The sequence below is a fragment of the Rhinolophus ferrumequinum genome (assembly GCF_004115265.2).
Source record: "Rhinolophus ferrumequinum isolate MPI-CBG mRhiFer1 chromosome 5 unlocalized genomic scaffold, mRhiFer1_v1.p scaffold_110_arrow_ctg1, whole genome shotgun sequence".
Lineage (NCBI taxonomy): Eukaryota > Metazoa > Chordata > Mammalia > Chiroptera > Rhinolophidae > Rhinolophus > Rhinolophus ferrumequinum.
Window position 1 is genome coordinate 17,532,094 of NW_022680355.1, and position 144,179 is coordinate 17,676,272.

Consider the following 144,179-nt stretch of genomic DNA (forward strand, 5'->3'; position numbering starts at 1 on the left):
CCTGGGGACTGTACTGAAAGTGTAGATTGTATCTGCCTCTTGCTTATTATGTGGCTTTGGATAAGTCACTTGGTCTCCTGGAAGCACAAAGTGGAACTAAACAATGGCCTGCATTCAGAGCTAGTGCTCGGACAGGTTGGCTAACATGTGTCATGTTCCGGTGAGCATTTATAATTGCAGTTTTCCTGCATAAAAAATTACCACTAGGACAATAAGCAGGTGGTAAGGGCTATGGTAAGATGACAGCAGAGCAGATAACAGGGACCCGGGGCGTTCCCTTTGGTCACAGATTCGAGTGTATGTTTGAAGACATTGATTAATGAAGCTGCTTGCCCCTTGGCAGGAGGCCAGGATGACTGCTTTTCTGCAGACGCCTTGAAAAGGTTTGTTGGGAATGCTGGGACAGACAGGGTTAGGCCACATCCCATCGGGAAGGCAGAGGGAGACTTGAGCTCAGTGTCCTCAATGGCCCAGGTGTTGCCCACACATGCTTCCCCCACAGGATCTAAATTGCTTTTCCAGGCCAAAGCTGGAAATCTTGAAATCCCCTTAACCCCAAAGAAATGCATCGCTTTACTGTTGTGGCTGAAATATTGCTCATATTTATTGAAAAGGCAGAACATAAGGCATCTGTAGAGACCCAGCTTCCACAGTTCTTCAAACACTGGCTGTAAATCACCCTTAGGCTTGTCATTCCCGTGGGTAGAAGCAAAACTGCTCTAAGGAAATGTCCCAGGAAGAATAAACTAGAAGAGGCACTTTCTACTATACCCCAATAGGAAGCATACAGCTAATAAAGTGGTGGCAGAAGTGGGAAAATGAAGTGCCCTTGAGCAAAAAGGTCCAATGCCATCCAGTCCCGGCCAGAATTCTCCCCTGAGGCCACTGACACACAAGTGACACAAGGTTCAGCCCCCACACTGGCTGCCAGTGGAATGGAAATCTGACAGTAACTGCCATTTCCAATGGAGAAGGCAGCATACTCAGGCCCTGCAGTGTCTTGGGTGGTCTTATGGACAGCAGATCCTCTAGGGAGGGGCCAGAAGCTTCTATGTGAAATAACAGGGGAGGGAAACTTGAGTCCGTCAGCAGAAGATAACCAAGAGATGGGCACTCAACTGACTTAAGAATACAACTGGGACTTGATCCAATGTGCCTAAGTCAAGAGCTCAAGTGTCGGGTATAGGGAACACTCCACTCTTTACTTGTAGTGCTGTCTTTAAAGGTTTCTTTTCAAAGAACAGGAAATGTTTTGCTTGCATACAGGTGCATTCCTGACACGTGGGCAGATATGCAAACATTACCCTAGGGCAAGGTCAGTCCTGATGGGTGGAAAGCATTTGCATAAAGCAGCGGAGAATGGATCAGCTAGAACAAGCTGTTTGGGAACCTACATAGGAATGAGGTAAGGTCACCTGATCCCAATTGGTAAGGAGATGTCTTTAAAGAACAGAAGTCCACGGCGTACTGGGGCAGCTCACCTTGAATTTGGAAAAGTCGCAATAAATGACTTGCCAAACAAGAAGTTAGAATTTAGCAATGTCTGAGATATTGCTCAGAGTTTTCCAACTTAGGAACGTGGTGTGATGAACTAGGATGGGCCCATACAGGCCAAGCCCCACTTGATTACAGTGACCCGTGGGTACCACGTTCAGCTCTGGGGAGCTGGTGCTGGAAATCAGGTGTATTTTATCTTTTGAATGACCTGCCACCCAACTCAATTCCCTTACCTGTGAGGAGCTCATTAAGTCCTAATATGCCACAGCTGTGAGGAAATGCTGGCCAGAGTAGGGACACCCTGCACATGTTTAGTGACAGGCATCCTTGGTTGCTTTGCAAGGCCACCATCCTCCTTCCAAAGATCTGGAAAACAAGACCCCCGAAGGTTGCATGACTTAATTTAGATTACTCCTCAAAACTAGGAAGTAGTTCCAGAGCACAGAACTGAGGCCACACTGCCTCCCTTTTGAGATAAAGGCATCTTACAGCTAGAGAGTCTAAGCCAGGGGTGTCCAAACTGCGGCCCGCGGGCCAACTGCGGTCCGCAATCCATTGTTAATTGGCCCGCAGCAAATTCCAAAAGTATATTTAGTTTACTTAAATAAACCAGGTGAGGCAATACGTACTTCACCTCGAGTGAGTGGCCCGGCTGTTTGTGTATTTTACCGCATGTGGCCCTTGGTGAAAAACGTTGAGAAAAGTTTGGACACCCCTGGTCTAAGGTGTTCTTTGCCCAGTCTGTGCACTTTGGAGGCCACCCCGGAAGCTGAGGACAGGCCCTCCGGGATGCTGCTGCCTCTGGGCTCTGAGCGCTGTCTGGACCAGGCCAGGAGGGGACAGCAGGGACCCTTCAAACCAGCCAGACGCTACCACCAAACGCATAGGAAAATATCTTTGGCAAGATGTGAACTATGGCATGTCCACCCACGCCCCCGCTTGCCCTTCCCCGGGGAGAGGCAACCGCCCCTGCGCTACCCCCGCAGGTAGGTGCTGCCTGCGGGCTCCTGCCCCAGGGCGTTGATGTGCGGGACGGCTCCTGCCGTGGCCGCCAGCTTCTCCCTGAGCTTCTGGTTCACCAGTTCCAGGTGGCGGCCATTCTTCCGCGCCTGCCGCAGCGACCTTTTGACCTTCTTCACGCGATCGCGGAGCTGCCTGTTCCGCTTCTCCAGGGAGGCCACCTTCCGCTGCAGCTTCTTGACATGGTCCTCCTCCTCAAACAGGGCCTTCTGCACCGAGGAGCACATGAGCTGTGGAAATAAACGCGGCGGAGAGAGAGGTAGGTGAGGTTCAGAAAACCGGCCCAGGTGAGCATCCCTGCGTGCTGCCCAGCGACACAGACACCCCTCAGAGCGCTCATCACTTTCACCCTGTGTGTGACCCCCGACTTCAAACAGACACACAGCCCCTCTTGTGCTTTCTCTAGTTGGGTTCCTTGGATGATTTCAAAAGATATTCTAAATATATCACTCCTGTCTAAAAGGAAAGAGCTCCAGTGAATCAAGAAATATAGAACCAAAACCTGGGACAGAAAAATGCACAAAGAATATGGATAGTTCACAGGAGAGGTAAAGTAAATCTCTCTTACACATAGGAAAAGAAGCTCAGCCTGACTCCTAGTAAGATAAATGCAAACTAGAGCCCCAGTGGATTGCTACGTTTCCCAGGTCAGTGAAATGACCTGTCGGGATATGGGGAAATATAGGCACTCTCCTCTATTGTGGATAGAGTGTAAGCTGCTGTAAAGAGGAATAGACTGTATCTATCAAAATGAAAGTTTCATCGACCCTTTGATCTAGTCACTCTGGGGCTTTTTCTCATAGAAATACTCCCACACATGCAGACTGCCACCTGCACAAACATGACAGTATTGTTATAGAGACAAGACTGGAAGGGATGTTAGCATCACGGTGACCTAAGTCATCCCTCGGTTTTGTCCTGCCCTCCAACAAAAACTTGGCATCCATCCATGAACAGCAGTGCCTTTGTGGGAGCTGTGAGATCCAGCGGCCATATAGCAAGGGACCCAGGGGGAGTCTCGCCCACCCGTGCATCAGACAGACCTCGATCCCCTGCTTGTGGTCCATGAACTGGCTCCAGCCCCTCTCAGGCCCTTATAGGAGTCACACAGGTGGCCAACAGGTACACGAAAATATAAGTGACATCACTAGTCATTAAGGACATGCAAATCAAAACCACAGTGAGGTAACACCCCACAACTGTCAAAATGGCTGTCAAAAAGATGAGAGACAGGGTTAGGGTGCAAGAAGGTGACGGGAGAATCCTGAATTTACCTCCTTCCACAGACACACCAAATCTTCAGCTACATATAGAACAGTTTCCTATGCAAGAAACCCAATAACTAGATGAGTGACTCCGACACATCAGGCAAATGAGATAAAAAAAACCCACATCGAAATGGGAAAGAGGCCAATAAATTTCCCTTGCCATAAATTCCCTGGTGTGATGACCTACAAGCGGGAGGGAACGCACACTCCCAGCTTCTCCCTGAGGAAGGAATGAAGGGTTTGAACCACATGCTGGGGACTCCCAACTTTTAAGGCCTGGACCTGAGAGATAAAGACCCAAAGGAAGCCCTCAGGGCTTGTGTCCACAAGGCTCTACTAAACCAAGAAACAGGTCTGAAAGGCTGGCACACATGGACGCACCCCCACGAGGGCCCAGCACAGAGGAAACAGACTGAAAAACACCCCGTCTTTCTGTGAAAGAGGCCTATTTGCTTATCTTAAAGCATCACCCTGATGGGGCTTCTAATTGAAATACACACCTGGAGGCCGACTGCAATGCACTCCAAAGACCCCAGACTTGGCCTTGGCCTTGCTCCACGTCATGGGTATTACCCAGAAAGGGTGTTGGCGTAAAAACAAAGACACAGATCAATGGAACAGAAGAGAAAGTTCAGAAATAAACCCACGCACGGAAGGTCAAATTATTTATGATAAAGGAGCCAAGAATATACAATGGGGAAAGGATCGTCTCTTCAATAAATGGTGTTGGATAACTGGCCAACCACATGCAAAAGAATGAAACAGGGCCACTATTATACACCATACATAAAAATCAGTTCAAAATGGATTGAAGATTTGAACGTAAGACCTGAAACCATAAAACTCCTAGGAGCAGTAAGCTCCTAGACATTCGGTCATGAAGATGATTTTATGGACTTGGCAATAGAAGAAAAAAATCAGCATTTGGACTACATCAAACTAAAAAGCTGAACAGCAAAGGAAACCATCAACAAGTAACAAGACAATGTATGGAATAGAAAAAGATATTTGTAAGCTGTATATCTGATAAGGTGTTAATATTTAAAACTTATAAAAAGAACTCCAACAACTCAATAGCAAAAAACCCCAAATAACCCAATTAACAAATGGACAAAACCTGAATAAACATTTCTCCAAAGGAGAAATATGAAAAGCCAACAGCTACACGAAAAGATGCTCAACCTCACTACTTATTAGGGAAATGCAAATCAAAACCACAGTGAATTATCATCTCACACCTGTTAGGATGGCCATTATCAAAAAGACGAGATAACAAGTGTTGGTGAGGATGTGGAGAAAAGGGAACCCTCGTGTACTGTTGGTGGGAGTGTAAATTGGTGCCGCCACTGTGGAAAATAGTATGAAGCGTCCTCAAAAAATTAAAAATAGAACTACTATAAGACCCAGCAATCCCAATCCTGGGTATTTACCCAAAAGAAAAGAAAACAGGATCTCAAAGAGATACTGCATTTCCACATTCATTGCATTAGTCGCAACAGCCAAGATATGGAAACAAACTTAGTGTCTGTCAACAGAAGAATGGATAAAGGAGATGTGGAATATATGGACAATGGGTCGTTATTCAACCATGAGAAAGAAGAAAATCCTGTCGTTTGAGATGCAACAACATGGATAGAGCTTGAGGGCATTATGCTAATGAAATAACTCATACAGAGAAAGACAAGTACTGTCTCATTTATATGTACAATCTAAAAAAGCCAAACTCAGTAAACAGAGTAGAATAATGGTTGCCAGGAAGTGGGAGAAATGGGGAAATGTTGGTCAAAGTTACAAACTTTGAGTTATAAGATGAAAAGTCCTGGGGATCTGATGTACAGCATGGTGACTATAGTTAACAATACTGTAGTGTATACTTGAACATTTCTAAGAGTAAATCATAAATGTTCTCACCGCAAAAAAAGAAATGGTAATTAAGTGACGTGACGGAAGTGTTAGCTAATGCTACAGGTGGTACCACTTTGCAGTAGATAAATGTATCAAATCAACACATTGTATACCTTAAACATACAAGGTTATACGCCAGTTATCTCTCAGTAAAGCTGGGGGGAAAGATTGAAAACAATCTAAAAATGCAGGTTTGGTTCAATAAGTTACAGTAAATTCACACAGTGAAGACATCTGCCATCTTTAAAAGAACTGGGCAGTTTCATATAAATGGCACTGTAGCAATATCTAAGTCAGGTTGTTATATGAAATCAAGGTGAAGCAAGGTGAGATACGAGAGTGTAAAAATGTAGATTCCATGTCTATCTAGGTTGAAATATGCATATACTGTCTTGGAAGAATATATAAAAAAACTGGGAAGGATGACTGTGGCCAGGGAGGAGAGGGGACTAGGGTGAGAAGATTTATTTTCACTACATACCCTTTTGTATTTTCTGAATTTAGAACTATATGCTAGTATTACCTTTATTTTTCTAAAAAAATCTCACCTCCCATCTGTCTCCTCTCTCACCCATTCTATATGCTACTATCAAGAGTGATGTTTCTAAAGTAAGGTTTGAGCTGCATGTTGCCTCTGCTTAGAAACGTCCGTCAATCCCTACAACATACACTGTAATAGGGTGACATGGTGAAGCTGCCTTGCTTTCAAGTCCTGCCTCTTCCACTGAGGAGCAGATGACTTTGGCAAGTCTGCTAAGCTCAGGGTAGTGGGATCTGGGCTGCACCTGCCAGAACCCCCTTAGGACTAAAGGAGTCGTCCCCCAGCTGCTTGGCATGCTGACAACCCTCCGCTGAGTCTCTCTCCAGACACTGGCCCTGACTTAAGAGAGCTGTCCTTCCCCAGGGGCACCCACATCCCAGGACTGGTATGAAAGCCAGGACTCGGAATCTCTCTGAAGGGCCTCCCAGCCTCAGAGCGCCCCTGAGGTAGGCTGCAGCCTTTGCTGAGACTGCATGGCAGTCCAGCTTCTCCCTCAGCCTAGTCCTGCTCGTCCCTCTGCTTCCCTTCCCTCCCTCAGATGTTGAACCCAGAAGCACTCTCAAAACAACACCACCAAAAAAACCAACCTCATCATCTCAGTGGGCTTTCCAGAGAACCAACCTGCAATATTCAGTGTCCTGTGTTCAGTGGAAGAATCATGGTACCCATCTTACAGGGTTGTTTTAAGGATTTAATGATTTTTACTTGTAAAATGCTCAGAAGCATACCCTGTGCTGGTGTCTGAACATTTGTGTCCCTCCAAAATTCATTTGGTAAAATCCGAGTGCCCAGTGTGATGGGATTAGGAGGTGGGGCCTTTGAGATCTGGATAAAGGAGACCCCAGAGAGCTCCCTCGCCCCTTCTGCCACGTGAAGATGAGAAGTCTGAGACCCGGAAGAAAGCCCTTACCCAACATGCTGGCACCCTGATCTCAGACTTCTGGCCTTTAGCACTGTGCGAAAATAAATTCTGTTGTTTCTAAGCCAGTTTGTGGAATTTTGTCCTGGCAGCCCAAGTGGACTAAGACACCCGGGTATACAGTAAATGTTCACTAAATGTTAGTCATTATTATGGGATCTTCTAAAACCCTTGGCCTTAGTGATTGGACCTGGCCAAATCTCCAATCTTATTTTTCAACCTTCTGTTCAAACACTTTGGGCCCAAAGCAACCTGACTCTTAGCCATCCTGGCTTCTCTTTCAGGATGTGTACAGGCCTCTGCCATGCTCTTCTTCTTTCTTCCTGGAGGACTGTCTCCCCGACCTCTGTCTGGCAATCCTAGAACCATTCTGTGGGTCCCACTCCATGACACTTTCAACAGGGTCTCCAGCTGTCCACGTTTCCTACTCCCGCGACTGCAGAGTGCCCTATGGTCTCGTGCTAACTCCTGAAAGCCTCCTCTGCCTTGGTCTTTGTAGCCTTGTCGCCCTGGTCATTTTAGGCATACAACACAAAAATCTGAGTCAAGTGACCTGTTCCAAAAATACCTGTCATTTAATAAAGAGCTTTGGTCTCCTGGGGCCACCACTGTTCTGGGCGAGACAATGCGCACAACACTGCCCTCTTCTGGCCAAAATAAGCACCCGCGACAAGAAGGTGGGCACCGGAGACTGGAGAACTCACTGCAGTGGACCCTTGAACATCGCGGGGGCTACAGGTGCTGATATTTGTGCAGTTGAAAATCTGCATATAACTTTTGCTTCCCCTAAAAGTTAGTTGTCCCTAGTATCTATGGGGTATTGGTTCTAGGACGCCCGCTGATACCAAAATCCACAAATGCTCCCGTCCCCTCTATAGAATGATGCAGATCAATGCATGCAGTTGGCCCTCTGCATCTGCGGACTCCCACGCACGGAACACAAATAGTATAGGTATTCACTTTTTAAAAATCTGCATAGAAGAGGACCCACACAATTCAAACCCATGTTGTTCAAGGGTCAATTGTATTTATATTTATTTATATGACCAAATATTGTCTACGTAACTGAGGCTTCAATGTGGCCAAGTTCTAGGCTATGCACTTGATAGCCACTCTCATTAAATCACTGCCTTTCTAAGAATTTATAGTAGATTCTTCATCAAGAACAGGATGCAAGAATCCCAGCAAAGTCTGTTAAAACAAGAGGACTGGGTTTTTTCATGGCTATTTGTTCAGTTTGAAAGGACAGTACGCTGGAACATCACATTGAAGAGAAGGCTAAGTCACGTTTGGTGATGCTCTTCAAAAGTTTTTTAAGTTGATAAGTGTTTTAAGTGTTTTAAGATGATAAGAGCAAAGAGTGGGCTGTGACAATGTCTGTACTCTTGGTGGGACTTGAGTGATCATTTCTAATCCATCAACGCTGTCCATAAGCATCCCTTAGACCAAGGGGCCAGCTGTTCCCAATCGAGAGAGGCTAAAGGAAGAGGAAGAGCACCTTAATGATGGCCTGAAGAAACCACCATGGAACCAGGGAACACCTGGAAGTGTGTGTGTGTGTGTGTGTGTGTGTGTGTGTGTGGGGGGGGGGGGGCGTGGCTAATAATACGATGGGGTGGATGATATAATGAGTTCTTTAATGAATATTTCATTTGTGGTCCTCACAGTCTCTCTTTGACATGGGTAGGGTTGGAATAGCAGCAGAAAGACACAGAAGGACTCAGTGTAACTTGTCCAATGTCAGCAGCAGCACAGCTTTGACTCAAGGACCCCTGACCAAGGACAAGATCTTCTTCTCAGTGGAAAAGTGGGGGTGTCTCCAAGAAGGGAGACCCTTGGCCCTAGGAATAGAGGCTAACCGCATAAAATAATGAAGCCACTGCCAATAGTACCTCAAGGAGGCCTCCTGAATCCTGGCCATCACCTCAAAATGAAATTCCTTTTCTTCATCATGAAGAAAGCAGGAATTTCCCAGTGTTCATTGCAGCTTTATTTACAGTGGCCAAGAAACCAAAGTGTCCTTCAATAGATGACTGGATAAAGAAGATGTGATATATATATATATGTTACAATGGAGTACTACTATGCCATACGAAAACATTAAATAGTGCCATTTGCGACAACATGGATGGACCTTGAGATTATTATGCTAAGCAAAAATGTCACACAGAAAAAGTCGAGAATCATATGATTTAACTGATATGTGGGATATAAAACTGAAAGCAACAAAGGAATAAGACAAACAAATAAACAAAAACTCATAGATACAGACAAAATTCAGTGGTTACCAGAGGGCAAGTGGGGAGGAGTGTGGTAGATGAGGGTAAAGGGGGTCAAATATATGGTGATGGAAGGAGAACTGACTGTGTGTGGTGAGCACACAGTGTGATATATAGATGATGTATGACAGAATTGTACACCTGAAACCTACGTAATTTTGCTATCCATTGTCACCCCAGTAAACTGAAAGAAAGAAGAAAGGAAGAAAGGAACGAAAGAGAGAAAAAGAGAGAGAGAGAGAGAAAGAGAAAATTTCTACACAAGAGCTATGCTTTCAAATATGTGTGTTCCTCTAAGAAACTGTCCCTTCTCTGGAATACTCTCCAAAGAACATAAGTATCTTTAGAAAACTCTTTTAAAAGATGTATTTATAAAAGGTCAAGACATACCACTTGTTCATTTAGCTTTGTGGTATTTTTTGGGTAAGCTGAGGAGGCGGAAAGGCCAGGCCAAGCTGAAACAAGTAGTGTGCCATTTTTCTTTGAAGGAGAACCGCACGCAGCCCCTGCCTCAGGCCCAAGCCACACGAGTTCTGACTGCTAAGGAGGAGAACGCACTTGCCCGGCAGATGTCTGAGCATCCCCAGGGCAGGCTTCTTTTTCTCTGGCAAGCTCCACATGGCCGAAGAGGGACTTGCTGCAGGGTGGATGGAAAGATTGTCACAGGGGAGCCTGCTCTTTTATTTGCAATAAGACAAAAGGGCGACTGGTCTTTTCTTTATCTTTTTACCCATTCTTTATCTTTTTAAATTAAGCCATTTTAAAACTGGAAAAGCCAGACATATTTATTATAGAAAAACTAGAATTATGGGACAGAAAAAGGACAAATTAAAGTCATCTACTTCTGTTGCAGAGAGATAGGCACTGTGGACATTTTGACATATTTCTTCCTAGGATTGTGTCTATGGGTATAGAAAATTAGATAAGTATTTTAAACAAAGTTGGGATCATCCCGTTATTAGATTTTCTGTTCTACAGTTTTCCGGTTGGCATTTTATCATGACCATTTCCCAGACTTCCGTTCGTACACTTCCATTGAGCATTCTCTGGAAGCTGGTGGGAGGCCGAGTCAGGTGGCTGCGCCGGGCCAGCACAGACTGCAAGACTGGATCCCAGCTGTCAGTCCTCCTCTCTCCTTCTCACCACGAGCCGATGGGGGAGGATGCCAGCATGGGCGTTTTTGTATCTGTGAGGCTGAGTGATCGTAGTGTGGTCTTTCGGAGGGTTGGAGGTCACCTGTCTCAGTGACAGGACAAACCTGTGGAGAGTGTCAACACTGTGCCTTTACCTAAAACCTTCCTGTGTGTTCCTTGGCACCAGGAAGCTCAGGTGCTGTGGGAAGCTTCCACAATCAAGATCATGAAAGGTGAAGTCTACTATGTGTTACTATATAGACTCACTTCTAAACCATATAGAATCCAGATACCATATGCACATACCGTATAGAATCACCTCCAAATGATTTGTAAAGAAATCATTTCTAAACAGTTTCGGCTTCCATATGTTCACTCATGCCAGCAAGAAGCATTTATTATTCCATGCCTGGGACTGTAGGGTGCAGAAAATTTTCCTGAATTATTCTGCCATATACCAGTAATCTCTATATCTACCATGTTTCCCCAAAAATAAGACCTAGCCAGACCATCAGCTCTAATGCGTCTTTTGGAGCAAAAATTAATATAAGACCCAGTCTTAATATGTAATATAATATATTTATAATATATAATATAATATACTACCAGTCTTATATTTTAATATAAGACTGAGTATAATATAATACCGGGTCTTATATTAATTTTTGCTCCAGAAGATGCATTAGAGCTGATGGTCCAGCTAGGTCTTATTTTCGGGGAAACATGGTAGCTAAACAAAAAGTGTATTAAAGTTTACTATTTTAAATGCTCACTGAGAGGATTCTTGCCTTCACAGCTGCTTTCTATTTAAATAACCATCTGTAAAGACAAGACAAAGTGGATTTTCGGAAATGTTAAAAATGAGGGAATGCGAGTCCAAAAGCAACGACACAAACAGCTTGCCTTTTTAACATTTTGTTCCTATTCTTGGAATTCAAAACAGAAAAGGAAAAAAACAAAATCTAAAGCAGGGGTCAGGCAACTATGGCCAAATCCGGCCCACCACCTGCTTTTGCAAATAAAGTTTTATTGGAGCACCACCATGTTCATTTGTTTACATATTGTCTATGGCTACTTCCATGCCACAGCGGCAGAGTTGAGTGGTTGTGACAGGCTGATGCAAAAGGCCTAAAATACTTGCTGTCTAGCACTTCACAGGAAAGAATTCCCAAACCCTAATCTTGAGAGGTGCTCAAGGCAAATGGAGAAGCAAAGGTGACAGCTGACAACTGGATGAGTTTGGAGGGAAACGGTGACAGCCAAAGAATGAAGGGAGGGCAAAGCAATAGGAAAAGTACCCCAGGACCCTCACTGGCCACACCTCACCTTTTGCACACTTTGAAAACACTAATTTGTGATTAGCGCTTGGGCGGCCACGTCTTAGCTCACGTTCTCAGCAAGGGCCCTTTTGACTGCATCTCCACATACTGCTGCCAACCCCAACCCTCCAGACGGAAATGGACAATTAGCTCTTTCCAGAATGACGAGCCAACTGTTTCTAACATGCTTCCCCAGCGACACTGGAAAGGTAAGCTTTCTAGAACCTACAAACGTGTACTCCTTACAACAGCAGTGTGGTGACCGGGGATCCCTCTGCTCACGCAGCTTGTCAGTTCAGAAGCGTTTACACTGCACCTGTTTCCTGACCCAGCCGAGGGCAGAAGCCAGGATTCCTCCACTCTGTGTGATTCAGGGACCCGTGGGGCGTTGGTGGTCAGCCCGCGGGCCTCAGCCCAAGTGCTCTGCGGCTCTCTTGGTTCCACCATTGTTCCCACCATTGTTTCCAAGCCCTTAGAGACAAATGTGTGAGGAGGTGGGCAGCAGAATGAAGTCAGTGCAGAATGGTGTCCTGACTGACTGGACACGAACAGGCTGGATGACACCCAGAGCTACCAAAGAAGCTTCCATACCGCAGCAGTGACAAAAGGACAGCTCTTCTGAGGACGCTCTGGAGAAATTCCTATGACTGAATTTCCTGTGACTATGTTAGACTAGGTAGCTGGTTCTCTGCTCTACCCAAAGTCAAGTGTGGGGACAGAGCCAGGCTCTCGGCCTCACGTGGAAAGGTGCTGGCTCAGGTAGTAAATGGCCATCAACTGTGATTGGATGGCCATCAGCTGTGGCTAGTTGGTTGTCAGGTGTAACCAGTGAGCCATTGGCCACTAATATAACTGCTGTGACTACGCCAGCAGCAAATGGGGGCTAGCAAGAAGATGGTGGCTGAGCTAGCAAGAGTGGATTGCAGAGAGGCGGATGCCGCCAGCAAGAATACAGTGGTATGACTCCCCCATCTATGGCTCCGTGGGTGTTCCTTTTTGGCCTCACCATGTCCTGTGTTCTTCTGTGGGGAGTGGGACCAGAGACCCTGCATGACACCCTGCATGACATCAAAAGAGTTCTTTTGCTGTGCCAGGGGCCCCGCAGAAGGGAAAGCAAGTGCCCCAGACCAGCTGTGGTGGGAAGGTGAGAACCGGAGAGCGGGCACTGGGGTAGGCAGGGAGTCCGGAGGGAGCGGGGGCAGGACTGCCCTCCCCTGGGCAGCACTGGCTCCACAGCGCCCCTCCCACCACTCGGCCCAGGCAACCAGGAGGCTGTCTAGCATCTGGGGTGGGACCATGGGCAGAACCGTTGGGAATCGGGCCATGCGATTCCATCCTGGCTCCCCCAGCATCTGACAGCGGGCTCTTGCTTAAGTCACTGAAGCTGCCTTGGCTCTGTCTCCTCATTTATACAGCGGGAAGAAACATGCCTCTGCCAAAGGTCTGCTTTGAAGATTAAATCAGATAATATACCTGATGCACTTGACATAGCACCTGGCATAGAGTAAACAAGAAGTGGAGCTTTCATTACTATTATTTGTCCTGAGTTTCGGCTTTCCCGATCAATTTGCTCCTCCCTGGCCACACTAGGCTCTCTCAGATGGCTGCACCTTTGCATGTGTAGTTAATTCCTTCCACTTTGAAAAATCTCCACCGACCCATACTCCTCACGCATTTATCCAAGTCATGAAATTCTACTTGTTCTCCAAACCTCAGGTCAAGGGTCACCTCCTTTGTGAGGCCTTCCCTGATTCCTCCACACAGAGCCATGGTGACGATTCCCTGATTCCAGTGTCAGGTTTATTGCATCATGTTCCAACTGTTGGCAAGTCTCACTCTCTCCTACATTGTAAGCCCCTCATGTACAAGGGCTCTGTCTTTTCATCTTTGTATCAAGCACCTAGCAGACAGTAAGCATTAATAAATGAAGGGAGGGATGCAGGTGGAAACAAACTAGTTCAATGACTTAAAAAGGGGCCACAAACGGAGAAGCAGGAGCTGTCTGGAAAGTGAGTGCTGGGTGCAGCATGATCTCTGTGAAGTCCTGCTTCCCAAGAAGAAAGTCATTTTTGACTACCCGTTCTGGGAAGGTCAGGAACTAATGTCGGCTTTAAAGGTCGCTGACATTAGTATAGTTTCCTTTCCTCAGACTATCCCTGCATCAAGATGACTGGGTTTGTTTGTATTTCCCTGGACCACATCCCCCAAAAGTGGCAGACCATGGTGGAGGGGAGAAGAGACAGCGAACTTCAGAGAGGAGATGCCACATGATAGAAAACAGGTAAATTTAGGAGATGGGATCACACTTCAGAAGTGGCCTCCAGAAAGCAGGGAGGAAAGGGCCAGGACCTTAGATGGCCAAAACTTAAATCCTGAACTGACCGCGACTGAAAACAAGTAGGAAAGACTGTGCTGCCTTGTGTCAGTTCCCGCCACCGTGGAATGGAAGTTTATTGGTTAACTTCAGTTACAAAGACATAAACCCGTATCTTCAGAGAATTCCACTACAGAGTGTCACCTAAAGTGGGGTCTCCATAGCTCTCATCTCGTAAGATGGCGATAAAAGGGGTTTTTTGGTCCAAGTTCAGAAATGCTGCATATTGTGTCTCCCTCTTTGATGTAACACTCATTAACATACGAGCTGTGCGCACGAGTCCTGCGTGAACTACTCCTCTGTAACCCTGTTTTACCCCGAACCTCATGTGATGATAGCAGAGCCCTCCAACAGACAACAGGAGTTGACTACGAGTGTGCAGAGAGTTGGATCATCTCAGTCTCAGAGTCACAAAGACCCCTGGCCAGTGCATTCAGCTCTGAGCAGCTTGCTGCATTCTCCCGGGGGATTTTTTTTTTCAATGTCCATTACAAAATCTTTTCTTGTTATGGTTGAAAATGGCGTAATGAGTCTAGGAGACTAGTAACTTTTAAAATAGATAATTTTCAAGATAATATTTTGATTACCACTCGTCTGTAAAATGAATGAGTTTCTCACTGCATCCAGCTGTTCTCTCTCTATTGTACTGTGAACCCCACTGATGGAAACTGAACTTGTCCCGTTCTGTGACATTTCAGTCTAAGTTCTAAGCTGCTTGTGGGTGAATCTGTAGCTCCCCAAGGAATTTTGCAAATATCCTTTTCCATTGGCTATGATGTAAAGACTGGCAAGTGAATGCAAGGCCATGGAATGCTGGATTCCAACCCCATTGCTTTTCTAGACCTACTGAGGGGAGGCAATAGTGAAACACAGATCCTTGGGTACACGGGCCCCTGGCAGCTCTCATTCAGTGCCCAGCACTTCCCGTCCTGCAGAGCACAAAAGATCCCCTCCTCCCCAATAAAGTGGGAAGGAGGATTAGTTTTTTAGGTTCTTAGAAATTCCCACCAGAAAATCAGCATCACAGTAGAAGGCCCCTCCACTAGTCCCCATCCTCCCACCTCGTGAGTCAGTGACTGCTGAGTCGTGGTCCTCTCTGAGCCGCATTCACAGCCCCTGAAAGACACGTTCCCACTCCTGATGCCTCTGAAGATTGCTCAAAGCCCCCTTGGGCATCTCAGTCCCGGCTGGCCAGTCACAGCCAGGACTGGGAGACCCTCCCATGAGAACAGCAGGCAGCAGTCAGGCCTGCCGCAGACCTGCTGATGTGGGAATTCCCGTGGGAGGGATGGGGGTTCTCTGTGGTCAGTGGAATCTCAGGGTTTTGTGAAGATCTGACCACTGGTGTCTGATATGTGTGTGCTCAGCCTCCAGGGTATCTCAGGCTATGGGAAAGGAAGAATGAAAGGGCTGATAAAGGAGCCTCCTCCCCCAAACCCAGTAGTTGACAGATGTGCTACTGATGGGGCTGGAGGCCAAGTTCACCCCTGCCTCTGAGTGTGCCAGCCGGCCAAGCACCGCTGAGGGAGGTGTGCTGAGCCACTGACTGGCTCTGTAAGCTCCATGCCTCAGGTCACTGCTGCTGCCCCAGGGAACAGTAGTCATTAGCCAAGTGGAAGCTTCTACCTGGCGTTGTGGCCCTCTGAACTCGGTCCAGGGGAATCTCAAGGCAGTTTTCTCTGATCTCAGTGCACAGCCAGTAGCACTGAGTGGGAAAGCTGGACCATGGAACACTGAGTCCACTGAGCAGGGGAAGCCTGGGGGAGAAACTGGCCCAGAACCAGGCTGGCCTGCTCCGCCCCTGCTCTCTCCCCAATAGCACTGTCAGCGTGACCCCTCTCTGATCTGGTGTCCGTTTCACTGGGGCCGTTCGCAGTCATGTGTTCCAAAGTATGTGGGGTTCAGACTCCAGCCCTTCTCCTGCAAAGGGCAGTGAAGGACCAGGCTCTACTTTTCCTCCTGGTGGCGGGTGTGTTTTCCTGGCAGCGTCATCACTGGCTGAAAACCCCAAAGGGCTCCTGCCACCCGCCCTACTGGGGAATGTGACAGAGATTTATGAGCTGTGAGCACACTCCTATTTACTTCCCAGGGACTGATGAGTTGTCCAGTGGCTACATCCAGGGCCTGACTCAGCTGAAAGTCTGAGTTTTTCAAACCCAGACACTGGCTTTTCTGCTACTGAGTCAAGACAGATGGCCCTGCATATGCAAAAGAATGACACTAGAAAGCTTTTTGACACCTCATACAAAAGTAAACTCAAAATGGATTAAAGACTTAAATATAAGACCTGAAACAATAAAATATATAGGAGAAAACAGGTACTAAACTTAAAGCTCCAGAGAGGCTTTTGTGAACTTGACCACAAAGGCAAGAGAAGTAAAAGAAAAAATAAATGGGACTATATCAAACTAAAATGCTTCTGCACAGCAAAAGAAACTAACATAATGAGAGAAGATATTTGCAATAAATAACCTCTGATAAGGGGCTAATATCCAAAATATACAAAGAACGCATATAACTCAAGAACAAAACACCAAACAATCCAATTAAAAAATGGGCAGAGGACCTGAACAGACACTTCTCTCAAGAAGACATACAAACGGCCAACAGATATATGAAAAACTGCTCAACTTTACTATTAGGGAAATGCAAATAAAACCCACAATGAGTTATCACCTCACCCCAGTCAGAATGGCTATCATCAACAAGACAAGTAATAATAAGTGTTGGAGAGGCTGTGGAGAAAAAGGAACCCTCATACACTGTTGGTGGGAATGCAGACTGGTGCAGCCGCTATGGAAGGCAGTGTGGAGGTTCCTCAAAAAATAGAATAGAATTACCATATGACCCAGCAATCCCTCTCCTGGGTATCTACCCCAAAAATCTGAAAACATTTATACATAAAGACACGTGTGCTCCAATGTTGATTGCAGCTTCATTTATGGTGGCCAAGACATGGAAACAACCAAAGTGTCCTTTGATAGATGAATGGATAAAGAAGATGTGGTACATATACACAATGGAATATTATTCAACCATAAAAAAAGATGAAATACTGCCATTTGCGACAACATGGATGGGTTTTGAGATTATCATGCCAAGCGAAATAAGTCAGACAGAAAAAGACAAAAACCATATGATTTCACTCATATGTTGGATAAAAAACTGAAAGCAACACATGAACAAACAACACAAACAAATTCATAGACATAGATAACAGTATGGTGGTTACCAGAGGGGAGAAAGGGTGGGGGAGGATGAAAAGGGTTAGAGGGGTCCAACGTCAGGTGATGGACAGAGACTTGACTTTGGGTGGTGAGCACGTTGAATATACATATGACACAATGCAATATACATATGACGTACTATAGAATTGTACACTTGAAACTTATATACTTTTATTAACCAATGTCATTCCAATAAACTTAAAAAATTGGAGCTGCCTCTCAGAGTGGAGAGCTGGGGGTGGGGTTTAGTGGGACCCTGCTTCAAATCTGGCTCTGCCACTTGCTGGCTAAGCAGCTGTTTCCCTTCTTTCGTAAAGTAGAGATACTGATAATATTGTTCAGAATATGCAAAGTCCTGTGGAGCCTTAAAGCCACTAAATGTTGACTGTTATTCATACATACTGCGGGGCTCTGTCAATAACATTATGTCCCAGAATCAATTCTCAGTCAATATTTTATTAAGTAAAAATAGTATTGAAAAACCTTTAAACAACAGATGACAAACGGAGACTAAAGCATAGTGATGTGTTTCTGCCAGCTTGCCAAGGCTGTCCTTTCTGGCTTGGTCTCTGGCACAGGTCCTTGCAAACTTGAAAGTTTCAATGACGTGGTCAGGCCAAAATTTACATGTGAAAGGCATTACATTATAGAATCCTTCCCAGCACACAAGGTTATGACCACGCACGGTGATAAATGAAAAACGGACATTAGCTGTGAGAAGAAGTTGTAAACATGTCTTAATTGTTCCAATATACAAACGACCTACATTACTCTTAGCCACCTCATCAACAAGTTGCTGTTCCATTTTTCTGGGATGCTATTCCATGACTGCATGGCAGATTCATTCTCATCCTTCTGTTTCCTGTGGCATCTCCTCAGATACCTTTCCTTACCTCCCTGTGAGTGCCTTCCCCTCATGACTACCTCAGTACCCTGCTTGTGTTCCTAATTGCATCATCAGGTTTACTTATTAACGGTTGTCTTTCTTCCACTATACCGTAAAACAGGTACTTTATCTCACTGTTACTGCTATCGCCCTACCACATAATACAGTGCCTGAAACACAGTAAGTGCTCAAGTGTCACTGTTGAATGAAATAATGAATTATAAAACTAGTATATGCTAGTTATTTTAAAAATTGGAAACTACCAAAAACTAGAAAACATAAAAAGTCACCTATCATTTCACCACTGAAAGACAACCATCATTCCTTTTTCTACTGTTTTAAACTGCTTATAAACACCCTGCATTTTCAGTTTTGCTATTTTAAGCTTACATTTTATGAAAACTTTATAATCCAAGAATTTCATTATTGTACTGGCTGCAATTATTTCATTATAAGATTTTTCTTTAATTTACTTAGCCATACTCCATTTGGTGGGCACCCAGGCTGTTTCTAAATGTACAATTTTAAATAATGTTAAAGAAAATAAGATATCACAGTTTTCCTTATCAGGATTATTTCTTTAGGGTTGACACTTGGAAGTGAGATGATCAGATTATTAGAAGTAATAAACATTTCTAAGAATTTTGCTTTATGTTACCAAATTGTTTTCTAAAAGTATTATACTGATTTAAAGTTTAATTTTTCATATTTACTTCTTTAATTTAGTAGAATTTATTTGGACATACGGTATAACTACATGAGTTTTTTCCAAATAATAAGTCAATTATTCCCCCACATTTTATTAAATACCCCTCCCTTCCCCCCAGATATTACATCCCTCCCGAAACTTCTGAGTTATACTGAAGTCTGACTGGACCTACTTCATCCTGTTTAGCTGTGAGTTAGTGTACCAATCCCAGGTGGCTTTTATTAAATTAGTTTTAATAGGTGATGGGATATTCCTCTTTTTCAAAAAATTTTGGCCAAATTTTTAAAATCCAGAAGGATTCTATAAAAATAAAAAAACTATAGACTAATATTTGATTATTATATAATTTTAAAAATGAGCTTAAATTATTATATATATTATATATTATATATGTTGTTCTGATCCATCTCCCTGCCCATTTCTTTTTCTTAAATATACTCTTGATTCTATATCAGTCTTATTCCTAGTCAGGGAATAAAGCCATAAAATTTTATGTTTCATTCTTCACTTAACCTATAAAAGCTGTATTTTCCGCTCTTCTCATTACCCATCTAGGAAAATATGCACAGATGTTCCTAATGTGGACAAACAAGAATGGTCACTGCAGAATTGTTTGTAAGACTCAAAAAGGAAGGACAGCTTTCATGCCCGGCAATAAGGAATCCAGCTAAATAAACTGCAGCTCGTTCACCCTATGAAAGACTATGCAGAATTAAAAGATGAGGGAGAAGATCTCCTACATACGTTATCAAGTAAAAAAAAAACACCAGAAGACCACCACGTGTTACAACTATTCATATAGCATATCATTGATGCACCCCCACCCCCCCAAAAAAAAGTCCACGAAACTATTTTTAAGTCCACATACTGATGTACGGATGTAAAGCTTGGGTCAGAGCTGGAAGGATTTTCCTGTCAGCACAGTCGCCTCTGGGAGGGGCCTGAGACTGAGCATGCAGGAGCTGTGCTTGTATTTGTAATGCTTACATTTTTATATGGATAATACATATATTCATGTCTGTTCGCTGTGCCGTTAGAAATTAGTAAATCGTTTCAAAGTCATTCTCTCTGAAGGGATGATGAGCCCTGGGGTGGCACTTCTCTCGCAGACGCCTTGGTGCCACAGGGCCAGGCGGTTCCTTCAGTGGGTGCTGAGTACAAAGTCAGTCCCACAGAGCCCGCTGCAGTGGCGACGGCACTCGGCCCCCAGGGAGACGTGCTATACCTACCTACATCCTGGCCCTGCAGAAACCACAGGGACTCTGCAGATACCATTTTAGGTAAGAAAAGCCAAGCTTGGGAAAGGAGGCGGGGCTTGACCAGGGACTGGCAGAGACTTGAAGCCCAGGCATGAGCGGAATCCAGGTTTCGCCTCACAAAGGAGTGGTTGCTAAGCATGCCGACGGCCTGGGGGCATCCAAAGTGGACCCACCGTGATCAGAGCTGGTTCACAGTTGTGGGGAGGGCTAGTCACTTACCCGGGGTAGTCAAGACCCCCAGACTTGAGACCTAATCTTCACTATATTGTGGCACTGGAGAAGGAACAACTACCATAACTGAGTGTTTACTATGTGGCAGGCTCTCTACTATGCACTTTAGACGCTTCCTCTTCTTACAGTCTGACATTCAAGGCATATGGTGGTTGTGCTACGTTCCCCATTTTGGAGGTTTTACAAATGAAGTTCAGAGAAATAACTTGCCTGTGGCCCCATGTATGCTATGGAGTTTGGACTTAAAATCAGCCATCTGTCTTAAAAGGTGGTGCCCCATGCTCTTAAGCTCTGTGATAGACTGCTGAGGACTTCAAATCAGGAGATTTCGTTTGCAGTAGCTCCAGTGTTGGTGTTGGGGGCCTCAGCTTTCCTCTCTGAGCCCTTCCTTACCCCCGGCAGCACACAAGGCATTCTCCCCACAGAAAAACCCCGTCCGTCTACTCTGGAGAACGCCCTGGGCAAACCACAATTGGTGCTATTTGTGGTTTGGGTTACCCAATGGTTTTCGTTACCAAAGAATAAAACTTAAAACCGCCATTCCAGATGACTGCCTTTTCATCCCCTTCCATAATCCCACTTGCAAGCAGTCTGGACATTCAATTTAAAATGAATTAAGGAGGCAACTTTAAGTGAGGAAGGACAGCAGGCCCAGCTTTTAAAAACTCACAGCCAATGAACATCAAATTCCCCTCTGGTTCCTGAGAAAGTGACCTTTCGACTCATAAATTTTATACATCCTCTGTGGCCAGAGACGCCTCTGTGCCACGATCCTGTCCCCAAGGCTGGGTACGTCTGCTGTGAGGTCAGCCCAAAGCCCAGGGCGGGCAGCTGGCCCCCCGTTTGCCCCAACAGGGCCCTCAGATTGAATCTGAAGCCAGGAAGCCCTGCTCACTGATAGACTTCACTGACCAGTGGAAAAGCCAGGCCTTATTTGTTTTTAAAGATTTTTTAAAATTGTGATAGAATACACTGAACAGAAAACTAACCATTTGAACCATTTGTATGTGCACAGTTCGGTGGCATTCAGCACATTCGCACTGTCGCGCAGCCATCGCCACCGTCCGTTTACCTGTGGACTCCCTATGTGTTTCCACCCCACCCCGACTCCTATCATGGCTTCTGTTTCTGCCCTGACAAACGGGCACCTACTTCTCAGATGGTTCTCTGCGTTCTGCCATGTTCTTGAAGAAAGCCTGCAACATGACCACTCTGCACGGGCTCCTGAGTGGGCCCCACTCTGATGGCGTCCTGGGTCTCCCTTCCAGGACTTAGGATCCAACACCTCCTCCTGGCCAGGCCCCACGTCCAGCCTCCCTCCTCCTGCAGGCTTCTCCGTCAGGAGACAGTTTGGAACCACAGCTCTGGGTAACAACCTGGCACCTCTTTAGCCGCTACATGGGCATGAGCAGTTGACCAAATCTCAAGGAGCCTATTCACCACCCACAAAACGGGGCCACCAGTCTTTAATTGCTGGGTGGCGATGAGGACTGGAAATGAGGCTTGTCAGGGACCTGGGGCCTGGAAGGCCGTGCCATATGTGCTAAGTGACGCGCTCTGTCTGAGACCGTCCTGACCTGCGGTTCCCTCCCCAGCATCCCCCTCTCTGTCACTTTCCTTCTTTCTACAACATCCGCTTTCTCCCGCCCTCCACACTCTGCCTTCTGTGGGAACCCAGAATGCGCATTATCCCAGGAGGGGGTAGAAAGTAAGAGTCCGCTTCTCTGTCGTCTGAACCCCAACAAGTTTCCATTTCTCCCCTCTTCCCTTGGCTGAGTCTGGCAGAAAATGCCCACTTAGATATCACAGCTCATAGTAGGGCGTGTATAAAAGGAAGACTCACTGAACGCCAGTTTACAGCCTAGAAGGGGAGCCCGGAGTTTGGAAAACACGCACTGTTCTGATACTTGCCAAATGTTTAACAGACAAACGTATGATGTCCTTTCCTTTCCTCCCGCTTTGGGGAGTCAGATAAGAAAGACAACCCTTGCCAGGTTGGAAGAATAAATCACTTATTTTTAAAAGTCAGTCAGGGAAAGGAGACCATCTGGAGGCTTTGAAAATGTCAGAACACAGGAAAGAAACTGAGTAGACGAAACCAGATTGAAATGGTCTTCTTCAGACGTCCCATGGCCTCTGTCTGCAACTTTAATCTTCTAGAAAGGAAAGGACTCTCCAGGGGATGTCCCCTGCTTGGGGACACATGCCGCCACACACTTGCATTATGTCATTTCTCTGCTCAGAAACCTTCAAAGGCAGCAGAGCCCCAGGAGAGGGTCCTCCCTTGCTTCCTGATGTGATCTCACTGCTATTGCACAAGCACTATATTACAGGCACCCTGCACTAGTCTCACTGCTCCCTGCACATACCCAAGCATCACTTCTGAGTCTTTGTTGCAGATGCCTCCTTCACTTGGCACAGCTCCCACCCCCAATCCCTAAACAGCCCCCTCTCTCCAGGGCCAATCTGATACCACCTTCACCAAGGCTGCCCTGGATCCCTGGACGGCATGGAGTCCATCCCCTCGGGACTCTCATGGTGTTAGGAGCCTCCCTTTTTGCATCTGTCTTGCATGGGCAAGCATCAAAAACAATTCTGTTTTGTTAGAAGGTACATAGATATTTACTTTTGGGGCACACATCACGGTCACGTACATGCTTGTCTTCACCTCTGCGCTTGACGATAAGCTCTTTGAAGTCCACATGTGTATCTGACCCCTAGCCTCTGTTGCTCACCACCCTCTCTGTATGTCTGGAACTTGCTGGAACTCAATAAGTGTTCATCTGTTAAGCTTTACAAGTCTGAGCACACAGTCTGTGGACACAACCTCCTCTGCCACATGTATCTTTGCAATCGTTAATAAGGGACCTGAACTCAGCAATGCACACATCCCCCTGGAACGGCTGCCCTTTGCAGTGAAACTGGGGCACAATGCAGTGTCCTCCCTTTGAGAGACTGTAGAAACACCAGGTCTGGTGTGGCTTTCATTTGTGACCTCAGTTTCTTGCCTTGAAGGAGACTGGTTTTGGATGCTACAGAATCGTCACAGCCTCCGTTTCTGCTTTGTCTGGTATCATTAGCTGGCTATGCAAACTTCTAGATGGTGCTCTGAGTTTTTAGAGCCCTTCCCAATTTCTCAGAAAGCTGTCAAGAAGTGAAAGAGCTGGACATTTCATATTTCCCATTCTGTCTTTAAACCACCTTGCCATACAGTGTGGCTTAAGACACAAAAAGCATTACACTGGGAGGTTACAAAGACTTTTGAGCAGAAATGTGTTTGTTACATAGTCTTCTGTTATGTTTTAGGAAATACTATGTCTGTGGGTTGAAGTAGAAATCCTAGAATATCTTCCAAAGTGAAAATTTGTTGCCAAAATGGAATTTATAACTGTGTTGCTATGGCAGCCAATCTGTCACATTTCATTCAGTCTAAGAATATCTAAACCCTGATGATTCTGAGAATAAGCTAAATGAAACAGCCAGGTGTGACTTCCACAAGGCGCCTGGGTTAACACCCATTTTTCTTCTCTCAATACACTGCCTTTCTGGGGATCTCTAAGAATCTCTGACATCTTCTTCTGAATGTCATTGTGGGGATACGGGCTTTCAAACTGCAGTATCCGGGCTGAAAGTCCTACTTTGCTCTCACATCCTGTGTGTGTATATGTATGTGTGTGAGACTCCAAAACACATGGTCAACTGGGGTCTCAAGAGTGTGGGAGACTGTGGAGAAGAATGGAGGAGAATGCAGAGACAGTGGCTAGAGAAGTCTTCAAGGAAGACTTGCAGTTGTGGAAAGTGAGAACCAGGTGTGACCGTGGTGAGAAGCTCTCAGGTAACGCTGAGCACAGGTGTAGAGGACGGAGTTAGCCTGACGTTCTAGAAGCTTCTGTGTACTGAAAGAGAGGGAGCCACCCATACTGTTCAGGGGAGAAGGCAGGTATGGGAGGCAGAGATGATCTGAATAAAACACATGGTCCCAAGAATAGCCCAACTGGGGAGCAACAAACCGAGGTCAGACCAGTGGGTGTCCATCAGGAAGCAGGGGGGTGGGAAGGAGGGTCCAGAGAGAGAAGAAGAAACAGAGCCTGCCGAGAGGCCTCAAGGCGCTGAGAAATCCAGCCAATGGGAAGGCTGGTAAGGGCCTCAAAACGGGGTGTACTCTTTGCCTCTTTGGCTTACATTCAATAGGTAACTGGTTCTAGTCAAGGATCATCAAGGTCTACTCTTTCCTACTATTCATGAAGAGCAATTTCAAAATCCAGCCCCACTGAATCACGTTTCGAGGTAACCATAGGTCACCTCTCACCCAGGAAAGGCAAACCCTCAGCAACTCGTCTGACAAGTGGCCAGTCGGCCTCCATGGAAAGACATGTCACCCACTGTCTGGCATCCAACCCTACAGTTTTGGTTAGTTTTTCCTAGTACAACTACCGATCCCAAAAGGTTAATGTACCGAGGTACCTTATAACACAATATATCATAAATGGTTTTAGTTCTTGCTTCTGGAATCACACAAAATAAAGCCATCTTGTGTTTTTCAAGGTAGCATGCCAAAGGTTTGTACACAGTATCATGTCTTGTCTAAGCTTCTCTATCCCAGGGTAAATATTCCAGCTCCCTGGACCACTTCTCACATTACATTTTCCAAGACTCCTCGTGGTCTGACCTCTCCAGTCTTCATAGTCTGGAATCCTCCAATCCATCCACCCTAATGTAGTGCCCAGAGCTGAGGGCTGTGCGTTAGGGTTGGTCTGACCAGGGCCATTAAAGCTCAGAGCTTATGTATGAGGCAAGAAGGACTCGGGAGGGGAAGAGCTGGCAAGTCCCGTAAGGCCAGCTCACTAGGTGGGAGAGGGCTTAGGAGGCCTTACTGAGCTGCAGAGGGAACATCTAAGGTATAGTGGGTATTTGAGGTGCTGTGCCCAAAAGTGGTTGGGCAGGAGCACAGAAGGGCAGCTCGGCACCTGGTGACACACTTGGAGTGCAGGACAGTGTTCCGGTCCTGGGTGGGGACTAGGATACTGGGTGGGGTGGACACAGGTGGACAGTCAGGAGCAGAAACCCAAACAAGAACGTCAGTCCATGCTATGGCCTGGGGAGCACAGGTGGAGTGAAGACAGCTGTGATCTAGTGATGATAAGCTGTCTCTACTCCATGCACAGAGCTGTGTGTAACAGTAGTGAATTCTGAGCCTAAAAACTGACACAACCCTAAGCTCCACCACTGAAGCCATGTATTGAAAGGCATTGCATTTAAAGCCAGTAATATATTTCTCAAGTGGGCTAAGAAGTGTGGCTACATGAAACCTAAGGATGGCAGGCAGCTGTGGCCTTCGCTGTGAGGTCCAGTAAAAGGCAGGTGGCTGACACGATGCCGTACTGTAGCGTGCCTCGTTCTCGGTGTACCGGAACTGAGCTCCAGGAGCACGCTTCTCAGAGAGGGTGATATGCTCGATGCCGCTTGGAATTCTGCATCTGCCCACAGGGAAACGGCTGACTTCTTTTGCTGCACATCCCATCTTTTTATTAAGGTGGGAATGACGGTCTTAGATAGGACAAATAGAAAACAACAGCAAGATGGTAGACTTAAAACCAGTCATTAAATATGAATGGACTGAACACTAATTAAAAAGAGAGGACCAAATTGGACAGAAAAGCAAGACCCAACAATATGCTATCCACAAGAAATGGACTTCGAACACACAGATGCAAACAGACTGAACGTAGAAGGATAGAAAAGATATACAGATATATCATGGAAACATCCAGCATAAGAAAGCAAGTATGGCTATGCTGATATCAGGCAAAGGAGACTTCAGGACATGGAATATTACTCAAAACAGAAGAGGACATTTTATCAAGAGTCAAGTCATCATGAAGACATTATAACCGTAAATGTTTTTACCCTTAAAAACTCAGGGAACGTTTATTTAGCACTGAGATATTCAAAAGATAAAACATAGTCACTTCTCCAAAACAACTTCCATCTTGTAAAAAAATAAAAAAAAGGGTAAAGATTTTCAGAATAGAGCATTAGCATCAAAGAAAGATACCCCAGCATCCTGGTCTTTTTCTTATCAGCTGATGAAATGTTTGCAACATACTGTTTTCCATCTCCAACCAGAAAAGGAATCTTTTTAAAAAGATCCTTTTTTTATTATGGAAATTTCCAAACACACTTACAAGTGGAGAGATTAGACAGTGAACCTCCATACCCTCAGCACCACCCACCTTCAACAGTCCCCAGCATTTTGCTTCTCTTGTGTCATTTATCCACTAGCCTTCCCCAATTTTTTGAAACAGTGTTTTAGAGGAAATCCCAGATTCACATCATCTAGGCTATAAATGCTTTCATATGGCTTCTCTAGCTATAAGGACACTTTAAAAAAGCATAACCACCATACCCTTATCACATGTAACAAAGTTAATGATAATTCTTTGATATTAGCTAATACCCAGTACAAATGCCTCACAGATTTTTTTTTTTAATTTCATTTGTTCAAATCATGATCCGAATAAGGCTGGATTACATTTGGTTGTTATAGCTCACAAGTCTCTTTAACGCTATAATAATCTTTCCTTTTTTTTTTCTTTAACCCATTGATTTCTTAAGAGAAACTGGGTCATTTATGCTACAAAATAACAAAAAAAGATCTTCCTGACCTAAAGACCTATTTTAGAGATGATTATTACCACCATATAAATAAAGAACAATAATGTGGAAGTTCAGCAGTGACTTCTCTAATATACACGTATACTCTTTGTTTCAAACATTCCAAAGAGATTGCTTCTTGTTGCCCAAAGAATTCACAGATCCTCTTTAAGCCAGTGTGAACCCCAGGGATCCCATTAGAATCCCAGGGACCCCATTAGAATCCCAGGGACCCAATTAGAATCATCAGGAACAGACACTTGTTTCAATTCAACTTCAAGTGAAATTCAATCTACATTTCGAAAGCACTAACAAGACAATACGGTCTACCAAGCTCAAAGGACAGGCACAATCCAGAAAAGGCACTGAAGTGGTGAAAAGAGGGCCCTGAGGTCTGGAGGACCTGAGGTCTGCCAAGTCCTAAGGAACTCATTTTTTTCCCTAACCTCAAGGCCTGTTGGGGCATTTGGGAGCCATCAAGGAATGCAGGTGTGCACACCTGGGGCCTTTGCATGTTCAAACACAGCCAAGCCAATGACATCGCCACACTGTTCAAATACAACTTAATACAGACTTAATCAGAGCTTGGAGGAAGTGCTCGTGAGAAGGATGGCTGGAGGCACACGAGGTGAGTCAGCCAGTACCACTGGGAACCGTCTCCAACCCCTGCCCTCAGCACACCCAAACTTTGCTTTTTTAGAGAGCTCGGAAAGCCAAAATCTTGGGAAGAAAAGTTCGAAAAGCCCCAGGCACAGAAGAGAAGAATACAATGAAGCGTACAACAAAAGAAAGAGAAAGTGGGCTATGACTGCCTTTTCTCAGCAGTTTTCTGCTAAATCTCCCTCCGGTCCTTTTAGGAACGGCCATGCTTGCCATCCTCAGTACGAGACGTCAGAAGTGAACCAGTACCAGCTTCTTATTAGCAATCCATCTGCCCACCCCTAGGCAGCACTGCACTTTCCCACCACATAGAAAGTTACCTGTTCTGTAAGGGAGGTTGAATAACCTCAGTAAACTCCCCCTGGAACTCCTTTTAGGGTTGTAAAATTTATACCAGCAGCTGAGTCTTAACATCTGGACTGGAAGGACACCACCAGCTTTCCTCCAGCTTGCAGACTGTGCGACCCAATCTCTCATGAGAAGTCTTTCCATATTTCTATGTTCAGAAATATAGCCATTTTTAGAAATACCGAATTTAGAAATATTTCTATTTCTTTCTCTGGAGACCCTATGTGGAGAACCCTAAAGAAGCAAGGACCCAGCCCCCCAAAAGTTGACTCTGAAGTTCAACAGGAGGATGTGACCTAAACAAGACCCCGACCCAACTCAGTTTTATTTTTGTGCCCTGTCATGTTAGACAAACAATTCAACCTGCCTCTGCCTTTTCTTAAGGTCACTAATTGAGTTGCAAGAGCTGTGAGGGGCTGTGTGAAGGACTGTCACAGAAACAGAGCTTGTGAGCACAAGGGGAGGCAGCTGCCTCTGCTTTAGTGGCTCTATCATTTTCTATCATTTTCCCCATGAAGCCCAAGTCCTGGCAATGATGGGTGACACCCACGTGTCCAGGTGATGGTTAGAGTCCACGGGGATTAGAGCCCACTCTGCCCCTCTCGGCCACTGATTTTCTCTATCACTGTCAACCATAGGGCATTGGACATCACAGGGATCCCCTCACCCTTCATGGCACCCCAGTTCTGGCTTTTACCGCTTTCTCCACTGGTCCATAAGACCAACATGCCTCAACACTGACCCCGTTCGACAATCCACCACCATTGGATCCTGAGCTGTAATCTTTTCCTCCTAAGGCTGTTTCCTTATGTTTACAATGAAAAATAATGATGCCAGTCTGACAGAGTTTGGGGGAATATCAAACATGAATATGTATATGGAAGGTCTTTGAAAACTGTAAAATGATATAAAAAAGCAAGCTTAGAAATCAAAGTGGGAGGGAGTAAGGTAAATATTCTGCGGGGCACAATCAGAAAAGTTTGAATGAGAAAGAAATTTGTTTTTGATCTGGCCACTGAAATTTATTTTTGTAATGAGTAGGTGAAAGATGGAGAGTATTAAAAAGCAGTCTGCAAATATAAAATGGGAAAGTAATGATGAATAATAGTTATGTCTCATTTTCAAATAAAATTACTGTTCACACGTCTATTAATATGGGAGAAACTAACTTGGGAGCAAGTTATGATGATGATTTTCTTAGTTTTCCATCATTGCACAGTTAGAATTCTGATGTCACCAAGCTTATGCTCCAAGCGGAAATTCAGCCTAATCATTTTCATCAAATAGGTCTCTAATCCTCTTAGAAAGCTTTCCAGGAGAAGAGATTGTAAATTGCTCTATGAAATGGTTTAACATTTTTCAGGTTTCTTTCTATTCAGTGATAATAGGTCATGGATTTCCAGTGTGCCCTCAGGAAGCTTATACGTCACAAAGGCAGTTTGCAGACATTTAACAGAGTGATGAGTATAATCAGATGTTACTTAAGGAAAGCATCACCTAATTTCTGATGACAAATATTGTGACAAATGGAAAACGTTCTTTTCCCATGATTGGAATGAACATTCCCCTCGGTTTGTGAACGTCTCTCTGTATTATTAGTAAGAGGTTCATCAGTAATACGACATTAAAGGAGTGGGTGGCATTCTGATATGTGCAGATAGTCTACTTGTGTAACTGACAACTGCCTTAGCAGACAGTGGCTGCAGTGATTGGGCAAAAAGCTGAAACCATATTCTAGACTAATTCTAGATTCTCAAATGGGGGTCTGTACCTCCCTAGGGGACGTCTGGCAGTATTTGGAGACATTTTTATTTGTCATGATTTAAGGGATGTGCTACTGTCATCCTTGGACAGACATCAGGGATGCCGCTAAAAATCCCACAATGCACAGGACACAGGACAACAAAGAAGTCTCCATCCCCAAATGTCAATAGTGCCAATATTGAGAAAGCCCATTCTAGAAGGAGATCTGGAGCACAGAGGCAAGGCGGGGCTTGTAAGGATGGGGCTTCAGTGAGAACTCCTATGACGTGTGTGTCACGTGCTCCGGTCCAAATCAGACTCTACCCAGGGAGGGACACAAGTTGATATAAAGCTCTGACAAGTATACTGTATTCACAAACTTTTGTGAACGAGGCCCACCCCAAATGTAGCAGTTAACAACTTTATTGATCTCTAACTAATTATTGACAATGCCTGGCAGATATGGTGGAATGGGAAAAGCTAGAAATCCTATATGGCCCGCATATCAAGAATTAGATCCCACACGTGTGTTTCCTCTCTGCAGGGGTTCTTAATCTGGGGTCCCCACCACCCAGAGGGTCTGTGAGTAGAATTCAGATGCTATGTGGATTTGAGTGGGAAAATATATTTATTTTCACTAATCTCTAACTGAAAAATAGCATTTCTCTCTATTATACATATGATCAACAAGCCACAGCAGTAATAGCAGTACCTGACATTCTGTCACCTATAGAAATCACAGATAATTTCATCTCATGTTGTATCTCAATATATTATTTATGCTCATCATTACTTTGAAATTTTATTTGTTATTAGACCTGCTGCTAGGCCTTATTTTATAATGTATTAATAATGTGGTTATAATTAATAGCGGTTATAATCCGCTATTAATAATGGCGGATGTGTATTTCCATATCACAATTTTTTAATATTCTCATAACCTATGTAAATATAATTGGTTTCCTTTGTAATTCTGAGCATTTTATCTTATGCATTTAAACATATTATTGTGAAAAGGAGTCCACAAGCTTCATGAGACTGTCAAAGAGCTCTATGGCACAGAAAAGGTTAAAAAGCCCTGTTGGGTGGGGACAGAGTGTGACTCAGAATAAGCCCACTGATAGCTTGTTGTAGCTTGTTGCTGTCACTAGGGAAAGTGCACAGTCTTGTGGGAAGCACATTCATTGGAAGGCCTACCTGGTGCCCGTGGACAACGGCCACTACCTGGGGCCTTGGCCTGCACGGAGGTCCATGCAACTTTATATTGGGGCCCTACAGGGAACCTCCAGGGAAAACTGAAGGCAAGTGGCCCAGCCGTGTCTCAATTATCACCCAAAATGTTGGCCCCTTCAATTCCCCCGTCCTGCTCTCATTCCAATTTCCTCTCTGTTTCTATGCCTTTGATCCAGGGACCCCAAATCTCCTCTCTTCCAAATCCCTGGAACTCTGGAGTATAGAAAATAAATCCCTAAACATCTTCAACTCACATGGAGAATTCTCCTTCCATTTCCTGCTTAGCTGAAACCTGGCTCTTTCCCAAGAACACAGTTTCTTAGTCCCTTAGGCGTCAGGCTTGGGAGGAGGGGTGAGCATTTTCCTCCTCCAACAATAGCACTGTTCCTCCTCCACTCACATATATTATAATAACCCTGGGGCTTTGGGACACATGCCATCTGATTGTATCACCATTTTCTCCTCTTCATTTTGTCATCTACTGTCCTTCTAATCACCAGCCCATACTCGTGAATACTTTACACCCCAAGCCCACTTCCTTCTCTCCCTCCAGTCTTGCCGTTCCAGATGTGACACGAGTAATCACATAGATAATGCACACATCAGTCTTGACTCTAGTGATCTTCACCCATTTGGCTTTAGCTACTTTCCCCATTCTAATATCCCTATTCCAATAGAAAAGATGTCCTCCTTTTGAGTAAGGCAGATAAATTCCTACTCCAGGGCTCAATTTCTATCCAGCTTATCCGACCTGTAGCACTTTTTTTTTTAAACATCACAGACAGATTTTTATCTGTCACTGTGAAAAGTCTGAATTTTAAACAGATTCTTGGACTGGGGGCTCATATCCTTCAGTCCATCCAACTTTAGCACCTGTCTCATGCCCAGTAGCTTTTCCAGAACTGCTACCTTCACCATGAAGCTCCATGGATTTTCCCAATTCAAACTTGGGTTTCTTCAGCATTTTGAATTTTCTAACAAAGACATCATGGACAGAGAGATAGATTGGCAGGCCTTTTCGACGTCTTTTCCAGTGCTATCTAGAATCAAAGTATTGACCATTTCTTTCAAGTCATTTGTCTGCACCTCTCAGGTCATGATTTCCATCATCTTCTTCCGGATTTGGTGGACCTATTGATGCTGAGCATTCAGAGGTCTTCCGAATCTGATTGTTGCATTTTTTAGTAAAACCAACAGAGAACAGACAAAGCAAATAACCATCGGAGGCCGTGACATCAACATGAGCTTCAGTCATGGTTGGCCATTTTTTGACCATGGAGCACATTTTGTCACAGGTAAGATCCACACCATGGAAATTAGTCAGGTAGTTTTTTCCCTGAACATCCTCAGTGATTAACTTGAATTTTCTAAATGCAACTTCATTATTCTGCATTTCAGCTAGGCTCACTTCAAAAACACGACCCTTGAGACCATCAGATACAATTTTGGTTTCTTGAGTTCTTATGACGATTGTTTTCCCAATATTTCTTATATTGAACATAGCTGGTGCTTTCACATCATACCAAATTTTCTTAGAAAATGGGTCAACCACTTTTTTTTTTTTGCTTCCTTCTTGCCACCTTTTGTAAGGGGCTTATTCTTGCCAACCACCGTGGTGCTGCTCAGAGAGCCAAAAAGGCCTGACCTGTAGCACTTTTAAGCTGCATGAGAAAGATGCTTTCCATTTTATAATGAAGATTATTAATTCACAATAAATGGTAGAAGTAGATCAAGTCTGTCCAGATATCAACTGGCCTCTAAGAATAAATTAGGCACTTCGAGAAGGTCAGGCTCTCTCACATGGGAGCCATGCAAAAAAATGATTACATGACATAATAGAGATTCTGACCAAATCATAATAATTACCTAAAAGGCTGATGAAATCAAAGCCTGGTCAATCCCACTAAGAGTGACCAAATACAGAGGGTGCCAAAATAATGTAATACATTTTAAGAAAAGAAAAAACTATTAAAATTGTAATACTCAATATATACTGACAACAAAAGATGAATACAAGTCATGTTTGACTTCTGCAATTACAAGAAGTGCTCAAAGTGGTTACCATCAGTATAATTTTAATACAGTTTTCTCCTTTCTTAAAATGTGTATACATTTTTTGTTACCGTGTGTGTGTGTATGTATATATGTGTGTGTGTGTGTGTGTGTGTGTATATGTGTATAGTATGCGGTACCCACAAACCAAAAATTTACAAGAGATATACAAGAAATAAAGAGAAAGGAATCCAAACACAAACTACCAAAGTAATCAACATACAAGAGAAGAAAGCAAGAGAATAAGAAAAAAACAGAGAAAAACTACAAAAACAATCAGAAAACAATTAATAAAATGGCAACAACTACATGCTTATTTATAATTACTTTAAATGTAAATGGATTAAATGCTCTAATCAAAAAACAAATGGATAAAGATGATGTACACATGCAATAGAATATTACTTGGCCATAAAAAAGAATGAAATCTTAACATTTGCGACAACATGGATGGATCTAGAGGGTATTATAATAAGTGAAATAAGTCAGACATAGAAATACCATATGGTTTCACTTATATGTGGAATCTAGAAAACAAAATGAACAAACAAAACAGAAACAAACTCATAGATACAGAGAACAAATTGATGGTTGCCAGATGAGAAGGGAATTTGGGGAGCTGGGTGGAAAAGGTGAAGTAATTAAGAAGTACAAATTGGCAGTTACAAAATAGTCATGGAGATGTAAAGTACAGCTTAGAGAATATAGTCAATAATGTTGTAATAACTATATATGGTATTGGTGAATGTAAGACTTATCAGGAAATCAGTGACATAACATCCTAAGTTATATAAATGTCTAACTACTATGTTGTATACCCGAAACTATATAAGATTGAATTTCAACTGTAACTGAAAAATGGAAAAAAAAAATGTTTTTAAAGAGTGACCAAAATATAACTTTATATAGCCAATGATTTAATAAAAACATTAATGAATTGGCTGATCCTATGAATTTCCTGAACATACGTCAGTAGATAGCAGCATAGTTCATCAAAGGAGTTTGGAAGACTAAAAATAGGATAGACCTGGCCAAGATAGGTGAGCTGCCCATTCCAGGGCCTCTACTGTCTAATTTTACTTCTATGTTAACATATCAGACCTAAATGTCTGAAAACACGCTGATTTGTCTGACAATGCACAGGACCTGTTGGCAGATGTTTTACATGGAAAAGGAAATATCTCAAAATACATCAGTCTATTCAGTTACAGAAGCAACAATGCAAAAAGAGAAATAAGGCATCTGGAAAAAGAGTAACTGCAATAGTCCTTTTCCTAAGCCAAGCCACAGTTTAGTGTTTCTCCTGGGAAAGAGATTTTATAATTGGGCAATGTGATAGGGAGATAATGGCTTCATTTCAAATAATGACTGGTACTCAGGAAACTGCAATGAACTGGTTTATAAGGACTTCAAAATCACATGACCCTTTGGGAGTACACTAATAAAATCCACAAAATGAATGCACTTAGATGTCTGCAGAAGTTACCATAGGATCAGGGTGATTCCCTCGTTGAAAGGGGGAAAGCAGGATGAGGCCTTTGGTATAGCAAAGATAACAGAAGGTCTGGGGGCAGGCTCATCTGAGTTTGTATCCTACTCAACCACTAACTAGTCGCATCACTGTCCAATTATTTAACATTTTAGATCCTCATCTTAGCATATAATCACATTTACTTCCTATATTGGTGGTGAGGATTGAGCTAAGTAAGAATATGAATCAAGTGTACATATGAGGTGGACAGTTTACTCCTGTCCTTTGTCTCCTGCCCCTAAATCGAAACGAGGAAGAATCGAAGAATAAAGAGCCTGCAGTCTAACCTTTGGCATTACCAGTTCTGAAGAAACATGTGATCAACAACAGGGAGGAGTGATGGAATTCTGGAAAGGGGAATCCATGAACATGACAGGGTTTTTATCCATTGCTGTTCAGTGAGAGGACAGGGAGACACTGCATTAGGAAGTGTTGGCCTCTGATCCCTGAGCAGGAATTATTCATCTCTGACCCGTGGTGTGCTGTGACTGGGCTTCAGACCATGAATAAAAGTGTAGTGTATACATAAGTGTATTTTTCTGGAAGAGGTTTCATTGCTTGTACCAAATTCTCAAAGGATTCTGTGAAAAAACACAGGAAAAGCAGTGGATCAACCAACTATATAGGTAGTACAAAAGTTAAAAGGCAAAAGGAGGAAGATCATGTGTAATTACAACAATAAATTGAAGGATACAAAAAACACACATACAAAAGAAGTAAAAAATGATGACAAAAACAAATGTGGAGGGGTTGAATAAAAACTGTAGTGATCTTAGAATGTGCTCAAACTTAAGCAACCATCAACTTAAAATAGACTGCTATAAACATAGCTTGGTATATATAAAGCACATGGTAACCACAAACCAAAAATGTACAAGAGATAGACAAGAAATAAAGAAAAAGGAATCTAAATACAGCACTATAAAAGTCATCAACATACAAAAGAAGAGAGCAAGAGAATAAGAAAGGAACAGAGAAGAACTACAAAACAATTAGAAAATAATCAACAAAATGGCAAGAACTACATACCTATCAATAATTAAATGTAAATGGATTAAATGCTACAATCAAAGACACATGGAGGCTAAATGGATAAGAAAACAAGACTCATACATATGCTGCCTACAAAAGACCCACTTCAGCTTGAAATACAGACACAGAATGAAAATAAAGGGATGGAAAAAAATATTTCATGCAAATGGAAATGAACAAAAATGATGGTGTAGTGATACTTATCAGACAAAGTAGACTTTAAAACAAGGGCTGTAACAAGAGAAAAAAGAAGGGCATTTCATAAAGATAAAGGGATTAATCCAACAAGAGTATATAACTCTTGTAAACATCTACACACCTGATGTTGGAGCACCTAAATATACAAAGCAAATATTGACTGGTGTAAAAAGAGAGATTGACAGTAATACAGTAATAGTAGGAAATGTTAACACCCCCATTGACATCAATGGATAGCTCATCCAGCCAGAAAATCAACAAGGAAGTAGTGGCCTTAAATGACACATTCTAGCAAATGGGCTTAGTTGATATTTTTAGGACATTTCACCCCAAAGCAGCAGAATATATGAGGTGTGATCAAACAATATGGTGGATGTTTAAATAAAAAAAATGTATTACAGTAAAAGACACCTTGCCATTAATCTCCCCCAGAATATTCCTCTCGCTTAGAACACACTTATCCCATCATTCTTGCCACTTTCTGAAGCAGTTCTGGAAGTCCTCTTTCATGAGTGTCTTTAGTTGCGCTGTCATGGCTGCCTCAATGTCCTGAATCATTTTGACTTTGGGGAAGAGCCAGAAGTTTACACAGTGCCAGATCTGGTGAATAAGGTGGATGAGGACACACCACAATGTTTTCATTTGACAGAAATTGCTGTGCCAGAAGTGATGTGTGGCACGGAGCATTGTCATGATGGAGGAGGATTTGCAGCACACTTTAAAACACACCTTCTCTCAACCGTAGCTCACACCCGACTGAGTGCACTGCACAAGTTGAAACCTGTCACACACTGTTACTAAGGTTCAATGAGCCACTTCCCGTATTGAAGATCCCTGCCTTTCCTTTGGATGGCACTCAGTAGCAGCATTCACTGTATTTTCTGATCACAATGGCAAGGTTCCATGTCACACTTAGCTTCTGGTATGGCAATTTCTGTTAAATAAAAACATTACGGTGTGTCCTCATCCACCTTATTCACCAGATCTGGCACCGTGCGACTTTTGGCTCTTCCCCAAAGTCAAAATGATTCAGGACATGGAGGTAGCCATGACAGCGCAACTAAAGACACTTATGTAAAAGGACTTCCAGAACTGCTCCAGAAAGTGGCAAGAACAATGGGATAAGTGTGTTCAAAGTGAGGGGGAGTACTTTGAAGGGGGTTAATAGCAATGTGTCTTTTACTGTAATAATTTTTTTTAAAATTTAAACATTCACCGTATTTTCTGATCCCACCTCGTACATTCTTTTCTAGTGCACATGGAACCTTTTCCAGGATAGACCACATGTTAGGCCACAAAACAAGTCTCAATAAATTTAAGAAGACTGAAATCATATCAAGCATCTTCTCTGATCACAATGGTATAAAACTAGAAATCAATTACAATAAGACAACTGAAAAAGATACAAGTATGTGAAGGTTAAATAACAAGCTACTACACAATGAGTCAGTTAACAATGAGATCAAGAAACAAATCAAAAGATACCTTGAGACAAATGAACATGAAAACACAGCAACCCAAAATCTCTGAAACAAAGCCAAAGGAATTCTAAGAGGGAAATTTATAGCAATACTGACCTAACTCAAGAAACAAGAAAATCTCAAATAATCTGACCTTGTACATAAAGGAACTAGAAAAAGAAGAACAAACAAAGTCCAAAGTGAGAGGGAGGAACTAATAAATATCAGGGTGGAAATAAACAACATAGAGTCTAAAGGAAACAATGGAAAAGATCAATGAAAAGAGCTGGTTCTTTGAAAAGATACATAAAATTGATAAACCTTTAACCAGATTCATCAAGAAAAAAAGAGACATGCCCAAATAAATAAAATCAGAAATGAAAGAGAAGTGATAACTGACACCATGGAACTACAAAGAATTATAAGGAAGTACTATGAATAATTACATGCCAACAAATTGGAGAACATGGAAGAAATAGATAAATTCCTAGAAACATACAATTTTCCAAGGCTGAATCAGGAAGAAACAGAAAAAATGAACAGACAAATAACTACTAATGAAATTGAACCAGTAATCAAAAAACTCCCAACAAACAAAAGCCCTGGACTAGATGACTTCACAGGTCAATTTTACCAAACATTCAAAGAAGAATTAATACCTGTGCTTCCTAAACTATTCCAAAAATTGAAGAGAAGGGGAGGCTTCCAACCTCATTTTACAAGGACAGCATTACCCTGATGCCAAAACCAGACAAAGACACTACAAACAAGAAAATTATAGGCCAATATCCCTGATGAACACAGATGCAAAAATCCTCAACAAATATGAGCAAATCAAATTCAGCAATGCATGAGAAAGATCATATACCTTGATCAAGTAGGATTTATTGCTGGGATGTAAGGCTGGTTCAGTATCCACAAATCAGTTAATGTGATACACCACATAAACAAAATGAAGGATAAAAATCATATGATCATATAAATAGATACGGAAAAGCATTTGACAAAACCCAACATCCATTTATGATCAACATTCTCAGTAAAATGGGGATATAGGGAACATGCCTCAACATAATCAAGGCCATATATGACAAACCCACAGTTAACATCATACTCAACTGTGAAAACCTGAAAGCTTTTTCTTTAAGATGGGGACCAAGACAAGGATGTCCACTTTCACCACTTTTATTCAACATAGTATTGGAAGTTCCAGACACAGCAATCAGACAAGGAAAACAAATAAAAGTCATTCAGATTGGAAAGAAAGAAGTAAAACTGTCATTATTTGCAGATGACATACTATATATATAGAACCCTAAAGAATCTACCAAAAACCTATTAGAACTAATAAATGAATTCAGTCAAGAATCAGGACACAAACTTAATGTTCAGAGATTGGTGGCATTTTTATGCACCAATAACTATCAGAAAGAGAAGTTAAGAAAATAATCCCATTCACAGTTGCATCAAAAAGCATAAAATAAGTAGGAATAAATTTAATCAAGGTGGTAAAAGACTTGTACTCAGAAAACTACAAGACACTGAAGAAAGAACTTGAAGAAGATACAAATAAAATGGAAAGATATACAATGCTCATAGACAGGAAGAATTAACATCATTAAAATGTCCATACTTCCCAAAGCAATCTGCTGTTTCAACGCAATTCCTTTCAAAATACCAATGGCATTTTTCACAGAACTAGAACAAATAATACTAGAATTTATATGGAACCACCAAAGACCCCAGATAGGCAAAGCAATCTTAAGAAGAACAAAGTTGGAGGTATCACACTACCTGATACCAAACTATATAACAAGGCTATAGTAATCAAAACAGCATGGTAACTGGCATAAAAATAGACATAGATCAACGAAACAGAATAGTGAACCCAGAAATAAGCACATGCCTATACGGTCAATTAATCTATGACAAACAAAGCAAGAATATACAATGAGGTAAATACAGTCTCTTCAAAAAAATGGTATTGGGAAAACTGGACAGACACATGCAAAAGAATGAAACTGAATCACTTTCTTACACCACATATAAGAACGAACTCAAAGTGGATTAGAGACTTAAATGGAAGACCCCCAAACCATAAAACTCCTAGAAGAAAACATAAGTAGTAAACTCTTTGACATTGCACTTGGTAATAGTTTTTTTTTGGATATGTCCTCTCGGGCGAGGGAAACAAAAGAAAAAAATAAACATATGGGACTACATCAAACTAAAAAGTTTTTGTACAGCAAAGGAAACTTTCAACAAAATGAAAAGACAACCTACTGAATGGGAGAAGATATTCACCAATGATACATTCTAAGGGGTTAATACCCAAAATACATAAGGAACTCATACAAGTTAACACCAAAAAAAATCCAATTAAAAAATGGGTAGAGGACCTGAATAGACATTTCTCCAAAGAGGACATACAGATGGCCAACAGACATATGAAAAAATGTTCAACATCATTAATCATGAGATTAATCAGCAAAATGCAAATAAAAAGCACAATGAGATATCACCTCACCAATAAAACAACATACAAGGGCTGGTGAGGATGTGGAGAAAAGGGAACACTTGTGCACTGTTTGTGGCATTGTAAATTGGTACAGCTGCTGTGGAAAAAAGTATGGAGATGCCTCAAAAATTAAAAATAAAACTACCTTCTGACCCAACAATTCCACTCCTGGGTATTTATCCAAAGAAATCCAAAACACTAATTCAAAAAAACATTCGCACTCCTATGTTCACTACAGCATTATTTACAATAGCCAAGATACGCAAGTAACCTAAGTGTCCACTGAGAGACAAATGGATAAAGAGGTGGTACATACATACAGTGGAATATTACTCTGCCATAAAAAGAGGGAAATCTTACCATTTGCAACAACATGAACGGACAGAGAAAGTCAGAGAAAGAAAAAGACCATATGATTTCACTTACATGTGGAATCTAAAAAAACAAAATAAATAAACAAACAAACTAGAAACAAACTCTTAGTTACAGAGGACAAATTGATGGTCACCAGATGGGAGGTGGGTAGAGAGCATGGGGGGAAAAGCAGAACAGACTGAAATGTATAAATTGCCAGTTATAAAAACAGTCATGGGGATGTAAAGTACAGCATAGGGATGACAGTTGATAATATTATAATAACTATGTATCATGTCAGGTGGGTACTAGACTTGTTGGGGTGATCACTTAGTAAATTATATAAATGTCTACCGCTATGCCGTACACCTGAAAATAATATATTATTGTATGTGAACTCTAATTGAAAAACAAAGTTGTAGTCTGGCCCAGAAAGCACTAATCTGCTTTCACATATAGTACTATGCAAAAAAGACCTTTCCCGCTTCCTTCACTTCTCCTCCCCAATCCCGTGTACTCCAACTCTGGAGGATCAAACTTCCACTTAGTGAACTAGGGGAGAAGAAAAGAATACTATGGAATGAATAAACTAAGCATGAGCAATAGAGCCTCGGGCCTGAGATTTCAAGCAAACAGAAAACTCTCTCGAAGGCACCCAGAAGCCCCAAAACAGTATACGAGTATATTTAAGAGAGAGAATCAACCTGAGGAGTCACCAACCCACTCTGCCCAAGGCATTGTTTCAATTGCAAATAAAGAAGGGACGCCACTCTGCTGGAATCCTAAGCAAGAATATAAAGGAAGGGATTCCTTAAACCTATGTAACTTTACTAACAATTGTCATCCCAATAACCTTTCATTAAAACAATAATAAATAAATCAATCAATAAATAAACAGAAGCTCCAGCCTTCGTGACTGAGATCAGCTCAGGGGCAAACAGCAGAACGAGGTGAAGTGTTCTCTGTCAAAAACAAACATGAAATGCTTTAACATGTTGGTGCTGGTGAACCCCAGAAAAATGTGTATTTGATTGTCATTGTTCCCCCTCATCCTGGGTTTTCTGGCTAAATCTCCTGTACGAGATTGGAACAGAGAAGACAAACATTCCTAATCTTCCTACCACCTCGCCCACATCAGAAACCCTGAGTCCATGCACCGCAACCAGGCTGATGCACAAGCTCAGACCTGCGGTCCTCCCCGGGGAAGGCGTCATGTCACAATCATTTATTCAGAGCTGACAGCAAGACCCTCTGAAAGGAAGGGGAGGGGAGCAGGGCCAGCTTCTCACCCACCACATCTGACTTCATTCAATGCCCAACTGGAATAATCACGACAAGGCAGCTTGGGTGACCTCAAAGGGGTCAGAGTGCATCATGGGCACGTGTGACTGGTGTCCTTGCTATAGAGACTGAGCGAACTTTGCAAAGTTGTGTGTGCACAGTTGCTTGGGTTAGAAAAGGCCAAGTAGAAGTTGAAACAATCCATCAACAAGTACTTAGCGAGAACTGGGAGAAATGAAGACAGTTTAAAACCCTGCCCACAAGGAATGTTCAACTTGAGGCAGCATTTCTTAGCCTGGAGGCCGCGATCCAGGTGCACTGGGCTGTGAAATCAATGTAGCAGGTCTCTACCAGCATTTGTAAATAAAGCAGGATAGAACAGAAAAAGTACCAGGGCATCACTTTCATAACTTTGTGAAACTTCTGTTTGGGTTCTAAAATGTTATTTGTGTGAGCCCACAGTGAAAAATGTTTGGAAGCTACTAACTGAATAAATGATAGATAGTTCGTGTTCCCACTGGAACATCTCTTTTGAATTCAACCCCCATCTGTACAATGTCTGATTCACTCTTCTGGTGTTTTCACCAAAGATGGCCATGATTATACCCATTTGACAGATAAGGAAATTCAGGTGCAAAATAGGAAACAACTTCTTGTGGCCACACAGAGAACAGAGCCAAAATGATTGTGCTAAAATCTAGTAAGACCCAAAAACAGGCCTGTGCGGTTCTTCTCCAGTCTTCTCTGTAGCCAAAGTTCAGCCACAAGCAGTAAGTGGGCACCAGTTAGATTTCCAGGAGGGAAAGACTTTGTTCAGCTCATTGCTCTATCCTCAGTTTTTAGAACAGTCCCCAGCCCAAAGTAGGCCCTCAATAAATATTAGTTGAATGAATAATTTAACAAAGGAATGAATTAGCACAATCCCCAAACTCAAAAATAATTATTTATTGACACAGACATTCAGCTAACCTGATGAAGAAATCGTCTTTCCCTGAGGTGCCCTCAGCTAGACTTAAGAGAACTAGCGAGAAACAGAACCAAGGTTATTTTCTCTAGCTTTAAATGTTTTGACGGCGTCCTCTCAACTAAATGCTAAACTGGCCCGTGGTATCTCTTCATGCCCAAGTTCCCACCTACCTTTTTAGCTACACCTTTTCTTGCCTCTCACCCTATCTTGAAATGTATTCTTTAGCAATAATGAACTTATGTAAATTCTCTGAATGCATGAGAGTGTTTGATGACTTGGTGCCACTATACCTTCAGTGCCCTTTGCCTGAAAAGCCAGTCCTCTTTGAGAACCCAGCCAAATAGTACCATCCAGCTCAAGTGCGACCTCCTCAGAGCCATCCCTGGTCACGTGCTCTTAACCCCTACCTCTGCAGAGTAAACCAAGTTCTCCTCCATGCTACCCCTGCACTGTGTGCACATCCTTTGTGGTGTTTCTGACATCCTGCTATGATTTATCTGGGTATGCATTTTACTCTCCCATGGATTGGAGCTCCCTGAGAGCTACAATGGATCTTATCCAATAAATATTTATCAAAAGTATGAATGAACGAATGAATGAATGAATGAACGAATGAATGAATAATCCAGTCAGTCCTCCTGGACGCCGTGGACCTCTGCCCCTCTTATTATATGCCCATAAATTATACGTGTGGGGAATACTGAGGAAATTAAATAAAAAGATTATAATATATACATGCAAATAAAATACTGATATGTCCTGAAGTGAAAACAAAATAGGGAGTAAGTGGTTGGTCACATTTTCACAGGTAGGCCATGGAGAATTTATCAGTCTGCTCCTCAGACACTAACTGTTCAAACGTGGTTAGGGAAAACTCTCCCCAGCCTCCCTGCTGTCTTGCTGAGGGACAAACGCTCAGGGTGCAGCTCACTCAGGTTCGAACCCTGTGGAACTGTGACTTCAGAGCCTCAGGGAGCTCAGAGGTGCTCAGCCCTAGCGACTGCTCAGAAGGCGGGGCCCCAAGAGAAAGGACCTCTTCTGTGGGAAGAATAGAGTCACAAGTCATTGAAACGGTCTAGTGCAGGGGTTGGCAAACGTTTCTGTAAAGGGCCTGTTAGTAAATATTTTCAGCTTTGTATGCCGCATGGCCTGTGACAATACTTATCATGGGCCCCTGTAGCACAGACACAGCCACACACAATACCTAATGACCGCCCAAGGCTGTAAGCTGAGAAAGCCTTTGTTACACACACTGAAATTGGAATTTCACACAATTCTCCTGAATTGCAAAATACTTTTTTTTTTTTTAAATTTAAAATGTAAAATCCATACTTAGCTCAGGCACCATACAAAAATAGGCAGTGGGCTGAATGTGACTAGCTGGCAAGATACAGTCTGTGGTCTAGTGTGGAGAAATCATGCTATGTAATAACGTCTGAAAATCTTCACTCAGAAAACAAATGTGGTAGTAGTTTACCCAGAATGCCATTTCTGACATGAAATATCAGTATTTCCAGTATTTGGCTATTTCTGACCCAAACAAATACAATGTTCATAAAAGACTTCATTCAACCCAAGCGTTTTTGATTTTGAATGATCTTATGCTGCTTTTCATGCTACAGGTTGAATGGGATATATAATATATATTTGCCGAATTATAATCCAACACTCCAAAATGACTGATGTAAGTGAAAACACATAAGGGACCCAGTCTTGATGCGTGTATTGCCTGCGAGATTGCCATGGTAACCTTGCAAACGTCCATTACCATCTGCCTCTCCATGTTTAGCATGTAAACTGTCCACCTAGATATCACTACTTGTCACTCACAGCCCCATACTTTCCACAATCACCACATCCCACCCACCAAGCAAACTGTGCTTTTTATGAATTATCATTATAAAAATGTTCAGAATAATTCTATTAATGTTCAGACGTTTGTCACATTTAGACTCCTTGGTATACCAAATGGAGTTAGGAGTCATCAAAATTGTTTACTTCCATTTCCGTAAAGAGTCACTATAAGATTCCTTTAAATACCAAGCTCTCCTAATGCAAATAAAATATCATTAACTCTTCAAAGATATATCTGTTAGGCAACCTGTACCGTTTCACAGAAGAAAACTGTAGTACCCATTCTCTGATTAGGATTCCCTCCTCATTCTACCCCACCACTTGGGTTCTGATTCCTGTCTGAAAATACCACCCTTCTGAGGCAAAACCGAGTTATTTCTAGGCCTGTTGACAGTTATTACACGGCAGGAAGTTGGGAGTAAGGACAGGAGGGTAAGTTCAAGCTGAGCCCTGCAGACCATCTGGTTTGTACCTAAGCCCCGAATTCAGTAACTTCATCCTTGTTTCAGTGACTTCTGACCACTACCTTGCTGTTCTGCCAAACCACTATCCCCGCAGTCAAAAATAAAAACAGAAACTTTCTTATCCCATCATTCCATGCCTTTCAAGATATACTGGGCTGTCCCTGAGGGAACTGAGCAAATTATACTCTTCAGACCAATCTTCCTCCATCGAGCATTTCTAGGGAGCAGGACTATGGTTAGGACAGCAGTGGACCCTCTACCATCACAGCGGGGGGTCCGCATACAGACCTGGTGGTAGACCCAAAAGCCACTCCTCATCCCCTTCTTCCTGTTCATGGAACCCTGATTTTGTTACCCTCCTCCTGGTCTTAGGCTCAGAGAAAAGGCCCTTCCCAGCTCCAGAAGGTGAATCTTGATGACTCAGCTTAGACTCTATACTAATAAAAGAAATTACATTTCTTTTGCTTGGAGCTTTGGTAGCTGGGTTTATCATGGGCTGAAAACGCAATTGTGGCCAAGGAAATTAAAGGGGCTCTCTCCTTGACCAAACTTCAGCCAAGCTCCTCTGAGCTCTCTTCCCAACTAGGCCTCAACCTTGGCCTGTAAGAACTATGACTTTTGGCATGAACAATTCTGTCCACCCCACCACACTAGGAGATTTGAACAAACTCTAACATTGCTTCTAGTAGCCTAAGGTTGTGTCCCTGAGACAACCTAGACTCCTTGAGTTCCTGTCTGAAAAAAACTCAAGGCTGTCAAAAGAATTTACAGTTTGTTCCAGCCAACAACCTGAGGGGCCCCAAACTTCCTTTTCTTAAAGCATTTATTTTTAAAAAATTACAATGTGAGGAAGCCCCTCTGTCCCTTTCAGAGGCATACACATCTCCTATAACCCAGGGATGTCTTTCCCAAGGCCCTGAAAGTCATTCCTTGGAAATGTCATCATCAGGAAGGATGGGACTCCAGTCTCCCAGTCTCCGTGGGATGGTAGGAGCCTAATTTCAATAAGCACCACTGAGCAAACCCAGATGACCTAATCACACCGAGCAACATATCTGCGTTCTGTAATTTTCCATTTCCCTGTCTCTGTTGGAGCCCCTACTCATTCCTCTAAATTCTCCCTTTAACACGTCAGGTCCTCTCTACATGGATCAGAGTTAAGCCCAGTTCCATAGATCCTTAAGTTTCTTTCTCCTCCTGCAATAGTACTAAATGAAATCTGTCTTTAACTACTGGCAGAATTTGTTTTTCTTTAACAGAAACATAGAGGCAATTCTGCTAAAGGGCTGCTAGCATAATTTTTCCCCCTCTGATCGAAAACAAAAAACGAAAAGAACAAAAGAGCCCCAAGAAACCAATACTATGAAGGAATTTGGGGAGAAATTTCCATTTGGGATATTTCAGTCATGTGAGGAGGCAATTTCTAGAGCTGCCACTTTGTACCTAGAGGGGACAAAGCTAACCAGCAGGACCCTGACAACCTGAGCCTCTGGTGACACTAAATACCAATCCTGGACCCAGGTTGCCCCAGGCTTGTTATAGGAGACTGAGAAGCACCCCACCAGGTAAGCTGCTTTGGGTGTGGTCCTAAAAGTCAAATGCATCCTCACTGGTTAAAAGGCTGCTCAGAGGATGTGGCAGAAAGACAGTAGTGCCCCAGGAGTCCTACTGACTGGGACTCAATTGCAGGTGACAGAAACTCAATGCAAAACTTCAGCAGAGAAAAAGGAATAGTGTACAGGTCTACATAACTAACAAGTCCTGGCCTTGTTTTAGGTTCTGGCAGAGCTGGACTCACATGTGCTGACGATGTCACCAGAAGCCCCTCTCTGCTCTGTTCTGCTTTCCTCAGTGTCAACTTCATTCTCAGCAGGTCCGTCCCATGTCGTGGTGCAAATGGCTACCAGCAGCATCAGGCATACATTTCTCCTGCTTGGCCACCCCCACGGGAACAGGAAGCCTCTGTCCCTGCAGTTTCAGCAAAAGCCTGATTGGCCTGGCTTAGATTTCTGCCCATTTCTTAACCACTGACCATGGCAAGGGGACATGAGTTCTCTTGGCCAGGCCTAGATCATAGGGATGTGATCAACACAGTGCGGAAGGGTGGAGACAGCAAAGTTGGGGTGCCATTGCCAAGAGCAAGAGGCGGACAGAAACAGCAGATATCCACAAATGGGGAAATGAAGATTTAAATCTTAGACTTTAACCGACAGACTACTACAACGGCCCTACCTCACTGTAAAGGTGGCTACCACTCCCATGTCATCCACCCGCATCACTTTACAAGCTACAAAGAGAAAAAGATGCTTTATGGTTATAAGCCAGCACAACGGCTGGCTTATAATAGACACTCGAATACTAATTACCCACGTGTTCTACCACTTGCACATACGAGGACACGGGGGGCCAAGGATCAGCCCACCTATGGAAACCATCCTTATGCACACACTATGTCCTCTGCTCAAACAACAGAATGTCAGAGCTAAAGGGTGCCTTAGAAATCGTCTAGTCCAAACCCCTAGACATGGTTAGTGGCATGGCCCGGATCTCAGGACTGGTCAGGGTCAAAGACAGGGCTGGAGCCTCTTCCCAGCCCAGGCTTACTACTGTGTCATGTGGCAGCCGGAATGCTTACATGTGAGACCCAAGGAAAATGAACGTTTTCTCTCCTTTCGTAAGGGCTTCCTCGGTGTAACTGTACTGTCCTTGAATGGAAAAACAATGAAAAGAATAGACATATGTCTTTTGAATATCTGTTGTTTTTGTCCTTCAGCTCTACAGACCTATGTATTATTGTGTTGTTTAGTGTTTCCTTTGTGTGTGTTTGAGAAGAGGGGAGGAGAGGAGCCAGAACGGAGAAAGAGCAGGACAGAGAGATCATGGGGAGCCGGAAAGATGTGTCTGGGTCCTTGTCTCAGAGGGTGGCAGTGCCCCATCCCTGGGTTTAAGGCTCATCTGCTTATTTGCCCAGAGAAGGCAGACACTGAGATTTATAATGATACATTCCAGCCCTGATCTATGTGGAATAAGCAGACCAAGGCCCATAACGCCCAGTGTATGTCCAGTACTTCTGCACCAGGCTCAAGAAGCTTTCCCACCACAATGACAAACTGCAGAATCGAAACACCAGGTGTGGCGTGGCAATTCGACAGTGGGGAGAGGTGAGAAATGTGGGAACAGTGTGGGAAATGGCCCTGAAGGGGTCAGGGCTGCACACCCCTCCCCTAGAGCCAAGCGCTTGGAAAAGTCAACACAGATCCAGAGTAACTCTGCTGCCCAAGCTCTGCCCACAGACCACAAGTGTGGGCCTTCTGACCTACCACCCAGAAGGAGCCCTACTGACCAAACCGAGGAGGACAGCAAATGGGAAGGCACTGGGTAGGGTATATAGCACTCTGTACCAACACAAGGGAGTTTGGGGTAACCTTCCGACTTTCTTACCTTTTACAGTTTGGGTTGGTATTCTTAGAATATGGTATCTCAGTGGGAGCGAAGTGGGCAAAAGAAGGAACAGAAGTGCCTAACAGCAGGGGAGGAACCTAGAAATACCCCTCCACTTCCCGATGTGGAGATCCTGGAAGGACTTGGCCGAGAGCACCAGCATGCAGAGTCAGCTCTGTGTGGTGCTACGTGCAAGCATGGGCTTAGACCCCCACAGACCCACTCCCCAGCCCAGCTTCTGCCCTCACTTACTCAGTGTCTAAGACAAGTGGTTTAACTCCACATCTCTGACATGAGAGTAACCACAGTGTACACATCACAGAGTTGTTGTGAAAATCTAGTGTCCTGAGAACCTGCCAAGTGACTGCTACCCACTGTTCCTGCTATTCCCAAGAATGTGCCAGGAAAGAAAACAGCAGGTGAAAACTTTCCTTGAAAGTCCAATAATAAGAATGATGAAACCAACATCATGAAAAGTGGAGAAAGAAAAAGCCTCCATCAGTCTTAAACTATCCTAACTACAGTCTATGAAACAAATCCGTGAATAGAAATTGTCATTGTGAGCCTTTGAAAAGATGTTGGCATACGTAATTTTGGGGTATTTATTCTGTTGCTTCTCCCCGAAGGCTCTGGGACCACTGCATAAATATATCCGAGTACCACTCGGTGTTTGCTGTCAAGCCTGGAGAAACTCAGGACAGCTGGTGAAGTCCATTAGATGAACATCCAAGGGAAGACTTTGCATTAAGAAGTTAATGGAGCTTAAGCTCATAGCACCAGGAGAGCAGGAAGGGTCTCCCACCCCCAAATAATCAGCCAAAATCAGTACAGTGTCTATTTCAACCCTCTCCTTGGGGATCCAGAGCTAGCTGCGGTCTCAAGTTCAAAGACAATACTCTGGATGTATAGAGAAATACCCTTCTGACCCCTTTTGGAGGGTATGAGTGGGAAGAAATATAAGCTGCTGATAAAGGACAAAATGATCATCTAGACTTGTAGATGCTCGGTGCCAAACCAGACAGAACTGGCAAACATCAGATTTATGAAGCTGATTATAAATAATGCAATGCTGCTTTCTGAGAAGATTGAAAGTAAAATTTGACAAAAGGCCAAGAAGAATGAAAACATCAATGCTGCACGCCAGACTCAAAGCTCCAAGATGCCTCTGTGCTTTCTTTGGCTTCCCTGAAGGGGGAGGATTTGATATGACAGGTTCTCCTGTCAGATGGACACCCACTCTTTAAAGTAATTTGCTTTGCATTTAAGAAAAATACATAATCAGCAACACACTCCCCCAAGTCTCTTCAAGGCTATAAAAATAGAACTTGATGCATTAACGTGAAATAGACTTTTACCTTTAGAACTGCTTCTTCCTTTTTTTCTTTTAGAGACATGCACAGGAGTTTCACAGTTGTCATCTATTACGTTTAAAATGCCACATCAAGTGGCCAGCGCAAAAGCCTGTCCCATATGTTATAAAATGCCATCAGATACAACGTGGACCTTCTTAAAGCCACACCGACTGAAAATGAACTCTAAAATCATTCAGGATACACAGAGTAAATTTCTTCTTGAATGATGTTTCAAATATGGTCTAGGAAGATTATTTTTAGTTATAGCTGAAAGCTTCAAGAAGCCAGTTTTCTTTGTTCCTTTTTCTTGGCTAGAATTGCTACAGCTTTTAGAGAGTTTCTTACAAGTGTATATGTGTGCTTTTCAAAGATATTTAAATTTACACACATAGATACACAACGTATGATTTTCCACCTCCATTCTCCCTACCCCCGACCCCCATCAAAAGTAATAAAATTTAAACTTTTTATTTTTATTTGGTTAAGAGACCTCTGGCTGTTTTAAAAATACTTTGGCAGTTAAATACCACTTTCAACTCGTGAAAGAAAATAGCTGTGGGAAAGAAGAGACTATTGGGGCTGGAATTCATTAACACGCAGGGCAACAGTAGTTTTCCCTTATTTAGAAGGCTGTCGTAACTCCTCCCAGTGTGAAGACTGTGACCAAATAGGGGCCCACTGCTCACTCTATCCCCTTTTCGCTTCTGAGCATCAGCTAGACTTCCTCTCTTATTTACCTTTGACATCCATCCATTTCCTTTTATCTAATAAAACAACAGTCAGAATACTATTTGTATTAGTATGGAACGCTGAGACTTATCAAACACATATATGACAATAAACAAACACGTTTATAGCGCTCCACACATCCTAAGCACTGTTTGAAGAGTTTTATATGTGTTCACTCATCAAACCATACGTTATACCGTCTACTCCTCATAATAATCCTATAGAGTTTCTTATGTTGGTTGCTTAAATCCTTCTTCCGTTCCTAATGAGCCACGATTTTGTTCAAGTTCCACCCTTTTCCACATGGCCATTACTTCAGGAGGGGCTGTCCTAGGAGGTGGGCCCTTATTGGCCTAAGCTAAGTAAGGAGGCCCAGGAGGTACAGGCATGTGACACACCTCTGGCCAATGATATGTGGAAGGAAGCCTGCTGGTTTGGGGGAGGGGAAGTTGTTCATGAGAATACTTTTTTTTGTTGTTCTTAACAAAAGCCACACAGGAAGAGAGAACATCTCCCTCTTTTGGATCTTGTTGGGTCTGGAGGTGATGCCTAGAATTGCTGTAGCCTTCTTGCACCCACGAGGGAAGCCAGTCTGAGGACAGCGGCATCACAGAGAATACAAAGCCCAGAGAGTCACCCAGAGGGGGACCCAGAGCCCTGATTCTGTGTCTGGAGCTGCTGGAGCTTTTGCTTTCTTGTGGCATGCGATAATATATTTCCTCATTGTTTTAGATGAGCTGAGTCCAGCTTTCTCTCTTACTTACAGCCAAAGCCATCCCTAATGATATAATTAACTCTACAGATGAAGAAAAAGACGAAGAGGGTAAGTGCCATACGTACCATCACACTGCTAGCAAATGTACTAAGAACATGCAGGCATTAGGGTCTAAAGTTCATACATTAAATTAAAAAGGACTGCTAAGAGAAGGATTTTAAACACCAATATTTTACACATTATACATACATATACTTTCATAATCACACACATACTCTAACATCACAAGTAATCTTAAAATAATGATTAGAAAGTTCCTAGAAAGTACCTAAAGCTCGATATATATTTCTGATTTCTACTCCCAAAGATTGTTAGATTTTGATTCTGTGTATGTGAGATTATAGATGTGAGTCCCTGAGAGTGTCATTAAGGCAAATGGAAAGGCAAATATATTATCATTTTTTACTAAACTCTAATGGTTTTGAAATAAAAGTTCATCTTAGTAAAATCAAGTAATTAGCCACGATAGTCAAAGTATATAAATGCAGCAGAAAGCTGTGAACTGTTGATGCTTCTTTTCTCATGTGATCATGAATTATTAACTTGTGGACGCTAGCAGTGTGGGGTTTCAGCTATCAGGAGACATCGTGCAAAGCAGAACCCAGAGATGGCTCACCCCACAAGAGAAGGCTTCATTACTCTACATGAGCTGCAAAATGACATATGAAGAAAGTACACCCCACCCAGTGGGACTCAGAATGTAATTCACTTTGGATGAGAAATCGTTGTGTTCTATGAAAATGAATAAAGAGTTCCTTTTTAGTGACACACATCATTAAGTCTCCAGCATAGAAAGCGAATCCTCCATCCAAGCATCTTGCTTATGTGTTCTCTTTGCCAACATCTCCCCAGCTGTTCCTAAGGCAATGTCTCAATATATGTCACGGTCTGCGGAGAAGGAGCATCTGGGAGGGATGCAAATGGGCTTTAAGGAATTCAAAGCCCAGAGCATCAGCTCTTGGGGGCTGAGTTACTTCAAATGGTAGTATCTGTTGGGAGGAGTCGCCTTCCCTGACGTTTAGTTTCTGTGCAGGGAGTCCTTCATTAGGGGTACAGTTTTGGTCTCTCCAGGGCCCCTCCCTCACACCTCCTGAGGACAGAAAGCGAATCCTAATTGGTGTGTTGGGAACAGGAAATGCGCATGCCTCAGTTACCCTGTCCCCGTATCCTTTTGGGAGCTAGTTGACCACAGGGAGCTGCCTGGCCAATCTTCTCAAAGCCGAAAATGTGCAAGCTCCAGGGCCCAAGGACCCAAGCTGTGGTTTTGCAGGGCCACCTGTGCCTGCCTGGATGGGCAAGTCCATCGAATCCTGAGTTTGGGAAACAATGCTCTCACCTGCAGAGAACAACCACATTTTCCAATACCACCTTGATCAGTTAAAAAAAAAAAATCTTCAGTGCAGTTAAATCAGAACATGGGTAACAGAACTAGTGGTTACTTACTGAGCTCGCTCAAATCCCAACATTTTCTAAAATTGGGGTGGCTTCGCCACACGTTCCTGTACAGTGCTTGACAGCATTCAAAGTTTTCTCCCATAGCCTATCTCTTTGGGCCTTCTCGACAAACCTGAGAGGAAACCAGGGTTTATTATCCTAAATGGACACCAATATGGAAACTGAGACCCAGAAATTTTTAAGTGATCTGACCAGGGTACCAGCCCCGTACAATGCTCCAGATCTCTAGCTCCCACTCTTCTGTTCATTCTAGAATACCTTTCCCTCTTGACTTCCTTCACACTCTGACTCCAGTGAGCGGAACGACTTACGTGAGATGGGGCAGGGCGTGGACTCTGCCTCTCCACCTCCTACATATAGCAGTTCTGCCTTTTAAAGGCTGCGTTAGTACACTACGATTTATTGGCTTTGGTGCCATCTAATAAATAGCCTAATTTACTGGAAGCCCCAACTTGAATTTTTCCGAGCTTCAGAGGCTTCTGCCAGGCAAAGAAGATAATTATATTGATTCTTTGTTATCCTAACAACCTATTTTTCATGCTTAAGCAGTACGTCTGTACCCAAATTAGAGACTCTTTAAAAGTTCTTTAAAAGTCACTCCACAAACTAATAAACTAAGCAATTATAAAGCACTTTGCAAAGTCAGACAATTCATTAAAGCTTTCTACTTCTCAAGTTCTCAGTGTCTATAGTTTAAATAGGGAATCTGTCTACTTAGTAGTGTAGTGTCAGTGCTAATTACTCCAATATATAAATCTACCCAGTTATCGTATTTTCAAGGGAAGAAAAGTCCTTGCCTGTCATCATGTGCAATCGGATCCCAAGCCACCTGCTGCCCTCGGATGCCTGCCTGCCGCCCTGGCCCCGGGGCCTTGTAGCCTATATTTACACCATGGAGTAAAACTCTAACTCTCTGTAATGAACAGGAACGGCACCACTGTGCCTATCCCTGGGGAGAAAACACAAGTGGCCGCCGTCCTTTCTAAAACGAACGAGGACATTTTCTTGCCTTAACTGCTCCTGTGCAATGAACACAATTTACTCTATGAGTCGCCAGATCACTCAGAACAGAATTTCTCATCACAGATTTTTGCAGGTGGTGATGTAGAAAAGTAGGAACGTGCCCCGTGGGGTCCTCGATGACCTCTTTCATGCCAAATCCAAGGTCCTTTCTGCTCCTTGAATTTCAGCTCTTGGCACTGCTGCCCTCTTCCTCCTGGCTATCTCCTGGTGGGCACATGGGTCCCACCACATGGAGGTCTCCTGCCCATTTTTTCCCATGGCTCCCTCTCTACCTGCTGGGCTGAGCCTTATTCGTCCTTCCAACCCCAAGTTCAGCCAAGCCCCCATGGCTGGTTCTCAACCTCTGTTCTCTTCTGTCTCCTCCAAGATGGACTCATACTGGCCTATGGCTGCAACCATCACTTCCCAGGCTGAGGGCATTATCTTCTTCCCACTTCTCACCCCTCTGCCTGCAGGACAGTAACCCTCTCTGTCAGACTGTCATCTCACATCGTCTACAAACCCAGAACACAGTCATTGTTCCTCCCCCAGGACCTCGAATGCAACCCTTCTCCCAACTTGTGGTTTTGTTTTGCTTGTTGTTTGATTTTTGTCATAGTACTGGCAGCCAAGCAGGCTTAGACTCTAAGAATGCATAGTGTACTGGGGCTTCATGTAACCTCACCCCCAATTTCTAAAGCTGGTTGGAGGCAAGGGCTCTCTAATATCTGCCACGGGTCCAGGCCATACAGTTGGCTTCCACCTTGTTTTCCAGCCTGGCATTCTGGCTTTCCTGCTGGACCTGCCTCCCTCACCTAAGCCACATCCCATTCTAAGCTGCAGCCCTCACAAGTTTCTAGTTCTTGCCAAGTATCTGCAAAGTGCAATAAGATGAGGTATGCCTGCACTTTGGGCTTCTGGGTACACCTGACCCAGGTCTCGTACCCCCAAGGACTCTTGTACATGACTCCAGCTTTTCCCCAAATAGCAAGATGGCACTAGACCAGATAGTGGGGACCTGAATTTTTCCCTTTAGCTGCTTAACAATCTCTGTGACCTTGAGTGGGTCACTCACCTCTGTGTTCTTATCTGTAATCACATCTGTGGTTAGGAAAATCGAACAAGAAGAGAAATGAAAGCACCCTGAGAACCAGGCAGCAGTGCAGAAAGGTCCAAGATGGTTGAAGGCACGGTCAATAGCCTCTCCACTGGTGGGAGATACGGCACAATGGGTCGAGAATCCCAAGTACCTGAGGCCACCAAAATGAACTACGTTAGATAGGAAAAGCCTGCTGGGTACAGTGAGGAAAATCTCTTCCAAGGCAGAAATCAGGGCCAGGTTTCCAAATTCCTGTCTGGAGTTTCCATTTGTGAGACAGGCTGCTTTCTGAACCTGGCCAAGCCGGTCAGCATGTCCCACGTGAGGCGTCATCAACAGAGCATAACGGAACATAAGCACAGCCAGAGGTTTCCACTACCACCAAAATGACTGTCTTGCTGGTCGGAACTGGCCCCATGCCTCTCTTCCTGTTTTTCTCTCAAAGTGTGTTTTTATAGTTGTTCTCCATTGGCAGAGGGGACGGAGCTGCCTGGTGGCAGATTGATACATTTCAGTGATATCAGTTGTGTGCAGTTGGGAAATCTTGTATGTGGCCATTTTATCCACCTAACCTCGGCCTTATACTACCTTTCAAAAGGCACGGGGTGGGCAAAGGGGAGGGTGGGGCATTATGCCCTGGAAGCAGGGGGCATGGGGCAGGGCAGTGAGCTCCAGTATGAGTCACAGAGGAGACAGGAGCTGAGCTCAGTCAGGAAGACCCACGCTGGGCTGTACCCCAAAGCCAACAGGACACCCCCATCTTTCTAGGAGAAAGGAAGAGCGGGTGAGAGGGTCAAGAAGAGGTCTAGATTTTTCTAGTGATAGGATTTCCCCCCTTGAATCCCATAGGAGGAACTGGCAGCATGTTTTATGAGAGTTCTCCCTGAAGCCCAGGGAAGCCCCGTGCACACGCGACCTGATGTTCTGCTCACTTCCTCCTTGTCCCTGAGGCCCATCCCTCAGGGTGGGACGAGGACACTCTCTCAATGGTAGAAACCAACCATATGGAGAACAAGACCTGATTGGTGCCAGGCACACGGGAAGAAAATTGCACTGACTCAGTGTGTCAGAAGAGAGGTGGGCAGGTGGGGGTGGGGGCAGGATGAACACAGCTTCCAGGAGACAGTCCCAACTATCCCCTGCTCTTTCTGGAAACTTCTTGGAACCCAAATCGAAGGTAGGCGGAGAAGAAGGTAGAGGACAGAATAATCACAGTAACAACAGCGCCAATATTTATTGGGCCCATAATAAAAGTGTGTTAAGTAATTAACATGAGTTACTACATTTAACCCTAATAATCCTATCAAGTTCTATTATTGTCTCATTTTTTGATGAGGAAATTGATCCCACAGCTGGAATTATTAAGGTTCACGTTCCTGCTGCATGTTTGAAAAATACCCCAGAGGCCTCCAGGACACAAGTTAACTGTCACTTTAAGTAGCCAATTAGAAAAGGGCAGCCAGCGTGTCTGGAAAATGCCAACCCATGAAGCAAAATGGGGGCTTGACATCCTGTTGTTGAGAGCTTCTGTGACAGCGTCAGGAAGGGGAGATGACACGGCCCTGAGGGGCCCCTGGACACCCTTTGGTGCAGAGCCACCAGCGGAGGCATTCACCTTTCCAAGCAGTATGGGAGCTTTCCATCACCCGAGGTCACTGCCTAACTGGAGGGCAACCTATGTGCTTTTGGTCCTTCACCGTCTTAAATGGATCTTACCATATTGAGGTGTGACAATGAAGCAAACTTATGCTAGAAAAAGTGTTGCATACCTCATTACTGAGTATCACTACGGTCACCTTCGAAGTACTCCCCTTGGGAAGCTATGCACCGATGCCAGCACCTAGTCCACCCTTCAAAGCAATGTCGGAGCTCTTTTTTTGGAATGGCCATCAGAGTTGTCATTGTATTACCCTTGATGTCCTGAATGTCATCAAAATATCTTCCTTTCAATATTTCCTTTATCTTCGGGTAAAGAAAGAAGTCACTGGGGTCCAGATCAGGTGAGTAGGGAGGGTGTTCCAATACAGTTATTTGTTTACTGGTTAAAAACTCTCTCACAGACAGTGCTGTATGAGCTGGTGCATTGTCGTGATGCAAGAGCCATGAATCGTTGGTGAAAAATTCAGGTCGTTTTCATCTAACTTTTTCTCACAGCCTTTTCAGCTCTTCCAAATAGTCAACTTGGTTAACTGACCACTTGGTACAAGTTCTTAATGAATAATCCCTCTGATACCAAAAACGTTTGGAACATTGTTGCAACAAGTTCACGAACTAATTGTCAGACCTCATATAGCACATGGCCCAACCATATCCTTGAAAGGATTGTCATGCCTACTGTGTATGTCTCATGACAAATGAGTAGCATGTGGCTTCTGTGGTTAAGCTATTCCCAATGGTCAAACGGCTGGCAAGGCCAGGAGTCAAGTCCATGCCTAACTGACCGCCCTAGTCATCATGGGCTTCTCTGGTCAGTCCCAGTCTTAGGTTTAAATTGTCTTAGGTGCTATGGGCTTTGACTCACACCTTCTTTCCAAGCCCCTGACCCAGCAGGGGCCACCTCCCGTCGTAAATGTCCTCCATGCAGGGTCTTCCAGCCCTCCGCCCATCTCATCTCAGAGGGCTCAGTGAGGAAGAGGCTCACCGGCCCTCCCATCCGCCCCAGACACACACACACACACACACACACACACACACACACACACACACACACACTCCAGGCCTCCCCAGACCTGCCAATAGAAATGAACCAAGGTTCATTTTGCACTTAGCCCCCAGCCCAAGTTCTGAACAGAATAAACCTTCCCATGTTTTGCTCAGTTCCAACTCCTCCTGCTAGGCATTAGTTCAGCCTTAGAAAGGAATAACAACACAATGGGTAGCAGCAGCCTTTGCAAAGAAAGGCTTAAAGAGAAAATACCACATCAATTTACCCCTCTTCGCTTCTCAACTAGAGGAAGGAGGGGCAAATCAATACTGCACCACCGCTCCCATGGTCCTGGGACTCACCAGCCTCCCTTTGTGCAGATGTCCTGGCCTTCAGCAGAGCACTGGGGACAGACATGTACCCAGCTGCTGGGCATCAGGTGGGCGAGTCCTGCTCACAGTCCTTCTGTGGCCAGCGCCCTCTGCCACACAAAGGGGTGCCCCTGGCAGTCGGCAGAAGAAATGGACACACTCTGCATTTAACCTGCAATTCGTACAGAAAGGCTTCAAAGCAGTTCACTCTTACCACCTCTTTTCATGTTACCAAGGGTGACACAGTTAACCCAACTCCTATTTGCACGTGCAAAATTGGATTCCCCTGGAATTCAATGAGTTGAAATGAGCCATCCTGGAACTTGAGGACACAGTACAGTCATGGGCCCCTGGGTCGCCAAAACACCCTTCCACACTGCATCCTACTGCCCGAAAGACAGGAGATACGAATGCCTTCATGGGTAAGAGTTCTCATTTGCATGAAGCCCCCATGTCTCCCCAGATGGAGTCCAGACACTGGAGCTGTGCCATCTCAAGCAGCTTACACTCATCCTTACTCTGCTCAAAGGCATGAGCTCAGAAGCAGCCTGTGCATGGCTCTGGAGACCTGAGCCTCTGCCTGTTTCTCTCGGATAGATGGATAGAAAGATGGGTAGGAGCAGCAGCACAAGTGAGGGCAGCATGGCCTGTGGTCAGTGGAAGGTCATGGAACAACATCAATGAAAGGAAGTGGGCTTTTAGGAGCTGGGAGCCGAACATGCGCTGAGCACCTGCTGTGTGCTAAGCTCCAGGATACAAAGATGAAGAGGACATGGTCCCTGCCCTGAAAGCACCTCATACCTACAACAAGGAGCAGGGGGTGACGAGTGGCAGGGGTGGGGAACAGGAGGGGTCCAGAATTCCAAGGCAGAGAATTCACCACACAAGGTTGACTTGGCCAGGTAATAATCCACAGCCACAAAGAAATGAATTTATTTTTGTACATCTGAACCTACGTTTACTCCTGGTCTTATGAGGCAAATTGATAAAAAACAGACCCGTGGACCTCTAACAATACCCTGTCTGATATGCAAAATAATGTAATTCTTGCTTAAAAATCAGTAAGACTAGAGGGGAGGGAGATACAGTAAGCATAGGGGGAGAATACGGGAATCTTAGGGCAGTGAAACTGCTCTGTGTGACGCTATATTGGTGGGTACATGTTACTACACATTTGTCAAAACCACAGGATGCACAACACAAGAGTGAGCCCTGATGACTACTATGATTCTGGGGGATGATGATGTGTGACTCGATGTAGGTTCATTGACTGTAACAGATGTCCCAGTCTGATGGGGAGCGTGATAATGAGGGAGGGCTACGGACGTGTGGGGGCAAGAGGTGTATGTGGTCTCTGCACCTTCTACTCAGTTTTGCTGTGAACCTAAAACTGCTCTACAAAATAAAGTCTATTTACAGAAACTCCAATCAAACCACTGGAATGGAATATTTACCGGTATCTTAGTCCACGCCAGTTATCGGAACAAAATACTATAGACAGGGTGGCACAGAAATTTACTTCTCCCAGTCCTAAGTCTAAGAAGTCCAGGATGAAGGTGCTGGCCGCTTCAGTGTCTGGTGAGGGTCTGAATCCTGGTTCACACACAGCCACCTTTTCTCTGTCTTTACGTGGCTGAAGGGCTGAGGGAGCTCTCTGGGATCTCTTTTATAAGCACACTAATCCCACTCACGAGGGCTCCAGCCTCCTTGCCCTGAGCACTCTCTCTGCACAGGGCTCTCACCATGGCAGCAACCAAACCTGTGCTATCGCCTGGAGGGAGACTCACACGTGCCAAAATGGGACGTGTCACAGCATGCAGGCATTTGAGCCTCCATACCCATCTTCTGGGGTCCAAGATATAAAGAGATGTCCACTTGGAAGCCCAAATTTCTTGATTGGAAAGCTGTATCCCCTCCACCCACCCCTGCCAACACTATTCTGAGATGGCAATTAAATGGGTCAAAATGCACTTTGAGGATTTACCAAATTATAGAGCTCCCATTCGTCAGCTGGCCACCTCTCACTCTGTGCCAGGCTCTTTGCATGAATGTCTCATTTTAATCTCAAAATAGCCCAGTGAAAACAGATCGTTATCCCAGTTTTAAAGAAAAGCTGGAGGGTCAGGGAAGTTGAATGACTTGCCTACTGTCACAGAATTCATTTGGAGCGGTACTAGGATTCAACCATGGGGTCTGCCCCAGTCCAACGTGCGAAACAGTTTCCACCACTCCTAAGTGTCCACAAGAGAGCAAGTGGTGCCTTCTATGTTTTTCCTGGGCATCCCTAAATGCCTGTCGATACCAGCGCTGATACAGCTTCTGAAGGGAAGACAGCAAACTCAGCGCCCGTAGAGTAGCTGACTGCAGCGCTCAGTATGACAGCACCTGACACTGAGGCCCTCGGACAGCTCTCTCCAGTAAGCGTGCAATGCCAGCCGCAAGAGAAGCATGTTTGCAACATGAATTGCCTAGAGGGGGAAGAAATGAACTTCCCCAGAGGCTTTCAATTAGTGTTTCTCATGACACAAAATCCAAGCCCTCACAGGACATTTCCAGGAAGGCTTTAGAAGCAGTTTTCAAACACTAAGAAAGACTTATTGCCTGACTCCTTCAGCCATATTAATATTTCGTCATTGACACATTAAGTTCCCATTATTCATGAAAAGAACTGGATTTAAAACATAGGAGTCCTTTTCATCAGTAGCTTATGACCTAATGATAGACGGATACTCATAAAAGACACACCTGGAGTAGATGTGCGTTTCATCTTCCTCAGGACACCAGGACAGAGCAAAGGACTCTGCCTGGGCTCGTGTGTGCGTGGGTGAGCGCTGGAGTGACTACACATATGGCCCAGAAAAGAAAAGCTGTTTCCCCCTCTTGCTGTTCCACTCATATATATATGTGTGTGTGTATACACACAGAGACATATGTATGTATGTATGTATGTGTATATATACATGTATATATATATACACATACATATGTATGTATTTAGAATTTAGGGATCAAAAGCTTTCAAATGAAAATTGTTGCTATGCAGCAGCCTACCTGTGTGTCTCCTCGTACCTGCCCCTAAAGAAAGGAGAGTGTGAGACGGATCCTTTCAGGGACTTTGCTTCACCTTTGTGCTTGCACCTTATGTCTCCCTGTTTAGCCCCCAAAAAATGGCTCGTCAGCCAATGACGAGTAAGATTCCCCACGGGGGCGGGGCGGATACAACTCAAGCCAGGCACAGCTGAGTGGGGACCAGCAGGAGAAGCCACAGGGTTCATAGAGGTGGGCACAGCCCCCCACCTTCCCCCGGCTAAGGAGAGCCTCTGCCTCTGTGGCTGCATTCCTTCCCACAACCTGCAGGGGAAGAGATTCAATGATGTGCTCTCCATCTATTGATATGCATATAGGTTGTGTCCCTTGGGGAAGTACCTACACCCTGAGACTTACGGTTCCGCTGCCTGCAGGCAAGGGTGATTGGCTGAATCAGTTTCCTATTATGATGTATGGGATTCGCAGATCTTGAGATTGACAAGCTTTATCTCCTTAACTTCCCCACCTACCTAATAAAAGCTAATGCATAGGCCCAATTCAGGGTGTCCAGTCCTTGAGACTGGGGGTCCCGTGGCCCTGCTTATAATCTATTATTGGCTACTGTCTTTTCTTAACCCTGCGCCGCCCTCCTCGCTCCCCACAACCCTCGTTGCGTGGGACACGACAGAAAATGTTTGTGGAAAGGTAATAAACAATGCCACTTCTACTCGTTACCACTTTAACTTGAATTATTCTCTGAGATCAGCTGAGATCAGCTTCCGCTGTCTAGCAGAGCCTTGGGTTACATGACACAGGTCAGCAAATATTGGGGCAGAAGAAATCTGTAGGGCTTGGGGAATAAGACACTGAGAAAGAGAAAGGGTGGGAAGCCATCGGGCATCCGACTCCAGTTCAACACGGGGTCCGCCGGGAGAACCCAGATAGGAAAACACACAGAAAGACAGACAGACAGACATGCAGACAACACAGAGACACCAACCTTGGCCCAGGCACAACTACAACCATTTCCCAGAAAAATGAGAAATCGCTACCTCTCTCCAGCCACAGGATAATAAAAAAAAAAATACTTACCCTCTTCTCAGAGTAACTAAATCAACAGAAATAACTTAAAAAGCACGTACAGAGTAACTATCTGATGCCGTGTGAGAAGGTGCTGCCCTTACTTTTCACGTATGTATGTATCTCTCTGTGCACGTACTCATAGGTATTATGTGCTGGTTCACTTCCTTTGACTTTCGTTATGACCATTTTGCTTTGACAAAGGTGTACACACTTTTGGAAACCTATGCTAGTTCCTACTAATACTTTAAACAGTTTTATCACTGAAATGATGATAATTGTATTCAAAGTCAAAACAGTACCACGAGGCCATGTGCTAATGGAGCCGTGGAGGAGTCTTTGTTTTCCTAGAAAATTATGTTGTGATGTTACATTAAGGAGTTGAACTAGATGACTTCTTAGCTACCTTCTAGGCCTGACATTCTTTGTCCTGTGTCTGCGCAAAGTAAATGGACTGGCCTTGGGTGCACTCTGGGGACAATGGCGCTAGAACATGCTGGCAGCATCTAGGTTTGCTTAGGCTCCCAGGGAAAGCATGGCTCTACCAGGTGTCACAGCTGATTTAGCTGAAAGATGAGAACCAGTCAGGGGAACTGAAGCTTGACAGTGTCCCCGAGGGTCTAATGAGAGCCAGAGCAGTATGGGGCAGACAGGAGGTGATCTCTTCGGGCCCACGACTCACAGGCAGAGCTTGTTGTAACAACCGCGACCAAGGCCCAGTTATGCCCCCGCCTGTCTGCAAAGCCACAGTGCATGCTGAGAAAGGTAAGAGCTAAAGCTGCGGGTCCAAGGGACACGATGGCGCAGAAGCAAGGGGCCTCCAGGGAGGGGTACGGGAAGAAGGAAGCAGCAAGGCAAAGCCACTTTTCCCCTCCCAAGGGACAGTTGCATGAGCTAAGATGTCCACAGGGAGAGCTCAGATGGTGGCAGATTTTCTGCTTCCGAGACAAAAAGGAGAGACATGATCATCATTTCTTATTTAACACCACAGCTTGATGGCCAGAGATCTTACAAACCTCTCCGGCCTCCCTGCAAAGCCCCTGCAAGGACAGTCACCACATTCAGCCTCCCCATCCACGTGGGGACAGTGAAACATGGAGAAAGAATGAAGAAAGCAACCACAGGAGACTTTGGGAACAAAAGTCTGAACTTCTATTTTATTTTTCTTTATTTTATTTCTTTAATTAAAGCTTATTGGGGTGACAATTATTAGTGAAGTCACATAGGCTTCAGGTGTACACTTCTGTTTTCTAGCCTGCAACACTCTCAAATGCTTAATTTCATTTCCTTCTAGTACTGGAGCACGTTTCCATAGTAACTGTCTGGAAATTGGGTGCCTTGTGAGGCCAGGAGGAGGCTAGCTGGAGGGCCTTCCCCTGTGGGAACAGAGAAGACCCTTGGTGGAGGACCAGAGTTCATTTTGATGCCCTCCCTTTCCATCTTGGTATATATGTACTGAAGTACTCTGGAAAGGAGGCTCCGGAACTGGACATCATTATGCAAGAAAAGAAATAAAATTAAGAAAGAAATGAGTCCACTCAGTGAGTTCTCTTCAACAAACCAGGATGAGAACTTTCTCCTGCTGACTTCTGACTTTTTGTCATAGATGCTGTAACTGATGGCATCTATGACACAGATCATAGGACTCCTGCACTATTTAAAAAACTCTGATTTTGTTTACTCCCAAGTTCTGTGCCATAATGAACAGTTATCCACTTTGCTGATATAGAAACTGATTCATGGCGAAACCACATGATTAGAATGAGTTAAAACTGAAAGTGACCTGACATGAATCCAAATCTATTGCTATGGTCATGTTACAACATGGGTGAATGCTAAAGACATCATGCTAAGTGCAATGAGGCAGTCACAGAAGGACAAATACGCATGAGTCCCCTTATGTAGGTATCTAAAATAGTCAAACTCAGCAGCAAAAAGTAGAATTGTGGACGCCAAGGTCTGGAAGATTGGGGGAATGGGAAGTTGCTATTCCTGATGTGTCCAGAACTTCAGTTATGCAAAGAGAAAAAGTTAGGAGACATCTGCTGTATGACAACGTGCACACAGCTAACAATACTGTAGTGTACACGTAAAATTTTGTTAAGAGGGTAGATTTCATGTTATGCGTTTTTTGTTTTTGTTTTTGTTTTTTATCACAATAAAAACATTGTGATAAATGTTTTATCACATAGCATCTGTAGCTATGAATAGCTTAACAGTCATGTCTCTGATCCTTTCTAATGCTGTTGCAAGGAAGACTTTGAAGACTTTTTAACTTATACCACAAAGGGAAATGTCTACAGCCATAGCTCTGTAAGAAGAGATACCAAACATGGGCAAAAGACACGAAGAGCCATTTCTCCCAAGAAGACACACAAATGACCAGAAAGTCCACGAGAAGATGCTCGACATCATTTGCTGTCAGGGAAATGCAGATCCAAACCATAACATGAGACCACTTCATTTCCACTAGGATGGTTAGAATCAATAAGACAGAAAATAACAAGTACCGGCAACGATGTGAAGAAATTGGAACCCCTCTCCACTGCTGGTGGGAATATAAAATGGGGCAGTTGCTTGCTTGGAAGAAGTTTGGCAGCTCCTTAAAAAGCTAAACATAGAGTTACCACATGACCCCAGCAATTCCACTCCAAGAGAAATGAAAACATCCACACAAAAACTTATACATGAATACTTATAGCAGCATTATTTATAACAGGCAAAAGTGAAAACAACCTAAATGTCCGTTAACAAATGAATAGATAAGCAAAATGTGGTCAATCCAGGCAATGGAATATTACTCAGCCATAATGTATGAAGTACCGATTCATATTAAAACAGGGATGAACCTTGAAAACATGCTAGGTGAAAGTAGCCAGACCCAAAAGGCCACATAATGTAAGATTTCATTTATATGAAATGTCCAGAATCGGCAAATCCACTAGGTTGCCAGGGGCTGGGGAGAGGGCAGGCCTGTGAGTGACTAATAACTGGTGCTTTTTCTTTGGCGGGGAGGGATGAAAATGCTTTGGAAACAGATAATGATGCACATCTGTGAATATACCGAACACTGAATTGTGTACTTTAAAGGGTATGTGAATCATATCTCAATGAAAAAAATTTAAACCACAACAGGATAGCACTACAGGTCTATCAGAATGGCTAAAATAAAAAATAGTGATAATACCAAATGCTGGCCAGCAATGCAGAAAACTGGATCACTCACGCATTGTTGGTGGGAATGTAAATGATTTAGCCACTTTGGAAAATAGTTTGGAAACTTCTTTTAAAATGAAAAATGGACTTACTATATGATCCAGCAATGACACTTTGGGCATTTACTGTAGAGAAATGAAAACTTATGTCCACACAAAAATAATGCATGAATATGCAGAGTAGCTTTATTCATAATAGCTAATAACTAGAAACTACCCTAAGTCCTTCAGTGAGTGAATGGCTTAACAAATGATGGTACATCCATAACAGGAAATATTACACAGCAATAACAAATACAACAACTTGGATCCACCTCAGGGAAATTACCCCGAGTGAAGAAGACAGTCTTAAAAAGTTACGTACTATAAGGTTCTACTCATATAACACTTGAAATAACGAAATTCTAGAGAGAGAGAACAGGGTAGTGGCTGCCAGGGTTTAGGAACGGGCCTGGGAGACAGTGTGGCTACGAAGGGGTAGCACGAGGGAGTTTGGGTGATGGGACAGTCCTGTATGTTGACTGTGGTGGTAGTGACAGGAAGCTACACACGTGACCATTTTGCCTAGAGTGACACACACGCACACAAAGCAGTGCGTGTATAACTGGTGACATCTGAATCAGCTCTGTGGACTTTATCAATGTCATTACCTGGGCTTGCTACTGTACTGTAGTTATACAGTATGCTCACTGTAGGCGACAGTGGGTGATGGGGACCAACAACCGCTTGCCATTTCTTTGTAGCTGCCTGTGAATCTATATTTATTCCAAAATAAGAAGTTCTTAAAACGTAAGTATATAGTGAGAGCATTAGTCAATGTTGAAGAGTATTGACTCTGTTTCAATAAAACTCAAAAGAAGAAATGACAGCTGTCATCGGACAGCCACAAACATCACCTCTCGCGTAGGAGGGAGTCCCCCTCTTACTGTGAATGCCCATACTGGAAAACAGGTCAGGAAGGTCCAGTGTGGACCCATCACTTGTGTGTCCTCATTTCCCTTCACTCCCCCGCATGCAGCTCTAGTGTCCCTAATGCACCGTCATTCTCGTCTCTGGGCCTTCGTTCTTGCTCTGCTCCCCTCCACCTTCCCACGTCCTTCCCATCTCATAAGGCCCAGCAGCAGGGTCCATCTTTCCAGGTGGGCTAATTGTATCTCTCCGAGTAGATACCGGAGTTCAGACACCAGGTCATCTTCTACTAATTCTCCACAATACAGGACACAGCGCTAAGAATGTGGGGGGTGCTCAGAAATCCTTTCTGATGGAATAGAAGCTTGTCTGCCTCCAGATCTTTTATTCTCACTCTTGTGAGATATGTGATGAAGGAGAGTGGGTACGTGCGCAGGTGTAAGAGCCACGACATAACGGTTCACACGTAACCGGTACTTTGTCCTTTTAAATATGTCATCTCGGTTGTTTTTTCTTATGACAGAGCTACGAGTAAAACATAGTAGATGTAATTAGACCCATTTTTCAGGGAAGGAAACTGAGTCAGAGTGGTTCAGTAAAATCCGAAGTCATGGTTGATAGTGAGTCAGGGTTAGAACCCAAGACTCAGTCTAAGGCCCTATTGAGATGCAAATTGCCACTTTACAACTTTATTTTAAAGGTTAATTATTAGTTAATTTAGATTTAAATCTTCCCAGAAGGAAGTATAACATTTTGCAACACAAAATGCAGTGTTTAGCCAATACTTTGGGGGAGGCGGAGGCCCTGTAGGAAAAGGACCCAGAATAAATGTCTTTAGAAAGTGGGGGTAGAGGAGTGGATTGTGTCAAGAACAAACTGGGCGAACACAGGAAGCGTCCACTCCCAAATGTAGTGGAATCCACTCTGTTCTCCCAGCACCAAACGTCCGCCCTAAACTACACCAAGCCTCCCTTACTCAGATCCTACCACTCCATTCAATGGCTTCCCAAGGCACAAAGTCCTAAACTCCTTACACTTACTTAAAAGGCTCTGAAAGATCTGGTTCCTGCTCACCTCTCCAAAGTCATCCGGTCCCATTCTTCCCCCCAACAATGCTGCACACATCCTTCTCCACCCCTCAGGCATGCCAAACAGGCTCTGCCTTGGCCAGTATCACCGACTTTTTCTTCTACCTGGAATGCTTTTCTGCCTGGTCTTTGTTTGGCTGGCCCTGTGTCATTCAGATTTCAGTGTGTTATCCCCTCAACCTACAGTAGTTATCAGTTCCCCTCTATCATATAACCTTCTTTTAATTCTTTGCCAAACACCTATCACTATATGACATTTTTCTCATTGACTGATGTACTCGTCGTGATTGACACATCCCACTGCAATGTAAGCTCCAGGAGAAATGGAAGAGCTTTTCTCTCATTCTCTTTTGTATTCCCAGTGCCTGACACACAGTAGGAGTTCAATAAATATGTGTAGAATAAAGAGTATGAATAGAAGGAAGGGGGATGGCAGGGGTGGAAGGAAAGAGGAAGGAAGGGAGAGAGAAAGAGAGGGGCGAAAAGGGGAAGAGAGGGAAAGGAGGGAAGGGGAGAAAGACAAAAAGAAAGGAAGGGAGGAAGGAAGGGAATGGAGGGAAGAGAGAAAAGGGGGAAAAAAGAGAGAAAGGGGGGAAGGGAGGAAGGAAGGAAGGAAAGAAGGGAGAAAGGAAGAGAGGAAAAAAGGAAGGAAAGAAGGCCTTCACCCTCCCTACTTCACAGTTCTGGCTCTATCTGGCCAAATGAATGGCCTGGTAGTAACAATCTGAAAATAGGGTAATAGCCTTCACCTAAGGGTTAAGCGAGTTGCGTGATCCTAGATGTATCAAAAGCAGTTTGAGAACAGTGTATTATGCGTCACCTGACAAGGTCCAGATCAAGCCCCGCCTCTTCTCTGAGATCTTCCTGGACTACTCAAGGCCTCTCTGATACCTCCCTTCTCAGACTTTCTACAGCTTTACTGCCCACACCACTCATGTGATATTTAATAATCCCCGTATTCACTTTGGTACGAGTACCTACTACGTGAGGGGATCGTGCTAGATCCTGGGAATACAACAATGAATAAGAAGGAGTTCATATGGAATTTACACCCTGGTTGGGGGACATAGATATTAAACCAATCTTTGCACAAATCATTACTAATTATTTTTGTGGTAAGTGCCCCAGAGAAAAGTAAGTGTGTGCTCCCAGCATAATTGGAGGACAAAACCAGACCAGCTGGATAAAGGAAGGAAAGCAGGTAGGAAGGGGGTGGAAGAAGTAAGAGTTACTCTGTGAGCAGAAAGTCTGTCCAGTATGGGGGGCAGCAGACCAGTGAGCAGACAAAGTGGAGAACAAAATGGCACGGACCTGAAGTCAGGAGACCGTGGCTTCCCTGCCAGCGGTCACTGCCTGCCTACATTCCACTGGACTTACCAGGCCTCAGTTGACTCAACTACATATAAAGAATAGAATCAATGTTTAGTGTTAAAAAAAAAAAAACCCAGAGAACTAAAATATAACCACTTGATTTCTCAGAGGTGAAACGATTTAATTACGATCAATGAAAAATGTATTGAGCATGTACTGATTATGAGCACAAAGATCCATAAAGGTGAATGGATTTGCTTAAGATTAATGTGTGAGTGAAAGCAGTCCAGATTAGAATCCAGATCTGCTGAATCTCAGCTCTGGATTATTTCCAAAGGTATTCACAGCCCTCCACAATCTGATCCAACCCTAACTGTGCAACTTCCCGCTATTCTCAATGCTAGAAGCCCAACGGCAGAAGTCATTCCAAGCTCATCGTTTACTCCAGGTCTTCTGAAATTCCGAGCCCCGTGGTAAGGTCACACATGCCCCCTGCACAGCTCAGACTGTAAAACGTCCCCCATCCCTGAGCACTCGACTCACGTAACACCCCCTCCTCTACCATTCTCCCACCCCCGAGTTGGTCTGCTGCAGTGGTTCACAGTCTGCATATTTCTGGGGGGATCCCAGGATCCTTTCATGGGGGTCCATGAGATCAAAACTACTTTCAGAATAATACTAAGACCTCTTTTCCACTGTGTTGACATTTGCACTGTTGGTGCAAACTCAAAGGTGAGTAAAACTACTGGTACCTGGCACAGTGACACCAAATTATACTAACAGTCATGTTCTTCAGTGCTTGTGTGGGCAGAAAAGGAAAAGGCAGAATGTCCCTGATAAAGCAGTAAAAGTCATTAAATAAATCCTAACCCTTGGGTACCCCTGGTTTGAACACTCTGTAAAGGAATGAGAAGCACACATAAAGCACCTTGCTGCTTATTAAACACAATGGTCGAGTCAAGGCAAAGCACTATGAGACTGAGTTCTGAGCTGAACTAGTGGCTTTCTTTGTGAAACGCTATTTTTACTTGAAAGAATGAATGACAGGTAAACTACAATTATTCAGATTTGTGTGTTTGATTGACATTTTCTTGAACATGGATAAAATGAGCCTGTCATGTCAAGGAAAACAACTAATAGTACTTGTTTCCAGTGGTAAAATTCAAGCTTTCGAGCAAAAATTAGAATTTTAGAAAACTTTCCACGGTGTGCTTGATATTTTCCCCGATGTTTAAAGCCGTTCTTGATTAGATCGACAGTCTATTAATGAATAGGATTTTTAAATACTGCATAATTAAAAGTCTCAGCATATGCAGGATCTGTATAATTCTGCATTTTCCAAATGGTCAATTCATTATGTTACAAAATCACGCATGGGAAAAAAAATCCATTCCAAGTGCAAGGGCCTGATGGATGTTCATGCAGGAATACAAAAACGTTCACTGATGACGTTTCAGATTGTGCACTGCAACTAACTCTTAAGGAACTATCACCTTTTGGAATTTTGATGTGGTCATCAAAGAAGAATACAGGGAAAGAGACACTCAAATACCTGTTAAACTGAAGTTATGCTCCTCTACTCCTAAGAGGTCTCTTTGTTCTTCAACAAACAATCTGGTGAACTAGACTTTCTCAGCAAACTTCCAGTGATATTTTAAACCAAATATTTCTAGGGCTTTATGGAAAGATCTGAATAAATTGAGTTCTGATTTTCTTGATCCATTTGGGGCTCAAACCTCACTGTAAAAACTACAGATCATTTTTGCTTTTGACAATCAGAAACGAAATACTGTCCTTTTTCTCTCTGTAGTAGGTTCTACCCAAACTTGACCAGGTGTTCTTAATGGGGCTAATCAAAAGGAAACACCAGCTTCCAGTGCCGGTCAAGAAGAAGGAAGCTGAATACAGTCTATGACTCCTACTGATTACAATTAAAACCTCTGCACATAATACAGAAAGCAACTACCTGGGGACTCTGAAAACTCAACCAATACAAGCAAAGGGACCTGAATCAAAGGGGATTATGGAACTGAATTATGGAGTTATGCAGAAAACTGTGGGAGATCTCTTTATTCCTATCCAGAAGAACCAGAAAGGGGGCCCCGGTGTACGTATAGAGTATAGAGGCAGTCCTTGGTTGTCCTCCTTTTTTCTTGTCTTTTTTCTCACCCAGCCATGTCCTAAGGCCAACCCTAGTTTCAATCTGCACTGGCACAGTGGCACAGGCAAGAAACAGATAACCTGAATAGTTCTATCTACTAAAGAAATTGAATTGTTTGCAGATGTCATGATCTTATATGTATAAAACCATAAAGACCACACAAAATATTGTTATAACTAATAAACAAATCCAGGAAAGTTGTAGGATACAAAAATCAACACACAAAAATCACTTACATTTCTTTACATCATAGTATTGGAAGTCCAAGCCAGAGAAATTGGGCAAGAAAAATAAATAAAAGGCATCCAAATCAGAAAGGAAGAAATAAATCTGTCTCTATTTGCAGATGACATGATATTATATATAGAAAACCCTAAAAATTACACACATACACACACACACACACAAACCTGTTAGAAATAAAAAATGAGTTCAGCAAAGTTGCAGGATACAAAATCAATGTACAAAAATCAGTTGCATTTCTATATGCTAACAACGATCTATCAGAAAGAGAAAATAAGAAAGTAATCCTATTTAAAATTGCATCAAAAAGAATATAATGCCAAGGAATAAATTTCACAAAGGAGATGAAAGACATATACATTGAAATTGTAAGGCATTGATGAAAGAAATTTAAGAAGACAAAAATAAATGAAAAATATTCCACAGTCAGGGATTAGAAGAATTAACATTGTTAAAATGCCCGTACTACCCAAAGCAATCTAAAGATTCAATGCAATCCCTATCAAACTTCCAATGGCGTTTTTCACAAAAATAGAACAAGCAATCCTAAAAAAAAGAACAAAAGACCCCGAATAACCAAAGCAATCTTGAAAATTAAGAAAAAAAAGAGGCATCATGCTTCCTCTATATTACAAAGCTACAGTAATCAAAACAACATGGTATTGGCATAAAAAGAGACACACAGACCAATGGAAGAGAAAAGAGAGCCCAGAATTAAAACCACATATATGTGGCAAATTAATTTACAACAAAGTAGTCAAGAATATACAAAGGGGGTAAAAACAGTCTCTTCAACAAATGGTGTTGGGAAAACTGAACAGCCACTTGCAAAAGAATGAAACTGGACCACTATCTTACATCATACACACACAAAAAAATCTACTCCAAATAGATTAAAGACTTCAACATAAGACCTGAAACCATACAGTTCCTGGGAAAAATCTGAGAGAAACCTCCTTGACATCAGTCTTAACAATGATTTTTTTTTTATTTGACACCAAATGCAAAATCAATAAAAGCAAAAATAAACAAGTGGGCTACATCAAACTAAAATGCTTCTGTGCAGCAAAGGAAACCGTCAGCAAAATGAAAAGGCAACCTACAAGATGAGAAAAAAATATTTGCAAATCATGTATCTGGTAATGGGTTACTATCCAAAATATAAGAAACTCATATAACTCAATATATATATATATATATATATATATATATATATATATAAAACCACCAAAAAAACACCAATTTAAAAATGGACAGATCCGAATAGACATTTTTCCAAAGAACATATACAGATAGCCGTCTAATCATCAGGGAAATGCAAACCAAAACCACAATGAGATATCACCTGACACCTATTAGGATGCCTATTATCCAAAAAATACAAGATAACATGGGGTGGCAAAGATGTGGAGAAAAGGGAACCCTTGTGCACTGTTGTTGGGAATGTGAATTGGTATAGCCACTATGGAAAACAGTATGGAGTGCCTCCAACAATTTTAAAAGGAAAACCATAAGATCTAGCAATCCCTCTTCTGGGTACATATCCAGAGGAAATGAAATCAGTACCTGGAACAGATGTCTGCCCTCCCACGTTCATTGCATCATTATTCACAATAGCCAAGATATGGAAAAAACCTGTTTCTGTTGACAGATAAAGAAATTGTGGTATATAGACACAATGAAATATTATTCAGCCTTTTCAAAGAAGAAGATCCTTCCATTTATAACATGGATGGACCTTTAGAGCATTATGCTAAGTGAAAGAAATCAGAAAAAGACAAATACCATATGATCTCACTTATTATGTGGAATCTTAAAAAATAAAGAGATGCCACCACACACCCATTAGAATGTGTGTGTGTGTGTGTGTGTACCTAATACTAAATACTGATGAGGATGCAGAACTGGAGCTCTCATATGTTGCTAATGTGATGCAAAATGGTACAGCCAGTCTCAAAAACAGTTTTGCAGTTTCTTATAAAGTTAAACATACACTTACCTTACAATTCAGCAAACCTGCCCTAGGTATTTACCCGAGAAGCCAAAATTTACGTTCACACAAAACCCTACACGTGCATGTTTATAGAAGCTCCAGTAGCCTGAAACTAGAAACAACCTAAATATCTCTCAGCTGGTGAATAGATAAATAAAACTGTGGTGCACCCCTATAATGGAATATGTATTGGCAATTAAAGGGAACGAACTACTGACACACATGACATGGATGAATCACAAGCACATTCTGCTAAGTTAAAAAAAAAAAAAAGCCAAACTGAAAAATGCAACAAACTGTATGATTGATTCCATTCATATGACATTCTGGAAAATGCAAAACGTGGTGCAGAACAAATGTGTGGTTCCCGGGAGTTGCGGTTGGGGAGGGTCTGACTATAAAAGAGCTAGCACACACGAGGTTTCCTGCGGTGATGGAATTTCTGTGTTGTGGTCGTAGTTGTAATCATACAACTACATGCCTCTGTTAAAACTCATAACTGTCCATGAAAAAGAGTGAATTTTACTGTCTGTGGATTTTCAATATTAATTTAGAAAATGAGAGGGGGAGGAGAGGAGGTAGGAAAACACAGAGAAGACCTTTGCTTAGGCCTCAGAGATCTCCAGATGAGAGATTGTTCATTTTACAAATGTGTAAGAGACCATAAAACATGCACCATATACACAACAGCAAACGAAACAGGCATCCCAGCCCTTGGGCAGTTGAGTCTGCTTGAGTAGACAGTGTCTGAAGAACGGGAAAACAAGGACTGAGATGGTTTGAACAGGATGGCTGCCATCTTTAAATATAACAAAACCCCTCCCTCTCCAGTTCTGCCCCCTTCACCGGCAACCTTATGTGTATTAAACCATCCACAGCCAAACTGCATGACAGAGTTGTCCACCCGCCCCGTCTCCATGTCCTCCTGTCCACACCCTCACAATCTCCTCCCTCACTGTATGGAACCTGTCCTCGTTCAGGCCACCAAAGTTGAGTGGTTTTTACTCCTCATCTTACTTGACTTCTGAACAGCTTTTGGCTCTGTCCATCACTCATCCTCCTGGAAACATGCTGTGCTGTGGACTCTCCTAGTTTTCTTCTACCTCTGGCTGCTCCATCTTGACCAAGAATAGCATTCCACGAGTCTCAGCCCAACCCAAGGTCCTCTGCTCTTCTTTCTCTATGTCCTCTCCCTTGGAAATCTCATTCAGATCCAGTTTCAACTGACATCTAATTATTGCTCAGACCCAAAGGTATATTTTCCTCTCAGAGTTCTAAACTTATACCTCCAACTGCCTACCTGTTCAAGGTCTCATGTGGATGGCTCGAAGACACCTCGACTCACTATGTCCCACACTGGTCTCATGAGTTCCCCTACCAGACCTGTCCTATTCACATTTCTCAGTGTTGGTCCTGGCGTGCAGGGTACATGCCAGAAACACAGGAGTTCTCTTTGACCCCCACCACCTTCTTTACCACCCAAGTCTAAACCGTCATTAACACCTACTGATTTTATTTGCTAAATATTTCTCAACTTTGCCTACCTCACTCCGTCCCCACGCCTCCACCCTGGTCCAGCATCAATTTGGTAGCTTTATAAGAACCCACACCTGCTCTCACCACATCACTTAGATCTTCTCCAATCCAGCGGGTTTTTTCCAAAACATAACTCTGATCCTATCCCTCCTTGTTTTCAAAACATTAAAGGTTTCCCATTACTGTGAGGACAAAGCCCAAATTCTCTTCAGGATCTATCAGTCCCTGCAAGATGTGGTCCTGCCTAATGCCCTTGCCTCATCCTTCTCACTCACTCCCTTTGTTCCAGCCAGAGGCGCTTGCTTTCATTTCCTCAACAGCACTGTGTACCTTGCTACCACAGGGCCTTTGCACAGACTGTCCTTCTCTGGACTGCTCTCATCTCCCCAGGAAGCCTCTTCATCCAGCAGATCTTAGCTCCAGTATCAATGCAACACAGAAGGCTTTCTTTACCCGTAAGACTACTAAGACTCTGACTATTCCTTCCTTTGGAGCATTTTTTCCCATTTGGAATTATAAAGTCATTCACGTGGTCTTTTGATCATGTCAATCACCAACACTAGGACTATAAGCTTTATGAGATCAGGGACTTTGTATTTTGCTAAACATTGAAACTCTAGTGTCCAACATAGTAGCTGCCTCACAGTAGTTACTCAGTAAATACATGCTCAAGACTGAACTCAACAATCCCACAAAATGAGGTATATATAATGTCGTACGTGTTCACACTCTTTGTAATAGCAATGTGTTGGAAACAACCTAACTACCTATCAATAGGGGACTTGATTAAATATATAGTGACACATCCATACAATGGAATAGTATGCAGCTATTCATGACAACTTTGTATGCATTGATACGGAAAAATCTTTAAGACATCCTTGTGAATTAAGCAAGGCAATAAAAGCATGCATAGTGTGCTGCCATTTGTGTCAAAGAAGAGGGTAAATAATACGTTTGTATTATTTGTTGGATGAAAGTACTCACTGAATGTTTATAAGAAACTAACAATGGCAAGTACCTGTTTGGAGAGTAGGTGAGAACTAGGTGGACAGGTGTCAGAGGTGGGAGAGAAACTGCACGCACTACCACTTTATACTTCCAGATATGGGAACCCATGGGAACATGTTATCTGTTTATAACTCAGTAGACACATTTTTAAGTGCCCCTTGCATGGAACACAAATAATTCCACTGAATGAATGAAAGCACACATGATGGCTGCACATCACCTGTTCCCATCTCTAACACATATCCCCATCACCTCTGTTGCCACCACTTGACCCCCTCCCCTGGGAAGTAGCAGGGAGCTCTTTAAATTAAAAAAACGATGTCATTTTTAAAGTCATGCTTTCAAATGATCAATTTACAGTAATACACTCTTGCATCACCCTTTACAGTTGACAAAGTAATTTCAAATATGCTCTAATTAATTAGGTCCTTAACAATAACCTTAGATAGTTTATGTTATCTTTAGCCCCATTTTATAGATGAGAAAACTGATGCTGTGAGAAATTAAGGGCCCTGCCCAAGGTCATTCCTGTGGAAATGGCGGAGCCAATCTAGACCTTAGGATTACAAATTTACATTCCTTCTAAAGCTGCTTCAAGAATAACTCCCATCATCCTTCCCAAGTCCAAAAACGGAAAAAAAAAAAAAAAAAAAAAAGAAGGACTTTCACAAACTTTATTTCAATCCCATGACATTCTGTGACAGACTGATACAAGCATGGGTCAGTCTGGGTGTTGGTCCTGGGGGACCGAGAGGGGAAAATATCCAACTTCTGTTTTGACGGTTACACTCACCCAGCAGGATAGAAAAGAAGGAAGAAAAGTGTTGCTGGCTGGTGTGGAGAGAATTGTTCCAGTAAATCTGGTGGATGCTCCAAACTTGCCAGAGGCATCCCCCAAGGGCCTGTTAACACCATGACACTGAACCAGAGCAGTACTGAACACTTAGCAACACTGCTGACCTCCTGGCAACATTTGAAAGCAAGACTGTGTTTCTGCTCACTAAGGCATGGGTCGGACATCTGAAGATGGAACTAGAGAGTCGGAGGATTTTGCTGCTGAGGTCGGGGTGAGCAGGGAGAATGTCAGCCTGGGTGTGCATTGTGGACATGTCCTTGCATAAGATTTTCTTCCTTTTCCATTTCTTAACCTCCGAATTGACTCTAGAGTTCCAGATTCATGGGGCCCTCCAAGACCAAGTGAGAACCATCAGTGAAGAGAATGAAATACGCCTCTCACCACCACAGTCCAGAGCCACTGTTCATACTGACCGGAAGCTGAGAGCCACAGAATAAACAGTGTGAAGTCCAAGAGCTCACCAATCTTGTCCTCTAAGATATGGCATGAGTGATACAGGAAAGGCGTGTAGCAGTAATGTCCGGGGCCATTTATAATGCTCTCAGAACATGCGAAGGATTCGTGTGTTCCAATTTTTCAAAGCATCCTCATACCTATTCCTCCTGCAATAAAAAGGTGACCAGAGCACCTCTTCTGATCCCTCCCATGATGACGACCACCATAGGAAAAAATATAGACTGCTTCTGATATAACAGGATGTACTTATCTGAGTAGGATACACAATGTGATACGCCCCTTCCCAAAGAAAAGGCGGAGAATTTTCAGTTTCTTTTCCCCCCCCAAAGAAAGGAACAAGTAATTGTCAGTATTTCTTCATCTACCCCTGAAATTGTCAATTCACAACCACTTTAATCACTCCAGAGTACATAAAAATTTCTCAAGGAGCTCCATAAAATGTAAATCATAAAATTGACTCAAAAAGCAAATTTAATTTTAAACTCTATGCGAGCTAACTAATTTAACGTAGCGCTAATGTGCTACCTTTCAAATTGGGCAAGGGATTCAAAATGGAAGGGGTTCAACAGGTGTTGAAAAACGCGAGGTACATCAGATCTAACTGCTAAATTTGGCAACACAGGAGCTCAGCAGTCTGGAACAATTGTTTTCCTCCCCTCAAGCTCCTGACGCTTCCTCAGAGCTGCACAGCGCACCCTCCCTTTGGTATCTAAGCGGCCAGGGAGATTAGAGGGAAAGGAAAGAATTCTCCCAATGAACATCTGACCACCAGAAACAGGACTGTTTTCACACTGAAACAATTCTCCATGGTCCCATTGTTCTGTTCTGTTTTGTTTTGTTTGTCAAATGATGGAAAATCTAATTCCAGGAAAATGCTTAATGGCATCATTATGTGACCATAGGGCTAATAAGTTATGTAGCTGAAGAGTTTGGAGGCTAAGCTACTAAGATATTTTTGGAATAATATCTGATCTCTTGATATAAATATATTGTTACCCAGGACCTAGGAGTATATGCAAAGTTCCCACAAAACGGAGAACCAAAGGGCTGAGGCTAAGGTAGGACTTAGGCTGGGGACACCCAGGCTTACACTTGCTAGATCCTGTTCAGTACGGAGTGGGGGCTGGTGCAGATCGGTGGGGGTAGCGCTTGGGACCGTGTTGGGAGCAAACTTAGGACAAATGTTCCGAAAATGCTGGCAAACTGTGGAGGAGGGGTTAGAGTCTAGATTGCTGTCAGTAGGGTAGGCCTAAGGCGGGAACCTCTTGATAAAATGTTAAGGAAATAAGAATAAACCATTTTCCTTAGTCAGACGTACTTGTCTATCGTGCAAACAGTTTTTGGGCAAGAGCATGAAGAAGGCCTCCAGGTGCCTGGGAGGCGTGGGCAGAAGATAAGGAGGTTTGGAAGAACTATGCAGCTCCCCTAGACCAACCCACCAGACGAGAGAAGAGCACTCGGCCCAAACCCATCACCTAAGGGTGGAAGGAAGCCGCCCAACACACGCAACTGTTCATTAACCCACAAAGGAGTCCTTGTTGCACGAGACAGCCATACGTACACAGCAGAACTCTCTCAGCAGTCTGTCACACTGCCCTAAAAATGTCTCAGACAAGGGCCTGGGAGTGCTGGAACACCACCGGGATGCCCTGGTCCCACCGCCATCCCATCTCCACTGTGGCAATGCCACTGCTTTGGAAAAGTGATGTTCCTCAAAACTTCCCCCAACTCTGGCATCTGCCCCAGAACGGAAGATGCCTTTTACATTTTAGTCCCCCCAAATAATACCGACCCTCACATTCCACAACCAGCTTGGCCACCCTGTACCTCTATGTCTTAACAACCATATTTACGAATCATGGAAGTGTTAACTCTGATAATGTTTTCACTTCATTTCCTTGAGGACATTTTCTTTCCTCTTAGAAAATTTCTTAGAGTGCCCTACTATCAATCGCAACAACGATACTCACGATGTGTCACGTGTGTAAAACGCTGACTCTGGCAAGCACTATGCTAAGGGCAAGCACTAAGCATATTTACATATTTTGCACAGTAAGGTCATACTGCATCAGCTCTTTAATGTAGAAGCTACTATTGTCTCCATTATACAGAAGAAGAAACGGAGGCACAGTGTGCCAGCCTTTATCTCACCTTATCCTTTCTCATAGTGAGGAACCCTTTGCCAAATAATAAGCCCACGGGAATCCAAAGTTTACGAGCAGTGTTTTTTAACTGTTGGCAGGGAGGGAGAAGGAAAGTTAAGACTCTTTGTTCTGGGCTTTTGGAAGAGTATTCTTGACCCTTTGGTTACAAAACTCATACAAGAGGTACCTATTCTATTATTTTGCTGCTGCACAGGGAACAGCCAATTCTTACCCTGTTATCTTCCTGGATCTCCCAGTCACTGGAGAAAGTTGCCAGTTGCTGCCCTTGGGAACAGTTTGAAAACTGGAAAAGGCTAGAAAACATCCTTCTGTTCTCTTGAGTGTCTGGAAAGATGGCATCTTGGAAATTGACTCCATGAGGCAAAAGGTTATAATTTTCATCCATCCTAATGGGAAAGAGAAAAAAAAAGCAGAGATGTAGACTGGTCGGTCACCTATGGGGTGTACCATCTTTAATTAAGACTCAGGGAAGACTGAGACAGTCTTGCCAGTTACACAACAATGTCTCACGTGTCTGTCATCAGAGTGACTGTTTCTAATTGTTTTTCTGCTTCACACTGTGTGCATCTCTCCTTAAGGTTTTCATAGTGATGACTCGGTAAAAAGGGGGAAAGTTTGTGCTTGCATATTTGTCTATTTGTACATCTCCCAAGAGGACTTCCTTCTCATAGAGAGTGTTTCTCGCTTCTTGGTGAAAGAAGACCAATTGTAATGACCTGAGTTCAAATCCTGCCCTTGCTACTTACCTTCGACCTGACATGAAATGGATTTTTTTTTTAAATTCTCTAAGTTTCAGTATTCCAATCTGTAAAAAGAGGATAAAGGCACCTGACTTCTTGGTGGCAGTATAACGGTTGCATTAGAAAATGTACATAAATAAAGTATCTGGCACAGAGTGAGTGCAGTATAAATGTTAGTTAACATTTTTATAGAGCCTAAATAGTCTGTTGGAAACAAAGAAGTCATGAAAAGGAAAAGGAGAGATGGACGTTAAACTCCAGCTCACCAGGGAGTTCCCACTGCCTGTGACACTGACCAGAATCCGTCTCAGTGGGTCCCCGAAAAACAGAGGAGGAATGATTTGTATGCAGCTTTAACACACCGAAGAACACAGCCCTGTGAAATGGAAATCTGTCAGACTACTGTTTGACTCTGTATTTCTGCCCTAACTTTTTATAAATATGTCACAGCAAAAGATGAAAGAGTTGGCTGACCACCACAGAGCCAGTGGACAAAACTGTATTTCGTGATAAAGTCAGGAAAAAAAAACATCAACAGTGTCTACATAAGCACTCGCTTTTTTCTTTGGAAAATAAAGTTTCATTGTTGAATAGTTTTACAGCTGGGTTCTCAGTGTTTATCCTAAATAAAAACATGAGAAATCTGAGTCAAGTTTCTCTGTACAAAAAAGGTACAGTCTCAGTCCTTGCTAATTTTATTTAGAAACTATACTTTCCCAGCAGTGAAAAAAATTCAACTGAAGCTAGCTAAATCACTCAAGCCAAAACAAAGCACATCAGGCATTCTAAACTTAGATATTCTGGCTTCAATATGGAAAACGTGTTGCCCTGGGCTTATGGATGCCCACTGGGGAACTTACTGCTTTCTTTCTCAGATAAATGTGAAATCTCAAGTGCTCAAAGCAAATCTGCAGACCCAGGTCACAGTCATTCAAATATCCTTATTGCGACTTTACCCACTGGGCAGACTGGAACTATTACTAATCACAGCTTGGATTAATTCACTATCTGGATGTAGATGTGAGATTCCATTCTGAAGTTTCTCATAGTTGCTCTGTATCACTCTCCTATTTCAACTGCAGACAACCAATGCATTTAGGCTTCCACCTGCTGCTGTTTTACACTTCAGTAGAACACAGTGACTGAATTTTTATGCACATACATTCCATCATGACCACAGGCTAACTTTCATGGAACATCACATGATTCCAGGAGTCTCCAATCAGAGAGGGCCTCCTGCCTGATTCACCTCCATCCTCTTGGAAGCACTGTGACCCGGGGTCTCACAGCCAGGAGCGACCTCCTCCCATACACCCCATTCCAACTCAAACCTTGGCTGTTTTAAATAGCCTGGCATTGAGGTCTGTCAGCAGCTGATATGAGACTGATATCAGCTGATATGAGTGAAACAAGAGGACAGCTGGGCTGCATTCCATCACATCCTGGCATTTAAGCAGGTGGGCAGAAGACCTGCATCAGGTGTCTGCCTGACTTACTGTGTTTTAGTCTCCGTCAGCCTAGCTTCTCAGATTACTAAGGTGAGAATAGCGAGGTTCTTGAGGTCAGTAACTTGCTCAAAATGCGTTAGGAAGGAGCAGAACCAGAATCCCAACAGTGTGACTTCAAAGGTGTTTTTGTTGTTGTTGTTGTTGTTTTGTTTTGTTTTTTTCCTCACCATCCAAGCTACTCCCACTGAATCCATTTTTTAAAAAAAGGAAAAAATAGAAGTTCAATCAAATGGAGTGTTGGAAACAACTTTGAGTGTTTGCCTGAAACAGTCTTCTCTGATGAAGCACAGAAATCGTCCGTGTTTTTTCACCACCCTTAGCCAGAGGTACCCGAACCTTTGTAGAGATGTCGACGTACCTAGCAGGCGACAATAAAGAGTATGGCATTTTCTAAAATGGCACAGACAGGATTCCCTGGGATCCTGGCTCCAGACAACGGTGACTTCGGGAGGTCACACAGACAGGTGAAGGAGGTGGTATGGGCATGAGGTGCGGGGCTCACCTGAGGAAGAAGAAATAGGAGTAATCCTGGAGCACGGTGTGGGAGTGACAGGCGAAGTAGCCCAGGCCGGTGAGGTTGAGCCTGGAGCCGGCGGGGACCTCGAGCATGCTGCCCCACGCCTGGTCGCACAGCATCTCGATCTCGGCGGAGTAGAAGAGCCCCGCCTCGCCGGCCTCGTACTGCCAGGGCAGGTAGTTGTAGAGGCCATGGACCTCCTGGTGCAGCGCCAGCACCTTGGCGTACACGATGATCTCGGCCAGCTCCGCGCGGCAGCCCTCGCTCAGGGGTCTCCACTCGGACGGCAGCTGGCAGCCGCCGGCAGGCGCGAGGCGGCCGGCCAGGCAGAGCGCGGCGAGCAGCAGCGGGCGCAGCATGCCGGCGGCGGACGGGCGGCTGGGCGGCCCCGGGCGCTGCGCTCCGGCCGCACTAGCCAGGGCGCATGGCCGGGCCTCCCGGGGCAAGCAGGGGGGAGCCGGGCGGCGCCGCCGCGGGGCGCAGGAGGTGGCGGGGAGCCCGGCGCGCTCGCTCCAGCCGGGAAGGGCAGCCCTGGGCGCGGGGCTCCTCGCGCTGCTCCTGGAGCTCGGCGCGCAGTGCCCGGCCCTCGCCCGGGACGCTTTAAAGGGTCCTGGGGCGGGCCGGCCGCCGCCTCCTGCCCTGCCCCCCGCGACGGGGGCGTGGGCGGCGGCGCGCGGAGGCGGGGAGGCCGCCTGGCGGAGTTGGGACGCGGGGCAGGGGCGCACGGGACGCTCGGGAACCGCCGGGGCCGCAGTGCCCCTGCGAGGAGCGGTGTTTAGGGGAGTACGAGGCGCCCCGAGAAAGGTCACTGGTGGGAGTGGCCTCCAAGCCCCCTCTATGCGCCCCACTGATGCACTGGGGCGAGGCTTCCCAAGCATGAAGCGTGTCTCAAACGCTTGGCATCCTGAACAGCTTTTCACAAGTCATGGTTCATTTGCACGATTACTCTGCGTGAGTTTTTATATTTTCTGTGTATTTCGTTCTGAGTCGAAATACAATAGAAATCAAATCTGACTTTACCGTCACAGGTGTTAGCTACGAAAATCAGTGTGAACTAATGAACTTGTTGCGTTTGTCTCTGCTTATTTAATCATGATCTTAAGAAAGGCTTAATAAAAGATCTGAAAAGCCATTTTGCCCTGATTTTTCTAAAGCTACGTGATTTACATAATTCCTGCTTCCAGATTCTAAACACCCTACACCCAAGAAATATATTCTGGCGTCAATTCCAAACAGCTTTTCAAAAGTCACTGAGTGAATCTGGGGAGACCCAGACTCAACAGTTCTATCTCTCTCTCCAAATTCAGCAGTTCCTTTTATCTCTAAATTGTCTTAATTGTTCCTAATGTAGTAAGAAGAAAAAAGAGATGTTTGTTATTTATAAATATATTTATAATATGTATATCATACATAAAATGTGCATATATAATATACATATCATCGTACATATATCATACATATTATGTGATATTTATTTATAATCTTTTAAGGAAAATTGACTTGAAATGGAAGCCCCTTTGTTCTGCAAGCATCTTACAAACTAGGGTTTCTGTAGGTTTGAGCTTTGGAACTCAAATGAATCGTTCTATGTACTGCAGGGTAAAAGCATTCTTGGGAAATTATGGAAGGAAAGATAAACAGAAAAGAGGATAGAGAAAAATGCAAGGCTGGGCCTCACCTCCCGTGACTCCCACGTCTCCTTCCTGTGATCTCTCAACCTTCAGTTAGGACCACTAAATTCATACAAGCTTGTTGTGACCGTAGTTTTTGAAAGGTGACCCTGGGGTACAATCCAGCCCATCGGGACAGGAGGAAGAGACCATGGGAAGGATGGCCTCAGGGACTTCAAAGACATCTAAGGGCATCCCCAGAAGTAGAATGATAAGGACTCCAGCCAACGCTGTCTAGCTCCTGAGGGAAAGGAACACCACAGCTGACATGAGGTCACACTAGTCCAGAATCTGATCAGTGACTCAATCGACCACATTCTTATTCTTATAAAACCCTCTGGGATGAGCCTAAAATCAGAAAGAAATAAGAGTGAGCACTCCTCACAGGTAATAACAAATCCCTGCATTTGTGGGAGTCAGTCTAGGGCCTCAATACATTTTGCTGAAAAAAAAATAAAAATTGTTATCCTGAGGGATTCAAGTGGGCAGCAGTCAAGATGGCATATGACTCCCTGCTGTGACCCTCCCACCCCCACCCTGGTAGATACCAGACTTTCACACAACAGGGAAATGATATTCCATGATAACATCAGACATTGTGTCAGTACTGTTCATTTGTCTCATTTAATATGTGAATTAGGAAACTTCTTAATGTCATTGTCTTAGTTTGCTAGGGCGGCCATAACAAAATACCTAAACAACAGACATTTATTTTCTCACAGTTCCGAAGGCTGAAGTCCAAGATCAAGGTGCCGTCATGATTGGTTTCTGGTGTGATCTCTCTTCCAGGCTTGAAGACAGTTACCTTCCCACTGCATCCTCATATGGAGAAGAGAGAGAGAGAGAGAGAGAGAGAGAGAGAGAGAGAGAGAGAGAGAGAGAGAGAGAGAGAGAGAGAGAGAAGAAGAAGAAGGAGGAGAGAGGAGAGGAAGAGGAAGAGGAAGAGGGATAAGAAGGGATAGAGGAAGGGGGAGGGGGACCTGGGGGTTTTCCTGTTCTTATCAGCCCTGTCAGATTAGGGCCCCACCCTTTTGACCTCATTTAACCCTAATTACCTCCCCTAAAGGCCCTATCTCTAAATAACAGTCTCATTGGGGGTTAGGGCTTCAACATTTGAATGGGGGTGGGGGTGCAAAATTCAGTCCATAAAAGTTTTCCTGCAGATTTGCTAGAGAAAGAGAGACGACGGATGTAAAATGGTTTATATTCCTGGCAAGCAGACTTACAGCAAGCATTGCCAAATTATCATATTAACAATTGCTAACATTAATTCATTGCTTACTATGGGCCAAGCACTGTTGTAAGGACTTTGCATATGTTATGTTAATGAATTCTCCAAATAACACTCCCAAGTAGATACCACTATCATCCTCATTTTATAGATAAGGAAATTCAGGCACAGAGAGTTCAATTGACTTACCCAAGATCTCAGAGCTAGAAAGTGACTAAGCCGGGATTCAAACCCCAGCCGTATTGCTTCTCAGCTTTTTAACTAAGATCAAGTGCAAACCCCAGCCTCAGACTCCTCAGAGTCCATGTGCTTAACTACAAACTACAATATGGACAAAATAGGCAATCTTTAAAAGGCACAAATGCATCCTTTATCTAGAATTAATAGAGTATATGAATAGTGATAACCTTGGCATATTCACCAGTGATGGCTAAGGGAGTGTGTAAAAGAATTAACTTTAATTCTGGATGAAGCAGCAGCCCTGCTCTATTTTAGTCCTGTGATATAACTTATGCAGACAAGATAGGAAGAAAGTCTTTCTTTTTAATTGCACTTTCAAGTGCCTCAGAGATCTGGAAAAGATTTGTCCACTTCTTAACAGACCTTAAAATCGTGACTTTTCTTTCCATTTAGATGAGCAAATAAATAAAAATCAGTATGCATGGCTGTTTTCTCTCTTCTTGTATAAACTTAGAATCAAATCTCTTCCAGTACTACCCAGAACGTATTTTCCAGAAGTGAGCCCGGTTGAGAGATTGTCCTTTGCCCAGATTCTTCACAGACACATCAGTCATGCTTTTCTTCTCCGTAAGGTCTGGCAGAGTGCCTCTCTGACTGGGGTTCTTTACCTGGATCATGGGTTTGTCCCCTGGTGAGCCCCTCCTCTCTGGGGACTAAGAACACCAAACAAGCAGAGCTCAAGGTAGCCAGGATAGGAAGCAAAATTCTATGAGTGAATTTTTTGGCTTGATACTGAGACGAGTTGCTTCCACTCCTTGATTTCAAGACCCGTATTATCTGGCTATGTGGGGAGAGAGCATCACATATTGTTCTGTTTCAAAGAATATGCAGTCTCCTTTACGATAACACCTCATCCTTTCAAGGTGCTGACTCCCCACTGACACAATAACATTCGTAAGCTTTCAAAATTTGCCCTGTTGCTTCTAGGCGATGGAGTATGTGGTAAAACTAGTTGATTTCATGGCCAAGAGCCCACTGCTGATTCCCTTTACTGTAAAAGAAGAGATGCCATGAAAATCATTGATCAGAAGCAATGCTATGGGAAATACCATGATGGCAGGTAAGGGATTCTGTGAGTTCCTAGATAGTGCTACTGGCACAAGCAATGTGGAGCAGGAAAGGCATAGCCATATCCAGAATTGTCTATTCCAGTGAAGACAAATCTCTGCCCACTTCAAGATGAAAGAGGTCCAGTTGTAATCAACCTACTATGAGGTGGCTGGCTGGTTACCCCAGTGAATGGGACCATATTATGGGATCAGCGTTGGTCTCTGTTGTTGACATAGTAGGACCTCATCCGTGGTGTTCCTAGGTCGGCCTTGGTGAGAGTAAGTCCATGTTGTCAGGTCAACGCATAGCCTCTATCCCTATTATGAACGGCCACTTTTCTCATGGGCCCATTGAACAAGCACTGTGGTGGCTGGGTAAAGAGACTGACATCCACAGAGTACATGATTTGTTCACTTAATTACTAGAAGCTTCTTGTCAGTGAATGCCCATCATTTACATGGGACACAAATACGAGTATCTTCCCACTCTGACCATTCCAAGAGGTCCATCCATATGCTTCTTCTCCAGATGCCCTTGTCACCAATTTTCTCATCTTATTTCTTTTAAGTTCCTAGCCATCTGTGATGATTAATTTTATGTGTCAGCTTGAGTGGGCTGCAGAGTACCCAAATTAAACATTAATTCTGGGTGTGTCTGTGAGGGTGTGTCTAGATAAGATTAGCATTTGACTCAGTAAAATGGATTACCCTCCCCCATGTGGGTGGAAATCATTTAGTCTATTGAGGGCCTGAATAGAGCAACAGGTAGAGGAAGATGGAATTTCCCCCTTTTTTTCCTGCCTCACTGGATTAGCTGGAACATCTCATCTCACCTCTTGCCCTCAGACTGGGCTTTATACTATCAGCTACCCTGATTCTCCAGCCTTTGGATTCAGACTGAATTATACCACTGACTTTTCTGAGTCTCCAGCTTGCAGATGGCAGATCATGTTCCTTTTCAGTCTTCATAACCATGTAAGCCAATTGATCTCCATATATAGGAAATACAAACTATGTAGATAATAGATATAGATGATATAGGTACAGACATAGAAATATACTGTTTTTCTAGTGGACCCTAATACGCCATCCAACCAAACCACTATCAACTGCCCAGGAGTTAGTGTCCGTCTGTACCACTGGCCATCTCTAAATGTGCTGCCCAAGTTCTACCTACTGGGAGAATTTAATTTCACTGGTGTCTCTCAGGGTCAACCCTGAGTGGTGCTACAAGATACTCACTTATAATACAGAACAACCTGTAAACCTGGCTTGAGTGATCTCTTCCTCCGTCAACCGGTCCTCGGGAACATGCCCAAGAGGACTTAGACCAAGGAGAGGGAAGAGACAATGCACCTTCAGAGTCAGAGGAGTCTAAGCCAGTTGCTCATGCCATCTACTTGTACCTTCTGGACCTGCTCAAGCTTGGGCTCTTAGAAACCACTGCCATTTGATAACAGATTGCTGCTGCACACACACGACCTTATGGCTGGTTGGGTCAGACAACACCCAGTTGAAAAGGTGAAGCTAAGGTCACATGAATATCATTACAGTATTAGTTGTAATAGCCCCAAACTGGAAACAACTCAAATGTTCATCCACAGATCAATGGATAAACAAACTGATTCCTTTTTGTTACTCAGCAATAAAAAGGAATGAACTATTAAAACACACCAAAACATGGATGAATCTCAAAGTAATTATGCTAAGTGAAAGAATATAGACTTTTTAAAAAGCATATATACTGCCATTTGATAACAGATTGCTGGTTTCCTTTACATAAAATGCTAGGAAATGCAAACTAATATATAATAACAGAAATAAGATCAGGAGTTGCCTGGGGAGGAGATGTGAGAAGAATGAGACATGAAGAAACTTTGGGGGATACATTAGTTATTTTTATTGTGATCATGTTTTCCTGAGTGTATTTGTATATCAAAACTTACTAAATTGTACATTTTAAGACGTATAGTTTACTGTGTCTATGATAGTTAAATAAAATAATATTTTAAATTCAGCATAATTACTGTAGTGTGCAGTTCATCATTCTAGTTAATTCTCAAATTTTGTAAAACTTTCATCAGTTGCTACTCAGTGACATAAAAACTTTCATTTATATAATTCTAGTCTTCAGATCTTCCCCCAAATGAGGGTTTTTAAAGACTTTCATTGGTTTTGCCTTTTTATTGAGATATAATCAGTGTTCCATGAAGTCCATCCTTTTCAAGTATACAATTTTGTGGGTTTTAGCACATTTGTAAGATTGTGTAACCATTACCACTACATATTTCCACAACATTTTCATCACCCCAAAATGAAATCCTGTACCATTACCAGTCCCTACCAATTTCCCCCTGCTCTCAACTCCCCCAACTACTAATCTACTTTCTATCTCTATAGATTTTCCTATTCCGGACAATTCTTATAAATGGAATCATACAATATGTGCCCTTTTGTGTTAAGCCACTTTCATTTTGCATAATGCTTATAGGTTCATCCCTGTTGTGATATGAATCAGTACTCCGTTCCTTTCTGTGGTTGAATAACATTCTGGATAGATCACATTCTGTTTATCCATTCATCAGTTGTTGAACATTTGGGTTGTTTCCATTTTTGCCTATTGTGAATAATGATACTATGATTATTCATTGACAAGTTTTCACACGGACATATCTTTTCTATTCTCTGGGGTAAAATACCAATAAGCAGAATTGCTGGGTCATATAACAAATCTATGTTTACATTTTGAGGAATTGCAAAATTGTTTTCCAAAGCAATAACACCACTTTACAATCCCACCATCAATGTATGAGGGTTTAAATTTTTCCACATCCTCAGCGACGCATCTCTGTTCTTTATTCTAGCCATCATGTGTTGAACCAAACTTGCATTCCTGGGATGAATCTGTAGATCAATCTGGAAAGTATTGCCATATTAAATCTTTTAATCAATGAACATGGCATGTCTTTCCATTTATTTGGGCCTTTTAAAATTTCTTTCAATGATGTTTTGTATTTTCAACGTACAAGACTTGCAATTGTTTGGTCAAATTTATTCCTATGCATTTTATTCTTTTTTGATGTTATTTGTAAATGTAATTGTTTTCCTAATTTCATTTTTGGGTTGCTCTGCTATTGTGTAGAAATACAACTGGTTTTTGTATCCTGCAACCTTGATGATGTCATTATTTGCTCCAATAGTTTTTTTCTTTCAATTTCTTAGGATTTTCTTTGTAAATTATCATGTCATTGGCAAATAGACAGTTTTGCTTCTTTTCCGATCTTTATGCCTTTTATTTCTTTTTCTTGCCTAATTACCCTGGTTAGAATTTCCAATACAATGTTGGATAGAATTGGCAAGAGCAAAATTCTTGTCTTTTTTCTGATCTTAGAGGAAAAGCTTTCAGTCTTTCACCATTAAGTATGATGTTAGCTGTAGGTTTGTTACAGATGCCCTTTATCACATTGAGAATGTTCCCTTCTATTTCTAATTTCTAATACATTGAATGCTTTTACATAAAGGGTGTTGGATTTTGTCAAATGTTTGGTTTTTTTTCTATTAATAATTTTTGTCCTTTATATCTATTAATATAGTATATTGATTTTCATGTGTTGAACAAATCATGCAGTCCTGGGATAAATACCACCTGGTTATGGTGTATGATTCTTTTCATATGTTGCTGGATTCAGTTTGCTAATTTTTTTTTTTTTTGAGAACTTTTACAATAAAAGATTTTGGCCTGTATTTTCATTTCTTGTGATGTCTATTTTTGGTTTTGGTATCAGGGTAATACTAGCCTCATAGAATGAGTGGGGGAGTACCATTTTTTATTTTTTTTGGAAGAATCTGTGATTTATTGGTGTTAATTCTTCTACCAAATGTATGGTAGAATATATCAGTGAAACGTGTTTTCCTCAGCTTTTCTTTGTGAAAAGTTTTTTGAGTATTGATGCAATCTCTTTACTTGTCATAGATCCATTCAGATTTTCTATTTTTTTTTGAGTCAGTTTTTGTAGTTTGTACTCTAGGATTTCGCCCATTTCATCTAAGTTATCTAATTTGTTGGAAGAATGGTGCTTTGATGCATACATGACAGTTTTGATGTGATCCCACAAGAAAAAAATCTAATAGAGATGGATCAGGTGAAGAGTTGGCCAAGCAAGAGAAACTTCTTTGTTAATTCACTGGTCTCAGAAATGCTTATCCATAACACTGTCACAAACAGAACCTTAAAATTAAAAACATATTGTTCAAAATTATCAAAACTATGTGTAAAGAAATGTAAATAAACCTCCCAATGATATTTTTGTGGATTTATAGCATTTGTACTTCGGAAAGTTCTTAAAGTCTAAAACTGCAGTAAGACTTTTGGGATACCCTGATAGACACACATACTTTCCCTGGCTCTGTCCACTGAGAGGGCCTAGGAGTGGTAACACTCCAGTAGCAATGAGAGCACCTCACACCCAGATCTGGGTTCTTCAATATCATTCTCCACTAAAAGGAACCAGGGCTCCTTGGAGAAATAGCTGATATGAGCGACTAATTGAGGAAGTGGACATACAATTTCTCAAATGAGCCAGGAATATTGCTGTGCCAAAAAGTGAAGAAGTGCTCAAAAAAAACAATTGGAACATGTCAAACACGCGCGAGCACACACACACACACACACACACACACACACACACACACACACCCCATTAAGGGGCTCCCATTAATCAATTAAAATTAATAATGATATTAATTGCTTACAAGCCATAGAATAAATAGGAAATCATGAAGTCACACTAGTAAATACATGAATGATTAAAAAGAACATTTTAGGGATATGTACATAGTTATAAATAGCTCCCAGCAAAATATTTATGCATTACAAAGGGAAAAAGAACAACTTTACAGTTGGAGAAGCCTGAAAGATAGCACCTTAACTAAAGTAAACATCCTGTGTAATGCAACACATTAAAATCATTTGCCACCTGATAAAATGCAATGAGGAGCACACAGTGTCACTTTTATGATATTCCTTCTGAAGATGTATTAACATAAATATAATCATGAAGAAATATCAAACACAAATTGAGGACTATGGTAAAAAATAACTGGTGTATAATCTTTCTGTCAAGTTCACAAAAATCAATAAAAGACCCAGAAGCTTTTCCAGATTGAAGGGGATAAAAACAAAATGCAAAAGACTAAGTTCAACATGTGACTCTGAACTGGATCCTTTTGCTATAAAGGATATTTTTGGAACATGTGGCAAAACGTGAATGGGATCTGAAGGTTCGATGATGGTAATATATCAAGGCTAATTTTCAATTTCTATGCTCTTGATTGCAGGAAATACACACTAACATATTTTCAGATGATCGGACATAATGGACCAACTTATTCTCCAATGGTCTGGGAAGGAAATTTGTTGGAACTAGACCTGTAACTGTTTTATAAATTTGAGAATTTTTAGAATAAAAAAATAAATTTCAGAATAAAAAAAGAGAAGAAAAATTAATGAATAAGTGGAATAGCCAAGAAGTTTTCGAAAGAGGATTGTACAGCTACAGTGCTTGAAACGGCGTGGTAATTGTGCAGGAAGCAACAGGCATACCGAGAGAACAAAACAGACCTGTATTTAAAATAACTTAATAAATTGCAGCACAGTCATATGTTCAAATAACTTATCACAATCAAACATATTTTTAAACATTCTAAATATCACGCACATAGTATAATGTTAAGTGGAAGAGTACAAATGACTGAGTGGCACGCGGTAGGCTCTTGGGGTGTTGGCAATGGTCCATGTCTTGACCTTGGTGGTAGTTGTAAGGTCATTCACTTTGTTTCATAAGTATGTTTTACGTATTTTCCTGATTTATGTTACAGTAAAAGATTTTTAAAGGACATCTGGTACCGTTTATCATACTGCGCTATATTCTAGACATTGAGCTGCTAAGTAGATCAAATGTTATCACCCTCTTGTATAGATGAGGAAGCGAGTTCCAAAAAAGTGAAACCATTGCTCTCCAGGAGTTGAGAAGTACCAAGGCCAGGATACAAACCCATTCATGCTTTGGCCACCACCCTGACCTGTGTCCCCAGCATGAGTGGTGAGAGTGCTCACCGTTGTCACAACAGTTGCTGTGATTGTGCGCCCCACAGGCGTGTCCGACAGTGTGCTGGGCACTTTACACATATCACTCATCTAACTCTCACAACAGTCCCACAAAGATGGTGTTATTCCTCCCAATTTACAATTAAGGAAGAGGGGCACAAAGCTAGGAAAGAATGAAGCTGCATTCAGATGCTAGTTAATTCATTCATTAGATACACACAAACTAAGTAGCAGCTGTATGTCAGGCACTGGAAATGTACTGAAGATATAAGACACGTAAGACAAAATTCCTACCCTCCAGGAGCTGACCATCTTGATGAACTTTAAATGTCAGCTGCTTCATCTATGCCTAAAGCTGTTCTCCAGCAGAAGGAGTGCCTGTCTGTTGTTATCTAACCCTTTTGTTGCCACGGTGCCAGAAGTCCGTGAGCGCTGCTGTCAGTGCGCAAGAACAGGAAACACCTACGGCATTGGTAGCCGTTGGAATTGGGATGGGTTGGTACGCAAGCCAAAGTTAGAGTCATGCTTTCGGGGCACTATTGGTTGCCTCAAACTCTTGGGTGTAACACTGTTTTGAGAAGAGATGACTATCAACTAATGAGGTCCTTCCTTCATTTTTCCAAGACTGATGATGAATCTTCAAAGACTGATCGGCTTGCAAAAATCAAGCTCATAATAGATATAGTGAAGGATACATATATTTCTGCCTATAATAGCAATATGGAATTGTGTGTGGATGAGTCCATGCTAAAATTCAAAGGGCGTCTATTTTTCAAGCAATATCTTCCCAGTACACCAAGTACAAAGTGGGGCATAAAGATTTGGTCACTCTGTGATTCACGAACAGGATTTCTGTTGCAGTTTGATGTATATACATGCAAAGATTCATCTCAAGGTAGGAAAGCTGGGTTGGGAGCAGGGTGGTGTCCAGCTTGCTGAATGGATTGATACATATACAGGTAAAGATTCATTTCAAGACAGGAAAGTTGGGTTGGGAGCAAGGGTGGTGTCCAGCATGTTGAATGGATTTGAAGGTAAGGGACATGCAGTTTGTACAGACAATTTTTATCCAAGTGTAGAACTTATTGAGAGTCTAAGATGGAAAAACATTGTAGCATGTGGTACAGTGCGTGCCTATAGGAGAGGACTCCCTTCAGATGTGAGGAGTGGCAGGCTGAAGCGTGGTGACTTCCCGGTGATGTGGGAAAATCATGATCGCTCAGTGCTCGCTTGCACTTGGCAGGGGACACGGAGAGTCAACATGATCTCCACTGTGGGGAATGGTGGTGTCAGGCAAGTGCATGTAAGATCAAAAAGGGGAATGAGAACTGCATGGAAACCAAATATTCAAATTCTGTACAGTGCATTTATGGGTGGAGTTGCTTGATTTGATCAACTCTGTGCCATGCACCCTTTTGAGAGGAAGTCTAAGAAGTGGTATCAAAGCATATGGCATTTTCTCACTGAAGTGGCTCTAGTAAATGGCTGTCTATGTTACAACATTCAAAACCCAAACAATAAATTGAGCCAGCGGAAATTCAGGGAAAAAATGATAGAGGGTTTATTAGATGGATTTTCAAGAAAAGATGGAAATAAGGGGGTGTTGCAGGATGTATCCACCAAAAAAAATTAAGCTGACAAAGTGCCATTTTCCCAGGCAATTTGAGGACAAGAAAAAGCAACCTAATTGCTGCATGGGCAGCACTATGCCCTCACAATGTGCAAAAACGGGAAAGGTGTTTGCAAATGAAAACAAAACACGTATTATTGTGCTATGTGTCTTGGAAACCCAGCAATGTGTGTTGTTCCTTATTTGAGAATTATCACTCCAAAGTAAAATATAAAAAATGGTGTCAATATTCCAGAAAGGAAGTTTAAGAAAGCAGATGTACATTTTTCTATATTTTTGTGTTTTTCAATAATGAATAACAATAGGACCCTTTTATACATAAAAATGTCATTTATATACAAAGCAGCTCAAATTGCTATTATTAAATGCATAAAATAATCAAAATATCAACTTTTTGTGTTTTGTGGATTTCTGACACATTTTGGGGGAAAAACCTTGAAATCAATTAATGCAAGGAAAGAGCTAAATGCAGTCCAAAGTCAGATACTTCTCTAGCAGCAACGAAGTTACCTCCCCCACATAGCTCTTTCCCACAAAGTTAAATAATGGACAAACAACCAAAAAAACCCAGCAGCTATAATTTGGTTATCCTACCTGAATTAAATTCGGAACTTTCTGACATTTGCCTTTTATTTTAATACTGGATAAAAGGAATAGGCCCAGCAAGCCTGGCCAGAGACCAACAAATTAAAAACAAAAGACATTTCTCCTATTATATCATAGTTTCTACTCATGTGGTATGTTTCTTGGAGGTTCCCAATGTGCTATGTAAATGTTAACTCATTCTTCCTTCTGGTATCCTTGGGAGGCAGGAAGCCAATGCTGTTTCATAGATAAAGAAGCTGAAGGGTCGGGAGGTTAAGTGCCTTTTGCAGGGTCACATAACGACAGGCAGTTGGGGATGCTGGGAATGGCGTTTGGGGTGAGGAATCCCTGCCTATAGTCCCCTGGCTCCCAATGGGCCCCCTTCTTATGAGATAACTTTGTACATTAAAACTCTGTTGGAGTCTTGTTCTATAAAAGGAATGTTCTGGGACTGCTGAGAGACAACTGCATTTTTCTTCCCCTGCACATTCACATATGCTACATTTTCAGAAGTCAGGTTTAGGACATGTAGCCATTGTCTATAATAGTTTCAAATTCACCCAATTTGGGGACTAATATTTAGCCTAAATGACTCTGCCAGTGATCATGAGTCCATGACAATTCTGTTTTGTTAGAAAAGAAACCAGTGGCCTGAACTGTTGCTAGACATCTTAGTCTATGCCATTTTAAGCAGCTGCATTTCAGAGAAAGAAATGAACTAAATTTGGGGTTGACAAGCACCCCCCAGAAATGTATTGCTCTTTGTCAGGTGTTATGAGCACTTTGGCTAAGCCCTCTGCTTGCTTCCTCCCTCTACTGTCATTGTGAAGACATTGCGGATAGCGCCTTGCACAGCTGGCGAAAATGGAAACAAGGAGATTGATTTTTCAAGTAACTGAGATGAGGCTCTAAGAACTCCTGTTGTAATTTTAAGGCCATCAGAACAAATTCCCAACATCCTCTTGTGCAATTTTTTAGATACTGAACGGAAATACTAGGCATGGCTTGAGCATTTTGACCTTTTATAGCTATCATTCAAGATTTACTTTTCAACACACAACTTTCAACATTCACCCTTCAATTACTAAGTGCCCGGCACTATTCTAGGGCTTGGGTGGAGAGCAGCAAATAAAACAGAGACCTACCTTCTTGGAATACACATCTATCAATGCTCAAGTTGGTACAATTGGATAAGTTGGGGAGAGAAAAACCTGCTTTTGAAGATATAACTTTTACCTGGGAAAGAATGGCTTGACAATCTTCTTGTTCAACATCCTTTGAATACTTACATTGAAATGTCTGTGTAACTGACAAGGTTCAGATTAAGCACATGGGTCTTAGGTTTCTAAGAAGCCAAGCTTCCCTTCACTTGTTAGAGCATAATCAACCCTCAGACTGAGAGCAAGGTGGGTTTCATTGACCTTCTTTTCACATCAATGTCCTTGGACTGAAAAAACAACAACAACAAAATAAGCTACAGTTTGGGAGAAGTGAAGAGAGAGAATATGTGTGAATATCGTAAAGCTGCTCCAAGTGTTCCTGCCGTGTTGTCAGTACATAGCTCTTTCCCATAGGAAGTGAAGTCTCCTGGGGAGGTAACAAAAGCCATGGTGGGGGAAGTGGAACAAAGTTCTTAAAAGGCAAGACCCCTCTTGCTGAAGGGGAGACCCACAGCTGGGCCCGCCCAATAGACTAGAAATTCACAAACTGTGCACACCAGACCAATTTTCACTGCTGAGCACTTGCCTGATAGCTCAGTTCCCCAGTATCTGCTCAGGGAATGTGTGAAGCCGATAGAATCACACGTGTGGGAAAGTTTATAAAGACTCCAAGTATACATACCACTGTGTGTTTTCAATTTGCTTGTTCAGTGTTCTTGCCAGCTGCATAGAAGAGTTAAAATCCTGTTGAAAAGCATGCTGGAGAAATGGTCTCTTACTCCGGAGGAAGGCTCTCACAGAATTCTCAGCTTGGTAGGACATGGCAGTGAGCGCTGAGAAATGAATGGAAAGTATGGAACAAGTTTGGGTCTTCTTACATTTATGATGAAAGCACTTCATTAAAAGGGTTAATACAGATTGCTCTGTAATGTAAATGAAACTAGATATTGCTAGAAAAAGTCCAAAGACATCACAATTAGACTATTTTTTCACTTGCTCTCTGCATTTATTAACCTTTCTATCTGTGCTCTCATTGCGAAGGCCTCATGTGGTCAGTATTTCAGCAACTTCTACCCCTAAGGGAAAGTACTTTGTAGAAGAATATCTGCTTTTTCAAAATTTTCCATTACTGACTTTGTTCTGTTTAAAAATATTATGACTTAGTGCCAGTGACCCCACTTTACACATTATATCTTTAAAACGTTTTCCAAACCTGCATTAATAATGTGAACGCTAGATATAATGACTAGCACTGAGCAGGCATTCAGTATTTGTTGAATGAACGAATGAATGGATGAATGAATGAAAATGTCCCATACCTAAAAATGTACTTCTTCAGCTTCCTGGAAGTTTATTCAACACTAAAACTGTTTATTCAACTTAAATGTTCTCTTATCATGTGTTTAAACTCTAAAGTGTGGGCTTTGAGGGGTAAATTATAGCTTTAATATTATCCAACTGTAAATGTTCTATTCTTTATTTTCAAAAATGTAGTTCTTTGTGGAAATAACAAAGAATAATATTTACCAATAAAAGCAGATAACTCTTCTGGAATAACTTTTTAAAATAAACCAATTCAAGATACAACTGGTTCCTTTCCATCTTGCTTCTCTTCCCAATCACTTCCATCTTGCGCTGATCCCCAGATCGTCACCTAAGAGCTTCTCACTCCACTTCAATCTTCCCTTGGAGTCAGCTCCCTTCTAGTTCTACAATCTTTGGGAAAACTTGGCTTTAAAGAAATCTTACAGCTCTTTTTAGCAGTGAGTTCTGAGAACTTCAATTCAGATAAAACCACATTCCTAGGACCAGCTTCTCTTAGTCTGTTGCTAAAACAATTCTCCTCAGGGCTGTCGTTTCCTTTGCTCAGTTCTCTTCAATCCTTTCCGCTGGGAAGACTGAAGAGAGAAATACAGTGACATGCCCTCAGAGTACAACACCTGTGCCCTTTCTCTATGCTGTGACTTCCCATCACGCTATGGGTCGATCCTCCGATAAGACAGACATTGTGAGACCAACGGGATACCTCAGTCCTCTTTTCCTGCTCGTGCATTTCTCTACCCTTTGCTTCCTCCATCCTCCCACGAAAGATAAAGACTCACTAGTTTTACTGATGAGAGCCCGAGCCATTCAGTAGGTCACCTGTACCGGTGAGCGGGCTCGTGGTGCCTTTAAGGACAACACAGGTGGGCAGACCTCGCTCTGCAGCCTCCGCTTGCCGACTACGCAGCAGCTGAATCCTTGGAGCGTTCCTCACTCTGTTGTCCCCTCTTCCACATAATGGCATGCTAGAACAGGCCTGAGGTCCAGACTTCTCTCTAGTTCTCTCCCTCCCCCAAGACATATCTGAGCAGGTTGTACCAAGATTGAGATCCAGGGTGAAAAGCAGGAAGTTGTTCTTAGACCATGGGCCTAAATTACATGCTTCAACTCAGCTTTTGCCAAGAAAGTCCAGCATTGTCCGGTACCAGGGGCTGCTTAGCTCTAGTAGAGTACTACAGGGGGCCCTTGCTATCTGAGCATCCATGATCTGAGTTGTTTAAGAGAAGCAGAGTCACCACAAAGCAAAACTATTTATTAATGAGCTGACCACTTATAAAATTAATCCAAAACCAAACACCCTTCCTTTCAAGACATTGGTATCTATCCCACCAATATTATAGCAGATAATAAATTAAAATACAGTAGAAGTCTACTGTGAAAATAAATTATAAATACTGCAAAAGATGCAGGATTTCATGGAGCTGATGAAAGAAATATTGCAGCATTGCTTGAACTATATGCAAGCCAATAATAAATGTGGATATGGCACAATTTGACCAGTTAACAATTGAAGAAGAAAAAATAAACAAGGATGACATAAAAGATACTTAAAAAAAATGAAGAAATTCATATATCAAAGGATTGACAAAGCACTTGAGAAAAACTAAATAAAATCCTTGAATATTTTTGCAAAAACAGCCCTTTTTGTGACCATATGGCAAAAGTCAAATACAAAGTAAAGATATTTTATCCTGTTATTGTACAATCTTATCTAAAAATTATTTATCCTGTCTGGTTCATCTATTGTGGCATAACAAACCACAGATACACTTAATGATTTTGCACAATTCTATTGGCTGATCTGGTAGTTCCGTTTCACGTGTTATTAGCTGGGATGCTGGAATGACAAGAAAGTCCAATTTGGCTTCATTCACGTGACCGGAAGTTGGTGCTAGCCATTGGCTGGAAACTTACCTTAAGTGTTTGCTGGGGCCTCAGTTTTCCTCCACATGGTTGCCTGGGCTTTCATATAGCTTAGTGTCCAGGTTTCCAGGAGAACTGCTCCAAGAGCATAAGCCCCAATGTGCATGTGTTTATCAAGTCTCCAGCTGTATCATGCTTGCTATAGTTCCATTGTCCAAAGCCCAGAGTCAATGAAGGAGGGAAGGACACAAAGGTCTGCATATCAGGAGATCAGGTCCTCTGAAAGCCACCAAAGTACAGTCTACCACAGCACCCTCTGGCCTCAAGCGGATCATGTCATTCCCACATGCAAAATATAGTTACCCTCTCCAAAGCTCCCAAGGTCTTATCCCATGGTGGCATCAGGTATAGAATCTCATGACCCAAATCAGGTGCTGATGCAACCGAAGTCTCGGGTGCAGCTGCTCTTGATCTGAAGAAGTGTGAACAAAAGGGACACATTTTCTAGCCCTTACACAACTAACATACAATGAAAATGAAAGAACAGGAAAACTGCACTCAAAATGGTTGAACATGGAAGGCACACAGCAGTTCCTGGTCCAGAGCAATTCTGGAATATAGCCAGGCACATGGAGCCAGTTTCTTGACTATGAGTCAGTTCTGTTCCTGGAGTGATTCTCGATGGCTCTTGTTTCTACCTTCTGTGCTCTATGCTCTGTTCTCTGAGATATCATTCTTTTTCCAAGAGAGATATCCAGGTTTACAGCTGAATTTCTTTCTCAGATTGCTTCCTTCCCCTAGGAGTTTGGGGGTTTTGAGGCATTTTTCATTTTGTAACATCTCTGTCTTTTTAATCTAGGCTAGTATAACTTCATTGAACATTTTGTAATTTTCTATGTATCAAATTATTATCCACTCTATTAAAGAAAACCACACTCACAAATCTCTTCAAGACAGTCCTCTCTGTTTGGGGCTGAAAATCAGAGTGCTAAGGGAAAATACCCTTAAGATTCTTCTTGTCTAGCTGAGAGGATCTTTGAGATACCCCTTAAATCTTTCTGATTCCTTAAAGAGTCCTGGACCCTGAGGCCATATTTTACTGCCAGAACCCTGGCTTTTATCTTCAAACCAAAGCTATTTCTTACTTTCAGAATTTTATTCTTGGAGAGACTGGGGATAAAAAACATTTTATTATTAAACCCACAAGTTCTAGCTCTCTTTTAGTCCTTCTAAATTCTACTTTAAATCTGAGTATTTCCTTCATTAAGCTCAACTTTCTCTTCCTGTACTTTACCCTTGGTAGCTGAAAGAAGCCAGACAGCACTTACAGCATTCTGCTTGGGAATCTCCTTAGCCAGATCCACAGGTTCATTAGGTGCTCTTCCTGTTTCCTGTATTTCCATAGGCAAACAGTTTTGCTAATTGTTCTGTCAATACATAACTCAAGTTCTCTTTTCTTCAGCTTCCAATAGGACCTTCCTCGTTGCCCTCCCAGCCTCCACTAATGATGTGTTTGTCATTCCTCCAATTTCTCCATTCCTTCTACCAGACTCAAAACCTGCCACATGTTATGGTGGTAGGACTCTATTTTCAGGTAACAGTTTCTGTTTTAGTCATCTATTACTGAATAACAAATCATCCCAAAATGCAATGGCTTATAACAGTTTATTATTACTTCTTACAAATCTGTGGGTTGAACAGGAGGTTATTATACTTCACATGTTGTGGGCTTGGAGGTGGGATGTGTAGAAGATGTAAAATGGACTCACATACCTGGCTGGAACTTGGTACTGGCTGCTGGCTGGGAGCTCAGCTAGAGTGGGCTAGGGGGCCTCAGTTCTTCTCCACGTGGGTTCCTACACAGTGCTGCTTATGTTTTCTCATAGTATGGCAGGTGGGTTCCAAAAAGACACCTTCGAAACAGACAAGGCCTGATGTGGCAGGACTTATCAAGCCTTTACTAGCATCACTCTTGCTGTGCCCCATTGGCCAAAGCTAGTCACATGGCCAAGCCCAGAATCAGTGAGCAAGGGGACTTATAAGGGTACAAATAGAAAGAAGCAGAGTTCATTGACGGCCACCAAAGTCATAGTCTATCACATCCTTCAACATTTGATTTATTTTTGGTGATACAAATGATTTAGTGTTCAATTGTCATTATAAAAATCATTTTGTTAATTGTAAGACAACCTAAACTCACTTTTGTAAATTTTATTTTTCAAAAATCATGCCTATCAAACTTGTTTTACATTGTCTGCTATGACATTTTGGTCCCCACTTTAAGTGGATTCCATTTGAATGGCCTTTTTCTAGTATCAATTATCCTTAGATATAAAGAGGTCATGTATTGTGTTTCCCATTTAGCTTTTGCAACTAGAGTGTCACTCTCAGGTCAAGAACTCTTTGCAGAGCAGGGATGAGTCACAAAACATAATTTGGGCCTTGCCAAGCCCTGGAAATAACACCATCATAATAGCACCAAAACATCATCCCTCATCCTGATACATATTCTTTTACTTTACTCATAAAGAATTAAATGGTCACTTTCCCACCAGTTTTCTAACTATACACTGATAACTCAATATGGCTTGAAATTACCTGCAGTGGTACTTTCCTCGTCAAGCCTTAATAACCTACAGCTTTTACAAATCACTTCTGCATGAGGGTTCTACAGAAATTAGTTCTGAAAGCCCTGCAGTCTTTACAAAGAACATTCTGGAACACAGGTGCACTTTTTAAATAGAGGATTAATTTTGTTCTCTGCTGCATGCTTACTTTTTTCAATGAAACTTTAAAGAATAAGAGTACTTCATGTTTTATTATGCTGTATAGTCAGTCTACCTTTGGCATTGAATTCCTGGGATATGTCTTCTCTACATAGTGAGAGAAGAAAATCTGAATTGACTGAATTCACTGAAACTTAAGAAACACTCTATATTCTTATTAATCCTTGATGAAACTAGATAATCTTTTTTAAAAAATAGAGATTTAAAATCCAAGCAAGAAGCATATATGCTAATCATTTTTTTCTCCCCAGAGATTCTAAATTTAATCCCATAATAGTCAATGTAACTTAAGCTTTTCTTTTTCTTTTTTTTTAACCCCAGCATGAATCTGAGAGGTAGTGTAACTAAAACTCTCTAATCAAAACACTTCCACAGAGCCAATGATTTCAATAGTGCTAGTTTGGGTCTCCCCAAGGGTGTTGTTACCTATTCTTTCATTTTCTCCTCTTGAACAGATCTATCAATTTACCAGGCCTGAACTTTCAGTTCCTTTCACATATCTTCATAAGCAATTAAGCAAAGGATGCACCCCTTGGAGTTGGGTGATTTTGCCTTTAGTTTCCATGGCAATCTTGGTCGGGTTTTTTTTAAATACCTACTATAAGCGCAGCTTCAATTTGCTTCTGTCAAACTTGAAAACAAAACTGCAGAAGGCCAGCGAACTGGTTTCTCAGCACGCTGAAAGGTAGGGCCATTGTTACTCATGAGTAGGCTGCCAAGCCGTTTCTCAAGCTTCGAACACCCTAGACTTCTAAAGGGGCCTCCTTGGATCTCAGGGACACTCTGCATTGCCCCATTTCGTGAAACTGGTGGGCGTATATTATAACCTGAGTGTCCACACTACCCTATTCCTTCCCTGGACCCAGGTACAGGAATGCAACTAAAAACGCAGACCCCTAAGAAACGGCTTTCTCCAGGGGAGGTCTGTAATAGGTTTCAAAGGAGAGATGGAGGGTCAGAGTAGTGTTCCCACAATTCAGTGACCAGAAGCAGCCTACGCCTGTGTAAGGGCTCTGCTGGGAAGAACAAAAGTTGATTGTTTCAGAAAAATAAAACCAAACCAAAACAAAACAAAACAAAACAACAGCATTTATGTTCCAGAAGTGGAAGCTCCTATCACAGACAAATACATAGGCCTTGCTGAGGCTTAGAAGCAGAGGCTTACTGTCCCTTGTGGAAAAGCATGCAGCAAGCAGCAACCTGGGGTGCTTAGATACATTTGTGTCCATCTACCCAGCCCCATTCCTTTCTTTGTGTTTTCAGACACAGAGCCCAGGATCTGCAGATTAGAAAGGATCATAAAGCTGATGTTTGTGGGGCACCTTATTCCAGGCAGCTGGGAGTATGCGGCAGGCAGCGTCTCGCTGAACCTGCTAGAGCTTGTGTGGGAAGGATGTACCAGCCGGCAAGGGGACCGGTTCTGTGCACCCCACCTGGCACCAATTGCATGTTTGGACTACAGCCCGCACGTGTTGCCGTTCAATCAGGGCTAGTTTTGAGGGTCCAGTTTGCTCACTACAATCAATCCAGGGGAGCCTGAACAGGAGCCCCTGTAGTAATTAGAAATGAAACTCCAAGAGCTACCTTTTGACAACCTATCTGGGAGAGCAGCTCAAATGCAAACAGGCCTGTGTTTCGTTCAGCCGGGATTGAAAACAAGAGCCAACTGTCACCTTCGTGCCAGGTTTGGTGTTCAGCACAGGCGTGTAAAGAGAATATTCCAGACTTGCCCTCCCGGAACTATCAGTCTGGGCACACTTCTGTTCTCCTGTCTACCTCTGACCTTTTCTTTTGAAAATACTTCCAGAATGGATTATACAGTGTTACCTCGGTTTTCGAACATAAACCGTTCTGGAAGACTGTTTGAGTTCTGAAACGTTCGAAAACAGAGGCACAGTTTCCCCACAGAAAGTAATGCAAAATGGATTAATCCATTTCAGACCTTTAAAATCAACCCCTAAAACTGCAAATTTAGCATGAATTTTACTATCTAATGATACCATAGATCCATAAAATTTACGGCGTTCATAAACTGACATGTTCGTCAACAGAGACGTTTGAAAACCTAGGTACCACTGTAATTTATTTTTCAATAATTTATACTCCTGATAGTGCCTTGAGCTATAAATAGATAATAAACAATTTGGGATAGTTATTCAGTATCTTTTGCCTACGACTTTAAAGTATTTCACAAATACTGGCCATGCATAGTAAATTAATCAGTTAGGTTAATTTCTACTTTACAGGGAGTAGCAGGAGGATGCTTAAAGTCTAGAGGCTCCAGAGCAAAATTCTGAGTTCACTAATAATTTGCATTATGACTTCAGGCAAGCCAGTTGCCTCCCAGTTTACAGGAACCCTCCCGATAAACAGCATTGTCAACTGAATGTGTTTGACTGTCCCTTTCTCTCCCCCAGTATTTGGAAACGTGGGAGAGGTGATTGTCATTTGTCAAAAGAATGGTGGTGGATGCATTATTGATATGTAGGGGCCAGGATGCTGTTTTCCCTGCTCAGGAAAGTCTCCTCGAAAAAGGGTTTCCTGCCCCAAATGCCAATAGCACCCTGGCTGGTCATTTGCACTGGTAAATAATCTCTAACTTCCTTTCCAGTGTGACAATGTAGGCATATCAGTCTCTGAAAGTTCAGTCAAAAAGAGATGAGGTTCTCTGTTCAGGTTGTCTGTCCCCTGCTCAGTGGGCATGATGAGGACACTGCAGAACTAGGAACTGACAGAGAGAACTGGCATGGAGGCTGTCATTTGCAAATTTTTCAGGATACCCGGATTTTGCTTGGCAAAAGCCCCCACTGTTTCACCGAGATTTGCCTTTAAGTTCCAAGCAAGAATTTAACATCTGTAATGCTGTCAACTTTAATACCTGTAACACTGTGTTAACGTGTTCACCCACCCAAGACTGACTCTGAGCAAAGCAAACAGCTATCAGTGGAGCCAGACTAACCAGCAGGGTGAGTGCATTCAGAAATAAAAAGCTGGAGCCAACTAACGAGGACAGGTATAATAAGTTCCAGGGTGCTAAACTCCTGGCCACCTGCACTAGGGGCCTTCTAGATGGGCTTTGAGGTTGACCTTGGGCTGTTTACCGTGATGTCCTCCTTTTTAAAGTAAGTTATTTCCTGTGTGCACTAAGTGGCCTGAAATTATTTACTGTGTATCCTACCTACAGATGTATTCCCTTAAGACCTAAAGAATCGGTCACTTTTAGAAATCCCAGTTATCTTTATAATGTTCTTGAGGGCTCAGCCTCAGTGAAATACCTCACGCTAAGGAATAAAAAAAATCAAGCCCCCAAAAATAGAGTAATGATTTTTCCAATATGCATGTCTGGCATCCTAATGTACTTAAAACAAACAAACAAACAAACAAAACCTCAAAAGTTTTCAAAACTAACACACAAAGCGTAGTTAAAGTTGATTTATTCAGCCAGAAATGCCTATTAATTTGGGCCCTTTGAGGGAAGCTGAAACAGATTAAGTATTTCTTATTTTCCTCCTGGTTTCTAAAAATCTTTGTCTTTAAAAATCAAAACTAAAGTGTGATGACTGGTATTTTGACATTTGACCAAGTCTTATTCAGGTACAACTACTACACAGACTAAGACACCAGTCACGGCAAATCTCACACATTTTTATGCGAATGCTTGTTTATACTCATCTCATCTTGGCTCCACGCCATAATATCTTGTTCTGAGCTAAGAATGCGAATGTGTTGATTTCCCTCTTGCTGTTTGTGAATTCATTCCAGTGCCTGGTAGAGAATCTTCCAGGAGACCCCAGAGAGTTGGTCATCAGACAAAGAGGCTGTGCTAACACCCACCACCATCTCCCATCTCTCAAGGGAGGGCTTAGTAGGGGAACTGAGAAGTGGACCAGCCCAGACTCAGGAGATCCCAACTGGTTTGCTTTGGCCTGTGACTACATTTGGCTCCCCTGGGACAGTGAGATGTCTTGGATAAAGCCTAGAGTTTGAAGGAAGATGATCTAGATCCAAACATTAATTCCGCCATTTCTTGCTATATAATCACAGGCAAATCATTTCAATCCTGAGTCCCACTTTCTTCATCTATCACAGCAGCCTGTGTTAAGACATAAATGAGATAATATAGAGAGGGAAGCACTTTGGAAACTTCCAATGTACACATTGAGGCTCATTGTTGAGATGGTGATGGATGGACGAGGCCTCAGGGAACAGACTAGCTTTGTCTTCCTACTATCTGAGGGTTTGTGGGATTTGGGGCAAGAATGAGGTGGGGAGTATGGGACAGGGCCTTGCCCCTGGTTGGTTATCAAGTATGAAAGAACTCAGTGTTGTGTCCAGGAGGAGGAGCTTAGCGGTGATGTGGGACATGAAGTTGAAAGCTGAGGGCACCGAGACCTAGGTAGGCATGGATGACAGACTAAAAGGACTGCAGAGGGAGGAAGGATGAAGTGAGTGGAAGGCAGAACACCCCAAAGCCTGACTTCGGCCAAATGTTTTCATTCTCCTTATGTGCTATTGGATGCGAGAACCTCAACGACTTGCTCGATTACATCTTAAAATAATTTTTAAAAACTACATGTCTTCTCACGCCCGTTTAAGTTAACATCAAAAACATTTCTTCAAAAGTTTAAGTAGTTGCAAAAAATATAACTTCTGGTGCATTGGAAATATTGAACATTTAAAAATAAAACTCATATGACTTTTATAAATGTTTCCAATGAAATCTAATACCATAGCAATTTGGTATCCATTATAATTCGTTCTACATATACACCAACAAGTTGGTCTTCAATCAGCAAAAAATTATTTCATTCACTCCTTAAAGCTATATTTCAGTTCCACTTTCCCCAAGTAATTTTATGTTAATGTGATATATTTTATGCCTAAAATCCTTTTATTGATCATCCATAATAATTAACTGCAGCAAGAATATCTGTATAATATGAAATTAATCCTGCACAGTTTAATTAATTTGAAATTAATTTAAAATATTTCCTATGCCCATACAGCTCTAGGTATCAAATATATATTTCTGGATGAAATTATCATTGTAGGCCCTATTCATTTGTAATTTATCAAAACAAAAATATAATTTTTATAAGTGATTATTAAACATAAAAAGTAAAATTTTGTTGGAAAAACTACTCTTCATCAGACTTCTTTGTAAAATACATGGGGCTCCTCATCAACATTATTCCCATTTTACAATTATTGTTGTTACAGTTATTGTAAGCATTATGAAAACTTTTTCATAAAAATAAGTAGATGAGAATGAAAGGAATTTTATCATACAGATGTCAGTTACAGAGTTCCTTCTGATGTGGTGATCTGTCATCAAAATGATTTTTAATGATCTAATTCTCTGACAACTCAATTAGGTCTTCCCTCAGTTTTCATGAAAGCAAAGAATTAGAAATTACGTGAGTTGCAAAAAGACTTATGACTAAGTCAATAGACTCATTCACTTTTTAAAAGAACAGCATTTCCTGTGGCACCCTTGAGATTTGCCTCCGCTGGGGCAATGCACCATAGTAAGCAGAGGGGAGTGAGAGGAAGCTCTTGCTTTTATGAAATGCATGTCATGAAGGAAGGACCAGAAAGGAGACCCTCCATTTCACTGCCATGGCTCACTGCCATGCAATTCTTGGCAGAGCAATGCAAGTGGTAGGCCTGGAATTAAACAAACAAACAAATAAGCAAACAAATCTATGTACTCATGTACCTTTAGCGAGCCTTCATGTACCCCCAAGGATGTGCATGCCCAAAATGTAAAGTCCACTGCCTCGGAATGTCTCCACTGACTGGGAACTGAGTCTCAATGGAACCGGTGACCCTGGACACCTGGGGTTTCTCTGACATCTCCAAATGACATTCTCCAAACTGGGTTTTGTGGGACATTTTGTGCCCTTTGACATGCTCGAGATTCCCAGTGAAGAAAGATCCCAGGTCAAAAAAGTCTGGGAACATCTTCCTATTGTTTCCATCTCTTAGAGATTCATAACAAAACCCGGATATTAAAAGCTAAAATAATCTGTTGCACTTTGTTTAATGGAGAATTCCCCAAACCAATTAGATCCCATTCTTCCCCTACTTTTATCCCTCAAAATATGTAGGTCTATGTAAGGGGACGTTAGTAATGTGCTCTGTTCCTGAGAGCTCCAAGCTGAGTGTCTTGCCAGTGTGGGCTGACCTCCTCATGGCACCTGTGGACCTGTCTCAAACAATCCCGAGATCCAGCTAACAGTGCACAAGTGCTGCCTTTCCTCCATAGCGTTGCCAGCACATATTATTTGTTGACTTTAGCCATTCTGACTGGTGTGGGCTGATATCTTACTGTGGTTTTGATTTGCATTTCCCTGATGATTAATGATATTGAGTACCTTTTCATATGTCTGTCGGACATTTGTATGTGTACTATGGAAAACAGTATCGAGATTCCTCAAAAAACTAAAAATAGATCTACAATATGACCCAGCAATTCCATTTCTGGGTATTATCTGAAGGAAGTGAAAACACTAATTTGAGAAGACGTATGCACCGCCATGTTCATTGCAGCATTATTTACAATAGCCAAGATAAAGAAGGAACCTAGGTTTCCATCGATAGATGAATGGATAAAGATGTGCTATATGTATATACAATGGAACATTACACAGCAACTGTATTGGAACTCCCTCCCTACTCGCCTGATCTGGCCCCCAGTGACTTCTTTCTTTACCCAAAGATAAAGGAAATATTTAAAGGAAGACATTTTGATGACATTCAGGACATTAAATGCAATACTACGACAGCTCTGATGGCCATTCCAGAAAAGGAGTTCCAAAATTGCTTTGAAGGGTGGACTAGGCACTGGAATCGGTGCAGAGCTTCCCAAGGATGGGAAGGTGAGTGTAGTGATATTCAGCAATGAGGTGTGTAGCACTTTTTCTAGGATGAGCTCATGAAGTTAATTGTCCGAACTCGTGTAACTAATGCAACACGGTGGTGCTTTCTAAGTATTATGCTCAACTCTCATATAGCCCCAAGTAGTCAGCATGGTACTTCATCAGCTGTCCTTCCGGGTCCTCTGATCACTGACAGTATGGACCAAGCCAAGAGGGGATTAAAATCAGATTCAGAGTAAAGTAAAAATCCAAACATGCCTTTCTGTGTGTGTGTGTGTGTGTGTGTGTGTGTGTGTGTGTGTGTGTAAAATACAGACTGTCTGACTATATGACTGTCTTTCATTACATCCAGAACCACATGGATTTTAATAATCTGGTTTGAATTTTCTACCTTTTCTTTGCAAACCATGAAGGGCTGGGTATATAACAATGATGAGGGTGAGCATAGTAAGGTCCAGTATCACAGATGGGGAGAGAAGCCTCCTGAGATGTATGTTGCATAGGAATCAGGGTCAGGTGGCCTGACTCAGGTTATCCTTGTAGTTTGGGACATCTTGGGCATTTGACCTCCCTAACCCACTGAAGATACACAAAATAGAGCCCCTGCTATCCTTTCCCTTCATTCACCAGGAAGACTGCAAGTTACAAATGAGTCAATATTCTCTGCACAGGTCCTAAGCAATGTGGTTACAGTGGAGATCAATTAGATTATGGATTCTTCAGAGGAGCTCAAATTTCAAACAATCAGTTATCATCAGCTGGAAGAGACGGTTGGAGAGTGAGCTTGTAGAGCATCTTTATTCTTGAAATAGAAGAACCATGGAGCACTTCTGCCTGTCCCTTCACTCTATGCACCTTCTCAGAACAAGCATGTGGGACACAGCCAAGGACATCGCGGATCGCTGGCCCTGTCTCTGCCAGAATCCACTTTGCTCTTTGAAAACCTCTGATCTCACCTGTGAAGCTAGAAAATAACTAATGCATTTTTATAAGCCTCCAAAAACCCAGGAGAACAAAACCCTGAATAGCTGGAAGAAATGAGATAAAAAATCAAAACGAGCTTTTGATCTTAAAACCACTTGAGATTCCTTGGAGAATTATCTCCCAAAATTCATTTTATAGGAAGACAAAGGCAGCAGAAATCAAACAATTTGCCCTCAGTGTAAGAGGGAGTGCACCTCCAAAATGTGACCGAGGTAAGATCACAGCACTGCAGGGCTCTGGTTCTAGGGGTTAAGTTTCAAAGAAAGCCACCCCTGAAGAGCCCAGGAGTAAACAACACACAGCCACACCGTCAGTTGGATGCTCATCTTGAGGGGAAAAAGAATTTTCTAAACCCACAATCACCAATCTGTTCCCATCTTGGGGAGGGGGGTGGGGTAGTGTCATGCAGGGTCTCAGCACCCACTCCCCACATAAGAACGCAGGATATGGTGAGGCCAAAAAGGAACACCCACGGAGCCATAGATAGGGGAGTCATACCACTATATTCTCGCTGGCGGCTGGTCGAGACACAAAAGCAAACATTCACCAGTATCCCAACAAGGGGTCTTCCTGCACCCCAGTCTCGCTGGCGGCTGGGGGAGACACAGGAAGTAGGATCCACATGGCTCGCAATCTGCCATCTGCGCTTGCTAACCCCACTTGCTAGCCGCAATCTGCCATCTGCGCTTGCTAACCCCACTTGCTAGCCACAATCTGCCATCTGCTTCTCTGCCAACCCACCAACCCCCTAGCAGAGCCATAGCAGTTCTATTAGTGGCTAATGGCTAACCAGTAACAGCTGATGGCCAGCCAGCCACAGCAGATGGCCACCTGATTACAGCTGATGGCCATCTAATAACCGAGCCAGCACCTTTCCACGCGAGGCCGAGAGCCTGGAAACTGCTCTCTGGGACTCTGTGCCCACATGTAGTCAAAGGCCTCCAGCCCTAATTTTGGAGGCCCATGTTTTATGTTCTGATTGAATGTTGCCAGGTGTGGAGAACCACTGTACCAGATTTCAAGGTGTTTCTGCCTATTTCCAAGGGAAGAAAAAGATGTTTTCTTCTCCATCGGCTTTTCCAGGTAGATGCTAAGGGTGGGGAGAAACAGAAAATAAACGTGTTGCTCAACGTGGATTCTCTGATCCAATCCCACAGTGTTGTATAAATCCGTCGTTTCGATTCCACTGCAGAGGCTACCACAAACCAGAAAGGTGGAAAAGTGAAATGGGTCCACGTGTTACCCTGAGAGAACAGTGGAGGAAACCATTCTTGGTCATGGCCAGGGCTGCAATGTGCTTTGCGGGTGGGCATCTTATTCATATGCCATAAAAAAGCAGGGCATCAGGCAGGCCAGGGCAGCCCTGAAGCCACATTGTCTCCCTAAGTCACTTTGTGAAGCTGTCAGAATAGAGGAAATCAAACTGTGGGAGGCAGGTGTTTTTATTTAAATGCTTGAAAAAGTGATATCTACAGAAGGATGGAACCCCTGGGTCATTTCTGGGCCCGGGGCTTTCAGAAAAGTGGTAATAGTAATATGTGGGTTAGACTAAGCTCTAGACATTCGAGTTACTTTGAATTATAGTTCTGACTCTTCCCCAAATGAACCTCAAATATTTGCAACCAATTTATTTTGTCTGTTTTTCCTTCTTTCTTCCTATCTATCTATCTATCTATCTATATCTATCTCTCTACCTATCTATCTATGTGTATCTGTAGTGCTCAGCTCCCTGCAAGCAAACAGAGGATATGGTGAGGCCGAAAAGGTGCAACACTGGAGCCATGGATAGGGGGTTCATACCACTATATTCTGGACAGCGGCTGGTCAAGACACAAGAAGCAAACATCCGCCAGTACCCCAACAAGGGGTCTTCCTGCATCACAGTCTCAATGGCGGCCGGATGAGACACCGGAAGTAGGATCCACAAGATCTGCGCTTGCTAATGTAGCAATTCTATAGCATACAGAACAGTAGAGGCTGAAGGCCAACTGGTTGTAGGTGACAGCCAACTGGTTACATAACTGCTTACACAGGGAATGTCCTGCGCATGCCAGAGACTGAGCCAGCACCTTTCCACGTGAGGCCGAGAGCCTGGAAACTGCTCTCTGGGAATCCGCCCCAACAGTGTCTATCATCTATCCACCTACAAATAGCCTGCAAATTAAGACTGTTTGCCTGGGGAGGAAGGGCAGCAAGGCCATTCCAGTGCAGACTTGGCATTAATATAAATACATCCCTACCACCTGAGCCATGACAAGAAAAGCCATGGTGTGCAGCAGAAAGATTCAGGCTTTGGTGGCAGGTGGGAAGTTTGTATGCAAATTCCAACTCAGATATTTGTCTTAATCTCTCAGGCTCAATAGACCCGTCCCTGAAGTGAGGATAATGGCACCACCATCCACAGTTGTGAGCAGTAGAGGCTACCATGGAGGTTACCATGAGTACAGGGCACCTCACAGCCATAGAAATGGCAGCTGTCAATATTGTTTTTATTGTGTTATTGACACTTTTTCAAAATCAGGGAAATACTGTGACCAAAGGGGACACTAGTCTATAAAAGACGAACTGTAGATATTAGCAGGGTCAGGCTAGGGTGAAAGGTGGAGGCTGATTGCTAGAGGAGATGCTTGGGACAGGTGAGCATCGGTGCTCCAGCCCCACCAGGGAAGGGAGAGGTGGGGAGGACAGTGGAAGGGAAATGATGACATCACCAGATTGGGCAGAAAGTTCTCCACTGGGGAGGAGCAGACTTCAGAACTAAACGATTCTGTCTAGACAAGACAAAGCAGAAATGGACTGGAGGCAAAGAATGTACTGCCAGGGAGGAGACAGGATGGGGCTCACTTCCCCAGGTTCCTCCTCAGAAGGTGTGTAGGTGCCTACCTGAAGGTAAGGATAGGAGGGCCCCTAGTCGGCTTATGGGACTTCAGACACGGACAACCAGGGTGGTAGAGCCTCCAAACTTTGTTGACTGTTGTGAATTTGCTCAGGTACCTTCCATATACATATTTTTATTTATGAGTTATTCATCAGTATTGATGACATATGAAGTATGGTTTAGATGAAAAAAACCCAGAAATCTGCCATACAACATAGTGCCTATAATTAACAATACTGCATTAAGCACTTAAAAATTTGTCAAGAGGGTAGATCTCATGTTAAGTGTTCTTATCACAATAAATATAATAGAGTGCAAGTAGAGACATTTTTTTGTTTTGTTTTGTAGTTTGGAGGGTTAAACTGGAAAGATAAAAACATTTGACAATTGATTTATTCAATAAAAGCACACAGAGCCCAAATTAATGCTTTTTAGAAAAATCAGAGGTGATAGAAACAGGATAACCACTTCTCCAAGTAGGAATGTTGATTCCTGATTCATTTTGTCACTTACAAACCTGAACCTGACATTTCATTTGTACACCACTCAGACCAAAATAAGCACTGCCTCATTTGCTCCTGGTAAGCTGTGTGGGCAGGCATGCAGGTTGCATAACTCATGGTATCATCTGGCATCACGTGGCACTGAGAACAGCTAGGCATCATAAGAGCACGGCGACGATGCAAAGGTGGGCCTCACCTGGTATGCCTGCCCTCAGCCCCGCTACTGCAGATTGTATCGTTTCCTGTTTACCAGGATTCACCCTTCCCTAGCTTTGTGTATGACTTCCCCCTGCCTGGACTGCTTTTGCTCCCCACCTGCAGTCACTATCAGCTACTCATCAACTCCTACTCACCTTAAAAACTCAGCTTAAGTGTGTGTGTGTGTGTGTGTGTGTGTGTGTGTGTGTTTAATTTTTTTTCAGTTACAGTTGACAATCAATATTATTTAGATTAGTTTCAGGTATACAGCACAGTGGTTAGATATTTATATTAACATAATATGCAGTGATTCCCCGATTAGCCTAGTACCCACATATAGATGTTGTAACATTACTGACTATATTTTCTAGGCTGTATTTGTCTGCTTAAGTTTTAAAGGAAGCATAGTTATTTTGTGTGTGTTTTTTTGGTCCCCCACACAATACAATTCCAGTAACTATCTGTTCACATTTCTGTATTTGTCTGCTTTGCTATGAGCTCTGTGAGGGTAGGAATTACATGTCAAGTGGTCTTTGGGTCCCTTGACCTAACACAGTCATAGGGGACTTCAGCATTTATTGCGGAATGTATATTTGTCTTCTATGCCTCACAGTGTTTTATCCCCTGCCATCCACCTCTTGCTAAAGAGCATTTATCACTTATCTTGCGCTTCGGTTATCCATTGCCACATGATAAACCACCTGAAAGCTCAGTCCCTAACATCATAGCTTATTATTTCTCATTATCCTGTGGGTTGGTTGAGCTTACATCCACAATTCCTCTGCTCAGTGTGGTGTAGATTATGGTCACTTATGCACTTGTATAGTCCAGTTGAGCTTCCTCACAGCATGGCAGCTGGGTTCCAAGAGAGCGGAAGTTTCTCTATGCCAAAAACTGGCACCACATCACTTCGCTGTGTTCTTTTGGCCAAAGCCCAAGTTAAAGTGGAGGGAGACAGGATCCACCTCTTGATGTAGGAGAAGCTTATGTATATGGGGACAGGAGAAATGTTGGTGGCCAGCTTTTAAAGACAACCTCCCCACCCTGAGTGGTTTTTATTACAGTGCCTTTATTTCTACTGAAGGATTTACTTCATTCTAATGTGCTTGGCAAAATGCTAGCTACGCTTTACTAATAAACAACGAACACAGGATATATTCTCTGTCTTTATCCTGAGCTAACTTGCATTCTCCCAGCTAGCTGCTTGCCTTCTGGTCTGCAGACCAAGTCCTTTGTTTTGCTGAAACAATTGGGGGTGGATAAACCTTTAAACCCTCTTTGACACGGAACAGTGACTTCCTCTTTGGAATCTAATGTGAAAAAAAAGACACCCGATTATGCAGAAATGTGGATGCTTCCTAAAACTATCATTAAACATCTTTCCCAGGAACACCACATGGAGCAGTAGGGTTTCATTAGTTAATTTTTATACCGGTATGGGTAGTAATCTAATCACTGCAACAACCAACCCCATAATTTCAGTGATTTAACATGTTAGAGTTTAATTCTTACTCATGTAACACCCCAATGTGAATCCAAGTCATTGGGGGTACTCGGCTCCATGCAGTCATTCAGGGATCCAGGGTGGTGCCGACTCTGTTACCTTCAAGCCATGATTTCCAGGTTTCCAGGCCATTGACATCCAGCTAGTAGAAGGGAAAAGGACCGGAGATTTTTATAGACCAGGCCTGGACATGGCATCAAACACTTCCTCTAACTCCTCTAACTTTCTCTCAGATCACTTCCATTGGCCATATCTCTGTCACATGGCACAGTCTAACTATGACCAGGAAATGCAGTCCAGCTGTGTGCCCAGGAAGAAGAGAAAGCAGCCTTTGCCTCCATGTCCCAGCCCATATAAATCACACACACAGTATTACTTTCGTCTGTAAGTACACAGCTCACACTCATTGTGAGCTCTCAGACCCAGAAAGAGGAGGGCAGGCATGCCTATGAAATTAAGGGAGAGTTAAGCATATTTTTCCATCAACTTTCTCTGTGTATACAAAACATCTTTCCAGGCTTGTGCACAGTGCCATCTGCTGCTCAGAATAAAAAATAGGAAAATACATTGCACTGGGCTTGAGGATCTGAGTAACCAGGCTAAAAGAATCAGAATTTAGTACATACTCTGGAAGTTAAGTGGTTTGGTAACCATAGGAGATTAGAGGAAATTCATACTGCAGTCATTTTCATTGAATAGACACCAACCAAAAATTGTGAGGATGAGAGAGAGCAGTTGTTTGGTTGGTTTTGGCTTAGTTTTCTTGTCTGTGAAGTGAAACGAGGCAGTAAACACAGGAACGAGACTTGAGAGGTACTCCTGTGAAGGTTCTCATATAGGAAGGCAGGTAACTACTCCGGAGCACCTGATTGGAGCCAAAAGCCTAATACCGAGTCCTAACATTGTCATTACCTGGGTTGTAGTTTCCTCTGTTTTAAAATGAGGGAACAAGAAGACTATTCAACTCCCTTCCAGCTGGGCGTTCTAACCCAGTCATATAGTCCATTATGACCCATTTTTAAGATGGCAGTTATAGCCATAGGAATACATTGGAACTCCAGGGAATCCAACTCCATATGTTTTGGTTTTCATATCAGAAACATCTATTTAAAGAAATATAAATACGTATGTATTTTTTTATGTAAGTAGGTCTTCCGGACTGATTGGGAATTGGTGATGAGGGAAAAGAGCTTCTCGCTTGGTGCAACTTTGGTGGCTGATGAAATCCTGCAACTAATTAATAACAGTAATAGTTAACCAACTTTTGAGCATCAAATGTAAGTCAGGCATATTCTAATTGCTTTGCATAGATTATCTCAATTTTCAGAATCCCTGTGCAGAGTACTGGTGTTGGCAAATTTTACCAAAGAGAAAACTGAGACACAGAATACTGGTAGAAGAACAAATTAGAAGTGGGGAGGAAGGGAGAGTATGACAGATGGCTAACTCTCTACCAAAAGTTTGTGCTATGCTCCTCTCCCACAGTGTAGACGTGTTGCTGGGATGTGAACACTTCCCCTTGCATCTAGGTGGGGCCACCAATGGAAACAGAAGTAATGTGACATTAAAACTTAGATGTATCCTTGCCACCCTCTCCCTTGCTTCCCCCTCCTACTGGATGTTGCATCAAGGCAATTTTGGAAGTGACATATTGGATGGCAGAGCCTTTTTGAGTCTGGATCTCTGAATGATATTGTGGAATGGACTTCCTGTGTCTCCTTTCACCTACCACTGCTGACTGGGAATGCCCACCTCGGGCTGCTACACAGATGAAAAATAAATTTTTATTGGTTGAGCTACTAAAATTTGGCAGTATCTTTGTTACTGCAATAATATAGAGTTATTATTACTTGCTATACCTGAAACTGAGTGGGAAGTAAACATGATAAATTAAATATTGGAAATGCTGACTTTGAAATCTTGTGAAACAACCAAATGAAAATGGCTAATAGGCACACAGTTAGAGTTTGGAGAAACACATGGACTCATCCTTCACATATGAGGTGTGATCAAAAACTGTGGTGAATGTTTAAATTAAAAAAAGAAATATTACAGGGGTGGCCGATTAGCTGAGTTGGTTGGATCGTGGAGTTAATAACACCAAGATTGACGGTTCAGCCCCCACATGGGCCACTCTGAGCTGTACCCTCCTTAAAAACTAATAATAGATAAATAAAATAAAAAATTATTACAGTAAAAGACACATGCCATTAATCCCCCTTAAATATTACCTCTCACTGCCCACACCCCACACGCTTGAAAACTCATCCCATCTTTCTTGCCACTTTCTAAGGCAGTTCTGGGAGTCCTCTTTTGTGAGTGTCTTTAGTCACACTGTCATGGATGCCTCTATGTCCTGAATCATTTTGACTTTGGGAAAGAGCCAGAAGTCACACGGTGCCAGATCCAGTGAATAAGATGGATGAAGACACACCGTAATGTTTTTATTTGACAGAAATTGCCGAACCAGTAGCGACACATGACACGGAGCGTTGTCATGATGCAGGATGAAGTAAAGACATGAAAGAGGACTTACAGAACTGTTACAGAAAGTGGCAAGATGATGGGATAAGTATGTTTGAAGCGAGAGGGAGTATTTTGAGGGGGATTAATGGCAATGTGTCTTTTACTGTAATAATATTTTTTAATTTAAACATTCACCATAATTTGTGATCACCCCTCATACACAAATCCACCTGTGTGTGCTTAATCTTAAGTTAATAAATAATGGAAGGAGGGGACGAATTATTTAAATTTTTTCTTTCTGTCATTTACCCCGTAGCTGTAGGCTCTCAACTGACTGAAATGGGAAGTGAGAACATGCTCTTCCTCCAAATGATCTCATTTTCCTCATATGTCCTCATAATATGAACATCTCTCTCCTCTGAGCATACCTCTGGTCTTTAAAGACACATTTTTCTCTATATAATGGCTTCAAATTTAAGTCAGCTATTTCATGTCTTTTTCAACTGGAAAAAACAATGAACAAATCTCATGATGGCAAACTGCTATTTTTACCTCAGACCAACCTTAGAACACAACCTCATACAAGATGTGACCCTGCTATGTAAGTTTGGGAATTCCTGTTTTCAAGATGGCAGCTGATTTCATGAGAGAAGATTGGGAGATTAGGTCTCCTGGGGAAAATAAGTAGAGTGAGATGAGGCGAGGACCAAAAAGATGGCACCCTGAGGAACTCCAATGTTTGCAAAGTGCGTGGAGAGGATTTGCTCATAAGGCCATGAGCAGGAGTAGGGGAAGTAGGAAGAAGCCCAACAGTAAGGAGTGTCCCCAAAGCCAAGGGAGAACATGGTGCCAAAAAGTGAATTGTTTCAGTCTGTGTGTGTCTTTTGAGCTGAGGTTGTCTCTTATAGGCAGTATATGCATTGGTCTGTTTTCTTATCAATTCAGCTACCCTATGTCTTTTGATTAGAGCATTTAATCTATTTACATTTAAAGTTATTTTGGTATGTACATAGTTATTGACATTTTATTATTCATATTTATGACCTTTGTTTTCTCCTTTCTCCTGCTCAAAAAATTCTTTAACATTTTTGTAATACTGGCTTGATGGTAATGAATTCCTTAGTTTTTTCTTCACCGGAAAACTCTTTATCTCTTTTTCACTTTTAAATGATAGCCTTATTGTGTGGAGTACTTTTGGTTGTAGAACCTTGTTTTTCACTACTTTGAATATTTCCTGCCAATCCCTTCTTGCCTGCAAAGTTGCTGTTGAGATATTAGCTGATAGACTTATGGGAGCTCCCTTGTAAGTAACTGGTTGTCTTTCTCTTGCTGCTTTTTGGATTCTTTCTTTGTCTGTTACATTTGCCATTTAATTATGACGTATCTTAGTGTGGACCTGTTTGATTCATCTTCTTTGGGACTCTCTATGCTTCCTGGCCTTGTAAGTCTATTTTCTTCACCAGTTTGGGGAAGTTTTCAGTCATTATTTCTTGACATAGTTTCACAATCTTTTGCTCCCTGTTTTCTCCTTCTGGTACACTTATAATGTGAATATGTTTCACTTGATGTTGTCCCAGAGGTCCCTTGAACTATCCTTGTTTATTTGTTTTTTTTTTTCTTTTTTCTTTATGTTGCTCAGATTGGGTGTTTATGCTACCCTTTTCTTCTACATCTCTGATTCAATCCTCTATTTTCTCTAATAGGCTGTTGTTTCCTTCTAGTGCATTCGTCATTTCAGTTATTGTATTCTTTATTTCTGACTGGTTCTTTATGTCTTCTTTATGTTTACTATCTCTGTTGAAATTCTCACTAAGTTTCTTAAGCATTCTTATAAACAGTGTTTTCAATTCTGTCTCTGGTAGGTTGGTTGAATCCATTTCATTTAGTTTTATTTCTGGAGGTTTCTTTATTTCTTTATTTGGGATGTATTTCTTTGTTTCCTCATTCTGGCTGTCTCTGTGTGTTTGCTTCTATGTATTAAGTAGTTCTCCTATGTCTCTCAGTCTTTGCTGGGTGGCCTTATGTAGTATATGCCCCATGTGGTCCAATGGCACCATCTCCCTGATCTCCTGTGCGTGTGTTCCTGGATTGTCTCTTGAGTGTGTTGTGTGTGTTTTCCTGTTGTAGTTGAGCCTTGATTACTTTTGACCCATCAGTGGGTGGGATTGACTCCCTTGTTGACTGACTGTGAGGATTGGCTACACCCACAGTTTATGAGATGCTGTGTGAGGGCAGGCCCCTCAGAGGGGGATTCCCATCTGTGGGCTCTTGTGTCTATTCAGACCACACTTTGGGTGTGCCACTTCTGGGGCTAACGAGGCAGTATTTTGGTGTGGTCTGAAGCTGGCCTCTGCGTCTGTTGTTTCTGGAGTCTCTTGTCAGGGGCTCCCATGTAGGCCAATTTCAGCTTTGCCTGTGACTGTCTTGTGGCTATCCAGTAGGAGCTACAAAGCGGTTTGTGGATGTCTTCTGCCTGTGCTGATCTTGGGAGGTGTGTGTTGGTAGCTGAGTGGATAAGAAAACGAGACTGATGCACATATTGCCTACAAGAGACCCACCACAGCTCAAAAGACACACACAGACTGAAAGTAAAGGGGTGGGTAAAAGATATTTCACACAAATGGAAATGAGAGAAAATCTGCAGTGGCAATACATGTATCTGACAAAACAGAGCTTAACGCAAAGATATACTAATAGACAAAGAAGGGTATTACATAATAATAAAGGGATCAATACAACAAGAGGACATAAGCCAGTAAACATTTATGCACCTAACATAGGTGCACCTAAATATGTAAAGCAAATGTTGACTGACCTAAAAGTGGAGATCAGTAGTAACACAATCATAGTAGGGACATTAACACCCCACTGACACCAATGGACAGATCTTCCAAACAGAAAATCAACATGGGAAAATGGCCTTAAATGACACATTAGACCAGATAAATTTAGTTTGTATTTTTAGAGCATTTCACCCCAAATCAGCAGAATATACATTCTTCTCAAGTGCACATGGAACATTTTCCAAGATAGACCACATGTTACGTCACAAAACATGTCTCAATAAATTATGAAGATTGAAATCATATCAAGTGTCTTCTCTGACCACAGTGGTATGAAACTAGAAGTCAATTACAAGAAAAAACTCAAAACACACAAACACATGGAGGCTAAATAACATGCTACTAAATAATGAACGGGTCCACAATGAGATCAGGAAATAAATCAAAAGATACCTTGAGACAAATGAAAATGAAAACACAAAAACCTAGAGCGAAAGCAGTCCTAAGAGGAAAACTCATACCAGTGCAGGCCTACCTTAAGAAACAAGAAAAATTTCAAATCAACGGTTTATCTTTACACCTAATGGAACTGGAAGAAGAACAGCAAACAAAACCCAAAGTGAGTACAAGGAAGGAAATAACAAAGATCAGAACAGAAATAAACAAACAGAGACTGAAAAACAATACAAAAGATCAATGAAACCAAGAGCTGGTTTTTTGAAAAGATAAACAAAATAACAAACCATTAACCACACTCATCAAGGAAAAAAAGAGAGAGGACCCAAATAAATCAAATCAGAAATGAAGATAAGTAACAACAGATACCACAGAAATTAAAAAAAAAAAATTAAGAAAATACTATGAACAACTATACGCCAACAAATTTGACAATATGGAAGAAATGGATAAATTCCTAGAAGCATACAATCTTCCAAGGCCGAATCAAGAAGAAACAGAAACTCTGAATAGACCTATTACTACGAACAAACTCAAATCAGTAATCAACAAACTCCCAATAAACAAAAGTCTTGGACCGTATGGCACCACAAATGAATTTTACCAAAAATTCAAAAAAGAATTAACACCTATTCTCCTCAAACTATTCTAAAAAGTCCAAGAGGAAGGAAAACTCCCAAGCTCATTTTACAAGGAGGCCACCATTCGCCTGATTCCAAAACCAGACAAAGACATTACCAAAAAAGAAAAGAAAAAGAAACCTATCAGCCGAGATTTCTAAGAAACATAGATGCAAAAATCCTCAACAAAATATTAGCAAAGCATAGTCAGCAACACACTGAAAACATTATGCACAATGATCAAGTGGGATTCATTCCTGGGATACAAGGTTGGTTCAATATCTGCAAATCAATTAACGTGCTACACCACATAAACAAGATGAAAAATAAAAATTCTATGGTCATATCAATAGATGCAGAAAAAGCATTTGACAAAATCTAGCGTCCATTTATGATAAAAACTCTCAGCAAAGTGGGAATAGAGGGAACATATCTCAACATAATCAAGACCATATATGACAATCCCACATCTAGTATGATACTCAATGGGGAAAAGCTAAAAGCATTCTTCTTATGATCAGGAACAAGACAGGATGTCTACTTTTATTCAACATAGTTCTGGAAGTCCTAGCCATAGCAATCAGAAAAGGAAAATAAATAAAAGGAATCCAAATGGAAAAGAAGGAAGTAAAATTGTCATTATTTGCAGATGACATAGTACTATATAGAGAGAACCCCAAAGATTCCAGCAAAACACTATTATAACTGATCGATGAATTTAGTCAAGTAGCAGGACAGAGAAGTAATATTCAGAAATTGGCTGCATTTTTGTACACCAATAACAAACTATCAGAAAGAGAAATAATTAAGAAACCAATCCCATTTACAAACTCATCAAAAAATAAAATGAAATACTTAGGAATAAATTTAGCCAAGGAAATAAAACACTTGTACTGAGAAAATGATAAGACATTGATGAGAGAAATTAAAGGAGATACAAATAAATGGAAACATATACCTTGTTCATGGATAGGAAGAATTAGTATAGTTAAAATGTCCATTCGACCCAAAGCAACCTATAGATTCAATGCAATCCCTGTCAAAATACCAATGGCATTTTTCACAGAACTAGAACAAATAATCCTAACATATGGAAGCATAAAAGACCCCAAATAGCCATGGCAATCCTGAGTAAGAACAAAGCTGGAGGTATAACGTTACCTGATATCAAATTATGCTACAAGGCCGTAGTAATCAAAACAGCATGGTACTGACATAAAAAGAGACACATAGATCAATGGAACAGAATAGAGCTCAGCAATAAATCCATGCCTATGTGGTCATTTAATCTATGGCAAAGGAAGCAAGAACTTACATTGGGGTAAAGACAGTCTATTCAATAAATGGTGCTGGGGAAACTGGATAGAGACATGCAAAAAATGAAACTAGACCACCTTCTTATGTCATATCATATACAAGAATAAACTCAAAATGGATAAAAGACTTAAAAGTGAGACCCGAAACCACAAACTCCTAGAAGAAAATATAGGAAGTAAACTCTCAGACATTATCCTTAGTAATATTTTTACTGATATATTTCCTTGGGTCAGGGAAGCAAAAGAAAAAAATAAATAAATGGGACTACATCAAATTGAAAATTTTTTTCACAGCAAAGAAAACCATCAACAAAACAAAAAGACATCCTATTGAATGGGAGAAGATATTTGCCAATAATACGTCTGATAAGAGGTTGATGTCCAAAATGTATAAAACAACTCATACAACTCAATACCAAATAAACAAACAATTCAATAAAAAATTGGGCAGAAGACCTGAATAGATATTTCTCCAAAGAGGACATACAGATGGCCAATAGACATATGAAAAGATGCTCAAGGTCACTAATCATCAGAGAAATGCAAATAAAAACCACAATGGGATACCCCCTCACTTCTGTCAGAAGACCTATCATCAATAAATCAACAAACAACAAGTACTGGTGAGGATGTGAAGAAAATGGAACCCTTTTGCACTGTTGGCGGGATTGCAAACTGGTGCAGCCACTATGGAAAACATTATGGAGGTTTCTCAAAAAATTAAAAATAGAGCTACCTTATGACCCAGCAATTCTACTCCTAGTTATTTGTTCAAAGAAATCCAAAACACCAATTTGAAAAAATATATGTACCCCTATGTTTAGTGTAGCGTTATTCACAATAGCTAACATATGGAAATAATCCAAATACCCATCATTAGACAATTGGATAAAGAAATTGTGGTACGTTTATACAATGGAGTATTATTCTGCCATAAAAAAGAATGAAATCTTACCATTTGCAACAACATGGATGGACCTAGAGGTTATTACGCTAAATGAAATAAGTCAGACTGTGGAAGGCAGATACCATGTGACCTCACTTATATGTGGAATCTAAAAAACAGAATAAACAGACAAACAAAATAGGAATAGACTCATAGATACCAAGTACAAACTGATGGTTGCTAGATGGGAGGCAGGTTGGGGGATTGGGTGAGAAAGGGATTAGCAAGTACAAATTTGTAGTCCCAACATAGTCACGGGGATGTGAAATACAGTGTGGGGAATATAGTCAATAATGTTGTAAAGACTATGTAGGGTGTCAGATGGGTACTGGACTTATTGGGGGATCACTTCATAGATTATATAAATACCTAACCACTGAGCTATACACCTGAAACTAATATAAAATGATATTGAATGTCAACTATGATTTTATACACACACACACATATACATATATACACTTACATCTCAGGCACTAGATATATTATATTTGTATACTATATATAATGAAGCATTAGATATATTATATATGTATATATCAGATATTAGATATAACATATGTATATATATGCACACACAGTTGGCATTAGATATATGTGTGTATGTATATACAGATATAGATATATATCTAGATATATATAGATATATATCAGGCATTAGATATATGATATATGTGTGTATATATCAGACATTGAAATATTACATATATATACATATAAGGCATCAGATATATTTTATATATATCAGGTAATAGATTATATATGTGTACATATATCAGGCATTTTATGTATACATATATATATATGCCTACATATATATACATATATACATATATACATATATACATATATATATATATATACACACATACATACATATATCAGGCATCACACATACACACACACATGTATGGATACACCCATATGAATAACAATATCAGGTGTTAAGTATTGAATTCATAGTAGTGATGCCAAGGAGAGTGTTGCTGGAATTTAGAAGGAAGTCATGTCAACGTGAGCTGTGGAGGGGTAGGACATTGCCAGGGCCCTGAATGACAAGCAGTGAGCAGGATGTTGGAGATGACAGAGCAGCATTAGCTTCCTATCGTACTTACCAAGCTAGAATATGATTAATACCCATAAGCCTGCAGTAAAGATAGCAGAGTGCCAAAGCATGACTGAGGATTAAAACTATAACCTTGTTAACTACCTTCAGAGGAGAAATAAGGATGGAGAAAGCCAAATTTTCCAAATCAACAACACCATCTCCTTGTCTTTTCAATATTCTGATGCCAATTGGACCATTTTTTAAATTTTAATTCGTTGATAAAGAGTGGGAATGCTTGATATCACATATGTATACACACACACACACACACACATGTTCATATGTATACACACACATATATCCGATTTTTCCTATAGGCTGTACCTATATCATCCAAATGCTTTCAAAAAGTTAAAATTATGATCATAAGACACCTGCAGGGTATAGACAGTTAGCACCCTACGAAGAAGATTAGGACTGTTTGAAAACAAGGGTTTCGTCTAATTAAAAATCACTTCTTATTTAGAAAAAAGATCTGTATTCCTTAAGACTTATGTATAGACATAGTTTTCAGCTATATTTTGCCTATCTCATTACAAGACAGAAGTTTTATCTAGCTACCCTGCCTCTATCCCAGCTCTTCTTGCCAACATCCTACAAAGCCTCAAAAAGAAAAGAGTTAAGCATTTCTGTCCCAGAGTTTTCCCTGAACATATAGCGGTCGTATTACTACACCGCCATGCTAGATGGGAAAGGTCTAGACTCTGGAGCCAGACAATTGGGTTTTTAATCTTAGATACATCATTTACTACCTGTGTGGCTGTGGTGAAGTCACTTAACCTTTATGTACCTCAGTGTTCTTAACTGTAAAGTGGACGAAGTCGGCTTGTTATGATGACTAAATATAATCATACATACAAAGCATTAGGAGCAGCCAAGCTGTAGTAAGTGCTCAATCAATGTTAGCTGTGGTCATGAGCTCTAGTGTGGAGAAAGGTACAAAAATCCAGTTTCATGGGAATGTGAAGACTGGAGAGGTGTTATACTAACATAAAATTATTCAACATCCCCAAGAAAAGTTATTTGTATCTTTCCTTGTAACAGAAAACATTTATGACTGTTTATAAGAGTGCATAATATAAAATATGGCACAGATGTTAAATATGAGACTAGCAAGCATAGGGCCATGGAGAACTGGAGAAGAATCTAGTACAAAAACACATCCGTGGCATCTTAAGTACATGCAATGGTTGGGCCACACATTTGTCTCTAAGCTGTCTAGTAAGCATTGCAAAAACGGGAAACCTGATCACTTAATCAGAAGAGCAAAAGAGGCCAACTGCTCAGCAGAAGCACAATGACTTATACAATTAGGAGCACAGAGGATACTCCTGACAGTCATCTTGAGGATGAGGCTGTAATATGATAAAAACATCTGCAACATCTTTTCAGCAAATGAACCAAAGGATTTCCCAGGGCTGCTCCCATAACATTGTCAAATCATCACCCAAGTGCATGCCAGTAATAGCAGTTCTATGAGGTGAGGGAATTGCACGACCCAGGGCATGCTCTTTGCCAATTCTGCTTTAGGGAGAGGAAGATTTTGGAATGTCTGGAACACCCATAACTTTCACTCATTCCTAGTTGTTTGGTTTCTTAAAACACCGTTATGAGTGTCTTCCCATTTCATCTGCAGAAACCTCTGAGGTAGGGATTATTAAATCAATTTTACAGATAAAGAAACGGAACCCAAGAATGGTTGGATAGCTAGGAAACTATGGGGTAGGATTTGATCTGCTGACTCCTGAGTGCTCCCCAATCTCTGGCCAGGACTTCATTCCCAGACTTCTTAAAGACCGGTCACCTCTGCCTCAACTCTTATTTACTGTTTTGGCCATTAAAATCTGATTTTTATGTCTGCAACTCCATTATAAAATTGCTCTGATTGTGAATGATTTTATACTGTCAAATACAGCGACCCTTTTCTCAGTTTTTTTTATTTTTATTTTTTTACTTTGAAACAATTCACTTTTTGGCACCATGTTCTCCCTTGGCTTTGGGGACACTCCTTACTGTTGGGCTTCTTCCTACTTCCCCTACTCCTGCTCATGGCCTTATGAGCAAATCCTCTCCACGCACTTTGCAAACATTGGAGTTCCTCAGGGTGCCATCTTTTTGGTCCTCTCCTCATCTCACTCTACTTATTTTCCCCAGGAGACCCAATCTCCCAATCTTCTCTCATGAAATCAGCTGCCATCTTGAAAACAGGAATTCCCAAACTTACATAGCAGGGTCACATCTTGTATGAGGTTGTGTTCTAAGGTTGGTCTGAGGTAAAAATAGCAGTTTGCCATCATGAGATTTGTTCATTGTTTTTTCCAGTTGAAAAAGACATGAAATAGCTGACTTAAATTTGAAGCCATTATATAGAGAAAAATGTGTCTTTAAAGACCAGAGGTATGCTCAGAGGAGAGAGATGTTCATATTATGAGGACATATGAGGAAAATGAGATCATTTGGAGGAAGAGCATGTTCTCACTTCCCATTTCAGTCAGTTGAGAGCCTACAGCTACGGGGTAAATGACAGAAAGAAAAAATTTAAATAATTCGTCCCCTCCTTCCATTATTTATTAACTTAAGATTAAGCACACATAGGTGGATTTGTGTATGAGGGGTGATCACAAATTATGGTGAATGTTTAAATTAAAAAATATTATTACAGTAAAAGACACATTGCCATTAATCCCCCTCAAAATACTCCCTCTCGCTTCAAACATACTTATCCCATCATCTTGCCACTTTCTGTAACAGTTCTGTAAGTCCTCTTTCATATCTTTACTTCATCCTCCATCATGACAATACTCCATGTCATACATCGCTTCTGGTTCAGCAATTTCTGTAAAATAAAAACATTACAGTGTGTCTTCATCCCATTCACTGGGTCTTGCACTGTGTGACTTCTGGCTCTTCTTCAAAATGACCATGAAAGGAAAATGTTTTGAATGAGTGCAGTTCATCGAGGCAGCCACGACAGCACAAATAAAAACACTCCTGAAAGAGGACTTCCAGAATTGCCTTAGAAAGTGGCAAGAATGATGGGATGACTTTTCAAGCACATAGGGGAGGGGAGGAGAGTATTTTGAGGAGGATTTTACTGTAATAATTTTTTATTTTATTTATTTATTATTAGTTTTTAAGGAGGGTACAGCTCAGAGTGGCCCATGTGGGGATTGAACCGGCAATCTTGGTGTTATTAGCACCATGTTCTAACTAACTGAGCTAACTGGCCATCCCTGTAATATTTCTTTTTTTAATTTAAACATTCACCACAGTTTTTGATCACACCTCATATGTGAAGGATGAGTCCATGTGTTTCTCCAAACTCTCACTGTGCCTATTAGCCATTTTCATTTGGTTGTTTCATAAGATTTCAAACTCAGCATCTCTAATATTTAATTTATCACGTTTACTTCCCAATCAGTTTCAGGTATAGCAAGGTATCCACTCTATATTATTGCAGTAACAAAGATACTGCCATTTTTAGTAGCTTAACCAATAAAAATTTATTTTTCATCTGTGTACCCAAGGTGGGCATTCCCAGTCAGAAGGTGGTGGTTGAAAGGGGACACAGGGAGTCCATTCCACAATATCATTTAGATCCAGACTCAAAAAGGCTCTGCCATCTTCAATATATCACATCCAAAATTGCTTTGGTGTTACATACAGTCAGAGAAGGGAGCAGCAGAGAGGGTGGCGAGGACACATCTAAGTGTACTCACTTGCCTTCCTATATAAGAACCTTCACAGGAGTACCTCTCAAGTCTCGTTCCTGTGTTTACTGCCTCGTTTCATTTCACAGACAAGAAAACTAAGCCAAAACCAATCAAACAACTGCTCTCTCTCATCCTCACAATTTTTGGTTGGTGTCTATTCAATGAAAATGACTGCAGTATGAATTTCCTCTAATCTCCTATGGTTACCAAACCACTTAACTTCCAGAGTATGTACTAAATTCTGATTCTTTTAGCCTGGTTACTCAGATCCTCAAGCCCAGTGCAATGTATTTTCCTACGTTTTATACTGAGCAGCAGATGGCACTGTGCACAAGCCTGGAAAGATATTTTGTATACACAGAGAAAGTTGATGGAAAAATATACTTAACTCTCCCTTAATTTCATAGGCATGCCTGCTCTCCTCTTTCTGGGTCTGAAAGCTCACAATGAGTGTGAGCTGTGTACTTACAGACGAAAGTTATACTGTGTGTGTGATTTATATGGGCTGGGACATGGAGGCAAAGGCTGCTTTCTCTTCTTCCTGGGCACACAGCTGGACTGCATTTCCTGGTCATAGTTAGACTGTGCCATGTGACAGAGATATGGCCAATGGAAGTGATCTGAGAGAAAGTTAGAGGAGTTAGAAGAAGTGTTCGATGCCATGTCCAGGCCTGGTCTATAAAAATCTCCGGTCCTTTTCCCTTCTACTAGCTGGATGTCAATGGCCTGGAAACCTGGAAATCATGGCTTGAAGGTAACAGAGTCGGCACCACCCTGGATCCCTGAATGACTGCATGGAGCCGAGTACCCCCAATGACTTGGATTCACATTGGGGTGTTACATGAGTAAGAATTAAATTCTAACATATTAAGTCACTGAAATTATGGGGTTGGTTGTTGCAGTGATTAGATTACTACCCATACCGGTATAAAAATTAACTAATGAAACCCTACTGCTCCATGTGGTGTTCCTGGGAAAGATGTTTAATGATAGTTTTAGGAAGCATCCAAGTTTCTGAAAAATAGGGTGTCTTTTTTTCACATTAGACTCCAAAGAAAAGTCACTGTTCCTTGTCAAAGAGGGTTTAAAGGTTTCTCTACCCCCATTGTTTCAGCAAAACAAAGGACTTGGTCTGCAGACCTGAAGGCAAGCAGCTACCTGGGAGAATGCAAGTTAGCTCAGGATAAGGACAGAGAATATATCCTGGGGTCATTGTTTATGAGTAAAGCGTAGCTAGCAAATTGCCAAGCACATTAGAATAAAGTAAATCCTAGAGTAGAAATAAAGGCACTGTAATATAAACCACTCAGGGTGGGGAGGTTGTCTTTAAAAGCTGGCCACCAACATTTCTCCTGTCCCCGTATACATAAGCTTCTCCTACATCAAGAGGTGGATCCTGTCTCCCTCCACTTTAACTTGGGCTTTGGCCAAAAGAACACAGCGAAGTGATGTGGTGCCAGTTTTTGGCATAGAGAAGCTTCCGCTCTCTTGGAACCCAGCTGCCATGCTGTGAGGAAGCTCAACTGGACTATACAAGTGCATAAGTGACCATAATCTACACCACACTGAGCAGAGGAATTGCGGATGTAAGCTCAACCAACCCACAGGATAATGAGAAATAATAAGCTATGATGTTAGGGACTGAGCTTTCAGGTGGTTTATCATGTGGCAATGGATAAACAAAGCACAAGATAAGTGATAAATGCTCTTTAGCAAGAGGTGGGTGGCAGGGGATAAAACACTGTGAGGCATAGAAGACAAATATACATTCCGCAATAAATGCTGAAGTCCCCTATGACTGTGTTAGGCCAGGGGACCCAAAGACCACTTGAGATGCCATTCCTGCCCTCACAGACTCCTAGCAGAGCAGACAATTAACCTGCCTCGCACATTTCTTTCCTTCTCTCCAAGTAAGGCCATGATGTGTGGGTCACCTTTCTTTTTCTTTCCCGTTGCTTTTTGTCCTAGATGTTTTTCTAATATATTTCTTTAGATTTCGTTTTATGCAGTTTTCCATAGTGAGATGTGTGAAAATAGGTAGTTTGGGTCTGCCAAAAGCATCTGCTGTTTAAACAAACTTTGTCCACATTCAACTTTTGGGGTCACATAATCCCTCCCAGAAGAAATCCTTCCATCAGACCAACCTCTAGTACAAAATCAGTCAATAGTATAGTCTTTCCTTCTACCTCTCTCTGATACGTCTCATCTTTTCTGTGCCTTACTGCAAATCCTGACCATGATTTCTTGGGCATGTTTCCCCAGGATACAGCCCTCAATAAGTCGGTCTCCTTAAAAGTCATTTACTAATTTCTTGAGTTTTTGCACTGATCTGACCCGACCTCCTCTCTGAAACACGGCCTGGTATTCTGTAACTAGGTCACACTAGAGTCCCAATACTTGGTTGTAGGGTCCTCCATGCTCTTCCTAGGGAGTCTTTCTGCAGCTTTCTGACACACCCTCTCAGGATCACTCTAGACTCTAGTCAGCTGAGATCCTGCCTCCCTTCCTGTCTGAAGTTTTGGGGGCCTAGTCACTCTTTCTGATCTAGTGTCAAGAAAAACACAACCCCTTCCTAAAATCCTCTTCAAGAGCAGGGAGATCAACCACATGTGACTCTCCTGACCTGTGGAGCTCAACTCTCCTTCACCTTTGTTGAGTCTGACCTTCAAAATATCAGCCTTTCTCATGAGGAGACCTACGACTTCCTCCAGCAAAATCAGCCTGAATTTCTTTATTCTGTTATTATTCTATTGCACCTATTTTTTATAGTAAGGTTGAAGCACACTTTTCAAACCATCATGGTTTCTCTTTGTCCTGCTAAAAAGAGCTAATTCCTTGAGCCTGGGCCCCCCAGGCTCAGGCTTTCTGAATTGCTTCTGGGAGCAGTGGGCTCTTGAAGCTTCACTGAGGTGATTTTCTACCTCAAACCAAGAATGTGCCACTTTCTCCCCACATATAATAAGGTCTCCATCTTTGTCTTTGTTGTTAACACAATAAACACCCTTCTATGGTCAAAGCCATAGTTTAGGTCTCAGCTGTCTAAAATCAAGATCAGAGTTTATCTAAATTAACACATCCATGGCTAACTTGCAACTACAAAGTAGGGAATGACTCTTAAAAGCCTGTTTATAAACTACACGTTTCCATGGTTTGGCCCCTCCATGGATTCCTCCCTTCCTTGTTACTTCAGTTCTAAACAACAGCAAAAGGAAACAACCTGAACAGACAACGAAAAGCTTACTTACACACTACTTGTTAACCTCAGACACGGAATTTCTTGAATTAAATGTCTGGCCTGCATACCTGGTTAAAAATTCAGATTGAAAAAGAGGCAAATAACTATCCCCACCCAAGATGCTCTTCTCCTCAGAGGAGAGTCCATGCCCCAGCCACAATCTTTCCTTCGGCCCAGATGGCCCACTGTCTGCAGAGACCCTGTGCAGCTTGTTAAATTGGAGTGCGATTCAAAAGAAAAGCGTAGCCATCCAAATTCTAAAGCCAACCGTGCTGGCACCATGACTGAGCACCAGTTGGTAAGACAAGCATCTGTCACAGCATCTGGCTGCATAACACCTACTCCCCCGTGGTCAGTGTGGCCATAAATTACAGTGGTCACCAAGGTCAAAATCACATTGCCTGCGATGTAAAACATTGGCCAGGGGTCATGAGAGGTCAGAAAGAAAAGCAAACTCTCCACAATCACATGGCACAAAAGAGGCCGTTGCAAACTTCTAAGGACACAACCCTCATGGCCTGGTCCTACAAAATCCCCAGTCTCCGATATTCCTTTGTTCCTGATCCATTCACCGAAAACAAATAGTAAAACCATAAAAGTAACCAAAGATGTGGGGACAGGGGCGGGGGACAGAACAGAGTTTGTTCAAACAGGAACAGTTGGAGAAGCAACTGCTCATCAGCAATTATGGAAGCCAAAGTGCCGCAGAACGTCATCTTCCATGTCATCAAAGACAACCTAGAATTCTCTATGCAGTGACAGTGTGTGCCAAGAGTCAGAAGAAATAAAAACCTGTTTAAACAGAGATTCATGGCCAGGCCGTCCTCACTGATGGAAATTCTCAAGGATGTCCACTACAAACAGAAGAAAAACTACCTGAGATGGAAGTTCTGATATGTAAGAAGAAAACAGAAGAAAGAAAGAGTTAAAATGTAGGTACATTTAAATGAACACTGATGGTATCATGTGAAACTTATAAGCATATCTGGTGTCTTTAAAAAATACAAGACCAAATCCAAATACAAAGCACCAATAGACATAAGTTTTGAGACAAGTAAATAGAGTTAAAGTATCAGAAATCCCTTGTATTGTCATTATCCATGAACAGAGATGAAAATGTCATCACCCAGATATTAGCATACCAAGAATAGCAATGTAGAAGAGAAACCACCAAGAAAATATCACCACCAAGTTCAGTTCACCTGAGAAACGCAAGGTAACATGCGTTTAACATGAAGCAACAACATAATCCACATTAACCATTTCAAAACAACTTTCAACTCAATACATTCAAAATAAACATTGAGGAAAATTCAACATTTGTTCATGATAAAACTCAGAAAACCACTATTATAAGAAAACTTCCTTAACACAAGGGTAGCACACTGAACCTGGGAGGAGCTCATAATATCTGCCTTTTTTTGTTCTGTAATGCAGGTCTCAGCTCCTGCTCCCCGCACAAGAATGCAGGATGTGGTGAGGCCAAAAAGGAACACCACGGAGCCATAGATAGGGGAGTTATACCACTATATTCTCACTGGCAGCTGGGTGGGTGTCACGCGTGGCGGCCTGCGGGTCTCTGCTCCCGCTCCCCACATAAGAACGCAGGATGTGGTGAGGCCAAAAAGGAACACCACGGAGCCATAGATAGGGGAGTTATACCACTGTATTCTTGCTGGCGGCTGGGTTTGAGACACAGGAGGCACGAGCCACACTATCCGCAACACGCCATCCACTTGTCTCTGCCAAACAATCTCACTTGCTAGCAATCCCCTTCTCTGCAATCTGCAATCCACACTCCGCTGCTTGCGAGCTCAGCCACCATCTTCTTGCTAGCCCCCATTTTCCTGCTAGTGTAGCCACGGCAGTTATATAGTGGCCAACGGCTCACTGGTTACAGCTGATGGCCAACTAGCCACAGCTGATGGCCATCCAATCATAGTTGATGGCCATTTACCACCTGAGCCAGCACCTTTCCACATGAGTCCAAGAGTCTGGAAACTGTACTCCTGGCTCTGTCCCCACACTCCAGCCCTACAGGGTCTCGCCTCACAATCTAGGAGACAAGCGTCTTCCGCGAGGTTCTCTGTGCGAGGAGCCTGGAGGTGAATGAAATATCCTGGACACAGCCAGGCTCTCTGGGCACAGCCCGGGTTTCTCATGTCACCACCAGTCCCTTCTGGGCGCAGCCAGACTTCCTGGACTTCTTAGGGTACCACCAGTCTCCCCGGGCACAGCCAAGGCCTCTCAGGACACTGCCACTCTCTCTGGGAACAGCCAGACTTCCTGGGCTTAGCCAGGGTTCTCAGGGCACTGCCACACACTCTGGACACAGCCCGACTTCCTGGGCACAGCCAGGGCCTCTCAGGGCACTGCCACTCTCTCTGGGCCTCTCAGGGTACCGTGCTGGAACAACAGCAGCTCACAGTCAAGGTGCTTACATATTCTTGATGGTGGCCGGTCAAGACACAAAAGCTAATAATATCCGCCAGTTCTACTACATGGTGGTATGTTTCCAAGCAAACAGTCAAGCGGTCCATTAAATTAGGGATGGAAGGCAATTCCCCATAGTCCATCTTAATCAATAAGACCACATTCTCTTGAGCATGAAAGACTTCTCACCAGCAGCACTACCCTGAGGGGATGATGGAGAATGAGCCTGACATACCACCTAGGGAATATTATTAGGGAAGTTCATCATTGTTGATGATGAAAGGGTGTGTACAGAGAAGGACAGTCTCATTCTATCTGTTTGCAGCCAGCACTTTATATTTCCTGTCTGCCAGCAATCTCTAAGGACTTGCTGTTAATTGTATTAATTGAAGACAGAACGGAATCAAGAAAGTGAGCAGAGATTGTAAAAATCAAAACTGAGAACTAAATATTGAAATTTACCTTTTGACAAACATATCCGGGGGTCCTTCTCTAGCACATCGGGCTGTCCTGGGGGTAAGGGACGACCTTGACCTCACCAGCATCTCCCACGGAGGACTCAGCAAGCGCTTCCTCCTGGGACTACAAGTCCTGCATCGGGGCTTCCTCACCAAGCACTTCCCAGCCCACAGGGCTGCCACGACCTTCCCTTTCTCTGGCCTATGTTGGTTGGGGGAATCGTCCAGGTCTTTCCACCCCTCCATGGGGGTCCGGCTCTCCGGCAGCTGCTCATCCTGGTCTTTCTGAGACTGACGCACAAATTGCTCCACCGCACTTTGGAGAGCTTTGACCGGCACCATACCCTGCTTGCTGCGCCATGTGTCATGCGGGGCGGCCTGTGGGGTCTCTGCTCCCGCTCCCCACATAAGAACGCAGGACATGGCTAGGTCAAAAAGGAACACCCACGGAGCCATAGATAGGGGAGTCCTACCACTATATTCTCGCTGGCAGCTGGGTTGGAGACACAGGAGGCAGGAGCCACACTATCCACAACACGCCATCCATTTGTCTCTGCCAAACAATCTCACTGGCTAGCAATCTGCTTCTCTGCAGTCTGCAATCCACACTCCGCCGCTTGCTAGCTCAGTCACCATCTCCTTGCTACCCCCATTTTCCTGCTAGCATAGCAATTATATTAGTGGCCAATGGCTCACTGGTTACAGCTGACGGCCAACTAGCCCCAGCTGACGGCCATCCAATCACAGTTGATGGCCATTTACTCCCTGAGCCAGCACCTTTCCACGTGAGGCCGAGAGCCTGGAATCTGTACTCCTGGCTCTGTCCCCACACCACAATAAAGAAGAAAATCTCAAAAGTACCTAGACCCAAAAAAAGGCAGATTTTTACAATTAGTATTATCAGTTTCAGGTATACCAAACAATGTAATAGCTAGACATTTCATCTCTCACTAAGTGATAACCCCCACCCCCAATCTATTGCCCCTCTGACATCGTATGTATCTATTACAATTCCATTGACTCTATTCCCTGTGCTTTACTCCATATCCCATGACTGCAAATATATTAAATTATAGTTGACGTACAATATTATTCAGCCTCAGCTTCAGGTGTACACTGATGTGGTCAGGCATCTATCTACACAGTCCATGAAGTGGTCTCCCTAATGAGACACGCGCCCATCTGACACCCCACAACATCTTTACAACGTTATTGATTGTGTTCCCCAAACTGTCCTTCATATCGCCATGGCAGGATTGTGGTTACCAATTCGTGCTGTCTAATCCCTTCCTCTTCGCCCTCATCTCCACCCCTCCCTTCTAGCAGCCATTAGTTTTTTCTCTATATCTCTGACACTATTTCTGTTCACTTTGCTCATTTATTCAGCTCTTTAGATTCCACATTTAAGTGAGATCATATGGTATTTGTCTTTCTCTGACTTATTTCACTTAGCATAATGTTCTCTAGGTCCATCCCTGTTGTTGCAAATAGTAAGATTTCATTCTTCTTTATAGCTGAGTAATAATACTCCATTGTATAAATGTACCACAGTTTCTTAATTGGGTTTTCTACCGATGGGTATTTCGGTTGTTTCCAAGTCTTGGCTATTGTAAATAGAGCTGGGATAAACATAGCGGTGCATATATTTTTTTGAATTAGCATCTTGGATTTCTCTGGATAGATACCTAAGAATGGAATTGCTGAGTCATAAGGTAGTTCCAGTTCCAGTTTCTTGAGATAACTTCGTACTGATTTCCATAGTAGCTGCACCGATCAGCAATCCCACCAACAGTGCCTCAGAGTTCCCTTTTCTCCACATCCTCCCCAGCACTTGATTGTTGATTTATTGATGATAGCCATTCTGACCGGAGTGGGGTGGTATCTCATTGTGGTTTTTCTTTGCATTTCTCTCATGATTAGTGAGGTTGAGTATCTTTTCATATGTCTGTTGGCCACCTGTATGTCCTCTTTAGAGAAATGTCTCTTCATGTCCTCTGCCCATTTTCTAATTGGGTTGTTTGTCTCTTTGGTGTTGAGTTGAGTGTATTTTATACATTTTGGATATTAACCCCTTATCAGATGTATCATTGACAAATATCTTCTCTCATTTTGTTTTATTGATAGATTCCTTTGTTGTGAAAACACTTTTTAAGTTTGATGCAATCCCATATGTTTATTTTTTCTTTTATTTCCCTTGCCTGAGGGGCTATATCAGTAAAAATATTACTCAGGGTAATGCCTGCAAATATTCTTCTAGGAGTTTTATGGTTTCGGGTCTCACATTAAGTCTTTAATCCATTTTGAATTTGTTCTCATATATGGTGTAAGGAGGTGGCCCAGTTTCATTTTCTTGCATGTGTGTCAGTCCAGTTTTCCCAGCACCATTTATTAAATAGACTGTCTTTACCCCAATGTAAATTCTTCCTTCCATTGTCATAGATTAAAGGAGCATATATGAATGGATTTATTTCTGGGTTCTCTATTCTGTTCGATTAGTCATGTGTCTGCTTTTATGCCAGTACCATGTCGTTTTGGTTACTGTAGCCTTTCAGTATGATTTGATATCGGGTAGCGTGATACCACCCTCTTTGTTCTTATTTCTCAAGATTGCTGTTGCTATTCGGGATGTTGTATGGTTCCATATAAATTTGGGGATGATATGTTCTCTTTCTGAGAAAAATGTCCTTAGTAGTTTGATAGGAATTGTGTTGAATCTATGTATTGCCTTAGGTATTATTGACACTTTAACTATATTAATTCTTTCTATCCATGAACATGGTATGTGTTTCCATTTATTTGTATCTTTCTTTTTATTTCTATCTTCAGTGTTTTATAATTTTCTGAGCACAGGTCTTTTACTTCTTTGGTGAAATTTATTCCTAGATATTTTTTGTTTGTTTGCTTTCGAAGCAATTGTAAATGGGATTGATTTCTTGATGTCTTCTTCTGATAGTTCATTATTGGTGTATACAAATGCAACTGATTTCTGAATATTACTTTTTGTATCCCTGCTATTTTACTAAATTCGTTTATCAGTTCTAATAGTTTTTTGGTGGAGTCTTTCGGCTTCTCTATATAGTATCATGTCATCTGCATATATTGACAATTTTACTTTCTCCTTTCCAAATTGGACGCATTTTATTTCTTTCTCTTGTCTGTCTGCTGTGGCTAGAACTTCCAGAAATATGTTGAATAAAAGTGGTGAAAGTGGGCATCCTTAAGACCGATTTTATAGAGAAGAACAACGTGTCTGGGAATGCTGAATTCTAATCCAAGCATTGTATCAAGAAGATGGTGGGATGATGTTTTTAAAGTGTGAAAGAAAACAGCCCTCTGAACCTAGAGTTCTATATTCAGTCGAAGTAGTCTTTAAAAAGGAGCAGAAAATGAAGGCAGTGTTTGATTGGTCAAAGAAAGCATTGGACAAAGAACGAGGAGTCACAAGAGAAATAGGAACTTATTTTGAAAGGAATGATAAGGAACATCCATCATATAAATACTTCTGGATACACTTAAAATGGTATTTACAAGGAAATTTATAGCACTGAAAGCTTTCTTGGAAAAGAAGAAAGCTTTAAATCAATGGCTTAACCTACTACCTTTAAAAGCTTGAAAATGAAAAGAGAATTGAGCTCAAAGTAGATAACAAGAAGAAACGAAGAGTAGAATTCTAGGAATTAGTGAATAGAGAAATAATAGAGAATATTAATAAACCCAAAATTTGGTTCTTGGAAAAATACAATAAAATTGATCATCCCTTGATCAAGAAATAAAAGGAATGTAACACAAATGACCAATATCAAGAATTGTACAGGGGACATCACTAGAGGCCTTAAAATGATGGTAAGAAAATAATCAATTGGCCACTCCGAAAAATGGGTGAATTCCTCGTAAGAGCAAACATACGGAAACTGACCCACTAAGAAACACAACATCTAAATGGCTGTATATTTTTAATGAAAGTGAATATGAAATAAGAAGCCTTCCCAGAAAAACTTTATGTCCAGATGACTTCACTGGTGAACTCTCCCAAATATTTAAGGGGAAAATGAAGAAATGATACTAACCACACATCATATATTTCAGAAAACAGAAAAGACGGATTATTTACCAGCTCATTTCTTGAAGGCAGCATAACCCTGATGGCAAAAACTGAGAAACGCATTATAAGACAAAGGAATTGCAGACTAATATCCCTCGTGATCACAGGAACAAATATCATTGACAAAATACTTACGACACAATGCACAATCCTTGAAGATAATAAGATGATGACCAAATGTGAGTCACCCTAGGAATGCAAAGTTGGTGTAATATTAAACAATCAGTCAACATAAATTGCCACATTCACAGTGAGGCAGAAAAATGACACGATAATGTTAAAAGATGGACAAAAGTTACACAGAAAATTTAATACCTAGTCATGACAAAACATCTCAGCTCACTGGCAGGAGGAAGGAGCTTCCTCAAGCGGATACAAACAGCTGTGAAATACCTCACAGCTTACTTGTTCTGCTTGATGAGATAGTGAACATGTTTCCTGTAGAGTTGTGAGCAAGGCCGTGATGCCTGCTCTTAGTATGTTTTCCCACATTTTTCTGGACGTTTTAAGCCAGTGCAATAAGACAAGTAAGAAATAAAGATTATATAAGAAGAAGTCAAGTGGCCTTTATGTGACCTTCCGTAATTGCATAGATAAAGAAACTATCTTCATTACTTCTGCAGGAACTAGTAAATGAACCTAACCAGGTTATGCAGTATGAGGGACGTATACTAAAATCAATTGTTTTTGATTGTACTAGGAAAAAAACTGGAAAAATAATTTAAAATTGATATTTCCATGCCAGTCACCCTAATAAATTTAATAATAATGAAAACAAAAGAGTAGAAAAAAATAAAAATGTCATAAAATAAAATAATACCTAAAAGTAAATCAGCCAAAATCTATCAAAGATATTCTCGTGAGAAATTCAAAAAGACATAAACAAATGGAGAGATTAAACGTGTTCACAGATTGGAAGATTCCACATTGCTAAAATATGCACATTTAATTTAATTATCTCACTTGATGTAAGTATTTTACTCAGACTGTCTAATGATGTCTATGTTTAATATTGTATTGCTGCATTTCCCCGAAAATAAGCCTGGGACTTATATTAATTTTTGCTGCATTCAGGCTTATTTTCAGGGGATGTCTTATTTTTTCATGTACGACCATCTACATTTATTCAAACACAGTCATGTCATCTTCTTCTGGAACATTGTCATAAGATACTAAATGCGTCCGTCTGGCTGACGATCTTAACTGGGGCTTATTTTCGGAGTAGGTCTTATTTTGGGGGAAACACGGTGTGTTTATATGATCTTTGCTTCTTGGTGTTGGTAAATTCATTTTTATATTTTCCACACAGTTTTATAAGGACAAAAACATGATTAAATACACAAATATAGGCAAAGTCATTGGACGGCCGAATGTTGTGACACTGCCAAAAACGAACTGTCAGTAGTAGTGTGGTTATTCATGACCTGCTTAACTTAATCCAGACACAGCTTCGGAAAGGCAACTGAAGGATTGAAGTGACAAATTTCAGGTGGGTTGCAGAGAAAGGGTGTGAAAATCAAGGGTCAGCTGTAATACTGGTACAGTTGTCACAAACTGTCAAGTGAAAATACCAAGAAGTGAAAAGAATGGAAAGGTACGTCTTTTCTGGCCGTTCTAGATTGAATTAATGGGTGAAATCGCCAGGCAGAAGGAACCCAGCGGTGGCCTCAAGTGCCTCTGGGACGTGAGACGCCTGGGCCTTGCCCTTGAGCTCGGGGTGCCCTTGCCCTTGTCCGTTGGGCTTCTGTGCACGTGCGCAGTGACATCAGCTCTGACACGGCCCCGTTGCTGGGTTACAATTATTCTGGGCTGAGAGATTCCAAACCTCCTCACTGTCCTGCTGGGATCTTGTGGGAGAGGCAGTTGGCTGCTCCGGAGTCTACTGTTGTTTGCACTCAGCGGACAGACGGAAAAGCCTGGGCAGCGCTGGGAGCTTGCGAAGCCCTGAGGCTCGGCCATGAAGAAGGTTTCAACCTTCTGTGGGGAGCCATGATTTCTCTGTACTTTGGAACTTTGAGAACTGGCTCAGTTTATGATTAACCTGTTCTAGCTCCTAAGGCATTGTCTTGCCTGCACCTGGAGGGTGCTTGCAGGCTGCTGAGGTATGCGATAAGAATGGCCGGTTTCTCGGACACAGAGCACAGATGGTTATCAGGATAATTGATGGTTCCTGTCTTGTGGAAATGGGATTTGGGATGCTTTTGTGATTTAGTTAGTTTCTGGTTAGGGGTTAACAATTTACTTTCTGTGAGGTAATGTACACTTGTGACTGCTAGTCTGCACGTATGCATAGGGTATATAAGTGGAAGTTTTCAATAAAGAGGTGCTTCAGCATCACTGGAGACCGATCGATCGCATCATCAACATTTGTGTAAGTGTCTTTGTTCATTCCCACTCCCCCTTTCGGGCTTTTCGTTGACTTGGCTGCTGGTCAGCCTCATTTGGCGCCCAACGTGGGGCTCGAAAACGGGGGATTCAGTGAGGAACACCGTACAGCTTGGGCCCAGCTCGGTTACAGAGTGCTGACGGTACGGTGAGTAGGGCACTATCCCCTCGGTCGAATGAGTGTGTGAGTGAGTGATAGCTCCACGACTTCGTGTTACGGATCTTGAATGGGCTTGTAACTGCGTTTCCGGCACTGTCTTACGGCTAAACGGCGATCAAAACTTCGGTTTTGCCTGGTCGGGGTTCTATACCGTCACGCCTAATTGCCACGACAGTCTTGGTCCCGCGAGGGGCACGGCCAGCCAAGCATCTGTGTGTTTTACTAGTGTGAAAGAAGGGCCGAGGGAAAAAGGAAATAGGTCACGCTATCAGCAAGGACCGTTTAAGGAGAAGTAGGTCTCGCTATCAGCTAGGACCGTTAGAGAAAATGGGTCACGCCAGCAGCAAGGACCTGTATATTAGAGGCCTCAAGAAAGTTCTTGCCGCCCGTGGCAGCAGGGTGAGCAAAGAGCAATTAGATAAATTTTTAGAGTTTGTTAAAAAAGTTTGTCCGTGGTTCCCAGATGAAGGAACCATCAGCTTAGAAACTTGGGAAAAGATAGGAGACAGGTTGCAGGATTATTATTCAACTCATGGACCTCAGAGGGTCCCTGTAGAGACTTTTGGATTGTGGACTCTGATTCGGGATTGTCTAGATCTCAGACATGAAGGGTATAGGCTGGATAAGTTAAAACAGGCTGGGTCAGGAGAACTGCCTCCTCATGTAGTATCAGAAGAGAAAGGAGGGGAAGAAATCCCTTTGCCGCCTGAGGAACTCATCAATCTAGAGCCCCCTGACGAGCAATGGGATCATTTAGACCCGGGAGATAAAGAGGATTTGGAAGAAGCTGCAGCTAGATATGAGAGGAAACGATATTCTCCTTTAGTTGCTGTAGCACAGAAAGACAAACCCCTCTTAGATACTGTTCACAAAATGGCTGAACAGATAAAAAACACTTCAAAGCCAAATAGCTGATATAAAGCTTAAGCAGGAAGAGGGCAGTAAGAAAGAGGAAGGGCCCCCTCAGAAACCTTATTATTATCAGGACCCTTATTATGGAGAAAGGCTTACTAGACCCTTGGAAAATGCATGTCCAGACCCATGGAATACAGGCGGTAAAGACCCCCCTGTTGATGTCCTTGTAGCTTTACCGCCTCCTGCGGCACCTCCAACTGCGCCGCTTAATGCGCCTCTTTCGGTGCCTTTAGAACCCCGTATGTGGGGCCCTCCCTTACCGGCACCTCAGCCGCCTCTTTGGGACATGCCAACTAAAACCCCGCCTGGGTATGTTAAACCTGGGTCAGACTCTGACATGCAGTCTCCTCTTCAGTTAGCCTGTGAGGAGGGACATAAGCAAGGGGATAATACTAGACAGTTTGGAGTATACCCTCTTTTTGAAAGGACGGATCAAGCAGGACGAGTACTCAGGGATTGGAGACCTTTTCAGTGGAAACAAGTAAAGGAGTTGAAAGAAGCTTGCAGCCAATATGGTCCTATCGCCCCGTTTACCGTGGCTATTTTGGACGCCTTGGCTGTGGATGCCACTCCCCCGGAGGATTGGAAGCACATTGCGCATGCGTGCCTTTCCGGAGGTGATTACCTTTTGTGGAAATCAGAGTTTTATAAAAACTGTAAAACCAAGGCCAATGAGAATACATTAAGACAGATTCCCGTAACTTTTGATATGCTGGCAGGGGAAGGCATGTATTCTAACTTAAAAAATCAGCTGGGGTTTGCGCCAGGCGCTTATGCCCAAACCGCCGCGGCTGCTAAAGACGCTTGGCGAATGCTGCCTGATGCCTCTAGAAAGGAAGAACAAGTTACTCAAATAAGACAGGGCGCAGATGAGCCTTTTCAAGATTTTGTTTCTTGCCTAAATATTGCTGCAGGCAGAACCTTTGGTGCGAGCACGGCTACACAGGCTTTTGTTAAACAGCTTGCCTATAAAAATGCTAATTCCGCTTGTCAGACAATTATCAGACCAATTAAGAAGAAAGGCACCATTGCTGATTTTATCCGCCTGTGTACTGATGTCGGCCCCTCCTTTTCTCAAGGGGTGGCCTTGGCTGCTGCTTTACAGGGAAAAAGTATTCAAGAGGTTATGCTTCAACAAGCAAAGCTCCATGTAAATAGTCGTACGGGAGCTTGCTTTACTTGTGGAAAAACTGGACATCGTGCAGCACAATGTCCACGTAAGACTGAGGCCGAAAATCCTCCGGCTCCAGCCGTGGCTTCTGCAAAGAAACCTCCTAACATTTGTCCAAAGTGTAGGAGGGGAAAGCATTGGGCTAATAAATGCAAATCTAAGACAGATAAAGATAAAAACCCGGTTCAGGAAAACTGGGTGAGGGGCCAGCCCCAGGCCCCGACTCAACAATGTTATGGGGCACTTCAGACTCAAACCCCGATAACGGGACAAGCTGTAAATCAATCCCAGAAAGAAAACACATCACAGATTTATTCAGGGCCACCGCAGGCAGCGCAGGATTGGACTTGTGTTCCACCTCCGACATCGTATTAACTCCTGAAATGGGTGTGCAGACTCTGCCCACTGGAATTTTTGGGCCTTTGCCCCCGAAAACTGTAGGATTGTTGTTGGGACGAAGTAGTTCAATTTTGAAAGGGATTCATGTCTCCCCGGGAGTTATTGATGAGGACTTTACAGGAGAAATTAAAATTATGGCCCACTCTCCTTTAAATATTTCTGCCATTCCTGCTGGAACTCGCATTGCACAGTTGATTATCTTACCCCGCATCAAGATAGGGAAAAACAGGCAAAATCAGAAACGAGGAGACCAAGGATTTGGTTCCTCTGATGCTTATTGGGTACAGGAGATAAAAAAAAAAAAAACGACCAGTCTTAATGCTAAAAATAAATAAAAAGGATTTTCAAGGACTTTTAGATACTGGAGCTGATGTTTCTTGCATTTCTGCTAAACATTGGCCCTCAAGTTGGCCGACTCATTATACTGCTACCAACTTACAAGACATAGGCCAATCTCAGTCGCCCCTTCAGAGCAGTGACATCTTATCCTGGCAAGATCAGGAAGGCCACCAAGGAACTTTTCAGCCTTATATCATTCCTGGTCTCCCCGTTAATCTTTGGGGACGGGATGTTATGAGCCATATGGGAGTTTATCTTTACAGCCCTAGTGTACAGGTTACTCAGCAAATGTTTGACCAGGGACTTCTCCCTGCTCAAGGCCTTGGGACTGATGGACAAGGCAGAAGGAGACCTGTCTCTCCTAATCCTAATTCGCAGAGGACGGGACTGGGGTATTTTCCTCAGGGGCCATAGACTTACCTGTACTCCACCAAAAAACAACAAAAGCTATTAATTGAAAATCAGATACACCTGTGTGGATAGATCAATGGCCCCTAACACAAGAAAAAATATTAGCCGCTCAAGCGCTTGTACAGGAGCAGCTTAAAAAAGGCCATGTAATTGAGTCTACCTCCCCTTGAAATTCACCCATTTTTGTAGTCAAAAAGAAATCTGAAAAATGGAGGTTGTTGCAAGACCTAAAAAAAGTTAATAAAACCATGGAAGTTATGGGCTCCCTACAGCCAGGATTGCCTCATCCATCTGCCATACCTAAAGATACTTACAAGATAGTACTAGATTTAAAAGATTGTTTTTACAATATACTGTTACACCCACAAGATTGTAAAAGATTTGCTTTCAGTATTCCAAGTACAAACTTCTGTGAACCTATAAAAAGGTATCAGTGGCTTGTTCTCCCCCAGGGTATGGCAAATAGTCCTACGCTGTGTCAAAAATTTGTCAGTGAAGCAATTGACAAAACGAAAAAACAGTTTCCTTCTGTATATATCATCCACTATATGGATGACATCTTGCTGGCTTGT

The 144,179-nt window shown here is 42.4% G+C and overlaps 1 protein-coding gene across 1 annotated transcript; it reads right to left on the minus strand.

Moving 5' to 3' along the window:
- Positions 1–2,101: 2,101 nt before the first annotated feature.
- Positions 2,102–81,980, minus strand: CCDC3 (coiled-coil domain containing 3). Its single transcript, XM_033100494.1, has 3 exons — positions 81,586–81,980; positions 79,047–79,221; positions 2,102–2,747 (listed from the first exon to the last, which is right to left on the minus strand). Exons 1-3 carry the CDS (start codon positions 81,957–81,959, stop codon positions 2,472–2,474), a joined length of 825 nt encoding a protein of 274 aa, XP_032956385.1. The 5' UTR covers positions 81,960–81,980; the 3' UTR covers positions 2,102–2,471.
- Between the last annotated feature and the right edge of the window lie 62,199 nt (positions 81,981–144,179).

What these genes read in the sequence shown, in the direction of transcription:
- CCDC3 (XM_033100494.1), bottom strand. Translation starts at nt 81,959, where the DNA reads ATGCTGCGCCCGCTGCTGCTCGCCGCGCTCTGCCTGGCCGGCCGCCTC. An exon ending in TCCTATTTCTTCTTCCTCAG is followed by an intron (nt 79,222 to 81,585) that starts GTGAGCCCCGCA and finishes CTTTCCCATTAG; the next exon opens with GATGGATGAAAATTATAACC. An exon ending in AGATCCAGGAAGATAACAGG is followed by an intron (nt 2,748 to 79,046) that starts GTAAGAATTGGC and finishes TTATTTCCACAG; the next exon opens with CTCATGTGCTCCTCGGTGCA.